General features: G+C 41.0%; 4 protein-coding genes and 1 non-coding gene across 9 annotated transcripts; 3 read left to right on the forward strand and 2 right to left on the reverse strand.

Annotated features, from left to right (window-relative positions):
* Window positions 1-16,707: 16,707 nt before the first annotated feature.
* Window positions 16,708-16,813, forward strand: LOC122039168. Its single transcript, XR_006128057.1, has one exon. It is a non-coding gene; the product is annotated as a small nucleolar RNA R71 (small nucleolar RNA).
* Window positions 16,814-36,977: 20,164 nt separating this feature from the next.
* Window positions 36,978-39,918, forward strand: LOC122037427 (probable auxin efflux carrier component 1b). Of its 2 annotated transcripts, none has more exons than XM_042596910.1 (6): window positions 36,978-38,424; window positions 38,657-38,948; window positions 39,025-39,110; window positions 39,179-39,336; window positions 39,411-39,487; window positions 39,570-39,918. In XM_042596910.1, the coding sequence occupies exons 1-6, from the start codon at window positions 37,311-37,313 to the stop codon at window positions 39,634-39,636; spliced, it is 1,794 nt and encodes a 597-aa protein (XP_042452844.1). In that variant the 5' UTR covers window positions 36,978-37,310; the 3' UTR covers window positions 39,637-39,918. The 2 variants fall into 2 exon arrangements, with proteins under 2 accessions (XP_042452844.1, XP_042452837.1); XM_042596903.1 differs by having other exon boundaries at window positions 36,982-38,424; window positions 38,654-38,948.
* Window positions 39,919-41,293: 1,375 nt separating this feature from the next.
* Window positions 41,294-48,061, reverse strand: LOC122037443 (UV radiation resistance-associated gene protein-like). The gene is made up of 6 exons (XM_042596922.1): window positions 47,677-48,061; window positions 46,879-47,085; window positions 43,155-43,335; window positions 42,554-42,717; window positions 42,156-42,386; window positions 41,294-41,644 (listed from the first exon to the last, which is right to left on the reverse strand). The coding sequence occupies exons 1-6, from the start codon at window positions 47,899-47,901 to the stop codon at window positions 41,528-41,530; spliced, it is 1,125 nt and encodes a 374-aa protein (XP_042452856.1). The 5' UTR covers window positions 47,902-48,061; the 3' UTR covers window positions 41,294-41,527.
* Window positions 48,062-48,402: 341 nt separating this feature from the next.
* Window positions 48,403-83,346, forward strand: LOC122010811 (RHOMBOID-like protein 5). 2 transcript variants are annotated; one of them, XM_042567287.1, is made up of 5 exons: window positions 48,403-48,799; window positions 50,421-50,584; window positions 51,962-52,125; window positions 52,216-52,475; window positions 82,990-83,346. In XM_042567287.1, the coding sequence occupies exons 1-5, from the start codon at window positions 48,513-48,515 to the stop codon at window positions 83,057-83,059; spliced, it is 945 nt and encodes a 314-aa protein (XP_042423221.1). In that variant the 5' UTR covers window positions 48,403-48,512; the 3' UTR covers window positions 83,060-83,346. The 2 variants fall into 2 exon arrangements, with proteins under 2 accessions (XP_042423221.1, XP_042423227.1); XM_042567293.1 differs by having other exon boundaries at window positions 52,043-52,125.
* A 42,169-nt stretch (window positions 83,347-125,515) lies between these two features.
* LOC122037451 (mediator of RNA polymerase II transcription subunit 17-like) lies at window positions 125,516-133,102 on the reverse strand. Of its 3 annotated transcripts, XM_042596944.1 has the most exons (9): window positions 132,879-133,102; window positions 132,594-132,807; window positions 131,559-131,672; window positions 130,735-130,820; window positions 130,268-130,661; window positions 129,733-130,197; window positions 129,575-129,639; window positions 129,322-129,484; window positions 125,516-125,990 (listed from the first exon to the last, which is right to left on the reverse strand). In XM_042596944.1, the coding sequence occupies exons 1-9, from the start codon at window positions 132,977-132,979 to the stop codon at window positions 125,670-125,672; spliced, it is 1,923 nt and encodes a 640-aa protein (XP_042452878.1). In that variant the 5' UTR covers window positions 132,980-133,102; the 3' UTR covers window positions 125,516-125,669. The 3 variants fall into 3 exon arrangements, with proteins under 3 accessions (XP_042452878.1, XP_042452869.1, XP_042452889.1); XM_042596935.1 differs by having other exon boundaries at window positions 129,322-129,639; window positions 132,879-133,101; XM_042596955.1 differs by lacking the exon at window positions 132,879-133,102 and having other exon boundaries at window positions 129,322-129,639; window positions 130,735-130,809; window positions 132,594-132,729.
* Window positions 133,103-144,179: the final 11,077 nt, after the last annotated feature.

Genomic DNA, 144,179 nt, shown 5'->3' on the forward strand with positions numbered 1-144,179 from the left:
ATTTTAAAATTAAGTTTTCAAGAAATGATTTTGAAAAGATTTTTCAAATAATTTTTAAAAGAATTTTGAAATTAATTTTTAAAGATTTTGAAATTATTTTTTAAATAATTTTAAAAGAATTTTAAAATTAAGTTTTAAAGATTTTGAAATGATTTTGAAAAGATTTTTCAAATAATTTTAAAATAATTTTAAAATTAAGTTTTAAAGATTTTGAAATGATTTTGAAAAGAATAAATAATTTTGAAATTAATTTTGAAAAGATTTTTAAATAATTTTGAAATTTATTTTGAAAAGATTTTTAAATAATTTTGAAATTAATTTTGATAAGATTTTTAAATAATTTTGAAAAGATTTTTAAATAATTTTGAAATTAATTTTGAAAATATTTTTAAATAATTTTGAAATTAATTTTGAAAAGATTTTTAAATAATTTTGAAAAATATTTTTAAATAATTTTGAAATTAATTTTGAAAAGATTTTTAAATAATTTTGAAAATGATTTTTAAAAAATTTTGAAATTAATTTTGAAAAGATTTTAAAATAATTTTGAAATTAATTTTGAAAATGATTTTTAAATAATTTTGAAAAGATTTTTAAATAATTTTAAATTAATTTTGAAAAGATTGTTAAATAATTTTGAAATTAATTTTGAAAAAGATTTATAAATAATTTTGAAATTAATTTTAAAATATTTTAAAATAATTTTAAAATAAATTTTGAAAAGATTTTTTAAATAATTTTGAAATTAATTTTGAAAAAGATTTTTAAATAATTTTAAAATAAATTTTGAAAAGATTTTTTAAATAATTTTGAAATTAATTTTGAAAAGATTTTAAAATAATTTTGAAATTAATTTGAATTTGAATTAATTATCAGTTTGATTTTAATTACTTAGTCATCTCACCCGATCTAAATTTTCAATCAGGGAATCCTATAATTTTTGTGAGATGAATTGAGGTTCAATTTAAGTGTTTGGTTTAACCTTGTGTTAGATTCAGGTTTAGCTTTGTGTTCAACAAGTAAGCATTCTTTGGATAAACTTCTAGGCTCTGGTGAGTCACAAGGAACTCATTAAAGTAACCATGCCTTCGAGGTTTTCCAAATAGTCCTACCCATTGAACTTAATACTAAACCTTGGTCTAACTGGTTAGGATCCGTTTAAGGGTAGTTTCGGTCAGTTCCACTTGGCCAAATGCACCAGGTCGAAGCCATATCTTCCTAGACATACGATGCCCAAGCTTCCCTAATGTACTATCATCCAAAAACTTCACCAGTACCGTGGGTCAAGTTAAACCTAGCCCATTTTTTCTAACCTTAATTACCCTGTCGGGTAGTCTACTCTTGTTTACCCTTATCGGGTGGATTAATTTCGGAGGTGCCAGCTATTCTGGAGCCTCCTCCTATGTTATTGATTTACGTTTTATTTAAATTAAGTTTGGTAAATAAAAGGTACTTGATTATAGCTTGGTTTGCACTGTTTAAGTTTTACTTTAGACTTATAACCCAAGTCTAGATTTCGTGATTTGACTAAATTATTAACAATCTTCTCTAATTTATCAATTTTATCTTTTAAAATATTATTTTGTATTTCTAATTTTCTAAGAGTTAATTTCTTATTTTTATTTGAATTAATTTTATTCATTACATTATTAGCATGCATATCTAATTTTGAAGAGAAATCTATACTAGAACTAGCAAGATTAGTTAAACTAGTGCAATCATGTGTTGCAAAAACTGGATTTTCATATAATGTAAATGTACTAACCTTGATTTCTCCCTCTGAATCCTTGGGTCTTCTTTCTGTGCATTGTCTTTTGCAGTGACCCATTAGTTTACATTTAGAGCATTTAATGTATTTCTTCCCTCTCCTGATCATTTTCTCCTTCTCCTCCAATTGTGCCGGTCGAGTCTTACGAGTGGGGCATTCGTTTCTATAGTGCCCTCTCTCCCTACACTTAAAACAGATTATGAGAGATTTACAATTTGAATTTACAATTTTACCTTTTAGATCCGTGATAGGATCCTCCCCCTTGACTGTTGCCATTTCAAATTCTGACTCAGATTCAGATATCTCGTCTTTGGCCATCAGTGCTATGATATCGGTTTGCTCTGATTCTTCTGAGTCTGGTTCGAAGGTTGACTCTGAGGATTCAATTTCAAATTCGGACTCAGGTTCTATTCGATCTTCTAACTCTGAAGGGATCTCATAAAGCTTGAGCACTTTCTCCCAAAGCTCCTTAGCATTGTTGAACTTTCCAACTCGATCAATATCTGAATTTGTTAGTCCGCATAGGAGAATGTAAGTTGCTATTGCATTTGCCTCGAATGTCCTTATTGTTTGTGCATCCCACTTGTCACAGGTGATGGGTACACCTTTTCTGGTGGGGAGAGTGAATCCAATATGGACTATGGTCCATATTTCTGCTTCGGTCTTTAATTGATGCTCCACCTGGTCTTTCCAGTATCTGAAGTTCTCGTCAGACAGCAGTGGTAGGCATGTGGAGTTGTACCCATCTTCGTAGGCCATTAGAAGGAATATCGTAAAATAAACACAATAAAACTTGTTCCAAGACTTAGTCTTGGATTAGTAGTGCGGGAGAGAAATAAAGATAGTAATCCAGGAATTTCAAAAAAATAATAAAATATTATTAAAATAATATTAAAAAATATTACCATAAATTTTTGAAAACGCAATATTTCGTTAATTCCAACCAATGGTGAAAAGATGAAAATTAATTTTTCAAAAGCAGTTTTGGAGGGAAAAAATGAAAGGCGTAAAGAAGACAAACACACAGAGACACGAAAAAAATGTTTGAATGGTGGTTGCACCAGTTCAAAGCGACCCCGCTCTGATACCAATTGTTGGATCGAGAAGCACTAGAGGGGGGTGGGGTGAATAGTGCTCGCGGCTATTTCGTTTGATTTGTAAAACACTCGAGTAAAAACGCAGCGGAATAAAGAAGACAAACACACAGAGACAGAAGGATTTACTTCGTTCGGAGCCTAAGGCGACTCCTACTCGAAGGCCCATGATCCTTGATCGCTTCCGGTGGGCAACAACTATAAGATCGTAAATTTACAAAAGATGATTTACAAGAAATATAATAAATAAATTATATCGACAATAGGAAGTTCTAAATTGAACGTTCGGGTCGTCGGCGTCAAGTTGCAGCACTTCGAGATGAGTTCGTTAGCAGCTAAATGCAGAAGGAAGACTTGGAAATCATTGATTCAAGCTGCTGGTCGAACCTCCTTTATAAATAGTGTTCAAGGCGCCTTGAATGCTACCCAAGGCGCCTTGAATAGGCCGAGTCAGCCGTGGAGATAAGGAGCGAACTGGTCGAATCTTATCACAGATTCAAGGCGTCTTCCACTGTTCACAGGGCGCCTTCATATGTTCAAGGCGCCTTTCACTATTCATCAAGGCGCCATGAACAGCTTCTCGCAGCCAACTCCAGCCTTGCACCCGAGGCGCCTCCAAGCTCCATGAAGGTGCCTCGGACACTGTTCATCCGAGGCTTTAGGTTGCTCCTTTGCACCTGCAAGATACGTTAGTCCCAAACACTATCCTGCAACACAAAGTTAGCACAATAAATATGATAAATGAAGTATAGACAGTCTCCGGACTGTCCGAGTCTGACTTCGGATTTCCGACCGGAAACCCTAGGTTGACCCGACGCCTACTATTCCCTCTACGGGGAACACGTCCTCACCTACTCCCCTCAGGAGAGATTACCTGATACCAGTCCGGTCATCCAGACCGAATGGACTTTCCGCCTAGGGTTACTACCCCTAGGACCTAGAGTTACCGCCCCCTAGGACCTAAGGTTGCCGCCCCTTAGGGTTTTCCTCCACCTAGGGTTACCGCCCCCTAGGACCTAAGGTTACCCCCCCCCCCTTAGGATTTTCCTTCACCTAGGGTTACCGCCCCTAGGACCTAAGGTTACCCCCCCTTAGGATTTTCCTTTACCTAAGGTTACCGTCCTAGGGTTACCACCCCCTAGGACCTAAGGTTACCTCCCCTTAGGATTTTCCCCTGCCTAACCGCAGTTAGGACTTTCCTGAAACCTTATTTAACCACGTTAGATAACAAGGAATCTTAACTTTGAATCCCTTTGCCATTATCAAAACTGAGGTTCAATCGTCGGATGCTTACTGCACCAACAGATGTGTCCTGTTTAATGCTCGCGACCATGAACTCTAAGTTTCAGAAGCAACACGAGTTAATGGGCGCTTACGATATGGTTGAACATCTTCGTCAACTGTATCAACGACAAGCGAGGCATGAGAGATTTGAGATCTCAAGGGCACTGTTTCAGTGCAAGATGTCAAATGGGGCTCCCGTAGGCCCATATGTACTCAAAATGATTGGGTACATAGAAAACCTACAGAGATTGGGATTCCCGCTTGGCCAAGAGCTGGCCACTGACCTGATCTTGCAATCCTTGCCGGATAACTATAGTTAGTTCGTTCTAAACTACAATATGAATGAAATTGACAAGCCACTGCCCGAGCTGCTTAGCATGTTAAGAACTACTGAGCTGAACCTTAAGAAGGCTGAGCCCCACTCTTTTCTGATGGTTCAGAAACACAAGGGCAAGGGAAAGTTCCAAGCCAAGGGCAAAGGCAAGGCACTGAAGCCTAAAGAAGGGGTCGCCAAGGATGCTACCTGCTTCCACTGCGGCCAGACCGGGCACTGGAAGAGGAACTGCAAGGTGTACATGGAAGATCTTAAGAAGAAGCGAAGTGAGACTTCCACTTCATGTATATATGTTATAGAAGTCAATCTATCTATTTCTTCATCATGGGTATTAGATACCGGATGTGCTTCTCACATTTGTAATAATGTGCAGACGCTGAGAAATAGCAGGGCATTGGCGAAGGGCCAGGTGGACCTATGCGTAGGCAATGGAGCATGGGTTGTTGCTGTTGCTGTAAGGGCTTATTTTCTATCTCTGCCATCTGGGCTTGTATTAGAGTTGGATGATTGTTGTTATGTGCCTGCATTAACTAAGAACATAATTTCAGTTTCTTATTTGGACAAGAAAGGTTTCTCTTTTATAATTAAGGACAAATGTTGTTCTGTTTATTTAAAATATATGTTCTATTGTAATGCACCTCTGATGAACAGACTCTACATTCTAGACTTTGAAAGCCCTATCTATAACATAAATACCAAGAGGTTCAAGTCAAATGACTTGAATCAAACCTATCTCTGGCACTGTCGCTTAGGTCATATAAATGATAAGCGCTTATCCCAGCTCCATAAGGATGGTTTGCTGGACTCATTTGATTTTGAATCTTATGAGACGTGCGAGTCATGCCTACTAGGCAAGATGACCAAGACTCCCTTTAGTAAAGAGCGACTGATTTGTTAGGACTTATACATAGTGATGTATGTGGCCTTTTCAATGTCGCTGCTAGAGGCGGTTATAGGTACTTCATCACATTTACTGATGACTTTAGTAGATATGGTTATGTGTATTTGATGACACATAAGTCTGAATCCTTTGAAAAGTTCAAAGAATTCAAGAATGAAGTACAGAACTGGCTTGGCAAGAGTATTAAGATACTTCGATCAGATCGAGGTGGAGAATACCTTAGTCATGAGTTTCATGACTATCTAGCTGAGTGTGGGATTCTATCCCAACTCACTCCTCCTGGAACACCACAGTGGAATGGTGTATCTGAAAGGAGGAATTGTACCATATTAGATATGGTACGGTCTATGATGAGTCACACAGATCTTCCGACATTCCTTTGGGGCTATGCTCTAGATACGACAGCTTTTATACTCAACCGAGTTCCATCCAAGGCCGTGATAAAGACACCATATAGGATATGGACTAGGAGAGATGCCTAGGTATCTTTCATGAGGATTTGGGGTTGTGAGGCTTACATACGACGTCAAGTCTCGGACAAATTGGGACCCAAATCTGACAAGTGCTATTTCATTGGATATCCCAAGGAAACTAAGGGATATTACTTCTACGTTCCTAGTCAGCACAAGGTAGTTGTGGCAAAGACTGGGGTCTTTCTAGAAAGGGACTTTGTTTCTAGAAAGACTAGTGGGAGTACGTTCGATCTTGAAGAAGTTCACGATGTGGACCATAACACTGAGGCCTCGATGGAAGTTGAACTGGAACCACAAAGAGTTGTGGATGATGTTGTTCCACAAAGAGTTGAGGAACAACAACCAGCTCAAGTAGACATACCTCTTCGCAGGTCTGATAGGGTACGTCATCAGCCTGAGAGATACTCATTTCTCTTGTCTGACCATGATGACGTTGTGCTCATAGATGATGAGCCTACCACCTATCAGGAAGCTATGATGAGATCAGATTCCGAGAAATGGCTAGAGGCCATGAGATCCGAAATGGAATCTATGTACACCAACCAAGTATGGACTTTGGTTGATTCACCTGAAGGGGTAAAACTCATTGGGTGTAAGTGGGTCTTTAAGAGAAAGACTGACATGGATGGACTTATCTATAAGGGTCGCTTGGTAGCTAAAGTTTTCAAGCAGATTCATGGTATTGACTATGATGAAACCTTTTCTCCAGTAGCGATGTTTAAGTCCATTCAGATCATGCTTGCTATTGCAGCATACCATGACTATGAGATATGGCAGATGGATGTCAAAACCGTATTTGTGAATGGAAACCTGCTCGAGGATGTGTACATGACACAACCTGAGGGTTTTTTAGATCCACAGCATACTAGCAGAGTATGCAAGCTGCATAGGTCCATTTATGGACTAAAGCAAGCTTCTCGGAGCTGGAATCTTCGATTCGATGATGCAATCAAACAGTTTGGTTTCATCAAGAACGAAGATGAACCTTGTGTCTACAAGAAGGTTGTAAGGGATATAGTTGTCTTCCTCATATTGTATGTGGATGACATACTACTCATTGGGAAGGATATCCCTTTGCTTCAGTCTGTCAAGACCTGGCTAGGTAGTTGCTTCTCAATGAAGGACTTAGGTAAGACATCCCGCATTCTAGGGATACAGATCTATATTCTAGGGATACAGATCCATAGAGATAGATCTAAGAGATTGCTTGGCCTAAGTCAGAGTACATATATTGACAAGGTACTCCTTCGGTTTGCCATGCAGAACTCCAAGAAGGGATTTCTGCCGATGTCACATGGCGTGAGTCTTTCGAACACTCAAGGTCCCTCTTCTAGAGAGGAGAGAGATCACATGGATCAGATCCCTTATGCCTCAGCCATAGGATTTATCATGTACGCCATGCTATGTACTCGTCCTGATGTCTCGTATGCTTTGAGCATGACGAGCAGATACCAGTCAGATCCAGGTGAAAGTCACTAGATAGCGGTCAAGAATATTCTTAAGTACTTAAGAAGGACTAAAGAATATTTCTTGATATATGGAGGCGATGACGAGCTAGCTGTAAAGGGTTACAGTGATGCCAGCTTCCAGACCGACCATGATGATTATCGATAGCAGTCAGGGTTCGTGTTTTGCATTAATGGTGGTGCTGTGAGCTGGAAGAGTTCGAAGCAGGACACAGTAGCTGATTCTACGACAGAGGCCGAGTACATTGCTGCATCAGAGGCAGCAAAGGAGGCAGTTTGGATCCGCAAGTTCATCACTGAACTTGGGGTAATTCCCAGTATCGCTGACCCTATTGAGCTCTATTGTGACAACAATGGAGCTATAGCACAGGTAAAGGAACCTCGCTCACACCAGCAGACCAAACACATACTATGGTGCTTCCATCTCATTCGAGAGATTATCGAGAGAGGAGATGTGAAGATTTGCATAGTACCTACAGAGGCTAACATCGCAGATCCCTTGACCAAGGCTTTGGCACAGAGGAAGCATGATGGTCACACTAGGTCATTGGGGCTTAGAGCCTACACTGATTGACACTAGTGCTAGTGGGAGATTGTTAGTTAGAGCCCTAAAGCCAATCATTTGATGATTGTATTATGGACTTATTGTATTATATTCTTATATAAATAAAGGTATTTGTTTTGGTTATTATACTTACTTGTATTAGTGCCAAATAAACTAAGTATAATAGCGTCCTTGAGTAGAAGGTTCTCACCTATATCAATCGGTTAGTTGAACCGATAGTGAGATGATATAGGGAACACTACTCTTAATCATTCTTAGTCGAGTATTAACATTCAGGGACAATGTTAATGCAATAAGACTAACATGTAGGTCAACTCGATGACTTGATCTCACAAGTCATGGATATAGAGATATCAAGTTGACACATGGGTATGCATTGGAGAATGTATACTGAATGATCCGCCATGAGAAAGTATCATGGATCGTTATATGAGTGTCATATACTTTCTCATGTGACTATTAGTATGACTACTAGTCCTTGGACCTGAAGTCACCATGGATCCCTACATAAGGAGTTATGTACTTTGGTTTCGTCAAACGTCACCCATAACTGGGTGGACTATAAAGGCGATTACTGGGTATGTAACGAATTATGCAGAGGGATGTGAGTGATGTAGATGGGATCTATCCCTCCTATATGACGAGAGTGGCATCGATATTATTGATAGAGTGAGACCACGAAGTGCATGACCATGCTCAAATGAGTCAATATGAGATATTGAGCTCATTTGATTTAGTGAGTCTACTTGGAGATCAAGATTTAGATTGGTCAGAGGATGACACGGTCTATGCCTCACATTGATCAATCTAGATGTCTAGGATAGAAGGACACTTGTCATATATTGTGAGGAGTCACAATTAGTAGTCACAAGGTGATGTTGGATCTCAACATTCTTGTAACTTGGGTAGTAATGATGTGTTGCTAGATATCACTCATTACTTATGCTCCTAGATGGGTTTAGGGGCATTGCCAACGCTACAAGAACCTATAGGGTCACACATAAAGGACAATTAGATGAAGATTAGGTTCATATGATGAACCAAGAGGGTTAGATTCATGTGATGAATCAAATTGGATTAAGAGTAATCCTAATTAGGCTAATTGAGTTAGACTCAAGTTGATTTATGTGTTCAATGAGTCTAATTTAGATTATGACTCATTGAATCAATTTAATTAAATGAATTAGATTCATTATATTAAATTGGCTTGAATTAAATGGTTGGATTAGATCAACCATGAGAGAGATTAAGTCAAGTTTGACTTGACTTGAGAGGAAGAGAAAGAGTCAAGTCTGACTTGACTTTATGCCACATCATTTGTGACTTGGCATTAAGTGGCCAATGATGATGTGCCACATCATCAAGGCTAGCATATATGTATGCCACCTCATGAGGGAGACCAAGAGTTGTGACTCTTGGTATCCCATAGAGGTTTAAATGCTTTATTTTTTGGCCGGCCAGTAATGATTCTTGGGAGTTTTTCATTTTTGGTGAGTAACTTCCTTCTTCTTCCACAAGCTCTCCTCAAGCTCTCCCTCTCCTCTCTTGGCCGAACACCATAGGTGCTAGCACACCTTTGTTTGGTCCCCTCCACCTAATTTTGTTCGTGTGGATACTTCTAGAGGGTTGTCTACTTTGACAATCTTGAGATCCAGCAAACCGTTGGACTAGCGGGATAGCGAAGGGCATCGCATCGAGGGTAACACTCTTATCTAGTGTAGATCTAGACTTTAGAAACTCGTACTCGGATTTTGTTTTATTTTTCTTCGCACGGATCCGGTGGCCGGGGGTTTCGGGGTTTCCGTGAAGCGAAAAAGCGGTTTTCGCGACGCGAAAAAGCGGTTTTCACGGCCCGAAAAACCCAACAAACCCTAGGTCCTAGGGGGTGGTAACCCTAGGCGGAAAGTCTTGGCGGGTCGAGGTCTTCAGATAAAAATTCTAGAGTCGAGGACTCTAGGTTGAAAGTCCTGGTGTCGTGAACTAAGTGGAAGACTGGACGGATCGTGGAACGGACGCCCAACATGAAGACCAGAAGACTCGAGCACCGAGAAAAGTCCAGTCGGTTTGGAGGACCGGACTGGCAACAAGTATACTCTCCTGAGAGGAGTAGGTGAGGACGCGTTCCCCGATGAGGGAACAGTAGACATCAGTTCAACCTAGGGTTTCCGGTTGAGAATCCGAAGTCAGAACCAGACAGTCGGTGACTGCCAAACAATTATATTTATTGTGCTAACTCTATTTTGCAGGATATATTTTGTATTTTGTACTAACATATTTTACAGGAAATGAACCTGGAGAAGACCCTCTCGCAGCATGGCGCGAAGGCGCCCTCATGGAGCTTGAGGGCGTCTTGGATGCTGAGCAGAGGGCACCCTCATCGAGCTTGAGGGTGCCCTCGTGGAGCTTAAGGGCGTCCTAGACACTGGCGCGAGGGCTCCATTATGGAGCTTGAGGGCGCCTTTGACCTTGGCATGAGGGCTCCCTCAGGCGGATAAACTGTGACCAGGTCGGAGCTCATCCACGCTGCAGATTTGGCGGGGTTGAGGGCACCCTCCATGGTGTTAGAGGTGCCCTCCATGAGCTTTATAAGCAGGACTCGAGCAGCATCAAGGAAAAACAATGAAAACACGATCCATCTTCCATGAACTGCTCAAAAGACCATCCGATAAAGCTGTAGCAAGACACCGATGACTTGAAGCTTCGAATTTACTATTCTTAAAGTTGTTGGTATATTTTCTTACTGCTCTTGAATTATTGTACCTTCTTTGTGATACTTTGCGAGCTTATAGTGATTTCCCAAAGTAAATGCTCAACGAGTGTGGGCCTTGGAGTAGGAGTCGCCCTAGGCTCCGAACCAAGTAAATCTTGGCATTTGCGTTGTTTGTTCTTATTTCTGCTGTGTTTACTCGTTAAATTTTCAGAAACAAAAAGTGAAAGCCATGAGCGCTATTCACCCCTCTCTAGCACTTTCGATCCAACAATGGTATCAGAGCGGGGTCGCTTCGAATTGGTGCAACCACCATTCAAGAAATATTTTTTCGTGGTAATTTTTTGATTTTTTGGAGTCGATCGGAATAGGTATAATTACCGCCTTCTGATCCATTTTTTTCGTAATCGAAGTTTTTGCTCAAAGTTGGTGTAACACCACTCGAATTCGGATTTTATTTTTCTTTATCCCACACTACTAATCCAAGACTAAGTCTTGGAACAAGATTTTGTTTTTCCTTGTGTACAGGATCTCCCTTTGCTATAATGGTCCATTAAGAAGGCTATAGCACAGCCCGTCCACCGCTCTTCTCCGGAGAAGATTTCGGTTACTGAAAGGGTTGAATGGAGTCCTACTTCCAAACTCAGTTCGAGGTATGGATGATCATCAAGACCGGCATCTCGCTCCCACTTGGCGGCACAGGAAAACCCGTATCATGCAAAGACTGGGACCCTAGCATAATAAAGAAGGTAGAAGCCAACGCAAAAGCAACGTGCATCCTTCAATGCAGCCTTACAAAGGAGAAGCTAAACCGAGTCAGCCTATTCTCAAGCGTAAAAGTATTGTGGGAGAAACTGATCGAGCCTTACGAGGGCACGCCCGACACAAAGGTAAGTAAGCATGACTTACTTTTTAATAAATTATATAATATCAAAATGCAGGAAGGAGAGACAGCTAGCCAGCTTCACGCAAGAATTCAAGATCTACTGAACGGACTTCACGTGATCGGACAGAAAGTGGAGAACCACGACGTTATAAGGTATGTGCTTAATGCTTTTTCGAGGAACATCTTGTGGGCATCCATGGTCGATGCCTACAAAGTTTCTAAGGATTTATCTTTAATTAAATTAGATGAGTTATTTTCTGAATTCGAATTACATGAACAGACTAATGCTCGGTCGGTCGAGAAAGGTGTTGCATTATTTGCAGGTACAAGCAAGACAAAGGATGTAAGGAAGAAGCATCATATTAAACCTGAGTCCAAAGACGAATCGGACTCAGAAGATGATGATAAGATTACTGCCGAACTAGTAAAACTCGTACGGAAAATGTGCAAAAAGAAGAAGACAACTCAATCAAATTCGAAGGTCAAGACTGGAGTTACCTGCTACGGTTGTAACCAGAAGGGGCACTACAAGCCGGATTGTCCAAACTAGAAGCAGCGAAGAAAGAAGGTGTTGAAGGCAACATGGTCTGAGTCATCAGACCAATTCGAATCCGAAGAAGAAGAATAAGCAAGCTTCCTCGCTCTACCAGTACAAGCACATGTTGCAGAAACCGAGTCCGATTCAAAAATCGAGTCCGATTCAAAAATCGAGTCAGATTTAGAAATCGAGAGCAAATCAGAAACTGAGTCCGAGTGAAGCCACAGATTCGTATCCGTTTCTGAAGGGCCTAACCCCACTGTAAGCTCTCTAATTTCTGGCAATGATGTAGATAATTTAGAAAATTTAGTTTCTTACTTATTAAAGAAATTGGCTAAATCTAATGTCCGGGTCAAGTCACTCCAAAAGGAGGTAACAACCCTTAAGGAAGCAACTAACTTGAGTCCTTCGACTGAGCTAGTTCAAATTAGAAGTTCAACTCAAGTCCAACAACTTGAGGAAGAAAATTCTAATTTGAAAACTCAAGTTAAAGAACTTAAGGACACGTTGGAACGGTTCACGTTGGGTTCCAATAATCTTAATCTGATTCTTGAAAAACAAAGAGTCGTTTACAATAAATCTGGACTTAGATTTAAGCGTAAACATAAATTCAAATTGTATTTGTCAATTATAAATATATCAAATAGAAATATAGTCCAAGCATGGGTCCCCAAGTCAAACTTGGTTAATCAAGTTGGACTTGGACAATATTGGGTCCCCAAGGATCAAATCCATTACCTTGATAGACCATATCGAGGATATGATCTAGGGGGAGCCAATAGGAAGACCATTTTTTAGAATTATTTGATGATTCCTTTTACTGATTTTATTATACATGCTTACACTAGGATAGTTAAGGACCTAGACGTGATTTACACTTGACTAGTTAGACCTATGAGTTAAAATAAGAAAATTAAATATTCAATTTCTTTGAAAGACTTTGTCTAGAAGTGGTGGATGATCCCATACCTAAGAAGGCCTAATGCCTCGCCACAGCCTGGAAGCCGATCTTTGAAATAAATATTTAATTAACTTATTTTAAAACCTAAGTCTAACTCAAATGTAAATCAATCCTTAGATGGAATTTAAATTGAAGATTAAAATTAATCATCTCACAAACTTATTAAGATTCCTTGATTGATAATATAGAAAAGGGTGAGATGGACCTAGGATTAAAATAATTAATCAATTCAATTAAGATAACTTAATCTTAATTTCAAAATGTTAATAAATCATTATTTACATAATTAATTTTAAAATCATAATTAATTTCAAAATCTCACTTAATTTGATAATTAATTTTAAAATCATAATTAATTCCAAAATCTCACTTAATTTTATAATTAATTTTCAAATCATATTATAATCGCAAACTTAATTTTCAAAATCTTCAAAACAAAAAAAAGTTTACTCATATTTTAAATTCAAACTCATTGGGAATTAAAACTTATATTTTAAATTTCAATTTCAATATTGATAAAATTAAAATAAAGTTAACTCCGTCTCATGCTCACTCATAAGCTGAACATGCTTGATAATCTAGAATGGGTGAGATGGAAAATTAGGAAAATATATAATAATTGTTAAGTTTTTTTAATTTACATGTTTGGACTCTAGGACCTTAAATTTTTTTTGGGCATTAATCAAGGGGGAGTGAAAGAAGGATTTGTAAGTTAGTTTTTTATTATATATATATATTTTAAAACTTTCAGTTTTTAATTGGTTTTTTTTCTTTTGCTTATTTTTTTTAACTTGGTATTAAAATAAAAATTATTCTACCCACCGTTAAAAATTGTTTTTAACTTATTTTTAATTAAAGTACAAATTATTTTTGACCTAGTGATGAAATAAAAATTAGCTTTCAGCTTAATATTGCATCATTATTTTTAATGTTGGATTAAGAAGCTTAATGTTAATTTAAATTTTTAAATAGAAACTACTTTTACTTAGTGTTTATCAATTTTTCTAAAATACTTAGCTTTTTAAGTACTTAAACTTTTTCCTAAATATTTTTTTTAAAGAAAATCTTTTTCAAACCTAAGTAGTTATTAAACTCCTTTTCAGCTAAGTTTTTAACTCAAGTTTAGCTATGTAATTTTCAAAGCTATTTTTTTTAACTAAACTTAGTTCAATTATCTTCTAAACTTAGCTATTTAGCAACAATAATTTCTTAATATAATCATTTTAAAGCTAAGTACAAGCTAAGTTTTTTGGTAAAGGACTTTTAACTAAGTTTTTTTTAAAGAAAAACTCTTTAAAATGCTAAGTCACTAACTATACGTTTCAAAAGCTAGGTCCTTTACAATGTTGAGGGAAGCTACCCTTCAAGGGGAAATTAAGAATATATTTTTTTAACAAACTTCTCTCTACCTATTTTTCTTTTTAATTTATGTCAAAGGGGGAGAGAAAAGTCAAAATTAAATAAGGAGGAGTATAAGGAAATTTTTTCAGGTAAACTATTTCAACACCCTCCTACCAAGAGCTCTTATTATGGAGAGAGCTTTTATGATAGGAGATAAAAAGTGAAGTATTGTTCTCTCCATCTTCGTCTTCTTAAAAGTTCTTTTAGGTAGTCGAAAAAAGTTTAGAATGAGCTTCTAAATTTCGGCCCAAGAGAAATTTGTACATGCAAAAGAAAAACATACCTCCCACAAGCATACGATATAAGAAAGAACTAAAATCATATTACATTTGACAAAGCATGAATGAAAAAATGAATTACATCCTACAAAATCGATTATAGGTACTTCTATTAAATTTTCTAAAAGATCACTAGAAATACTAATCTTACATTCCCGAAAGGCACCTGAAAGTGCTAAACAAGTGGATGTGACTTCTTCTAAATCAATTAATAGTTCTAGCTCTGGCTCAGGTAGTATTGTAACTAAAGTTGGTGCTGCTTGAGACTCTGCCATCTCGGCATAAGTCCGTACACATTGATCCACAACATGTTCAATTCTTACAACACTCATAAACTCAAAGGATTGTGTGGACAAAGGAGGTGATTCTTAAGATGCTGCTTCCAAAACTGTAACGACCCGACCCTCTTGGCCCATTTGGCGGCCCATTTGGCGACCCTTGGGTCGTCGACCGTCGGCCCTTATGTCGTCTGCCCATTTGGCGACCTCGGTTTTACTCACTAGGACTTCTCGCAACCAAGTGAGATCATCTCATTTGTTACCGTGATTCATAAACCCATTACTTAAGGAGGTTTAGAGTTCAACTCGGGAGGCAAAAATCCACCCACTGTGGGTGGAAAGTCCTAGTGAGTAACAAGACGGCCAAGGGTCGCCGGTCGACACGAGAGGTCGCCAAATGGGCCGGTCGACCACCCGAGGGTCGCCAAATGGGCCGCCAAATGGGCCAAGAGGGCCGGTCGTTACAATAAAAAGGCGCTTTTTTATTGTCGTCGACCGACGACCCTTGGCCGTTTCGTTACTCACTAGGTCTTCACACCTCTGGTCGAACTCTAAACCTCCGTGCTTATATTAGAGTTTATGATCTCGCAACCAAGTGAGATCATCTCATTTGGTTACCGTGATTCATAAACTCTATTACTTAAGCCCGGAGGTTTAGAGTTCAACTGGGGAGGCAAAGCGGGGTGGGAAGACCTAGTGAGTAACGGCACGGCCAAGGGTCGTCGGTCGACGACATGAGAGGTCGCCAAATGGGCCGACGACATAAGGGTCGACGGTCGACGACCCGAGGGTCGCTAAATGGGCCAAGAGGGCCGGGTCGTTACAAAAACACAGCTCCCTACACTTTCTTCCATGTCATTAACATCATCACATATATTGCTGAACAATGCACCAAGATCAATATCATTTATAGGAGAATCAACAACATCACTTGTCGTCTTGAATTGATCTACCTCATCATAGTCATCATCTGAAAATTTTATTCCACTACAATGCCCTATAAATCCAGAAGGTAGATCTTAAACTTGCTGACTACTGTATTATCATTACATTCCTCATCTGAAGAGTCATCATCTATATGCACATCAAGAAATCTACACTTTTCATTGACCACCACTAACCTTTGTGGTAAAGAATTCTTAATGGGGGTCCTGAAAAGGAATGATCAATCTTTTCCCAAAATTTCTTTTGGGCTTGTGGTAGAGGTTCAACTTGTTTGTCTAGTGATTGTGGGAACAACTGTTGAAGAAAAGGTACTTGTGGCCTTTGGGCACTTTCTGGAGTAATGAAACTAAGGTTTTGTGGTATTCTATTGTTCTTCTCATCAATTCTGTACAAGTCCTTTTCTAGAAGTTCTTCATGATTCTTATCATCTTTTAACTTAATATCATTACACTGTTCACTAGACCTTGTTTGGATAAGAGGGGGGGGTCATGTTTGAGTCATTGTGAAACTATACTATCAATCTTTGCCTCCAACTATTTGAACCCCTTATTCTATGACTTGTGATTTTCAAAATTCTTGAATGGTTGAATTACATTTTGTTTGACAAACACTTTTGCCTTTATGGCTTGCACATCTGGAATTATCAGGGGAGAATCCATCCAACTATTATCTGACCATTCTTAGAGGTTCAATGTCACTTGATTAATTAATGTATATGCTTCATCCACACTTTTGTTCAAAAAAGAGGCTCCAGCTGATGAATCCAATAAAGATTTATTTGAGAATGAAATCCCCATGTAGAATATGTGTAATTATAGTCACCTTTCTAAACCGTGATGAGGATACTGTCTTAATAAACTTTTAAATCTCTCCCATGCTTCAAATAGTGATTCTCCATCTATCTGAGCAAAACTTGTAATGCACTTCCTCATATACATTGTTATGCTTGGAGGGAAAAAATGATTTAGAAATTGTTGCTCTAATTGTTCTCAATATATGATGCTTTGAGGACAGAGAGAATAAAACCAAGTCCTCGCCCTATCCTTGATACTGAAAGGAAATGTCATCAACCGAATGACATCCGCTGAGACACCCTCACAGTTCACCGAAACATAAAGCTCCAAGAATGTCTCAAGGTGCAGATATGGGCTTTCCAATACTTCTCCTCTAAATTTGTGCCCATATATCATGGTGATTAAATTTGGATCTAGTTTGAAACTTTTTGCTTCGATATGAGGTTACACAATCGGAGATAAAAATCTTGTAGAGATGGGTGCAGCGAATTCTCTTAAGGGTCTGCTTGACATGTTAGTGCTCATAGTGTCTAAAAAAATAAATTATGAGAAAATATAGAAATGTAGAATTAAAAAAAAAAGGAAATGCAGTAATGAAAGATAAAGAATAAAGAATAAAGAATAAAGAATAAAGAATAAAGAATAAAGAATAAAAGAATTAAATATTAAAATAATTATCTAGATAAACTCTAATATAAATTAACTAGATTTAAAACACTCAATCCCTAACAATGACGCCAAAAGCTTGATGTCAGGACCGCAAGCGCACGATTATCGTCAAGTAATAAAATTTATAAAAGTCGATCTTACAAGAATTGAAGATTAAATGCTAGTTGGTTTTACACTTCAAATTTAATTAGACAAAATTGATAATGGGTTGTTATGAGGTTTTCAACTAAAATGTGAAAATAAAAGTAAGAAATAGTTAAGGAAGTCCTTAATTCAGAAAATGTTCTAGACCAAAGGTTTTATTGTAATAGTGGATATTGTGCTATGAATTAACTCATTTATAGTTCTCTGCTTGTATGTGTTGGTGCGGGTAGCACTAACGGTCTAACTCAGGTTTTGATGAATGACAAATCAGGTTAAGTTAGGTTCGTTGTTATCTGACACTTTGATCGAGTGTGCAGGAGAAGTCCAGACAGGTCGACGGGCTGACCAGATGTCTAGCACGAAGTCCAGCTAGGTCGACGGGCTGACCGGATAGCTGGCGAGAAGTCCAAGCTAGGTCGACGGGCTGACCGGATAGCTGGCGAGAAGTCCAAGCGGGTCGATGGGCTGACCGGACGCTTGGCAAGAAGTCCAGACGGGTCGACGGGCTGACCGGACGTTTGGCAGGTAAGTGAGGTAAGTCACTGGAGGGGAGTGACTGTGAGGACGCGTTCCCGGGAAGGGAATATTAGGCGTCGATCCGGCTTAGATCCATTTCGGATATCTAAGTCGAGATCGTGACTAGATTCCGGTCTCAGAAAGACGGAATCTAAGTCATACTACTTGTGCTAATTCCTACTATGATAAAATGTGCTAACAATCTATTTTGCAGGATATATATTGCCTCAGACTAACTTTGTTTTGCAGGAAGAAGGAGATTTCTGGAACAAGGTGGTCCGGGCGCCTGGAGGGGATCCGGGCGCCCGGAAGGCAAATTATATCCAGCCAAGTCGTCGCCACGTGGAGCATCTCGGTTTGAGCAGCTACGTCACATTCTAGGTGCCCGGAAGGAATCCAGGCGCCCGGAGCAGCATATAAAAGAAGCCCCAGGCAGGAGCTTCTAAATCAATCATCAATCTGAGAACTCTTCTACTGCTGGTCCTGCTGCTCTGCTGCGACGTCAACAAAGCTCCGACAAACTGCTCCTTCGGTTTTTAGTTAATTTCCTTGTCGGTATTACTTTATTTTCACTAGCATTTCCTGTATTTATTCTGTAATCATATTTCGACCTGTTAGTGATTGCCCAACGAAAGTGGTCAAGGACCATGGGCCTTCGAGTAGGAGTCGTCACAGGCTCCGAACGAAGTAAAAACAACTGTGTTCATTTACTTTTCCGCTGCGCTTATATTCTGTATTTTCGAATCGATATTCACCCCCCCTCTATCGAATCTAATGGTCCTACAAGTGGTATCAGAGCAGGTACCGCTCTGATTTGGTGCAACCACCAATCAGACTGGGGGTGAAATTTTTTGTTTCCTTTTTTTCCGGTCTTCAGTTTTACACTTAAACTCAAAACTGGTTCATCATTTTTTAATATTTTTTTGCAATTAAATCTAAATTGGTGCAACACCAATCTAGATTTTTCTTCTATTCTCTCTTCTCGCACTACTAATCCAAGACCAAGTCTTGGGATTCTTTTTCGGTTATTTATCTGTGTACAGGATGTCTCAACAAGAAGGCTTCAGCACAGTACGACCTCCACTCTTCAACGGGGACGATTTTCCGTACTGGAAGAAACGCATTGAGGTCTACCTCAAAACAGACTTCGACCAGTGGATGAGCGTTACGAGACCCTACAAAATTCCAGCAGACACTTCCGGGAATATACTGGATCCTGAAGACTGGACAGCTGATTTGAAGAAGAAGGCATCAACAGAAAATAAAGCAATCAACACTCTACAGTGCGGATTAACAAGAGAAGAACTAAACAGAGTCGGTCCACACAAAAACGCTAAAGAACTGTGGGACAAATTGATCGAGCTGCACGAGGGAACAAGCAACGCCAAGGTAACCAAACGAGACTTGCTCTTAAATAAAATTTTTAATATAAAAATACAGGAAGGGGAAACGACGAATCAGCTCCACGCGAGGATCAAGGATATCCTCAACGGGCTTCATGCGATAGGCCACCAGATGAAAAATAGAGACTTAATAAGGTACGCATTAAATGCTTTTCCATGTAATAGCTTGTGGGCATCAATAGTGGATGCCTACAAAATTTCTAAAAATATTTCCAAGTTAAAGTTAGATGAGCTTTTCTGTGAATTAGAATTACATGAACAAACTAATGCTGGAGCCGAGAAAGGTATAGCCTTATTTGCAGGTTCCACCAAAGAAAAGAAAAGCAAGCCTGAATTTGAAGAAGATTCCGACCAAGATTCTGAAGACGAATAACACTTGGTGAACTTGGTAAGAAAAATGTTCACCAGGAGAAAAAGGAGCTTCAGCAAAAAGGATCTTTAAAAGATCAGTTCGCCCTCAGAACAAAAGAACGTGACTTGCTACGGCTGCAATAAAAAGGGACACTACAAGAACGAATGCCCAAAACTGAAGTTCGACAAACCAAAGCCAACCAGAAAGAAGGCACTTAAAGCAACGTGGGACGACTCCTCGGACGAATCGGAAGAAGAAGAGCAGAAACATCAGAGCCACCTCGCACTAATGGCCCGCGAAGACGAAACAGAAGACGAGTCGGAAGATGAAGACGGGTATGAACCCGAAACAAGCCACGAGTCCGTACTCGTTTCCGAATGCCCGAATGAGGTATATTTTAATTTAAACAAAAGATTTTTTAGAATTATTTCCTGTTTAAATAGTAAATTAACTAAAATAGAAAATGAAAACAAATCACTTCTTGAGGAAAATCAAAACCTCAAGGAACAAATCAAAATTTCAAATCCAACTCAAGATCTAACACTTGAGGAGGAGAATTTATCACTAAAAAATGAGATTAACAATTTAAAAGAAATGTTAGAAAAATTCACAACAAGATCAAAAAATCTTGACTTAATCCTGAACAATCAAAAAGCATGTTATAATAAAACCGGACTCGGATACAAGTCAAACTCAAATAAAACTTTTAAGTCATTAATAACTCAATACAAATCAACTAATCAAGCTTGGGTTCCAAAAGCGTGTCTGACCACGCAAGTATGACCTAATCAATATTATATACCTAAAGAAAAAAATACATTATATAAAATCGAATAAACCAAATCAAAATCCAAAATACAAACCTAAATTAAATGCAAAATCTAAACACTTTAAAAATCAACAAAATTATCACCAAGTTAACCATAACTATAAAAAGAATCGACACAAACCCAAAATCAAAATTTAAATTAATGGCCAATAATTCAGGGGGAGGCTCCAGAATAGCTGGCACCTCCAAAACTCACTTACCCGACAGGGTAACCCAAAACAAACTAACCCGATAGGGTAATTAGGATCAGAGACCAAGTTTAACTTGAATCATGATACTGGTGAAATTTTTTGGATGATAGTACATTAGGGATGTTAGAGTGTATACTAAAAGCCTAGCTTTTGGTATAAACATTTATCTAGAAATAAGAATCACATTGGTCAAATGTCTACATTTATGATAAATGTAGTTGCTCAATTAATTTATATTGTAGATAACATGGTGTGTGGTGTCACATACAGAAGATCATGTTATCGGTTCCTTATAAATTATAAACAGTAGCTCACGACCAAGATGGAAAGGAACAAACCATTGGAAGGTCGTAGTGTAATTAGGTATTAGTTTATCTTAACTATATAATTATACTAGTACACTTAGAGTGTATTGAGTAGGACCATTTGAGGTCGTTCCTTTTATACTGACTTTATAAAGGAACAAAGACCTCAGTTATTATGGAAGTGTGTGCTCTTAATCCTAATATAATAACAAGCACATATATTTGATATTTATTTCTTTAATTTATCAATGGGTGAGATTTAGTTCGATAAATCAATAAGCCCGATAAGTTGGGAAATGATATCACTTATAGTGTGTGTTGTTGATTATAGAAGGAAACTGTGTCCTAGTGATCTAGGTTGAGAATGTCCCCAAGAGGAGCTCATAAGGATTGTCATGTTAAACCCTGCAGGTGGACTTAGTCCGACATGACGATGAAGTTGAGTGGTACTACTCTTGGAGCTAGATATTAATTAAGTGAGTTGTCAGTAACTTACTTAATTTGTGGACATTTGTTATTTTATAGGAGACTAACACACTCATAATAAGAAGGAGCCCAAAATGTAATTTGGGATTGGTGCGGTAGTTCAATAATAGTTTTTTAGTGGAATGAATTATTATTGATGAAATTAAGTTGTGTGTTCGGGGCGAACACGGGATGCTTAATTTCATCGGGAGACCAAAACCAATTCCTCCTCTCGGTCCCTATCGTAGCCTCTAGTATATAGAGATTTATACCCACCGCATACCCACCTTCTTACCCATCCAATGGGGACGGCCAAGCTAGCTTGGAACCCAAGCTAGGGCCGGCCAAGACCAAGTGGATGAGTCATGTAGGTGGCCGGCCAAAGCTTGGGTCCCAAGCTTAGGTGGCCGGCCACTAGAATATTAAAAAGGATTTTTATTAAAATTATTTCTTATGTGGATATCATGATTTTAAAAGAGAGTTTAAAAATAAAAAATTTCCTTTTATAACTTTCTACAAAAGATTAAGAGAAGAGATTAATCTCTTTCCTTATTTGTAGTTTAAAAGGATGGTTTTAATTTTTGGTAAGAACTTTCCTTATTTGTAAATCATCTACATGTTTAAAAGAGAGTTTAAAATTTGAAATCTTTTCTTATTTGTTGTTTAAAGGAGGATTTTAAATTTTAAGAAAACTTTACTTTTTAACCATGTTCATGATTTAAAAGAGAGTTTAAAATTAAATATTCTCTTTTATAAGTTTCTACAAAAGATTAAGAAAAGATTTGATATCTTTCCTTATTTGTAGATTAAAAGAGATTTTAATTTTTAGAGATAACTTTCTTTTTATCCATATGTTAAAAGAAAGATTTTAATTTATTAAATTTCCTTTTTATAAACCAATCATAAAGGGATAAAATTATTGGAGAAATTTTATAAATTTCCGGAAGCAAATAAGGAAGTTTTAATTGGTGTTTAAAATTTTATTTGCTTGGAAGTTTATTGTTGTGGCCGGCCATTGAAATTGAGAAAAGGAAAATTGTTTTTAATTAAATAAAATTTTCCTTTTCATGGCAAAAGAATTAAGGAAGTTTTTAATTAAATTTCCTTATTTGCCAAGACCAAAGATTATAAAAGAGGGGGTAGAGGAGACTTCATGGCTAACGACTCTATTCTATTTTTCTTCCTCTTTTCTTCCTTGGGTGTGGCCGGCCCTTTGTTTTCTCTCCTCTCCTTTGTGTGGCCGAAACTTTCTCATGGTGGAGATAGCTTTGGTGGCCGGATCTAAGAAGGAGAAGAAGGAGAGAAAAGAAGCCTCTTTTCTAGCATCCCTTGGAGCATAGCGGTGGTGGCCGAACCTCTTCATCCTAGAAGAAGTTTTGATGGCCGAAATTTGCAAGGAAGAAGAAGGTGCTTGGTGGTTCTCATCTCGGAAGATCGTTGCCCACACAACGTCCGAGGTTAGAAGAGGAATACGGTAGAAGATCAAGAGGTCTTTCTAAAAGGTATAACTAGTAATTTTTTCTTTCCGCATCATACTAGTTATTTTTGGAAATAATACCAAATACAAGAGGCATGCGATTCTAGTATTTCGAATATGCTTTTCGATGTTGTGTTCTTTTTTTTTTTTTTGTGATTTGATTGTTCTTTTCGGTTAACCTAAAGTTATTTTAGGAAATTAAATATTAGATTTCTATAAAAGGTTTTGTCTAGTCGGTGGTGGTTGCTCCCATATCCAAGAAGGTCATGTGCCTCGCCACGTCAGAACTGGGAACCAATTATGGAAATTAATATTTAATGGAATTAATAACTTAAGGTGATTTGGGTCGAACGTGTTAAGTTCCGCAGGAGATCCAAGTCAAAACCTAAAAGAACGAATAGATTAAGTTTTGGATCAAACGTGTTAAGTTCCGCAGGCGATCCAAAATTTAATTTAAAAGAATACATGGTAGCTAGGAAAAGGTTCAGATCTTTGTACAAAATTTTTGTACAGTGGAACCTCTAGGTTTTCCGAGTAGCAACCAACAAGGGAAGCTTGGGCATCGCATGTCTAGAAAGATATGGCTTCGATCTGGTGCATTTGGCCAAGTGGAACTGACCGAAGCTATCCTTAAATGGATCCTAATTAGTTAGACCAAGATTTAGTACTAAGCTCCGTGGATAGGACTATTCGGAAAATCTCGAAAGGTTGGTTACTTCTAATGACGTCCATGTGACTCACCAAGCTTAGAAATTTATCCGAAGAATGCCTATTTGTGGAGACCAAAGCTAAATCTGAATCTAACACAAGTTAAACCAAAACTCCATAAGTAAAAAATCTAATGTCATCTCACAAAATCATAGGATTCCCTGATTGATAATATAGATCGGGTGAGATGAATAAGGCTTAAATTTGCTTCAAAATTTAATTTTAAACTTAAAAATTAATTTCAAAATTTAATTATAAACTTAAAAATTAATTTTAAACTTAAAAATCAACTTCAAAATTTTAATTTTAAACTTAAAAATTAATTTCAAAATTTTAATTTTAAACTTAAAAATCAATCTCAAAATTTAATTTTAAACTTAAAAATTAATTTCAAATTTTTAAACTTAAAAATTAATTTCAAAATTTTAATTTTAAACTTAAAAATTAATTTCAAATTTTAATTTTAAACTTAAAAATCAATTTCAAAATTTTAATTTTAAGCTTAAAAATTAATTTTAAACTTAAAAATTAATTTCAATCTTTAAAACTTAACTACAATAATGTTTGCTCAAAAAAGACTAACTTTAAATCCTACTGTAGGAAACCAAGTGGATTTTGGACAGTGGTTGCTCCAAACATATGACTGGAGATCACACTAAGTTCACTCAACTCACTTACAAAAGCTTAGGAACAGTTGCCTTTGGAAATAATGGCAAACTCAAGGTAATTGGTATAGGTAATATTGAATTAAAATTAGACTTTATAATTACAAATGTTTTACTTGTTGAAAATTTTAAATATAATCTTCTGAGTATAAGTCAATTGTGTGATATTAGGTATAAGGTTAAATTTCTATCCACAGAGTGTTTAATCAAACATCTAGATAATCCTACCATAAGCCTAAAAGGTTTTAGAAAAGACAACATCTATGCCATCAACTTAACCATCTCGTCCATTAAATGTTATTTAACACAAAAAGAAGAAACTTGGTTATGGCATAGGCGGATGTCTCACACCAACTTCAGAAATATAAGTAAACTAAATGGACTTGTGAGAGGCTTACCAAAATTACCCAACTTAGATTCAACCATATGTAATGCTTGTCAACAAGGCAAACAAACGAAATCCACTCACAAACAAACAAATCAACCACAAGCTAACTCAATATTAGAACTTCTACATTTAGACCTTTTTGACTCCCATGGAGTCAAATCTATAAATGGAAACTTATATTGTTTAGTAATTATAGATGATTATTCTAGGTTTACTTGGGTAAAATTCTTAAAACATAAAGATGAAACTTTTGAAATTTTTACAAATTTTTGCAAACAAATTGAAAACGAAAAAGATATTAAAATTAAAAGAATTAGGAGTGACAACGGGGGAGAATTTAAAAATCACAACTTTAACAGTTTTTGTCTTGAAAACGGTTACCATCATGAGTTCTCATGCCCTAAAACCCCCCAACAAAATGGGATTGTAGAAAGAAAAAATAGAACCTTACTTGAAGCTTCTAGAACAATGTTAAATGAGTATAACCTACCTAAATACTTCTGGGCAGAAGCCGTTAGTACAGCCTGCTATGTACAGAACAGAACAACAATAAATAAAACCCATAACAAAACATTCTTCGAAATATTTTATAATAAACAACCAAATATAAAATATTTTAAAGTATTTGGGTGCCCAGCTTTTATTTTAAATACAAGAGAACACTTAGGAAAATTCTCCTCTAAAATTGAAAATGGAATTTTTGTAGGATATTCCCTAAATAGTAGAGGCTATAGAATTTACAATAAGGTAACCTTAAAAATTGAAGAAACAACTAATGTAAAATTTGAAGAAACTAAACAAGACTTAGAACGTACACAACCACCTGAATTTGTTCCAGAAACCAACCAGACTCTAAGTTATGAAGAAGAAGAGCAACATCAAGAAAATGAACCCCCTAGAACTATAAGAGTGAATCCCAACCATCCAACTGATCAAATAATTGGTGACCCAGACCTAAGGGTTCAAACCAGATCATCTTTTAGGAACTTGAGTCAAATCTCCCTGATTTCAAAAATAGAACCCAAAACTGTGGATGAATCCCTACTAGACCCAGACTGGATTATAGCCATGCAAGAAGAACTAGCCCAATTTGAGCGTAATGAAGTTTGGGACCTAGTACCACCACCTAAGAATAAGAAAATAATAGAAACAAAATGGGTATTTAGAAACAAATTAAGTGAAACTGGGGAAATTACTAGAAATAAAGCTAGACTAGTTGCCAAAGGGTTTAGTCAGGTTGAAGGACTTGACTATGATGAGACCTATGCCCCAGTAGCCAGATTAGAATCCATTAGAATGTTACTAAGTTATGCAGCCTATAAGGGATTCAAACTATACCAAATAGATGTTAAGTCTGCCTTTCTTAATGGACTAATTAAAGAAGAAGTTTATGTAGGTCAACCTCCTGGGTTTGAAAGTCTAGAACACCCTGATTATGTATTTAAGTTAAAGAAAGCATTATATGGACTTAAACAAGCACCCAGGGCATGGTATGAAAGGCTAACATCCTACTTAACATCTAAAGGATTCAACCAAGGTCAAATTGACCCAACCTTGTTTGTTAAATCGTTAAATACAGACATATTTATTTCACAAATATATATGTAGATGATATAATATTTGGTTCAACAAATTCAGATTTTTTAGAGGAATTTATTAATCTAATGGAAAAAGAATTTGAAATGAGCCTAGTAGGAAAATTAACTTATTTCTTAGTATTACAAATCAAACAAACAAATGAAGGAAATTATATTTATCAACACAAATACACTAAAGAATTACTTAAAAAATTCGGAATGGAAAATATAAAAGAAATAAAAACACCTATGGCAATAAACACAATCTTAGATAATGACCCAAATGGAAAATCAGTTGACTTAAAATATTATAGGAGTGCAATAGGTAGCCTACTGTACTTAACTGCGAGCCGACCTGATATTTTATTTGCAGTTAGTATGTGTGCTAGATACCAAACTTGTGCTAAGGAATCCCATTTGACACAAGTTAAAAGAATTTTTAGATATCTTAAAGGAACAACAAATGTAGGAATTTGGTATCCTAGGACCAATAATTTTGAACTAGTAGGGTATTCTGACTCAGATTATGCTGGATGTAAATTAGACCGCAAAAGCACAAGTGGTGGATGCCAATTATTAGGTTCGTCACTTGTTAGCTGGTTTAGTAGAAAGCAACATTGTGTTGCTCTATTTACAACTGAGTCAGAATACATAGCTATAGGTGAATGTGTTGCACAATTATTATGGATGATGCATACTCTAAAAGATTTCAACTTAAATATCACAAATGTAAAAGTATTAATTGACAATATAAGTTCAATTAACTTAACCAAGAACCCTGTGCATCATTCAAGAACCAAACATATTGAAATTAGGCACCACTTTATCAGGGATCATGTTACTAAAGGTGATATTGAACTCAAATACATTGAGTCCAAATCAAATTTAGCAGACATTTTCACAAAACCACTCCCTGAAAGTGAGTTTAGCAACTTACGTCGAAAATTAGGGATGTGCTCAATAGACTAGCAATTTTAAATGTCAGAATGGTTTTTCAAAAATAATTCTTTCAAATTATAAGTTAAACTTGTTTGCTTTCAAAACTTTCCATTTTTAGATTTTCAAAAACAGTTTTTGCCTTAGACTAGCTTTGAATCCTTAGAAAACATGTACCCATAGGCCTAGTTTTTGAGCATCTCACCAACACCTTAGGTTTACCTTGCTTGTGTTTGACAAACATAGAAAGGGGTGAGATGCATAGGCTAATTGTCTGGACTTAAGATGCTTATTTCAGTGCATCAGCATAAGTCTGGACGTTAAATACAACTCAGATATTAATCAGATTAAGTTGATCAGTCAAGTCAACTTAATCTGACTAACCAAGTGAAAGCTACTATCTTCTGATAGTTAGTTAGTACCTAATTGGTTAGACAGCTGGTTAAATTTAAGTATCAAGTTCAGGGGGAGAAATTAACTAAAATTTTGTGTGTTTGAAAAATGCCTTTTAAACTAATTTATGTTTGAACATTAGTTCACAAAAAGTTAAATTTAACTAAGTGTTTGAAAAACTTGGAAGTTTAATTCCACCTAATTTTCAAACCTGATTTAAAAAGTTGACTATTAAACTTTACAAATTTAGCTTTTATCAAATTAGTCTTAAAAATTTATTTTGGCAAAATTTAATCTCACTTAATTTTTGCTTTGTTTTGAAAAATTGAAGTTGAAAATTTACCTTTTGAAAAGTAAAAGTTACTTAAACCGAAAATTTTTTTTTTGAAAAGTTGAAAAACCTGATTTAAACTTTTGTTTTAAATTTATACTTTTCAAAATTCAACTTGTCTCCCCCAAGTCAATTTGATTTTTTTTACTTGGATTCTTTTTACTTTTTCCTTGAATTTTGAACCAAACTCAGATATTTTTCAACATCAGCTGTTTTACAATAACTCAACACTATGTTTACCCTTGTTTTTTTTATGAATGCCAAAGGGGGAGGGTTAGGACGGTTAAGTTAGATAAACCAAATTGAAAACACTAAAACTAACTTTAAAACCGATGTACCTGTTTTTTGCATTTTTTCACTAACTTAACCAGGTTGTCATTCCATCAAAAAGGGGGAGATTGTTGGTGCGGGTAGCACTAACGGTCTAACTCAGGTTTTGATGAATGACAAATCAGGTTAAGTTAGGTTCGTTGTTATCTGAAACTTTGATCGAGTGTGCAGGAGAAGTCCAGACAGGTCGACGGGCTGACCAGATGTCTGACACGAAGTCCAGCTAGGTCGACGGGCTGACCGGATAGCTGGCGAGAAGTCCAAGCTAGGTCGACGAGCTGACCGGATAGCTGGCGAGAAGTCCAAGCGGGTCGACGGGCTGACCGGACGCTTGGCGAGAAGTCCAAGCGGGTCGACGGGCTGACCGGACGCTTGACGAGAAGTCCAAGCGGGTCGACGGGCTGACCGGACGCTTGGCAAGAAGTCCAGACGGGTCGACGGGCTGACCGGACGTCTGGCAGGTAAGTGAGGTAAGTCACTGGAGGGGAGTGACTGTGAGGACGCGTTCCCGGGAAGGGAATATTAGGCGTCGATCCGGCTTAGATCCATTTCGGATATCTAAGTCGAGATCGTGACTAGATTCCGGTCTCAGAAAGACGGAATCTAAGTCATACTACTTGTGCTAATTCCTATTATGATAAAATGTGCTAACAATCTATTTTGCAGGATATATATTGCCTCGGACTAACTTTGTTTTGCAGGAAGAAGGAGATTTCTGGAACAAGGTGGTCCGGGCGCCCGGAAGGCAAATTATATCCAGCCAAGTCGTCGCCATGTGTAGCATCACATTCCAGGCGCCCGGAAGGAATCCAGGCGCCCGGAGCAGCATATAAAAGAAGCCCCGGGCAGGAGCTTCTAAATCAATCATCAATCTGAGAACTCTTCTACTGCTGGTCCTGCTGCTCTGCTGCGATGTCAACAAAGCTCCGACAAACTGCTCCTTCGGTTTTTAGTTAATTTCCTTGTCGGTATTACTTTGTTTTCACTAGCATTTCCTGTATTTATTCTGTAATCATATTTCGACCTGTTAGTGATTGCCCAACGAAAGTGGTCAAGGACCACGGGCCTTCGAGTAGAAGTCGTCACAGGCTCTGAAAGAAGTAAAAACAACTATGTTCATTTACTTTTCCGCTGCGCTTATATTCTGTATTTTCGAATCGATATTCACCCCCCCTCTATCGAATCTAACGGTCCTACAGTATGTTTGCAGGATAGCCTAAATATTTATCGAATTCCACCCCGCGACGGTGTATCAGAGTACTTCCCCTGCCAGTAACCAAGTATGTCATTAAGTGAAGAAGTAACTTAGAGAGTCCGAGTTTTAGTAGAGTACCTCCTGTCACAAGGTCTCCCCTAGGTATACGTCTCTAGATTATGTAGGTCACTTACGTAGCATATGATTAGGAGAAGATAATTAGATCAAGTGATAGACTTATCCATATATAGAATCATCTTCCCTTAGGAGGTTACCCTCCATATACAAGAATAGTTACCTTAGATACTTAACTTTAAACAAGTATCCTAAGGTCATGCCGAGCTATATCAAAACGCACACTCAAAAGAGATGATAATTTATACATCCGATCAACAAAAATTCAGGTTCACGCACAGTCCCAATTTAGACACACAGCAATGTATCTACTGAGAAATAAAATCTATGCATATAGATATGCAATCTAGATAGACAAATTCATTATCATAAGGGAAAGTCTCTATGCAAACATTTCATCAAACAGAACAAGTGTCTACAAGCTTCATTAAACTAGGAAATTAGCAATTCCATAGAGTTTACATCATCCACACATTACAATTACTTCTTACATCCTAGAACAATAAGAATTTGTTCCATAATAGGAAGAAATACAACCCAAGCACTCAAAAACATAGAAATTTCTAAAATTATAAGGAAAGAGAGTAGAAACTTATCCTTTGACATCAAGTGAAGGACTTGGATGTAGATCTTGGAATGCTGACGAGGATGGAGCAGTGGAACGACCTTTGATCATCCAAATGATGTCCCCGAATGAGAGAATTCAACCTAGATGGTCCTCTTCCGCCCTTGGATCTTCCTTTCTAAGCTCGGAGATGGAGTGCCCCTTAAATAAAGGTGAAGCACGGGGTAGCCGTGCCTCTAGGCACGACCTGAACAAGGCTCAGGCATTTGGTCGTGCCATTTAGCATGACTAGAGCTAATTTGTCTCGGCAACAATTGCTTTGTCGTGCCAAATGACATGGCCTGTTCACTGCTGCTAGCACGGCCAGAGCCAGTTTGTCTCTGTCCACACGGCCAGATCGTGTTGTTTAGCACAGCCAAAGTAGAGCAACTCTGTTTTACTTCTTCTGAGTCATGCCAATTGGCACGGTCAACTCTTCAAAACTGTTGGTTCAAGTGTATGGGCATGCCTCAAGGCACGACCAAGCCCAATTTGACTCTGGATGATGGCATGGAAAGCTTCTGGCCGTGCTCTGAGGCACGACATAGTCATCAAAACTGCTGAGTCCACTTCCTGGTCGTGCCATTTGGCATGACCAGTGTCTTTTCTTGTTCCTTGGCCTTGCCATTTGGCACGGACAACTCCTTGAGCTTCTCTTGGCCGTGGTTTAAAGCATGGCCAGGTCTATTTTGGTTCTGAAATGACTTTGACACTCCAATCCTTGCTTCCATTGATCTTTATTTGCGTCTTTAGCATTCTTTTCCATTCCAAACTGCTTCTAAAATTTAAAACAAGCACCGAGTATATCTCTGGACGTAAAGTAGTAATTATGCTGAAATATGATAGAAAAAGGTATAAAACACATAGAACATAAACATGAAATATAAGTAGGATGTGCATCAAATAGTGCAAAATAACATATATAATCTACGTGCATCAGCCTCTGAGCCAGTCAGATCTCCGGGGCTTAGTTCTCCAATTCTTATGGGCAAGGCACCAAACATGCAACATTGATCCGATCGAGCGTGTGTTGGTCAAAGTTCTTAATGTGACACGACCATCCACTTTATCAGTCACTTCACCAGTCAATTTACCGCCTGCTCAACACTCGCATATCGTCGCTCGCTCTGTATTCCTCACAAATTTTCGCTCACTTGGCATTTCTATAAAAGCACTGTCCGATTGATAGGATTTAGCGTTCACTTGGCAACCAAGTCTGCCATCCATTCAACAATCTACTCATCGGCTTCTCGCCATACAAAGGAGTAAAGACTAGGCCATTCCTCCTCTTAGACACATGAGTACTTACAAACTCTTGGAGAAATAATAGCATAAAATAACAAGGGTATGGAATGAGAGCAAATAAAACTTAGTGAGTTTAGTTACATGCCTAAGAAAGTTTCTTCCACACTGGGTTCCAAATACAAGACTATTATTTAAAATCTAGGGTGGGGTCTTCAAGGATCACATCCAAAAGCTTTTGCTAGTTCAGGAAGCACGTTGGGGGGTTGGATGATAAATAACCAGCCTCCTAAAATTGTTTGGTAGCTCATTCGACCCCATAAAGGAATATCTTGTTGACATAGAGGCCAAGCTGCAAATAAAAATCATGGGAGTGAAGGTATGCCACTCTCTTGTCTTCAAAGCGCTCATCCTCCCCTGCTTTGTAGTCCACTAGCTCAGCCTTATATTCCACCAGTTCATATTGGATCCTCGCTATCTTAGACTTTGAGGCTGTTAGCTCAGACCTCATAGCCCCAACTCGACTTGCAGGGACTCCAGTTATGTTTTCTGAGCACCATTTTCTTCTACTAATCAGATACTAGCAGAACTCTCGCTACTAACTCAGCATCTTTTGTGGCCAGCTCCAAGGTATGGGCAGTTTCTAGCTCCTTTAACTTGTGGGAGAGGCCTTGTACTTCAGTATTTTTTTTCATCCAAATCAGCCACCATCCGAGCCCTCCATGCTATTTTCGACTAGAGCTTGGCTTTACTCGTATTTAGGGCGGCTTCCATTTTTTATGCTTTTACTACCTCAGTGCTAGCCAGCTCCTAAGCCTCCTATACTTTCTATTCTAGCTCTCTCAGGGGTCATCTTTTGTCTGAGCCCCTTGTTGTGCAGCGAAAATTGGGATCTGGCTGGGGCCGAAGAAGATTCTAATTCTGCTATCTACCCCCTCAATACCTCGTTTGTCGCCCAGGCTCACTAAGGTTTGGAATACGTTCATCCCAAATACCCAAAACTAAAAGAAAGCATTATTAGCAGTATTCCAACTAAAAGGATATTCCAGTTAAAAGGATAAGTCAAATGAAGCTTATCACAGTTAGGTCCTGGGCAAACCCATCTGACAGCCCCACTGTCGTACAACATTCCGCTCGGGCCACCATGTCCTCTCAGGCCTATGCTAGCAAACCTTTCAATTGTACTTGCCCACAGGCTAGTAGAGGATTCGAAGACAAAGCCACCCCCTTGATAAATGGCACGTTGAAGGCAGTAGAGAATTGAAATCAACTCTTCGACTGGCAGGATAAACTAGGCTAGAAGGAAGCCCCCTCAGGCAGGCCGGTCAGACGAGGGGATGATGCCAAAAAAGTCGGGGCAATGGGAGATCTGCACGATGGGGACATCGTTTCCCCTTGGACTAGGCTATGGGAGTGCAGAGCCGAAGGAATCCGCTCTGGATATGAGGGTAGAGTGCTTTCCCTAGTATGTGTGGATCGTGGGGAAGGCATGATGGTCTAGGGCATCCGCTCGAAAGATGATTGCTTAGCAGTGTCGAAACGCCGTCTTTTATACTTGACCCTCAGTCGTGTTTCAGATTTAGGGGGAGGAACTTCCTCTAGTTTTGTGAGAGGGCCATGAGGCAATCTTTCTCCCATGCTCGAGACCATACCAGTACCATCCGTTTAGCTACTGGAAGCCTCTTTAGCGAGGCTGGCCCGTTGATCTTCTCGCTCAGCCAAAAGGGCTAGCTTGGCCTCGCCGATCTAGTTCAACCTCTTCCAATCATAGGGACTCGGAAGCCAAAGCTTTGAACATGGTCCTCGCTGTACAAAATAGAAAGGATCTTAGTTAGCAATACTATATAAACTAAGTTACCAATTCTTACCAAAAGAGAAGAGAAGCATCGCTGGGATTGAACTCAATCTGAACATGTAGAGGAGTCTCTCGTGCAACAACTGAGGGATGTTGAATTGCAGGTTGACCAACTTCCCTGAAGCAGAAACAAATTCAGATTCATGGCGATGGTCTCCTAATTCTAGAGAGGGGGAAAACTTCGCTTGCCAATTGTCAGCCAAGACACGGAATCAGACACTTGGATAAAAAAGAAATGAGATTTTTATTTCTTTTATATAAAGACATTTTCTTGAAGAAAATTGCCTTGGGACGGGATTAAAACAAGAAAATCTTAGGCTTTGATTTTTTAAGATAATAAAAATAGTGGAACGTACGAAGGGCTAAGCGAATATCATACAGACAAAATAGAATCACCATTCCACATATCAATCGAAAGCCGTTGAGAACAAGTTGTTGGAGCAGGATGCAGAAGTATTGACTTATTTCAGATAGAAATTAAGGGATAGAGAAGCGCTGACTGGCTTAAAGTTGATCTTTGAAGAAGGCGATATAGCCCAACAGAGGATGGTGAGGACGGTCTTGAGGGTTAGGAATAAGAATGCATAGGTTTTTGAGGATCTCTAGAATTAGATGGATTATTTCAAGGTTGAAGTTATCAAAATTAGAAAGAGTTAACATGCACCAAGGGGTAAGGGTTTCTTGGGCCATGTATAAACGAAGGAGAGATGCAGTAAGATCGAAAAAACACTTACTAGGAAGATCATGAGAAAGGATATGTAATCGGTAGAAGTTGTCAAAGAGGAAAACTGAAGAAGACAAGGCATGAATGGATTGCCTCCTGAAACACTTAGGATTTTTAACGAGAGCCCTGAGACATCTTTAAAGCCTAAACCATCCAATTAAAATTACCTAATTGCATGGTTGTAACTGTCAGATCGGAGGAGATAAATTGTTGTCGATTCATACGAAAATGCATGTGTCAGTTGTCACACCGATGAAAAGGGAGTTGGTGAACACGTGACAATTGCCCATAAAATAACATTTATGATGGACAAGACAATCAAATTATTTCGCTGATACACCCTCACGTGTATCATTGACGCCTTATCTTGCATTTAAAGCACCTGATAGACATTTTTTAGGAAGATAATGTTAATGTTAACATTGAGTGGCAATGGTTTGAGTCGCTAGCTGACTGGATGATTGGATAACAGAAGAATTTGCGCCTAGTCAGTCAGTCATGAACTTTCTTCGACTAAACTTGAAGAGAAGACCTGTGATACAGCGTGCTGTGAGTAACCCCAAAGGTAATGTAGGGTTCATAGTCAAGATGATGTGGCAATCAAAGTTAAGGTGTATGTATCCGAATGAACCACTTTCAACGAGGCTCAGTTTTCCACTTCTTATAGGCAAGACTCTCAACATAAACCCTACTGGCCCTAGAGTTGGTCGAATCCCTGAAGTTCAGTTCTCCACTTCTCATGGGCATGACTCCCAACAAAAACTCGACCAGTTCTATAGTTGGTCGGACCTTCGAGGCTCAATTTCTCACTTTTCATGGGTATGACTCTTAACATAAGCCCAACTGGCACTAGAGACGGTCGGATCTAAAGTCAGTCGGACCTTTGAAGCTCATCTCTTCACTCCTCATGGGCATGATTCTCAACATAAATCGATCGACCCTATAACTGGTCAAATCTCCGGGGCTTAGTTCCCCACTTCTTATGGGCATAACTCCCAACATAAACCTGACCGACCCTAGATCTGGTAGTATCTCCAGAGCTCAGTTCTCCACTTCTCATGGGAATGACTCCCAACATAAACTCGACCGGCCATATAGCTGGTCGGACATACGGAGATCAGTTCCCCACTTCTCATGGGCATGACTCTCAACGTAAGATCGACTGACACTATAGCTGGTTGGATCTAGAGCCGGTCGGAGCTCCATGGCTTGGCTCCCCACTCCTCATGGGCACGACTCCCAATATTAACCCGGCTGACCCTAGAGTCAGTCGGATCTCCAAGGCTCAGTTTTCCACTTCTCATCGGTATGACTTCCAACATAAACTAGACCATACCTATATCTGGTCGGATTTGTAGAGCTCAGTTTCTTACTTCTTATGGGCATGACTCTAAACATAAGCCCGACCCACCCTAAATCAAGTTGGATCTTCGGGGCTCAGTTCCCTACTTCTCATGGGCATGACTTCCAATAAAAGCCCGACTGGCTCTAGAGTCAGTTGATCTTCGAGACTCAATTCCTCATTTCTTATGGGCATGACTCCCAACATAAACCTGATCAACCCTAGAGCTGCTTGGATCTTTGAGGCTCAGCTCCCCATTTCTCATGTGCACGACTCATAATATAAACTCGACCGACACTAGATCCGGTCTAACCTTCAGGGCTTAGTTCCCCTTCTGCTCATTGGCATGACTCACAACATAAACTCAACCAACACTACAGCTGGTCGGACTTCTAGAGCTTAGTTCCCCACTTTTCATGAGCATGATTCTCAACATATGCTCGACCGACACTAAAGCTAGTCAGATCTCTGGGGCTCAGTTCCTCACTTCTTATGAGCATGACTTCCAGCATAAACTCGATTAGCACTATAACCGGTCGGATTCCCTCTAGAAGACAATCTTGTCAGGGAATCACAACCACTTGTCAAAGAATAATACTAACTAGCTCGCCAGGGAATATTTCCCTACTCTTATATATACACGAAACAGAACCTTCCTCTGTCTAGGAGAAGGTGGTTGTACGTCCTCTACTACTCGATATATTTTGATACCTGACATTCTCTGACGACTTATTATTACAAAGATTATGAGAGATAGTATAAAAAAAAGCCTTTCTATTGATCAAGTAGGCGCGCACGAACACACATCCATATTACTGTTCTACTATTTATTTTCTCTCTATTTTTGCTCAACTATCATTTTAACTTGAATACCGGAGTGTCTGTGTCAGGGACTCCTTCCTAATTCTAACTCTATATTTTTGTTAGCTCTGATTGTCATGTACGTAGATCCGTAGCTCCTGCTCCAAGTCCGTAGGTCCCGGCTCAAAGCTTTTCCTTCATTAACATGCCTGCTACCTCACCACTCACTCGTCTACTCAGTTTGCAAACCGAATCATAAATCAAATACAAAATTTCTGATATCTCAGATGATTCATGAAAAGTGTCATATTAATTTTCTCCTCCTCTAACTTAAAAGCATTAATACACAGCAAATTGGTTCTAGCACTAATTGGTGTTTGAACGTCGCGGGCCTGGGTAACCACAAAATATGCAGAGGGCCGAAGAAAGCATTTACGTACGTAGTCGAAGAGTGCGAATTTAAGGAAGAAGAATCCCTTGGCTACTTCCTATCCCCTCAAGGCTCAAGCCTCAAGTCTCAGCTGCGGCAGCTGTTGCAGTTCTTGTCCGTCGACTCTACTCCCAATGCCTTCCTCCATCAGAACATGTTCTTTTTATATATTTTTTCTTGTCTGCCATTGAATGCCATCATAAACATGGTTCATGATGATAGCCAGGCTCAGCAGCAATAAGTACGCGCTCGCTTCTGTCTCTCTGCTCCTCGCCGTAACACCTACTTCCCTCCCTACGCCTCCCTTCCTCCATTTGCTTTTCTATATTTCGGTCCTCGCTGAGAGGTCTTTAGCTTTCCTGTGAGCTGAACATCCGCATCGAGCACGCCCCATCATTCCGTCGAACGAACACCATTGGCATTGTTGCAGAAAGCTAGCTTCTTTTGCTTCTGCATGGGGCTCTGGTCATCATTTCATCCACGGCTTCACTTTTCTACGAAAAAAGTAGACAGCAACAATAGCTTGCCCAGTGCTTGCGGAAAGATATAGCTTCTTGAAGTTCATCTAGACTGGTTCGCGAGCAATCCCCATTCGATTCTGATTTCAGAAGAACAGAGGAGGAGGAGGAGATGATATCGGCGGTGGACCTTTACCACGTGCTGACGGCGGTGGTGCCGCTTTACGTGGCGATGATCCTGGCGTACGGTTCGGTGAAGTGGTGGCGGATCTTTACCCCCGACCAGTGCTCGGGGATCAACCGCTTCGTGGCACTCTTCGCCGTGCCGCTGCTCTCCTTCCACTTCATCTCGACCAACAACCCCTACGCCATGAACTACCGCTTCATCGCGGCAGACACGCTGCAGAAGCTGATCGTGCTGGCCGTGCTGGCGGCATGGGCGAAGTTGAGCGTCCGCGGCTGTCTCGAGTGGGCCATCACCCTCTTCTCCCTCGCCACGCTCCCCAACACGCTGGTGATGGGCATTCCCCTCCTCAAGGGAATGTACGGACCAGATTCCGGCAGTCTCATGGTCCAGATCGTCGTTCTTCAGTGCATCATCTGGTACACCCTCATGCTCTTCCTCTTCGAGTACAGGGGCGCCAAGCTCCTCATCATGGAGCAGTTCCCGGACACGGCCGGCTCCATCATCTCCTTCCACGTCGACTCCGACATCATCTCCCTCGACGGGAAAGAGCAGCTGCAGACCCAGGCGGAGCTCGGTGACGACGGGAAGCTCCACGTGACGGTGCGCAAGTCGACTAGCTCGCGCTCCGAGGCCTGCTCGCGGCGCTCCTTCGGCGGACTCAACTCCGGCGGCATCTCCATCACTCCGCGCCCTTCCAACCTCTCCAACGCGGAGATTTACTCGCTGCAGTCGTCTCGCAACCCGACGCCGAGGGGCTCCAGCTTCAACCACGCCGACTTCTACTCGATGGTCAGGAACAGCAACGGCGGAACGGCGAGCAGCTTGAGCCCGCGGCACTCCAACTTCGGCGGCGTGACATTCGACGCGGAGACAGGGACCAGGACCAACGGCGCTGCCATGGCGTACCCGACTCCACCCGCGACAGGAATGTTCTCGCCGGTGAAGAAGGCGAATGGTGTAGAAGGAGGTAAGGATTTGCATATGTTCGTATGGAGTTCGAGCGCGTCACCTGTCTCAGAAGGAGGGATGCATGTGTTCGGCGGGGCAGAGTTCCGGAATGAGCATGGCGTTGCTCTGCAAGATGATCACCGCCAGAAAGGTGAGATTTTTTTTAATCCTTTATCTCCTCCTACTCTTTTTCTTATTGGAATGAATTATAAATTTTAAATTTCTTAGGTTTTCTTCTTTCATGGAGAATTGTTTGCCCATTACGGGTACAATTTAAGTGTTCATATCTACAATTTGCTGCATGAATTTTGCACTTGTTCTTCAAACTCAACGTACCTGCAATCATCTGCTTCTTGCTCACCAAAATTTTGTGATCTTAGAAGCCAATCGTGAAGCCTATGATCTGTGTCGACGAGATGACTTCAGTTTCAGCAACAAACCCATTGGGCAGGGAATTGATCCCATCAAGAAGGTCGGGCAGAACCTCACAAATGCAGGTTCTAATTCAACAGAGCTCCACTCGAAAACGGTGGTCGATGAAGTCTCAAAGGCCTTGATGCCGCCTGCGAGTGTGATGACCAGACTTATACTGATCATGGTCTGGCGAAAACTAATCCGAAACCCCAACACCTACTCGAGCCTTCTTGGGCTCATCTGGTCTCTTGTCTCCTTCAGGTACAACGTTTGTTATTCAAATTAAGCGTCAGTGTCGTGCAATGCAAACAGCAACTAACCATTCCTTTTCCTTCAGGTGGGAAATTGAAATGCCTGCTATCGTTGCAAAGTCGATCTCGATACTTTCTGATGCAGGGCTTGGGATGGCCATGTTCAGTCTCGGTGAGTAAATCTTTGCTTCATGTTTCCTCCATATGCTGTCTAATAATTTACCCAAGTTCTCGTTACAGGTTTGTTTATGGCATTACAGCCGAGAATTATAGCTTGTGGCAATTCTCTAGCTGCATTCGCCATGGCTGTCAGATTCATCACCGGCCCTGCTGTCATGGCTGCAGCTTCTATTGTAGTCGGGTTGCGAGGAGTCCTGTTACACGTTGCGATCGTACAGGTTTTGTAAACTAAACATAGTCGCCGTACTCAAAGAAGAACGTAGCAGCTAACAATAACTGTTCTTTGCTGCAGGCAGCTCTTCCCCAAGGGATTGTGCCATTTGTGTTTGCAAAGGAGTATAATGTGCATCCTGATATTTTAAGCACGGGGTATGTGCTTCAGTTTCTCTGTTTTTGCGCGATAGTCTTTTTTTTTTTTGTGGGGGGTTTAAAATCTGTTAAATTCATGCAGGGTTATATTTGGGATGCTGATTGCTCTCCCCATTACTTTAGTTTACTACATTTTACTGGGGCTTTGAAGCTGAAAAGTTCCAATGCGATGCGAACATCTCAGTTAGGAAGATGTTTAGATGTTTGTTGTAGTATAATGACAGATAGACTACCATGTAGAACTTAACTAGGTTTAAGATACTGACACACAGTAGTCTTCGAGTCTTTATATTTCTTTTGTTTCAGTGTAAGGGGACTATGCATTTGAAGAAAGTTATGTAGGCAGCTCCATGTCGATCTAAACTCAATTTGTACAATTGCTGACCAGCAACCATCCATGGCTAAGCAAATTTCAGGAATGCCTGCAAGTTGAGCAAAAATGTTAAAGACAACGCACAAGTGGGTAATAGTTGAGCTAACAAAATCATATATAAATAATATGCACATGTACTTGGAGAATACACTACATCCTGAGAATATTGACAATGTACCTATGCCTAATACTTGGAGAATCTTTCTTTATATGCTCATCCTTCCATGCAAATTTCCTTTTAAGAGGCTCTTAAGGTAGCCTCGGCATTATAAATTCTAGTTGTGCCAGAAACTAACATTTAAAAATGATCCTAGGATAGCTAATTTTTTTAAACACCATCACTTCCGGATCATGTTATAATTATTATTTTTATAATAGTTAGACGACTTTCAACCCTTCCTTCGACTTGATAATCTTTCATTTTATTTTAGGACAGATAATGTGTCAATTATTTTAAAATATTAAATATTATTTTTGAATATTGTATCTTTCATTTACTGGAAAGAAAGCTTTTATAAAAGATTATGACATGCTAATGTTCACATTTAACAGATGTGCCTTTCCTATAATCACCTGATCCAAATTCACGGAGTAATGATGCAAATCAATCCCGTGCCTATATTCCACTAACATCAATAATCTAAAAAGTAGTTCATTCGAACTAAGTTAATAATACAATATATTTGTGATAACTAGCCGAGGAAAAACCATCAACAGTAGTGTGAGAGTGAGATATACCATATGCTATTTAATTATCTAAAGTTAATAGTCATCTATAATTTATCTATTTATCTCTTTCTTATTGACTTGAAAACAGACTTGACAGAAACACTCAAAATCATCTATTACCAAGATGAGACATATAACATTCTAATTTCTATAATTATAAATCATGTTTTTTAGTTGATTAGATATTCATCTTATATTGAATAATCTTGGGATAATCTATCAGAATCTATTGAAATTGTTCATCAATCATTAAAACAAATCAAAAAACAATCACATCAAATTATCTAAAAATTTAACGTTCTTTTAACCGTCCGTTTAAAAAACCAAAACTAATATTTGAAAATTGAAAACTGTAAAGGCACGTACCACTGCACTATTGCCCAAACAGCTCCAAGCAATGTTTTAAAAATCAAACTGATAATTTTATCGAGCCATTTATTCGACCAACTGAGTCAGTTAACAAGAGAAATAACATCATAGAGCCAATTTATAGCATAAATTGATTTTATATCAATTTACTAAACATTATAATAATGATAACAGATCTGGTCCCAAATATACCTTAGTCTTATGAATATTTTAATTAATGAATTATATATTAAAATAATTTCCAATAGTCATCGATTAATATGACAAAACATATTTTATATATAAACAACAGTTAAGGACTAGATATCTTATGCTAACTAAAAATAGAAACCCTATTTGTGGCATTAGTGTTGGTTTACATTTTTAATAACGATTACCCCGATTTTTACCGGTTTATAAAACTGATTTTCTGTACCAGATTTATAACTGGTTCCTGGTGCGACAGGATGGAACTGGTCTGCTCGGATCCAGTTTTAAAAATAGTAGCACCAAGAGGGAAGAAAAACAACAAATTTTGCTGCCATTCAGCATTCTGCCAAGAAATTAGTGAAAACAAACGTGTTAAAAAGTCACACGTTAATGTATTCCTCTGACAGGATTTTCTGCATAAGTTCCTTTAAATTAGGCAGTACATGCCGCGGGCCCAAACTTTCAGCGCCCATGTAATTCAGTAGCTGCTCCAAATCCTGCAGTATAAAACTGAGAAATCACATAAAATATTAAGACGCAATCTAAGGGATGGAGCATGTTCTAAAAAACTGGATAGAGATGAGCATTCCACAACTATTATTGCAGTGACCAAGCACTGCCATTACTTCAGTATCCTAGGTATATAGAGGGTGTAACATTATTTATCACATTTTATGGAATGAACCAGAACTATATTTATGGAATGAGAATTGTAATGGGTGTATGAGAGTGAAACTAATGAACAAGATTGCAAGGTTAGTCTCAGTATGAAGAGATGCAATGATCATACATTTTACGGTTTTATGGCATTAATGTACAATAACCTATTCTGCATGAATGGTTACCAAATGAAAGTCATAAGATTTAATGTGACATTCATATTCTCGAATGTTTATTTCATCTCATTACCCTTTAATGTTATCAAACAGGAATTTAGGATATCAGTCATATGAGGAGGAAACTATTTGTACTAAAACACAAATGAAAATGGAAACATAAAAGATGAACCTTATTCAACAGAAATATTGCATAGGCTGCTCTTGTGGTATCTTGGCCATCTAGGAACAATGGAAATTCAATGGGCTTAGAACTCATGCTTGAGGATGCAGGGTTTGCCACCAGATCAGATGAAGCATTATCAACTGGAGGTGCATAATCATAAATATGTGAACGTGAGACTCCAAAGCGCAAGGGATACCGAAGGGGAACATCCAGGTATAATGAAATAAGAAAGACTGCCTGAAAAGACAAGTGAATAAACAAGCATGAGTAACATCACATGAACTGTTGACATATGATAGGCATACTCGATTAAGAAAGTAGCTCAGATATGCTTTAATATATCCAAGACAGATAGCTTAATAGATGGAACAAACTATTTATTGTCAGTAAAGTAAGCATCTTACATGTGCAATGTAACCCAAGGCACTTGCAGACATCTGAATCTCTTTTTTGTCGCTAAAGTAACTCTTATTTGTTGGAAGTATAGTTAGTCGAAGACCTAGTATTGTCAATGATGACAAGTGTGAGGGTTTAGGAAAAATTAGTGAGGTTGATCCAGTAGGAACTCCTGAAAGAAATTTCACTAATATCAGTAAAGTAGAAACGATGCTGCAGATAAAGTATTTCAAAAAAAGGGAAAAAAGAAGACTAAGGAAACATAGGATATTGACCCAAATAACTAAATATGGTCGCCACATGTAGAATGCAATAATTTGGTAAAAAAGTATATAAAGAGACTGGATGTAATTACATCACTTTCTTTGAACATGATAGTAAATTTCAATAAATACTATAAAGGTCCTCCATTATAATCTGAAAGTCAATCCTATACCAAATCAATTCCCAGAAACACAGCATTAGAATTCCAACTGACCACTGCATCACCTCTTGAAACCATTTCTCCATATATCAACTTTATTATTCAATTTACTACTGCTGTACTTTCCATATTTCATGCACAAGTTGGCTCCTCTGTAATTAGATTGGCAAAGGAAGAATTCATACTTGAAATTTTGCCATTATGCTGTGGACCAGTTGTCTCCCAAAATGCTTGTTCGTTTACAGTCTTGACTGGATAAAGTGTTGAAATTTCAGTTACCATATGTTGTTGCCTCAGCCTGAGCAACTTTTGTAGTTTTTTCAGATTACCATGACCCCTTTCTCCAGATAGCAATTTGCTAGCTTCCTAAAACAAAAAAGAAGCTGTAGGTCAATATTGTGAATTATTAGACCAGACCCAAGATGACAAAGTAATTCAGCTTTATCAAGTCCAACTATGTAAGGTAACAAAATCAGCTAAATATTCATAATAACAACCTATGACAAGCAACATAACATTTTAATATTTACAGGGAATTATGTTTTCCTCTTTTTTAAAATATTAGATTGACAAATTACAGGCTCCAAATGGGCATGTCCTGTCAGATTAAGGTGCTTAGGCCTGTTCAGAGGCTGTGACTCTCTAACTCGTTGAAACTCTGAGGGATCATTTGGGAGGAAGACAAGTTATAGCTGCAAATTACCAACCAGTGTCGTATAGTTATTCATTCATGGATTAAATTTTTCTTAGTTATTGTTACTTGAGAAAACAATTTTCATTTTCTTCTTTATATTTTTGCAACCTTGCATCATCAACTCACAAAACACCACTTCAAGAGCAAGCCCTTACAATAGGATTTTCTGTTTTTACTACAATGTTATATTTTTTTCTTCTTAGTTCTCTTTCTTCATTAACCCTTATTTCTGTCTTTTCATAATCCAGAGCTAGATAAAAAATTTCAAATTTAAATGACAATGTTTATGACTGATTAATTTTACTTTTTGTACTGGAATATGAATCAGTAATAAATCTCAGTAATCAAGGTCTCGTATCTTTATCCTCAATACTCAATTGCTTTACTCTAATAGCAATGAGAAAGTCTTGTCTCATCCTCCTATTTTGCATCAAATTTAAGATCATGTAGTCCATGCCTCTTTACATCTCGTGATATTACTATTCATGTATTTGTCAAGATGTTAAACAAACATGTGTCATGTGGTGTATTTAACACGAGAATAAATTACATGATTGTCTTTCTCCTCTCTCTTATTTTTCCACAAATTGTACCAACTACATGTATAAAAACTTTCATTTTTATGGACCATTGCCCATTTTATCAACTTTCAAATATACAACTAATGGCATGAATAGAGAGAGATGCACTACATGAACAAAAAGATGAAGCACTGAACCTGATGGTGCTGATCAATATTAAATTGTTGGAGAATATTCTTTCATTGGTAGAACTTAGTAGATTGGCTCATTGATTAATCAACTTGGCTACAATGAAACATGTTCAGAAACTGCATAATGCATATAGTATAGTTGATTAGCTACAAGTGGCCTGATATCAATATTCATGACAAAATTGTCGCTAGTCGGACAAGTGGCAATATAATGAGGCATAGTAGGAGAAACTGGCATAATAACTTTGATAGTTATAGACCATAGACCACAATGCTCAAATTCTTAAACTTAACATGGTGATAATACACCTATCAAAACTAATGAAACAAACCCAGCTATCAAATTTAGTGCACCTCTGATCAGATCTTGGCTCCAACTTTGCATCTTACACTTACAATTACTTTCTAAATTTGGAGTTCAGTGATAGGTCACACTTTTGCAGACTTTCAATTTTTCTGTAGCTAAAAGTTTAAGGATTTCCTATTCTTTACCTTTTAAATTGTTTCAAGTGGTTCTCTTACATTGCCCAGTGAAAACCAAATACTCTCATTTGTGTATGTGAAATTTCCCTTCTAATAAAAACAAGTTCAAGATTGTTGTGTTTGCCTTTATGTTAGTATATTTTGAGAGGATAAATGATGTAGCGGAAACTATTTGATTTACGCACGAATATCGGAAGCAATTTTCTAAAACCTATGGATTCGATAGAATACTAGGGAATAGGGAATAGGTAAAAGGAAACGGCACAACTAAAAATATTATTGATCCAGAAGTCCCTAACCAACTAAGCAATGATTTAAATAGTCTAAAAAACCCCAACCATCCAAAAACGAAAATAAAACCCATAATATAAAAAATACAAACATTCAAAAAGGCATTTATTGACATTTCTACCCCTAAAACAGGGCCCCAAAACCTAACTCGTCCGCCCGCCACCACGACCGTGCTAGGGAACATGGCCAGCTCATGTTCCCTGCTGGAGACTCCCTCACCAACATCCGGAATGGGGCACAATCGTGCCTGGCAACACGTAGGGGTGTGCAACTATTCGGTAAAACCAAAAAAACTAATCGAACCGATTTATTTCAGAAATTTGGTTCGGTTAATTAGGAAATTCAGTTTTTATTTTTAAAAATATCAATTAATTTGATTAATTCGGTTTGGTTTTAGTAGGGTTGTAAACAAGCCAAGTCGAGCCAAGCTTTGTGGTGTTCAAACTTATTTGACAAGATAACTGAGCTAAGCCGAGCCTAAAATGAACCAAATTGTTAAAATGATTGTTCAAGCTTGGCTTGGTTTCTTTTTTATGAGTTTGAGTTTGTCTTGAGCTCAGTTCGTTTAGATGTTATCGAGCTCTCAACTCAAGTTTGTTTAATTGTTTGAAACTTTTATATTTTTAAGTTTGTTTGATTAGTTATTGAGCTTGATAATACAAATTTGTTTGTTAATTTTGAATGTTTCTTTATTTATTTGGCAAGTTGATAAGAGTTTTATTGATGAAAATGATTCATGAACATTGTTCACAACTGTTAACGAGCTGAACACATATGTGTTCAAACTTGTTCGCTTAGTTAAACGAGTTGTACAAGCTTATTCATTTAATTGATCTTATGTATATTGAACGAATATAAACAAGCTCTTACCAAGTCGAACACCAAGTTTGTTCACGAACATTTAGTTCATTTACAATCCTATGATTCAGTTTTCGGGTTAAAACATTCAGTTAACTGAATTATTTAAAAAGTAAAATTTGAATTTCATTTATTATGCTTTATATATAATTTATAATATTTGTTTAATGTTTTATATTTAATATTGTTTGTAGTTTTTATTATTTTAAGGCCAAATTATGATTAAAAAAATATCAAATTTCAATTATTAATTTTGTATATATATATATATATATATAATTTTTTAAAACAAATTCGGTTAATTTGGTGTTAACCAAAATAACTATTTTTTAATTCAGTTCAATTAATTCGGTTTTAGCAAACTTGGTTCAGTTAGCCAAAATTAAATCGGTTATATCGGTTTTTGGTTAATTCAGTTCGGTTATTGACTGCAATTAACCGAATGCTCACCCTTAGTAACACGGGTAGGTCGTGTTCCCTACTAGAGGTCTCTTTTACATCAAGAAAACTCACGGGGCTCTTTACAAAAATTTCAGTTAATTACCAAAGCACTGGGATTGTAGGTCAAAAGTGACATTAGTTCCTTTTCTTGAAATGACGGAAAATAGCTCCTTTCTAGGTTTGTAAATCTAAAGTTGACCCTAATTATAGTCAAGCTGGTGGATAGAAATTATAACGATTTTTTAAGATTTAGATATTGACAATGCAAAATAAGAATCCTTAATAATGTAAGTAAAGCAAGTTTTGTGAGCTCCATATGAAAAAAAAATTAGATGTTGGGCAAGCTAGAATTAGATAAAGATAAATGCAAGCTCTGTCCTCGAACTTAGTGTTGTTTCTCCAATAATACTAAATGCAGTAATAGCATTACCTGCAATTGCTGGTGGGATGCAGCTAACGTCTTTCCAGCTACTAACAACAATCTGGTAGAATGGTAAAGTTGCTCCTTTCCTTTTTTTGTATTCTCTGATGTCTTCTTGACGTACATAGACAAATTTCCCAAGGTAAGTCTCTTAGCTTCCAGCGTCTGCTGCATCTCCACTAACTCATTATTTTGACTTACTGATTCTTTCCTGGCCTGTTCATCACATCACCGTGCCACAAAGCAGCAAAGACAACAAAAATCTGGTAAATGGAACTCACTCAACTATCAAATATTCTATATTATATAATTATTTCCCCAATGAACAATAAAGGAAGACAAACAAAAATGATGTTCAAGTTTCACCAAATAAAAACAAAACGCAGCTTTAATTCAAGGATAAACACGCATTGGTGTTGCAACTAGCTATTGGCAGGTGGATGTAACCCAACTATACTAGCTAGTTAATTAAAATTTCTTAAACACAAGGAAAAAACTTCCTCCTCCGATGATTCCAGGTTCAGCTCTTAATATACAACACGAGTATACAATTCGAATGTAATGTTATGGTGATGCACGAGTTTCACTAATTGCAAAGGGCTACAACAAGACGAGATAATGGGAATGTATGATCATCTGATCTTCTGCTCAATTTAATTTATTATGGACTTTCCACAAGAATAACGAACACCAGCCTGGCATCTCAACTAAAACCATGCTAAGTAGAAATCGAGATTTTGTAATTTTGCCTTTACGCTAATTCGAAACCCTAAACAGATGCCGCCTTTGATTGAAAGATAAGCCTACCGCGATAATCGATTCCAGGCGCTGGGAAAGCGCCTCCTTCCTCTCCTTAGCCTTCTTAAGCGCCGAAGAGAGGCTCCAAAGACGAGCGAGCTCCTGCTGCAGGTCCTCCCAATCGACGATTTTAGGGTTGTCCGCGCCCTTAATCTCGTGTGCCTCAAAGATGGTCCACTCCGACGATTCGGGACGTGCGGAAGGATCAAGTGGACTAATCCGGTCGAATTCCATCGAGGTCGGTGTCCTTCATCTTCTCCGGGCAGCGGGGTCGGTGCTCATCGGCGAATGATGACCGAGAGGTACCAAATGAGAAGGCGAATCGCTCTGGGTCGGGGAAAATCCGGCGAAAGGGAACCGAAAGGCAGATCAATTAAGCACATCACAGTAAATAGAAAATGAATCGGATCCTCTTTCATGATCCGATCGTTCTTTTTTTGGGTTATTTTAGTTTAGAAAATTTTTCATTCTGCTCCCAGAGCTTAATCTCTTTGTAAACTACCCCCTCAGACTTTTAAAATATTATTTAAAAATTTACCTCTAACTCACAGTTATCCACTTATCCTAAGTCATGCACACTTACTTAGCTTCTTTATTTGTTCTCAAACGTCTATAAATATATATGTTGCTTTGTATTCAATCACTGTATAATTTATAAATAATTAATTGACAGTTTATAAATAATTAATTGCGTTAGAGAAATCTAATAATAAATTTGTATAGCTGTGAAACGCCTCCCCTGCTTTTTTTTAGGCGTCTCGCCGCATAAGCCGCGTGCGCGCAGCATCTTTCCTCAGGCCGCTCTGCGTGGTTGCTGTCTTCTCCGTCGTAGAGGAATTAGGAGGATGGGGAGGAAGTCTTCGTATGTGCCTGACTTGGAGACCTCCGGCAGGATGGGGCAGTGGTTGGAACCTTACCCGCCTCCTCCGCCGCCGCCACAGGAGTGGGTGCCGTGGCTGATGCCCCTCATGGCTCTCGTCCTCAGTTTTGCCTTCGCCTTCACAATGTTTGTCAACGACTGCCCCTCCTCCAAGGACCACGATGCTACCGATTGCGTCTTCTACCCTTCTCTTGGTCGATTTTCCTTTGAGCCGTTCTTCGTCAACCCGCTCCTTGGCCCTACCGCTGAAACGTGAGCTTGTGTTCCTATCAAGATTCTGTTTTTTTTTTAAAAAAGGTTTATTCTTTTTGGCACATTTTCTACTTGCTATGCTAAATCATTAGCCCGATTGAAGAAATATGTCTATCAATGTCTCCACATGAAACGGAGAATGTAGAAGAGCAAATCAAAAGATCATAACAACCGTGGATAGTAAGGACATATAATTGACTATAACATGTATTTTCAGTTGTGTGTTTTGCAAACCCCTGCTTCAGGGGTACTTGAATAACTAGAAGGGAAAAGGAGAAGGGAGGGAAAGAAGAAAGAAAATATCAAGAGTGATTAATTATTTGGAGGGAAAGAGGAAAAATTATCATCAGTGATTAATTATTCATGTATAATTCTTGAGCATTTTCCTCCCTGTCCCGCTCCCCTTCCAATGTTTCAACCCAAAGTTAACCGATCCCAAATCTTCTATAGGAACAAATACTTCAAATAGGTCTTTTCCTAAACTATTCACTCATTATTAACAATTGGATATCTCTGACAAGTTACAAGGTTGCTAATTCTAAATTTATCCAATCTTTGATGGAAATTATCAAGAAGAGAGTAGGAAACAAGGAAAAGAATATCCTGAGAACAGAATTCACACTTTTACAAAGTGCCCTCAACCTTGTCTAGTGTTTCATAAAAGAAATCATTTTCTCTTGTATTTTTCCCATTTTTTTTGTTACAACAAGCCTTGAGACTCAATTATCTAGGCTTGGCTACAGAGATCTTATCCTCTCATCTAGTGGCAAACACATGATTTTAAATTGTGTTTGGGGAGTGGGGATGGGGGGTATGAGGTCCACATTCTTTTCTCCCTAGCTTTCCTTTATCTGACTCCTCACAGATGGAGTTGGCTAGGCTTGCAAACGTGGAGCTTGTCAAGGTACAGCTGCTAGGATTTTAGAATTAGAAGACACCATCACTTATCAAAATTGAAACAATTGAAAGAGTATAGATAGTCACTCATTGCTAACAGATATAAACCGTCAAATTACTAGCATTAGGTTCAAATTTTGATAGGAGAAGAATGTTACTCGTCATTTGTTGCTTGTCATTCACTGCTTGCTGATATGGAATATGAACTGATAGATTAGCAATGATGGATTTAGAAAACTTGAGAAAGAAAAGTGGAGAAAACTTATCATTGTCATTGAGAGATATCAAATGAGATTTGAGAGAGATCGTGGATACTGCTTAGACTAAAATAACCCAATTAATCTACTGGTAATTGTGGCTATAGATAGCATAAATTACTTTTCTTTCTTATATTGAGACAACATTGTTTTGATGGTTTTTTGCCTCTTGAGAATTTTGCTACATGTTAGTAGGATTTTCCGCTCCTTTATTTATTTAGGCCACATAATGATTTTGATTGAATTTTTTATTAATTACTTTTGTCATTACCATGGACTTTAATTATTTCAACTCTAACCACCTAATTATTTGGTAGTTTTTTTTTTTTTAAATAAACTTTTTTTTTATAATTTATTAACCTTGGGGGCTGCATAATTAATCACAGGAATCCAGAAACATAGAGATGCCTTGTCTTTGTGTCATTTTGTTAACAGTTTGTGATATTTTTATCTTTTTACTGTTGCAGGCTTGATAAATTGGGAGCTCTTGATTACAAGAAAATAGTGATGGATGGGGAAAGATGGAGGCTTGTTTCCTGCATGTGTCTGCATGCTGGGGTAGTGCATTTGCTTGCTAATTTGTTTAGTCTCTTATTCACTGGCATCCGTCTTGAAGAAGAATTTGGATTTGGTAAGAAGATGTGAATCAAAAGTCAGTAATCTTCTATTTGTTTAGTAATCCACCACATCCCTCTTTGATTTTTTCGCTCCAAGCTAATTACACTCGTCACACTTTTTCAACATCTTTCAATACAAATACTTGAAATAGTCAAGATATGCCACATTCATTTTATTAAACTATGGTAAAAAATTTATTTGAATCATATATCAAGCATCAAAAACACATCAGTCTTAGGTTCTTTGTGTGTGCGTCTTTGAATCCTACATCCATTCCGTCTCTTTGATAGGAATAGGTATGTGTTTATTGTTCCTAGATAAAAATAGAAAGGATCCCTAACTGGGGGGCAAATCTCATAATTATGGGAGAATGCAGTCCTCAAAAAAATAACTTTAAAAGAACAAAAATAAAGCATGATTCCATTAATCAATCCATTAATTTGTGTTCTCCAGCCAATTTTCCAACACTCTCTCTCAGGCTTGTGAACAAAATATCTATGTTTCTAGAGCTTACTGCTTAGTGATTCAAATCACAACCTTAGCATGACTTTGGTAAACACCTCTTAACTAGTTGTAGGAAGATAAGAATCTTTATTCCTTCTTCAATCTCCTCCTTTATCAAGCTTTGATCAATTCGTACATGTTTCATCCTGTCATGCTGAATAGGATTAAATCTATCACTATAAAGTATTATTGGATGATAAGTGATGATTGCAAGTTTTCTATCAATCTTTGAAACTAGATTAACTTAAAAGTTCCCCAGGCAATGACTCGGAATTTTGCTCATGCACTATTATGTGCTATGATCTATTATTTATTTTACTTGTCCATGTGCTTAAATTTCCCCATATGTAGGCTATCTGTAATACATCCTGCACAATCTGAGTTTGCAAAGGATTCGACCCCTCTTCAAAAGATTGGTTCTATATATGAGACTAATTTGCTGTCTTTACTCATTTAGCCATACTGACTTTCTTCAAGAGTTTCCATAATTATGCTTTGTCAATGCACTTTCCTTTTTTTTCTTTTTCATTTTTCATCTGTAATCCGTATCAATGAATCATTGTATTTCCATTGCTGAGGTACCTACTATTGAGCCTCCTAGTATAAATGTACCAGAGATAGGGGTGCTTTGGCACAGTAGAGCCATTTCTCCACTAAATAGACACTTGTAGCTAACACTTATCACAGGTAGTATGTTAGGACAAGGAAGAATCAACCAAAATAAGTAATGACTCATCAAATGTAACAGCTAAAATGACATCCAATAATTGCAAAGGTGATGAATATAGTACTTCTGCTGTATCTTTCAATCTTTTGACTCTTTTGCTCCCTTTTTCTTTGTTCGAAAACTGAACTATGTATCTTCTCCTTCATTTTTCTTAAACAGTGAAGATTGGATTATTATATTTCCTTTCTGGCCTTGGTGGAAGTTTGGTGTCCTGTGTTTCTAACAAATTAAGCATATCAGTTGGCGTGTCAGGTGCACTTTTTGGATTGTTAGGAGCTATGCTTTCTGAACTAATCACAAATTGGACAATTTACTCTAATAAGGTAACTTAATCTGCTCACTGTTGCAGAATCTCAGTTATGGCCTTCTACATAGACTCTTGAATGACTTATAACTTGAAAATTCCTTTTCAGTGTACAGCCCTTTTTACTCTTCTACTTGTAATTGGCATTAACATGGCTGTTGGAGCGGTTCCTCATGTGGATAGTTCTGCCCATATTGGAGGATTTGTTTCTGGTTTTTTGCTTGGTTTTGTGCTTCTAATGCGTCCTCAGTATGGATATATCAGTCGTAAGCACATCCCTCCCGGCTATAACATGGGACTTATAAGACCAAAGTTCAAAATTTACCAATTGCTATTGTGTCTTACATCCCTTGTCCTCTTGGTTATCGGGTAATCTTTTTTTAACTCACTGAATTTTTTATCCAAGTTGTTGCTTTCGTAAATGCTAGAATTATTGGTTTGGAAACACCAGTATTCTTAGGTACTTCCCAGATTTGTGCATGTAACACTGTTTAAATTACATTATAGGCCCCGCACAGCTATGAGAATTTAGTTTGAAGGGAGCCCTAGCCTCAAGGAAGTAAATTATCATCTCCAAATTGACCTCTCAATACCTTGATTCACCTAATGTGATTCTGTCCTAATTTCTCTCTTCTATGATTTACCTACTAATCCTGTCTGAAAGTCGAAGAGACAGAAAGCTGGGGATATGGCGCTCATGCTGACCTCCTGTGGACTCCGCTCGGACCTGCAACACGAACTACGTCAGTACCGAACCAGGGAAGGGGTCCTCGGCGTTGGCCCTCCGATGCTCAAGTCAATCACCGGCGATGAAGTGCGATGAAGTGGAAAGTGGAGCAACAAGAAGATTGTAGTGCAAACAATGAATATCGCATGTCTCCGTTGATGCTTGTGTTGGATCGAAAGCGCTAGAGGGGGGGTGAATAGTGCTCGTGGTTATTTCGTTCGTTTAAAGCAATCGAGTAATACGCAACGGAAAAAGCAATAAAAGAAATGACACGTTGGTTTTACTTGGTTCGGAGCCTGGGCAACTCCTACTCCAAGGCTCACGCTCGTTGGGCGTTTACTTTGGGCAATCACTATAAGCTTGGAAAATTACAATTTAGATTTATAATATTAAATATTAATGAAATTATACCGACAACAGAAAATATAGAATTTAAAACTTCGGGTCGTCGGTGTCTTCTCACAGATTTATCAAATTGTCCTTTGAGCAGCACACGGAAAAAAGATCGCTATTTGTTGTTGTTCTTTAGCTGTTGCTCGAGACATGCTTATAAGGCTTGTGGAGGGCGCCTCTAATACCATGGAGGGCGCCCTCAACCTCGTCGATTCCGTAGCGTGGATGAGCTCTGAACATGTCGCCGCTTATCCGCCTGAGGGCGCCTCCAATCCCATGGAGGGTGCCCTCGCACCAGTGTCCAGGGCGCCCTCGCGCCCTGCTGCGAGGAGGTCTTCGCATGTGACCCGAGGCGCCTCCAAGCTCCATGGAGGGCGCCTCGGCTACTGTTCATCCGAGACAAAGATGTCCAATTCGCTTCCTGCAAAATACATTAGTCTAATAAACCAACCATACCCTGCAAAACAAAGTTAGCATAACACAGACATGATAAAAAAATCATTTGACAATCTTCGGATTGTCCGGTTCTGACTTCGGATTTCCGTCCGGAAACCCTAGGTCGAATCGACGCCTACTGTTCCCTCACCAGGGAACGCACCTTCACCTACTCCACTTAGGAGAGTATACCTGTTGCCAGACCGACCTTCCAGACGGACTGGACTTTTGCTCAGCGCCTGAGGCTCCAGGACTTTCTGCTGGACGCCCGCTCCACGACCCGTCCAGTCTTCCACCTGGTTCGTGACACCAGGACTTTCTACCTAGAGTCCTCGACTCTAGGACTTTTGCCCGAAGCCCTCGACCTGCCAAGACTTTTCGCCTAGGGTTACCGGCCCTTAGGACCTAGGGTTACCGTCCCCTAGGGGTTTTCATCTGCCTAACCGCAGCTAGGACTTTTGCCTAAGTACTCTTAGGACTTTCCTGCAAACTCATTTAAACACGTTAGACCATAAATGACCTTAACTTTGAACCCTTTGTCATTATCAAAACTTAGGTTCGATCGTCGGATGCTTCCCGCACCAACAACTTGGACCCCCTTTATTTAGAGCTTCGGTAGTGCGTGCACGCTTCCTAAGGTGAGCACGCTTCTTAAAATTTTTCCTGAAAAGACTTGTCAATAAAGTGTCCCTGATACAGTACCTTAACTGGCCGAGCATATCTCTGAAGTGACAGTGGAAGCTTCCGCCGTATGATTTTCTGGCTGTCCATGCCTGGTGTCGGCGGCACCAACTCCCAAAAGGATGTCGCTGGATATCAATGTACTGTATTGCTAGGCCGAGCGGGCTGGCCGCTCGGCCGGTGATTCGTCGCTCGAGTGTCTCGGTTGGTCAGCTAGAACCTCGATACTCCTTTGCGTGTCTGCTCGACCGAAGTTCCACCCTGCCACTGTTAAGACCTGCTATTTGGTCGAGGGAAGTAGCCGCTTGGCCGAAGTTGAACTCTGTCGATGTCATGCTCGGCTGTCTAGCGGAGAGGGGTAGTCGCCCGGCCGTAGTTCCATCCACCGATGACAAATATTGGTGCCTTGCCGAGCCAAGAAGTTGCTCGTTCATTGAGCGTTGGTCGTTTGACTGCTCCTTGTGTCGAAAGCGACGATGGGTCGGAGCCCTCTCCCCGATCGGGGCATGCTTCGCCTGACCGGTCGATGCAATCTACGTGTTGACCGCCTTGACTTTGACCTCCACCGTGGCAACGGGGTGAGGCCCCTCATTATCACCGCATCACATGCCTCCCTTTCAAGTCTAGTCGAAGGAGGCTGCAAGTCCGACTGACTGGACAATTGTCTGAGCAAGTTTCCTCCCAATCGGCCTTCAGCATCAACCTTGGCATATGCATCGTTGTTCCTTGTCGATTGGCCTGTTGAAGCTAGTCGTTCGGCCGTAGGTATGCTCCCTCAATCCGATCGGCACAACGAAGGTTTGTACTTGTAAAATCTTTGCTTGGACTGTCTTGGGCGAACGTGAGCCAGGCTGATGTCAGCCAGATTTCTGGGAAATCATGCAAATCCCTGCGCATTAAGGCTGAGTGTGTTCCCATGTCGTCATTAAATGCCGACCTGTGGTGATGCGCCACGTGTCCTTCCCACTGCCGCTGCACGCCTGACGTGATAGGCGGATATCCGCTGTGATGTGATGTTGACGGTTCAAATTCAACGGTCAGATCTTGGCTTGAGTTTCCACGACCTAGATTGGACGGCTCCGGTCGACCGACCCCGAGGCTTATAACCCCGTGCGTGTCGCCGCTTCTTCACATCCTCGTCTTCGTGCTCTTCGACGCTAGCTTCCTTATGCTTCGGCGACATCTCTCCTCTACTGATCCTCCGACGATCTCTGTCCAGTAAGCTTTCTCCCCGTTTCCCTTTGTTTTCACGTCTTCTGGCATCTGTTCTTCCTTGTTCTCGAGTTTTTCGGCGTATCAGTATTCCGATGACCATTCCACCACTTTACTCCTTCTCTTTCCTTCTTGTTTTGCAATGGCAAGTTCATCGCAGTCTCTCGCCGGTATCTTAGGGCCCTGGTACACTTCTACTGAGTCCCGGTTTGACGCCGGCGATGCTAAGAGTCTGAAAGCTGCTTTTGAGCTTCCTCCCGAATATGAAATCATCTTTCCTTCCTCTTTCGATCGACCGAATTCTCTGCCGCCCGACTGTATCACCTTCTTTCGAGATCAATTTATAGCTGGTCTGCAATTTCCCATCCACCCTTTCTTTTCCTCAGTGTGTAAGTATTTTGGAGTCTCCCTCCATCATCTAGTGCCGAACTCCTTTCGGCTGTTGTCCGGGGTGGTGATTCTTTTTCGCCTGCACAACATTCCACTTACTCCCTAGCTCTTTCATTACTTTTATTATCCCAAGTCGTCTGAGCCGCGGACTTTTCTTTTCCAAGCTCGAGTGGGCTTGGTTTTCTTTGATAAAATACCGACCTCCAACAAACACTGGAAGAAGTACTTCTTTTTCGTGCGCTTTCTCGAGCGGCCGGATTTTCCCACCTCCTGGTAGCTCGACGTGGCGGCTCAACCTCCATTGAAGAAGTACAAGAGCCAATCGGACTACCTCAATGCAGCTGCGATATTGGCCGGTCAGAAGTATGACATCCACAAGCTGCTGCTGGAGGGTGTCCTTTATATATTCGGCTTGAGTCCGATCCGCACCCGGCTCCCATTCAGCCTAGATATGCGATCACTTTACTCATTTCTTTGATTATAACTGATTTTTTTTCCTTTCGTGCAGCCGAAGTCATCTTGCGCGCACGTCTGGCTGGCAAGACGAAGCTCGCGGATGCCACGATCAACGCAACCATTGTGAAAGGACTGGGGAGCCGAGGCCTACAGTCGGTCGACTCACAAGAGGAGCCGCAGGACGAGAGCGAGGTGGCTCTCGCTCTAGCAAGTGGCAGGGCAACCGGTGGCTCCCAACCTCTTTCTGAACGACGGCCAATCATTCCAGTTGAGGGGGATTCGGGCTCAGCTTCCTCAGACAAGCCACTGACCAGGAGCAAGAGGCGTTGGGCAGAGCCTTCATCGTGCTCCGCCACTTCCGGGGTGCGGTCCACCGAACGGGTGGAGACGTCGACCTCTGCTCCCGTCCAAGAGTCCACTGTTCCTAAGTCGTCGGATCAGACGCCCTCCCTATCCGGTCTGCCTCAGGGAACAGTCTGCGTGTCGCCGGTGGCCTTCCTGCCACCAAAATCGAAGACTAAGAAGTTGGGCATCCGGCCGACTTCTTCATCACGCCCGTCTGGGAGGGCCATTTCTGCACAATTAGCCCCGAGCGGCCAACGTCATATTACGGCGATTCTGCATCTGCCGATCGAGGAATGGCGTGAATCCAGCGCCAAGTCCCGAGTTCTGGAGCACCAGATCATCATCCAAGGGTCGTCGCCAAAATATAGGAAGATGCCCGAGCCCATGCGGCGGTGATGCCTCCGAGGGCACTCGCGGACAGCCATAACCAGATGTTTACTGGGGTAAGTTTTGCATTTGCATAGTTTACTTCCGATCGGCGCTTATATTTGCTTTGTTTGCAGTACTGGGTGGAGAGTCTAGCTATGTACCAAAGGCTCGCTTTTTTGGAGGAGGAAGTGAAGCAAATGAAGGCGTCGAGTGGCTAATCCTCCACCGCTCAAGAACAGACGAACACCGAGGTGGCCAAACTGCGGGCCGCTCTGGAGAAGAACAACAAACTGCTCGAGGCCGAATGAGCCAAGAGCGTCGGGCAGGCCACGATGCTGGATTGGCTTAATAAACAGATCTCCACCTTCGATAATAAAATTGAGTCGACCAACGCAAGGAAGAATCGGGCCATCGAAGACCTCGAGGTGAAGAATAAGAAGGCACAGGCCCTTGCCCAAACACTTAAGGAAGCTGAGGACTTCCTGGTCGCCAAGTGGAACAGCCGGTTGGCCGAAGAAATGGTCCTTCGCGGCCAACTCGCCTCTAAGGATACTGCGCTGGCCACCTCTAAGGATGAGCTGGAGGCCTCCCGAGCGGCCTTGAAGACCTACCAAGAAGCCGAGCCTATCCGATTCGAGGCTATGAAGAAGAATTACGTCCGCTCAGATGCTTTCAACAAGAAGGTCGTCGATCGGGCTCTGCGCCTCTTCGATCTGGCCATCGATGGGACAATCGACCAGCTCCGCGAGGGAGGCTACCTGTCGGCAGCTCTGACCAGTAACATCATAAGCTGGGACAAGCTTACCTAGTCACTACCTAATTATGTCCTGGATTACCTTGAGTGAGGTCGAGAGCTCTTGTGAAGTTTTTGAAGTCTTGTAAAATTTTGAAGACTTGTAAAATTTTGAAGTCTTAATGGATTCTTGTTCGTTCGGACAAGCTTTATCTCCTTGTATAACTCTTTTGAGTATTGCAACTCGTGGCCTCGTCACTCCGATCATCCATAATTAGTCTGTCCAGCCGACCGATCTCTTTTGCATTCGGAATTCCATCATGATTCTACGGACTTCCGATCGGTCACGGAAGCATCATGAAGAATAATGCCGAACGATCACTATATCTTGAAGACTTCGAGCTTTTGGGTTACCCGGGTTCACGGTCAGTTGTTCATCGACGCTTGCCCTCTCACTGAGCCGTGGTTTTAAGGTCGTTGCTCGACCGTTAATGTAGACCCGGGTTTAAGGTCGCCGCTCGACCGTTGATGTGCTCCCGGGTTTAAGGTCGCCGTTCGACCATTGATGTGATCCCGGGTTTAAGGTCGTCGCTCAACCGTCGACGGAGACAAGCGTTTAAGGTCGCCGCTCGACTGATGATGGAGACACGTGTTTAAGGTTGCCGCCTGACCGTCGACGGAGACACGCGTTTAAGGTCGTCGCTCGGCTGTTGATGGAGACACGCATTTAAGGTCGCCGCTCGACCGTTGACGGAGACACGCGTTTAAGGTCGCTACTTGACCGTTGACGAAGACACGCATTTAAGGTCGCCGCTCAACCATTGACGGAGACACGCGTTTAAGGTCGCTGCTCGACCGTTGACGAAGACACGCGTTTAAGGTCGCCGCTCGACCGTTTATGTAAACTCGGATTTAAGGTTGTCGCTCAATCGTCGACGGAGACGTATCTCAAGAGGCCTTTGTTTTTATTTATATTTGGCTTGCTTTCGGGAAACACATATACAAGAATACATAAATTCACTTGCACACCTATCATCCGACCCTATAGAGTTGGAGATGATTCGCGCTTCATGGCCTCTCGAGCTGCCTTTCCTCTTCAGCCTCCAGATAGTAGGCGCCCGAACGGAGCCTGCCCATGGGACCTCAAGCTTGGTGACATCGCCGACCGACTTCACTTTCTTCCAGACGAGATCGCCGACCTGGAAGGATCTCGGGATCACCCTACGGTTGTAGTTTTTTTTTATCCGTTGTCGGTACACCGCTAGCCGAACCGCTGCTTTCGCCCGCGTTTTGTCCACCAAGTCGAGCTCCATGAGCCTCCGTTCTGCGTTTCCTTCGTCGTAGTGTTGCACCCGATCGGATTCTACTCCGACCTCCATGGGGACGACTGCTTCGCCGTCGTATACCATATGGAAGGGGGTTACACCGGTCGCCTCCTTCGGGGTCGTGCGGAGGGCCCACAACACACTAGGGAGCTCGTCGATCCAGCTACCTCCAACGTGGCCGAGCTGAGCGCATAAAACTCTGAGGATCTCCCGATTGACAACTTCGACTTGCCCGTTGCCCTAAGGGTAGGCCACAGAGGTGAAGGCTTGTTGGATGCCATAACCCTCACACCATTCTCTGAGTTTCTGACCGACGAATTGTCTTCCATTGTCGGATACTATTCGACGTGGGATGTCGAATCGGCAAATGATGTTCCGTCAAACAAACTTGATGACCATTTGCTCGGCTATTCTTGCAAGCGGCTCGACTTCCACCCAGTTAGAGAAGTAGTCGACCGCGACGAGCAGAAACTTCTGCTGACCGGTCGTCATTAGGAATGACCCAACGATATACATGCCCCATTGGTCGAACGAGCAAAATACTGTGGACGTTTTCATTTCCTCGATCGGTCGGTGAGGCAGGTTGTGATACTTCTGGCAGGACAAGCAGGTGGCCACGGTCCGAGCGACATCCTCTTGGAGAGTCGGCCAAAAATATCCGGCCAGGAGTATCTTTCAGGCTAATGCACGGTCGCTCGGATGACCTTCGCAAGAGCCTTAGTGCACCTCCCGCAGAATGTACTCAATGTCTTCTGATCAGACGCACTTGAAGAGGGGCCTGGAGAAGACTCTGGTAAAGCTAGTCCCCCATCAAGGTGAACCATCCGACCCTCTTCTTCAACAAGCGAGCTTCCTCCAGATTGGCAGGTGTAGCTCCCGACCATAAGAACTCTATTAGGACCGTTCTCCAGTCGTTTCGGAAGGTTATTCCTTCTATCCGGTCGATGTGCGCCACGAGCGAGACTTGTTCGATCGGTTGCCCTATCACGATCGACGATAACGAACTGGCTAATTTTGCCAACTCGTCTGCCACCTGGTTCTCCGATCGATGGATCTTTTGTATGATGACATCCTGGAAGTGGGTCTTCAGCTTCTCGAAGGCCTCCGCATAGAGCCTGAGTTGGGCATTGCTTATCTCGAATGTCCCGGATAGCTGCTGAACAACCGACTGAGTGCCCAAGTGGATGAGGACTTTGACTGCTTCAATATGCCGAGCTACCTGTAGTCCGACTATCAATGTTTCATATTCAGCTTCATTATTAGTGGCTCGGTAGTCCAACCAAACGGAGAGCTGCATCCAATCCTCCTGTGGTGAGATAAGCAGTATGCCGACTCCGCTGCCTTGCCGAGTGGACGAGTCGTCAACCTGTATCTTCCATGTTACCTCCGGCTTGACACTCTGGACCTCTATGACGAAATCCGCCAAGGCCTGAGCCTTGATTGTCGCTCGGGGTTGATATTGAATGTCAAACTCGCTTAGCTCGATCGTTCATTTGATTAGCTTTCCTGATGCTTCCGAGTTGAGAAGAACTCGTCCCGGGGCACACTTCCCAAGGTGAGCACGCTTCTTAAAGCTTTCCCTGAAAAGACTTATCAGTAAAGTGTCCCTGATACAGTACCTTAACTGGCCGAGCATATTTTTGAAGTGACAGTGGAAGTTTTCGCCGTACGATTTTCTGGCTGTCCATGCTTGGTGTCAGCGGCACCAACTCTCAAAAGAATGTCGTTGGATATCAATGTACTGTATTGCTAGGCCGAGCGGGTTGGCTGCTCGGTCGCTGATTCGTCGCTCTAGTATCTCGGCCGGTCAACCAGAACCTCGATGCTCCTTTGCATGTCTGTTCGACCGAAGTTCCACCCTGCCACTATCAAGACTTGCTATTCGGCCGAGCGAGGTAGCCGCTCGGCAGAAGTTGAACTCTGTCGAGTTCACCTACTATAAGTATATGCAGCTTCTTTGTATATAATAGAACATAGAGCGCTAGTGTAACATTAGATAATGATGGACCATTCTTCCACTTCCCAGACTACAGGCTAATCGAATCAGATAAACTAATTAGGTCAAGTGGGCAAATTGATTGAGTCAAGAGTAGGATCAGGAGTAGAGATGCAACATAAGAAAAGAGTGTGATTGTTTGAAGCTAATATGAAATTTAGTGGTAAAGAAGTGTAGAAAGGCGGTAGAAACTTAGGCTGCGTTTGGTTAGGGGTAACGTAATTAAGCTTGTAATATAATCAAATTTGTAATGTAATTAATATTGCATTACTCCGTTTGGTGAAAAAGTTATTTACTATGCATGTAATCTTTGATTAAAGGATGATTACATTCTTTTATTTTGTGTTCATTATTTTTGATAATGAATGTAATTTATATTATTATAAACGGACAAAAATATCCTTATGATTGAATTTAAGTAATTTTATTCTTCTTCCCAATTAAATCAAATTAAACCTGATTAAATTAAACAAGATCGAATTAAACCAAATTAAATTTAATCGAATAGAATAAATCAGACTAAACTAAATCAAATCAAATTTTATCAAACCGCAATGAACAAAGTAGTTGAAAAATATGGTCACTAAGTGGGTATTTGAGAGATTCAAATGCTTGATTTTTCTATGTAGTGGACGATTCAGGATGACTCCAAAAGGACGGTCTCTCGGGTCTCTAGAACTTAAACTGAGAAGAAGGATCATAGTCCTATCGAATATTAGCGCTCTGTCAAGTTTCTCCATAGCAAGTAACACGTATCCTGTCTCTAACATTGGGATAGGGTGTGCCCACTTGGAACTAAGCATCTAGGGTTGCTGACTTGAGGTGATACTAAGGCTATCAGTATTAAGTAGATGTTCCTACATAATTAATGCATCAATTCTTCGATAAGTGCAGCATCTTCTTTAGTAGACCATTGATGTTTGTTTTTTCCTGGTTTTTTTGAATTGTAAGATTCTCCTGAACAATTAGAAGCCATGTTCACCTATAGCACAAAAATTAACAGCTTAAATAAAGAGAAATAACATTCAGCTTTCTATTGAAAAAAGATTACATATGAGAAAAGATTACAGAAACTATTGAGGATCTACTTTCTACTAATGAATGGAAAAGAAAAATAGTATCCAACCTTCTACTAATGAATGAAAAAGATTACCAATTGCTAGCAAACTATTGGTACTGCTTTTATATACATACATATGAGAAGAGATTGTAGGACCGTGATCGTTCGATAGAGAGGGGGGGGGGGGTGAATATCGATTAAAAAAAAACTCGAATGTCAAAGTATGCAGCGGAAAAGTAAATGAACACAATTGATTTTACTTCGTTCGGAGCCTGTGATGACTCTTACTCGAAGGCCCGTGGTCCTTGACCACTTTCGTTGGGCAATCACTAGCAATTCGAATATGATTACAAAAAGGAGTACAAGAAATGCTAAATAGAAAAAACACAAAGCTATACCGACAGAAAAGAAAACTTAAAGAGCAAGGGCGCGTTGTCGGAGCTTTGTTAGTGTCGCTGGAGCACAGAGTAGCAGAGCAAGCAGTCGAAGAGTTCTAAGTTATGTTTGAAGCTCTACCCCTGGGGCTTCTTTTATATGCTGCTCCGGGCGCCTGGATTCCTTCCGGGCGCCCTGGTGCGACGTGGCAGGTCTAATCAGCGAACTCCACGTGACGACGACTCGGCCTGGTTAAAATTCACCTCCGGGCGCCCGGATCCCTTCCGGGCGCTCAGACCACCTTTTTCCAGAGATTCCTTCTCCTGCAAAACAAGGTTAGTCCGAGGCAAAATATACCCTGCAACACAGATTGTTAGCACAACTAAAGTAATATGATTTAACAATAGAAGAGTATGACTTAGATTCCGTCTTTCCGAGACCGGAATCTAGTCACGATCTCGACTTAGATATCCGAAATGGATCTAAGCCGGATCGACGCCTAATGTTCCCTTCCTGGGAACGCGTCCTCGCAGTCACTCCCCTCCAGTGACTTACCTTACTTACCTGCCAGACGTCTGGTCAGCCCTTCGACCCGTCTGGACTTCTCGCCAGCTATCCGGTCAGCCCGTCGACCTAGCTGGACTTCTTGCCAAGCGTCCGGTCAGCCCGTCGACCCGCTTGGACTTCTTGCCAGCGACCTAGCTGGACTTCGTGCCAGACATCCGGTCAGCCCGTCGACCTGTCTGGACTTATCCTGCACACTCGATCAAAGTGTCAGACAACAACAAAACTAACTTAACCTATTTGTCATTCATCAAAACCTAGGTTAAACCGTTAGTGCTACCCGCACCAACAATCTCCCCCTTTTTGATGGAATGATAACCTGGTTAAGTTAGTGAAATAAGTAAAACAGGTACATGGTAGTTAGTTTTAGTGTTTTCAATTTGGTTTAGCTAACTTAACCACCTAACCCTCCCCCTTTGACATTCATCAAAAATAGACAAGGATAAACAAGCATAGTGTAGAGTTACTGTAAAAATTTAAGAAACAGCTAATTTTGGAGAATATCTAAGTCTGATTCAAAATTCAAAGATACTGATAAACGCACAATTTAAAATCAAAAAAATGGTCAAGTTGACTTGGGGGAGTCAAGTTTAAATTTTAAAAAGTATAAGTTTAAAATTTGATTTTTCAAAACAAAGCAAGAATTAAACAAGTAAAATTAATTTTTCAAGAAGTAAAATTAATTTTTCAAGAAGTAAAATTTTAGCCAAAATAAATTTGTTAAAGGCTAATTTGATAAAAGCTAAGTTTGGAAAGTTTAATTTTCAAGCATATGTTACAAAACTGAATAAGTTTAAATTTGCAATATGCAACTTTTAAAATCAGGTTTAAAAATTAGGTGGGATTAAACTTCCAAGTTTTTCAAACACTTAGTTAAATTTAACTTTTTGAAAACTGGTGTTTAAAAATAAGTTAGTTTTAAAATAGATGTATAAAAGCATTTTTCAAACACACAAAATTTTAATTAATTTCTCCCCCTGAACTTGATACTTAAAATTAAACAGCTGTCTAACCAATTAGGTACTAACTAACTATCAGAAGATAGTAGCTTTCACTTGGTTAGTCAGGTTAAGGTGATTATAAGCAGTCAGTGTTTGACTTGACTGATGATCTTAATCTGATTACTGTCTGATTTGTATTTAACGTCCAGACTTATGCTGATGCACTGAAATAAGCATCTTAAGTCCAGACAGTTGGCCTATGCATCTCACCCCTTTCTATGTTTGTCAAACACAAGTAAGGTAAGCCTAAGGTGTTGGTGAGATGCTCAAAAACTAGTCCTATGGGTACATGCTTTCTAAGGATTCAAACTAGTCTAAGGCCAAAACTGTTTTTTTTAAAATCTAAAAATGGAAAGTTTTGAAAACAAACAAGTTTAACTTATAATTTGATAAAACCATGTTTGAAAATATTTTTGAAAAATCCTAGTCTATTAAGCACATCCCTAATTTTCGACGTAAGTTGCTAAATTCACTTTCAGGGAGTGGTTTTGTGAAAATGTCCGCTAAATTCGATTTGGACTTAATGTATTTGAGTTCAATATCACCTTTAGTAACATGATCCCTGATAAAGTGGTGCCTAATTTCAATATGTTTGGTTCTTGAATGATGCACAGGGTTCTTGGTTAAGTTAATTGAACTTATATTGTCAATTAATACTTTTACATTTGTGATATTTAAGTTGAAATCTTTTAGAGTATGCATCATCCATAATAATTGTGCAACACATTCGCCTATAGCTATGTATTCTGACTCAGTTGTAGATAGAGCAACACAATGTTGATTTCTACTAAACTAGCTAACAAGTGATGAACCTAATAATTGACATCCACCACTTGTGCTTTTGCGGTCTAATTTACATCCAGCATAATCTGAGTCAGAATACCCTATTAGTTCAAAATTATTGGTCCTAGGATACCAAATTCCTACATTTGTTGTTCCCTTAAGATATCTAAAAATTCTTTTAACTTGTGTCAAATGGGATTCCTTAGCACAAGTTTGGTATCTAGCACACATACTAACTGCAAATAAAATATCAGGTCGGCTTACAGTTAAGTACAGTAGGCTACCTATTGCACTCCTATAATATTTTAAATCAACTGGTTTTCCATTTGGGTCATTATCTAAGATTGTGTTTACTGCCATAGGTGTTTTTATTTCTTTTGTATTTTCCATTCCGAATTTTTTAAGTAATTCTTTAGTGTATTTGTGTTGATAAATATAATTTCCTTCATTTGTTTGTTTGATTTGTAATCCTAAGAAATAAGTTAATTTTCCTACTAAGCTCATTTCAAATTCTTTTTCCATTAAATTAATAAATTCTTCTAAAAAATCTGAATTTGTTGAACCAAATATTATATCATCTACATATATTTGTGCAATAAATATGTCTGTATTTAATGATTTAACAAACAAGGTTGGGTCAATTTGACCTTGGTTGAATCCTTTAGATGTTAAGTAGGATGTTAGCCTTTCATACCATGTCCTGGGTGCTTGTTTAAGTCCATATAATGCTTTCTTTAACTTAAAAACATAATCAGGGTGTTCTAGACTTTCAAACCCAGGAGGCTGACCTACATAAACTTCTTCTTTAATTAGTCCATTAAGAAAGGCAGACTTAACATCCATTTGGTATAGTTTGAATCCCTTATGAGCTGCATTCTAATGGATTCTAATTTGGCTACTGGGGCATAGGTCTCATCATAGTCAAGTCCTTCAACCTGACTAAACCCTTTGGCAACTAGCCTAGCCTTATTTCTAGTAATTTTCCCAGTTTCACTTAATTTGTTTCTGAATACCTATTTTGTTTCTATTATTTTCTTATTCTTAGGTGGTGGTACTAGGTCCCAAACTTCATTACGCTCAAATTGGGCTAGTTCTTCTTGCATAGCTATAATCCAGTCTGGGTCTAGTAGGGATTCATCCACAGTTTTGGGTTCAATTTTTGAAATTAAAGAAATTTGACTTAGGTTTCTAAAGGATGATCTGGTTTGAACTCTCAAGTCTGGGTCACTAATTATTTGATCAGTTGGGTGATTTGGGTTAACCTTTATTGTTCTAGGGGGTTGACTCTCTTGATGTTGTTCCTCCTCTTCATGACTTAGAGTTTGGTTGGTTTCTGGAACAAATTCAGGTGGTTGTGTAAGTTCTAAGTTTTGTTTAGTTTCTTCAAATTTTACATTAGTAGTTTCTTCAATTTTTAAGGTAACCTTATTAAAAATTCTATAGCCTCTACTATTTAGGGAATATCCTACAAAAATTCCATTTTCAATTTTAGAGGAGAATTTTCCTAAGTGTTCTCTTGTATTTAAGATGAAAACTGGGCACCCAAATACTTTAAAATATTTTATATTGGGTTGTTTATTATAAAACATTTCGAAGAAGGTTTTGTTATGGGTTTTATTTATTGTTGTTCTGTTCTGTACATAGCAGGCTGTACTAACAGCTTCTGCCTAAAAGTATTTAGGTAGGTTATACTCATTTAACATTGTTCTAGAAGCTTCAAGTAAGGTTCTATTTTTTCTTTCTACAATCCCATTTTGTTGGGGGGTTTTAGGGCATGAAAATTCATGATGGTAACCATTTTCAAGACAAAATCTGTTAAAGTTGTGATTTTTAAATTCTCCCCCGTTGTCACTCCTAATTCTTTTAATTTTAATATCTTTTTCGTTTTCAATTTGTTTGCAGAAATTTATAAAAATTTCAAAAGTTTCATCTTTATGTTTTAAGAATTTTACCCAAGTAAACCTAGAATAATCATCTATAATTACTAAACAATATAAGTTTCCATTTATAGATTTGACTCCATAGGAGTCAAAAAAGTCTAAATGTAGAAGTTCTAATAGTGAGTTAGTTTGTGGCTAATTTGTTTGTTTGTGAGTGGATTTAGTTTGTTTACCTTGTTGACAAGCATTACATATGGTTGAATCTAAGTTAGGTAATTTTGGTAAGCCTCTCACAAGTCCATTTAGTTTACTTATATTTCTGAAGTTGGTGTGAGACATTCTTCTATGCCATAACCATGTTTCTTCTTTTTGTGTTAAATAACACTTAATGGAAGAAGTGGTTAAGTTGATGACATAGATGTTGTCTTTTCTAAAACCTTTTAGGCTTACGGTAGGATTATCTAGATATTTGATTAAACATTCTGTGGATAGAAATTTAACCTTATACCTAGTATCACATAATTGACTTATACTCAGAAGATTATATTTAAAATTTTCAACAAGTAAAACATTTGTAATTATAAAGTCTATTTTTAATTCAATATTACCTATACCAATTACCTTGAGTTTGCCGTTGTTTCCAAAGGCAACTGTTCCTAAGCTTTTGTAAGTGAGTTGAGTGAACTTGGTGTGATCTCCAGTCATATGTTTGAAGCAACCACTGCCCAAAATCCACTTGGTTTCCTACAGTAAGTAGGATTTAACGTTAGTCTTTTTATTTTTTAGCAGGCTTTATTTAATTTTTAAGCTTTAAAATTAAAATTTTGAAATTAATTTTTAAGTTTTGAAATTAATTTTTAAGTTTTAAAATTAAAATTTTGAAATTAATTTTTAAGTTTTAAAATTAAAATTTTGAAATTAATTTTTAAGTAAAAAATTTAAGCCTTATTCATCTCACCCGATCTATATTATCAATCAGGGAATCCTATGATTTTGCGAGATGAAATTGGATTTTTAATTATGGAGTTTTGGTTTAACTTGTGTTAGATTCAGATTTAGCTTTGGTCTCCACAAATAGGCATTCTTCGGATAAACTTCTAAGCTTGGTGAGTCACATGGACGTCATTAGTAATAACCAACCTTTCGAGGTTTTCCGAATAGTCATATCCACGGAGCTTAGTACTAAATCTTGGTCTAACTGGTTAGGATTCATTTAAGGGTAGCTTCGGTCAATTCCACTTGGCCAAATGCACCAGATCGAAACCATATCTTTCTAGACATGCGATGCCCAAGTTTCCCTAACGTACTATCATCAAAAAACTTCACCAGTACCATGATTCAAGTTAAACTTGGTCTCTTTTTAACTAATCCTAATTACCCTGCCGGATTCGTTAATTTTGGGTTACCCTGTCGGGTAAGTTAGTTTTGGAGGTGCCAACTATTCTGGAGCCTCCCCCTGAATTATTGGCCATTAATTTAAATTTTGGTTTTAGGTTTGTGTCGATTCCTTTTATAGTTACAGTTAACTTGGTGATTATTTTGTTGATTAAAGTATTTAGATTTTGAATTTGATTTAGGTTTGTATTTTGGATTTTGGTTTGGTTTATTCGATTCTATATAATGTATTTTTTCTTTAGGTATATAATATTGATTAAGTCCTATTTGCGTGGTTAAGCACGCTTTCGGAACCCAAGCTAGATTGGTTGATTTGTATTGGGTTATTAATGATTTGAAGGTTTTATTTGAATTCGACTTATATCCTAGTCCGGTTTTATTATAGCATGCTTTTTGATTATTTAGGATTAAGTCTAGATTTTTTGATCTTGTTGTGAATTTTTCTAACATCTCTTTTAAATTGTTTATCTCATTTTTTAATGATAAATTCTCCTCCTCAAGTGTTAGATCTTGAGTTGGATTCGAATTTTTTATTTGTTCCTTGAGGTCTTAATTTTCCTCAAGAAGTGATTTGTTTTCATTTTCTATTTTAATTAATTTACTATTTAAACAGGAAATAATTTTAAAAAAATTTTTGTTTAAAATAAAATATACCTCATTCGGGCCTTCGAAAACGAGTACGGACTCGTGGCTTGTTTCGGGTTCAGACCCGTCTTCATCTTCCGACTCGTCTTCTGTTTCAGCTTCGCGGGTCATCAGTGCGAGGTGGCTCTGATGTTTCTGCTCTTCTTCCTCCGATTCGTCCGAGGAGTCGTCCCATGTTGCTTTAAGGGCCTTCTTTTTGGTTGGCTTCGGTTTGTCGAACTTCAGTTTTGGGCATTCGTTCTTGTAGTGTCCCTTTTTGTTGCAGCCGTAGCAAGTCACGTTCTTTTGTTCTGAGGGAGAACTGATCTTTTGAAGGTCCTTTTTGCTTAAGCTCCTTTTTCTCCTGGTGAACATTTTTCTTACCAAGTTCACCAGGTGTTCTTCGTCTTCGGAGTCTTGGTTGGAATCTTCTTCATATTCAGGCTTGCTCTTCTTTTCTTTGGAGGAACCTGCAAATAAAGCTATACCTTTCTCGGCTCCAGCATTAGTTTGTTCATGTAATTCTAATTCACAGAAGAGCTCGTCTAATTTTAACTTAGAAAGATTTTTAGAGATTTTGTAGGCATCTACGATTGATGCCCACAAACTATTACGTGGAAAAGCATTTAATGCGTACCTTATTAAGTCTCTATTTTCCATCTGGTGGCCTATCGCATGAAGCCCGTTGAGGATGTCCTTGATCCTCGCGTGGAGCTGATTCGCCGTTTCACCTTCCTGCATTTTTATATTAAAAATTTTATTTAAAAGCAGGTCTCGTTTTGTTACCTTGGCGTCGCTCGTTCCCTCGTGCAGCTCGATCAATTTGTCCCACAGCTCTTTAGCGTTTTTGTGTGGACCAACTCTGTTCAGTTCTTCTCTTGTTAATCCACACTGTAGAGTGTTGATCGCTTTATTTTCTGTTGACGCCTTTTTCTTCAAATCTGCTGTCCAGTCTTCAGGATCCAGTATATTTCCGGAGTTGTCCGCTGGAATTTTATAGGGTCTCATAACGCTCATCCACTGGTCGAAGTCTGTTTTGAGGTAAACCTCCATGCGCTTCTTCCAGTACGGAAAATCGTCCCCGTTGAAGAGTGGAGGTCGTACTGTGCTGAATCCTTCTGTCTGAGACATTTTAGTCCTGCGCACAGAAGAAAGAAAAGAAACACAAAAAAAATCCCAAGACTTGGTCTTGGATTAGTAGTGCGGGAAGAAAAAATAGTAGAAAGATCTAGATTGGTGTTGTACCAACTTAAATTTAATTGCAACAAAAAATATTCAAAAAATGATACACCAGTTTAGAATTAAGCGTAAAACTTAAGACAAAAAAAAGGAAAAGGTTTCACCCCCAGTCTGATTGGTGGTTGCACCAAATCAGAGCGGTATCTGCTCTGATACCACTTGTAGGACCGTGATCGTTCGATAGAGGGGGGGGGTGAATATCGATTAAAAAAAAACTCGAATGTCAAAGTATGCAGCGGAAAAGTAAATGAACACAATTGATTTTACTTCGTTCGGAGCCTGTGACGACTCCTACTCGAAGGCCCGTGGTCCTTGACCACTTTCGTTGGACAATCACTAGCAATTCGAATATGATTACAAAAAGGAATACAAGAAATGCTAAATAGAAAAAACACAAAGCTATACCGACAGAAAAAAAAACTTAAAGAGCAAGGGCGCGTTGTCGGAGCTTTGTTAGTGTCACTGGAGCACAGAGTAGCAGAGCAAGCAGTCGAAGAGTTCTAAGTTATGTTTGAAGCTCCACCCCTGGGGCTTCTTTTATATGCTGCTTCGGGCGCCTGGATTCCTTCCGGGCGCCCTGGTGCGATGTGGCAAGTCTAATCAGCGAACTCCACGTGGCGACGACTCGGCCTGGATAGCACAACTAAAGTAATATGATTTAACAATAGAAGAGTATGACTTAGATTCCGTCTTTCCGAGACCGGAATCTAGTCACGATCTCGACTTAGATATCCGAAATGGATCTAAGCCGGATCGACGTCTAATGTTCCCTTCCTGGGAACGCGTCCTTGCAGTTACTCCCCTCCAGTGACTTACCTTACTTACCTGCCAGACGTCTGGTCAGCCCTTCGACCCGTCTGGACTTCTCGCCAGCTATCCGGTCAGCCCGTCGACCTAGCTGGACTTCTTGCCAAGCGTCCGGTCAGCCCGTCGACCCGCTTGGACTTCTTGCCAGCTATCCGGTCAGCCCGTCGACCTAGCTGGACTTTGTGCCAGACATCCGGTCAGCCCGTCGACCTGTCTGGACTTATCTTGCACACTCGATCAAAGTGTCAGACAACAACAAAACTAACTTAACCTATTTGTCATTCATCAAAACCTAGGTTAGACCGTTAGTGCTACCCGCACCAACAGAGATTACAGAAACAATGTATAGTTTGTCATTCGTCAGAGCTTGACGTTTGGTGAAGGACATGACCTTGCATGGATCATTTTAATTATTGAGGATCTTAAAATAGATGACGTGATAGTTCAGTGTTGGTTCCTATTGTGTTTCTCAATGGATTGGTCAGAAAATGTGACCTCAAAGCATTGTGATTCAACATAATCAAAATAAGCTAAAACATAAAATTAAAAATCATAAGACATGCCATATGTAAATTACAAAGGAATAGAATAAGGACAGTGGTCTTTATCCATTTACAAAAATCTAATAATTCATAAGAATTATATAAATGATCTCATCTAGATCTTTTCTATTCATTAAACATGTCTTTGGCCAAATTATTTCTCCAATCGCTAAATTCATTCGAAGTTTCAATGGTTAATACCACGTTTTCACAAATGTCACCACCTTCTCTCCAACCTTCTTTCTGCAAGATCCCTAGCTATTTCTCTCCTTATAGAATTGTGAAGAAGGCAACATGCCATAATAATTTGATTTTGAGTTTGGATCGGATAATAAGTTGGACTTCTAAGTATTGCCCAACGTATTTTAAGTAGCCTAAAGTATTTCTCTATCACATTTCTATCAGCCGAATGGTTAAAAAAAAACAAAGGCAGCCCGATACACGAAATGTTGAATCGAAAGCGCTAGAGGGGGGGGGGGGGGGGAATAACACTTGTGTCTTTCACGTCGTTTTAAAACAATCGATCGGAGTAAACATTATGCAGCGGAAATAAAAGAAACAATTGCAAACTCGAACACCAAGATTTACTTGGTTTGGAGCCTGTGGCGACTCTTACTCCAAGGCTCATACTCATTGAATGTTTACTTTGGACAATTCACTATCAATCCGAAAATATTACAAAAGGAGTATTACAATTTAAATACAATAAATTAAAAGTATACAAACAACTCAAGAATGGAGAAAGTCGAACTTGTAGTTGTAGGAGTAGCGTTACAGCTTTGCTGGATTGTTTCGTCAGCAGTGCGCAGTAGAAGAGTCGTGAATTTCAGTTGTATTCAAGCATCTGGTCGAGACAGGCTTATATAGTTTGTTGAGGGTGCCCTCAACCGCATGGAGGGCGCCTCCAACCCCGTCGAAGTCGCAGCGTCGATAAGCTCTGCTTCCCTCGCTGTTTATCCGCTTGAGGGCGCCTCCAAGCTCATGGAGGGCGCCCTCCACCCAGCGTCCAGGGCGCCTCCAACTCTATGGAGGGCACCCTCTGCCCTGCTGCGCGGAGGTCTTCGACTAGTGCACCCGAGGCACCTCTAAGCTCCATGGAGGGTGCCTCAGGTACTGTTCATCCGAGACTTTACATTTTTTTCACTCCTTGCAAAATGTGTTAGTCCAAAATACAAAACACATCCTGCAAAACAGAGTTAAGCACAATAAAATCAGATTAAGATAAATATTTGACAGTCATCGGACTGTCCGGTTATGACTTTGAATTTCCATCGGGAAACCCTAGGTTGAACCGACGCCTACTGTTCCCTCATCGGAGAACGCGTCCTGTCCTCCAGACCGATTGGACTTTTGTTCAGCACCTGAGGCTTTCGGTCTTCATGCTGGACATCCGCTCCACGACCCGCCCAGACTTTCACCCGGTCCGCGACTACCAGGATTTCAACCTAGAGTCCCCGACTCTAGGATTTTTACCTGAAGCACTCGATCCGCCAAGACTTTCTGCCTAGGGTTACCACCCCTTAAGACCTAGGATTATCGCCGCCTAGGGTTTTCCACCTGCCTAACCGCAGCTAGGATTTTTCTTCACCTAGGATTACCACCCCTTAGGATTTTCCACCTGTCTAGAATTCACTAGGACTTTTGCCTAAGACAACTTAGGACTTTCCTGCGAGCTCAATCAAATTCGTTAGATCATAAGACAACTTAACTTTGGATCCTTTGACATAATCAAAACTCAGGTTCTATCGTCTGGTGCTCCCTGCACCAACACGAAGCTCCCATCATGCCGAGTCCCGGGGAAGGATCCATTGTACGCAACGTTACCCTACTTTTTGCAAGAGACTATTTCTATGATTTGAACCCATGATCTTTTGGTCACAAATCAATAAATTTATTGTGTGCCAAGGCTCCCCTTCTTTTCACTCATTTAAATGATATTTTTGGCCCCTAATATGGTGCTAAAAAGCCTTCACAATTTATGTAACTAACATTGACAAGGTAATAATATCCTATAAATTAAATAAATGTATTAAAATAGATCATAAACTCAAAACACGTCAAATATTTAGAATATTTTGAAAAATTAATTAGCAAATCATGTGAGACTTTTAATCTTTTTTTTTTTCTTGTGATTGCATCTTGTAGTACTCTATTATCTGCTGCTGAACCTTTTCATCCAGGCAACACATATGTAAATTGCATATCTTGAGAACAAGCAGCAAGCACATTAGTAACTGTAATTTAATGAAAACTAAAGAACAAGACAGGAGATTTTAGAGGGGAAATAAAAGCATGTTTACTTTAGGAGGAAAAAAAATACATGCCAGGTTGATGTTGAACGCCGATGCTGAGGGAGGCGGTGGATCAAAGCCTTGACAAGACTTTAATAGGAAGTAGAGGCGAGGGAGGTGGCGTTGACGCCGATGCTGATGGAGGCAGTGGTGGATCAAAGCCTTGGCAAGGCTTTAATGGGAAGCAAAGATGAGGGAGGTGGTGTCAACGCCGATGCTGATGGAGGTGGTGTTGGCGCCGATGCTGATGGAGGCGCTAGATGGAGGTGGTGTTGGTGCCAATGCTGATAGAGGCGTTAGATGGAGGTGGTGTCGGTGCCGATGCTGCTGGAGGCGTTGGGATGAGTGCGCGAGGCGAGGGAGAGGTGGAGTCAGCGAATTTGTTGAGGAATTGGTTTGATGAGTTGAGATTAGAGTTATATTTGGCATATTAAATTTTAGGGTTGGAATGTAATCTAGATTACATGCTATTAGCCTTGTAATCCAGATTACAAAAGTTTATTATCTTTTATAATTCAGATTATATTATATTACATTACGGGTTTAAAATTATACTAAATAAAATAATTAATCTTGTAATGTAATCCTAATTACATTACAAGACTGATTACTCTTCACCAAATGCAACCTTAGGCATCACATCTAAGGAATCTTAGGTATCACACCTTAGGTATATTGCATCACACAAATTGGAAACAAATCTTAACAACTCACTTTTCTATTTCATATTCCAACAGTATAGCAAATATACATACTTATACCAATAAATGGATTCTTTAAACATAGGAAACATAAATTTTGACCGGACTTTTAAAGACTCTTTGACTAAATTAAAGATTTTTAATTGAAGTTTCAATTTCCCAAACTTTAACTATCAAACATTGGAACTCTTCAATTTTCCTAACTTTGAAATTGCTAAGTAGGCTTATCATATTTGAAAGCATATCAAATAAAAATTTGAGCTTGTTAGGGTCGATTTGTAGCTAGAGGGGAGGGGGGTTAATAGCTCGTCGCACTTCGTTTGCTTGCTTCGGTATTGTTGATATGTAGCGGAAAGAACTCGAAACGACTCACAATGCTAACACGTAGATTTACTTGGTATCCACCTCAAAAAGAAATGACTAATCCAAGGATCCACACACGACGCACTCTCCACTAAGCAAAACACTCCTTCTTGGTAACTACCGAAGGCGGAGAAGCCTTGTACAATCTCTCATTATAACAAGAAGAAAAAAAGAAGTAAATACAAAGAAAATCTAGCTAGCTTCTTCTTGTGTGAAACGCCTCTTGACCTTGGAAGTGCAACAACACTTTGCTCCAAGAAGCTTTAAGAACTGGCGTAAACCTGTGAGAAATGATCACAAGGAGTGGAGAGTGAAAAGCTCTCGAATTGTTGCTACGAGGAAGAAGGCTTTTGTCCGTTTTCCTTTGCAACGATCATATCTCAATCGATTGGGGAGACTTGAATCGATCGACTGATCGATTCAGAGCGCCTCTGTGCTCTGCAGGAAATTACCTGAATCGATCGACCAATCGATTCAGGCTTTCTCACGATCGCGCGAGAAAACCAGCCCCCAATCAATCACCCGATCGATTGGCGGTGCCCAATCGATCGCTCGCGATAAACACGCCCAATCGATCAACCGATCGATTAGGCTACTGTTTATCGCAACACTCTCCCAATCGATCAGCTGATCGATTGGGCTTCAGTTCAATCGATCAACTGATCGATTGGCTACCCTTGACTTGCTTAACTCAAACTCAAGGGTTACGAATTCTAACGTCCAGTCAACCGTAACCTGTTGGCACTCCTCATGCCTAGCATCCGGTCAACCTTGACCTGCCGAGATTTTTCACCAAGTGTCCGGTCAATCCTTTGATCCACTTGGACTTGTCTCCTTGTTCCAAGTGTTCGGTCAACCTTGACCCACTTGGACTTACCGTCTCGTGCCAAGTGTCTAGTCCTCCATAACCCACTTGGACTTCCTTCCACTAGATGTCCGGTCACTTTTGACCCATCTGGATTTCCTTGTGCTAAGTATCTGGTCACTCCTTTGACCTACTTGGACTTCCCAACACCAGGTGTCCTGTCAACCTTGACCCACCTGGATTTCCACGTATCTGGCTTCACTCACCAGGTCTTTACATCTGTCTAGTTTCACTCACTAGGATTTTCCATCTGCCTGACTTCACTCACCAAGACTTTCCATCTGCCTGGCTCCACTCACCAATACTTTCCTACTGCCTGACTTCACTCACCAGGACTTTCATTTGGCTTCATTCATCTGGATATCCCAACTACCTAGCTTCAATCACTAGGTCTTTCACCTGTCTAACCTCCCGTTAGGACTTTTCCAGTCAAATATCCGGTCAAACCTTTAACCTATTTGACTCTTCTTCACATCTAACTAGTCAAACCTTGACCAGAGGAGAATTGCATCAACAATCTTCCCAAACAGACGATTGCTTCTGCAATCTCTATATATTGTCAAACATCGAAACTCAAACATCAAGACTCAAGCTTGAGCCAACTCAAGCTTAGTCAACCTGACCCGGAAGATATTGCACCAACAATCTCTTTCTTTTTGATGTTTGACAATACTTTTAAGTTAGGCTAAACTCATAGTCTCAACTTCTTCTTCATGCTAAATCATGAATGAGAGTTTCCTTCATTCTCTCCCTTTACTAGAAGGTAAACTCCCTCTTTAGGTAAAGAAGGCCTAACTTAAACCCTACATTCTGCCCCTTTGACACACATCAAAAACTTTTCCCTGAAGAGTTACTCATACGTTGTTCACAACTTCACTCGTTCTTTACAACACCACAATAAAGGTCTCATACCCTTCATTGTGTCCAATGCTCAACCTTGAGCATTAACCACTTCACAATGCTCATCCTAGAGCATTCATCATTCCAACAATGATGGTCTCATACCCTTTATTGTACCCAATGCTCATTGTTGAGCATTGATCCACTTCATAATACTCATACTAGAGCATCCATAACTCAACAATGAAGATATCCACTCTCCATTATTTTTCAATGCTCAACCTTGAGCATTTACTCTAACGAAGGTTAACCACCTTCCATGATATTTGAAAAAAGTTTTCATATCCTTAAAGAGTAACTTCTCCTAAAGGCATGCTCCAAACCTCTGTCATTGCACTAACACTAACTTGGAATCTCTAAACCTTTAGGAAACCCAAAAACTTGAAGTTTTGAGGTTTAAAAGATTCAATATTGAAACCAACCTCATCCTAAACTTCAATATAGTGTTCTTCTCCTTGTTTTCATCATGAGAACCACCCTTAAATGTATATAAATATATTCCAAGGGGCTAGGAGTGGTTAAAGGGACTAAAGATTACTTAAAGTGCTGAAATCAAACTTTTCTAACCAAAATCAGCCTTTTCAATCTATTGAGTTGGGACTCAATCGATTGTCACTTGCTCAACTGATCGATTCAGCGAGGTTTTGTTTGCAGAAAATGCCTCTGAATTAATTGTCCGATCGATCCAGGCATGAATGAATTGATCGGCTGATCGATTCAGTGAGCTTTTGCTCACGGGAAACACATCCCAATCGATCGGCAGATCGATTGGGGCTCTGATTTCCTGAAATTCAATTTCAGCGAAATTCAAAAATACCATAAAAATTCTACAAAATTCTAAAAATCATGAAAGTTGTTGTAGACATTATTTAGGGTATATACTATCATGAAAAAATAGTTTTCTAAGAAACTACATCTTATTTTTAAAGATTGATACAAAATTAGAAACTTGTAAAAACTTCAATGTTTCCAAATTTGTGCCTAATTTTTCAATGATGATTACTATCAAAAGATAGCTTTCACCAAGATTTTTCAAAGTATATTTAAAATGATTTTCAAAAACAATGTCCAACAATGTTTTTCGGGCTCAATGCGCATGACTTGCACATTAGCTTTCCCAATGATTGGAGTACACATAACTATGTGTTTTAATGAAATCAAAACTCAAATAGATGTACTAAATCATCAAAACTCAAATAGATGCACTAAATCAACATCTTGAGTCTTGTTCATCATCCTAACATCTCATTTGTATCTAATGTGCACTAAAATACATACAAGTCAACTTATAGTCTTTGTGAGATGTAGATTTTTGTCTTGCCTTAAACTAGGGATCATATATATCTATCTACGCATTTTAGGAATTATGAATATCCACCTAGGATGTCACTTGTTAGTAAATGTCATTGTCCTTAATTACAAGGAAATTAAAATGGTGCATATTTATGGCATATATCAAAATAAGTAATTTTCAAAAGAAAATATACTATAGCTACATGATATATGTATGACATGACATGATATTTTTGTTTGTTTTTCATAATAAGTATGAATGCAAAATATGATGTCATGACATATAATGGGCAAGCAATCATGACAATTAGCATAAATAAAATATACCTAGATAATTTATCTAAATATCTTAAATCCTTTGCTAAACTAAAAATGATCCTAGATTGTCCTCATTTTCTCAAGAAAATGACAAAACAACTTGCCATGTCTTTTGGTTTTCCTCATTTGTGCCACTTTAAATTAAATCCACTTCCTTAAAGTTTGACACATTTTACTCTTCCAAAGAGTAATCAATTAATCCTCTTCATTTTCAAAGGTTAACAAAAACCTTGAAAATGTCTCCAAGTGCCAACTTTATCAAGGTTGGGTTAACCACCCTACCCATTTATAGTTGACACTTTCTAACTCATCTAGGGCGAAGAGAATATGCTCCTAGGAACCCAAAATCTATTAGTGCTCCTTGGATGCTCTAGGTACTCACTAGGGATGACTTCCCTAGATACCTTCCTAATAACCTTTCTAGGCTTCTTAGAAGCCTTGGTCACTTCCTCTAAGTCAACTCTAGGGATAGCTTCCTTTGTGACATTCTTGGTGACTTTCTTTGACTTCTTAGAAGTCTTAGTCGCATGGGTCTTGGCAAAAATGCTTCTAGGGATAGCTTCCCTTTTATCTTTGACTTGACCCCTAGACTTAGGGTTGGTTCCATAACTATGTGGAACCCTATGATATGAAGCCACATTCTTCTTGGTCTTATGTTTGTATCCCAAACCTCTATGGCCATAGTATAGCTCTTGTTTATCTAAACCTAGGTTTTGCTCATTTTGACCCTTAAAAATATTTTCCATTTTCTTTAGGGTCTTTTTTAATTTATCAAGCCTTGACCTCAAGGCTTGGTTTTCCAACCTTAAATCCTTAGATTTTGATTTTCCTTGATTCCTATGAGCATTTCTATTTTTAGGCCTATATCTAAAGTCCTTAGAGTTATTGCCTAATTCGTTATCCATTTTTCCAGTCTTAGACTGAGTGGTTTTAGCATGATAAGCTACATAATTTTCCTTAATTCTATTATACTTCCTATGTCCATGATAAATAGCATTAAAATGATATAAATTATTCCTAGCATGTTTTTTATCATTACTTAAAGGAATAGACTCAATAAATGATACCTTGGGTTTGCTCTTGGGAGCTCCCTCTTGACTTGAGCTTCCTCCGACTTTGACCGGTTTCTTTTCTTTTGGACATTGACTCCGGTAATGTCCTCTTTGATTGCAAGAGAAACACACAATGTGCTCCTTGCTCTTCTTTATCATGAGAGCGGTTTCCTTGGGCTTCTCCTCGCCCTTAGGTGCCACTTGGCCCTTCTTCTTGGTTAATTTAGAACACTTACTCTTGTAGTGCCCTCTTTCCCTACACTCAAAGTAAATGATATGATTTTTATTATTAACAATTAAAATTTTTATACTTTTGCTTGTAGGGGTGGCGCATGATCCTCTATTTGATTTTTCTTGATTTGTAGAGGTGGTACCATCTTCTTCTTCATTTGACCCGGAGGTGGAAACCTCTTCTTGCACCGGTGTCAGTGAATGATGCTCTCCTTCAATCCTAAAGGTGGAAGCCTCTTCATCTTCTTCCTCTTGCACGTGAAACAAAGAGTATGCTCCCTCTTTACTCTTTTGGTAGCACTCCTTTGAGGATGAAGCTTCTTGGATTTCTTTTTTGGAAGTTGAGCATCTCTCAACTTCGGAGTCCTTTTCCTCTTGGTTTGGTGCAGTGGAGGGTTCTTCATGAAGCTTGGCCAATTTGCTCCATACTTCATTTGCATCCTTGTATTCTCCAATTTTGCAAATGATTGTGCTTGGCGACTAACCAATAATTTGGTTATCTTGTCATTCGCCTCACACCTTTGAATTTGCTCCTTGCTCCATTTGCTTTTCTTGAGAATTTTGCCTTTTGAATTCTTTGGAGCTTCAAAGCCTTCCATGAGAGCAAACCATTGCTCTATCTCCATCATGAAGAAATTTTCGATCCTTGATTTCCAAGAATCGAAGCTCATTGATGTGAATGGTGGAGACACCCTTGTGTTGAATCCGAGTCGATCTCGGAATTCCATCTTGAAGTTGAGCCTTTGATGAAGTCTTTGACTTGTTGAAATTTGCTTCAACTTTTTCTCCCTCTAGCTTGTTGCCCTTTCCGGCGATGATTCCGGTGAAGAGCGACCTCACTCTGATACCACTTGTTAGGGTCAATTTGTAGTTGAAAGGGGAGGGGGTGAATAGGTCGTCGCGCTTCGTTTGCTTGCTTTGGTGTTATTGATATGCCGCGGAAAGAACTCGAAACAAGACTCAAAACGCTAACACGTAGATTTACTTGGTATCCACCTCAAGAAGAGATGACTAATCCAAGGATCCACACATGACACACTCTCCACTAAGAAAAACACTCCTTCTCGGTAACTACCGAAGGTGGAGAAACCTTGTACAATCTCTCAATACAACAAGAAGAAAAGAAGAAGCAAATACAAAGAAAATCTTACAAGATTTTACACAAATGAAACCCTAGCTAGCTTATTCTTCTTGTGTGAAATGCCTCATAACCTTTGAAGTGCAGCAACACTTTGCTCCAAGAAGCTTTAAGAACTGGCGTAAACCTATGAGAAATGATCGTAAGGAGTGGAGAGTGAAAAGCTCTCGAATCGCTGCGAGGAAGAAGGCTTTTGTGTGCTTTCCTTCGCAATGGTCATATCCCAATCGATTGGAGAGGCTTGAATCGATCAGTTGATCGATTCATAACGCCTCTGTGCTCTGTTGGAAACTGTTTGAATCGATCGATCGATCGATCGATTCAGGCTTTCTCGCGATCACGCGAGAAAACTAGCCCCCAATCGATCGCACAATCGATTAGCGGTGCCCAATCGATTGGGGAAGCTTCTGTGCTCGCGATAAACACCCCCAATCGATCGACCGATCGATTGGGATGTTGTTTATTGCAACACTCTCCCAATTGATCGGCTGATCGATTGGGCTTCGGTTCAATTGATCGGCTGATCGATTGACCATCCTTGACTTGCTTAACTCAAGCTCAAGGGTCCCCAATTCTAACGTCCGGTCAACCGTGACCTGTTGGAACTCCTCATGCCTAGCATCTGGTCAAGCTTAACCTGCCGGGACTTTTTCACCAAGTGTCCAGTCAATCCTTTGACCCACTTGGACTTTTCTCCTTGTGCCAAGTGTCCTGTCAACCTTGACCCACTTGGACTTACCGTCTTGTGCCAAGTGTCCGGTCCTGTATGACCCACTTGGACTTCCTTCCACCATATGTCCGGTCACTCTTGATCTATCTAGATTTCCTTGTGCCAAGTATTCGATCACTCTTTTGACCTACTTGGACTTCCCAATAACAGGTGTCCGGTCAACCTTGACCCATCTGGATTTCCACGTGTCTGTCTTCACTCACTAGGTCTTTGTATCTGCCTAGCTTCACTCATTAGGACTTTCTATCTGTCTGGCTTCACTCACCAGGACTTTCACCTGGCTTCACTCACCAGGATTTCCCAACTGCTTAGTTTCACTCACTAGATCTTTCTTTTGTCTAACCTTTAGTTAGGACTTTTCTAGTCAAGTATCTGGTCAAACTTTTGACCTACTTGACTCTTCTTCACATCTAATTGGTCAAACCTTGACTAGAGGGGAATTGCACCAACAATCTCTCCAAACGGACGATTGTTCCTATAATCTCCATATATTGTCAAATATCGAAACTCAAAAATTAAGACTCAAGTTTGAGCCAACTCAAACTTAATCAACCTGGCCAAACTGACATAGGGCCAATATAGCTTTGAAATTTTTATTTCTGACTTTTAGAGGAGATTATCGCTTGCCTCTATCAGGTAGACCTGGGTGATTGATTAGGTTGGAAGGAGCGAGTCAAACATATTGGTCTAGTTGAGAAGGGGGCTTGCCATGCCAGATGTGCTAGTTCAATCATCAAACTAGTAGAGCAAATCAATGCGATAAGTGAACTTGGTAGCTCATGCCAGCTAGATGAGATGGAAAAAATTCTTCATGTGGGGATATTTCATTATTATGAGAAAATGTACTCCTTTTTTATTCTTTATAATATTCTTATGAGCCAAATATAAGAATACTTATTCTATTCTATGTTTATTTTATTCCATGAACCAAACTAGAGATTTCTTATTCTCATTTTATTACTTGTCTATTTCATCTCTTAGGAGTAACTATTTCATTCAGCAAATCAAACACACCAGGATACATATTATATCAAGTTCAGACACTTAATGCCTTTTACCTATTGAACACCATCACCATGCCTACGTGTCAGAATTATTCTTCAATTTTTTAGGACCATGATGTAGAGATTGTTGTTATTCAGCTTTAATGAGGCAGCGATTCTAGATTCAATGCCAAATAAATATTTCTTTTGTTAAGAATATAAAGTTCTTGGTTGATCGGCAGTGGATACCATGAACAGGAAGGTGAGGTTGTTCAAGAGAATGGTGCTTCATGTCTTTCCAAAATTCGAGCTAAGTGGTCATTTCATGTTTGGATAACAATAATAGTGAAAGAAATTTCATGAACTTGGATAGAATTTGCTATATTTAGCTTCGGCATTCCTTATGGGTCCAAAATCATTAAATATCTTGCATTAATATGGTGATTTTAAGCAACTTGCCAGCAAAATTGGTATGAAGCACCATCAAGTGTGGAGCATACTAATGCGGGATTTGCCACGGAAAATTTTTCATGTTGAAACTTCAAATTTTCATTTGTGAATTCCATTTTTCAATTCCTAGCGAATGAAGTGAATTTCATACAATTAGTTTATTTTCTCAAACTTTCTTAGTGAATGCTTCCTATTGACATCATTTACTATTTTTTTTTTTTCTTTCTCATCTTCAGATTTGGTTATGGATTCACTAAACTTAAGCTGTTGCATATGGACCAACAACAAATCTGGCTACTAAACTGATGGCACTCTGCAGTTGTGCCATTTGCTGCAAGTTTGTAAGAATATCTTCTTCATCATCACAAAATCTAGGAAGAAAATAGCATGCAACCATTCTTTGGCCTTGTTTGTTCTCCTTGCTGAAATTGATACCAGAAGTCGTCTATGAATCTCCTTGTACATGTGTCTACCATTTTTTTCTGTAGAGTTCCCTTAATATCTCGAGTAAAGAAATGTATATTATGTAGTTTTGATCACATGTTTCTATTAATATCTTGAGTACAGAAATGCATATTATGTAGTTTTGATCACTCATTAGGATGTACGATACCTGTAAAATTTTCTCTCTATATATAATGTTATGATCAGCTTTAAAACATTCCTATTTATCAAAAGAACATGGTAAAACTACAGGTATCGTGCATGCGAGTCACAAGATATTAATAGATAATATGCATGCGAGTCACACGGGTATCGAATCTGTTTGTGTATTGCTCATGTTTTTTGGTTGATATTCTCAATTTTTTTTTTTGGTCACATTCGTTTGTATATATTCTGATCGAGTAATATCTCCACATCATATTATAATATGATATGCGTTCCATCCCTTTTATCCCCCTCGATTCAATTAATATTTGATTTCTCTCGCATTTTAATGAAACACTTATGTTTTATCATATTATTCTACATTATTGTATACTATTTTGCATAATATAAATCGTTGAGTAATAATATACTACGAACAGCAAGTATTACTAATACTAAGAAAATACCATTAAGAACTAAGGATGACAATTCGATTCGGGTTCGGGTTGACGGGTTCGGATTGGCAGGATGGCGGGTTGGAAAATGACAACATGAACCCGATCTGATTATGAATTCGGGTCAAACTATTCAACCTGAACCTGATCTGTTTATTTTCACTTGATCCGAACCCGACCCGTTTGACCCGTTTAACCCATTTAACCCATTGACCCGTTTAATCCGTTTGACCCGTTTGACCCGAACATGACCTAAATTAATAAAAAATTTTGCATATTAAATTAAAAATTAAAAATAACATTTATCTACATAAATTGAAAATCCATATCATAAATGATAAATCATAGCAACATTGTAATCAATAGCACATATCTATGTTTAGGGTTTTTAACTTTTTTAAATTTGTAATTTTAGTTTAAATTTATAATTATAAACGAGTTCGAGGGTTATAATTGGGTCATTTCAAGTTGACCCGAACCCGACCTGTTTATTAATTGGGTCAATTGAATCGACCCAATTTCGACCCGAACCCGAAACTATTCAACCCTAACCTGATTTTTTCGTATTCGGTTCGGGTCGTGTTTTCGTGTCGGGTCAAAAATTGCCACCCCTATTAAGAACTATAATAAAATATAATTATGCAGAAAGGCTTTCATGTCGAGGCAAATTCTAATTTTTATATCAATTATTATGTGGCTCTTTTAAAAACAATATATAGGCCTGAGTGGGTCGGACTATAACCGGCCTGGTAAGATGCTGGATTGGTTATGGTTCTAGGTCCTCAAAAATAGACAAACCGCCGGTTCAGCTGATTCAATTTGGTTTTGTTTTTACTTTGTATTCGTTGGAAATCGACTGTTCCTAGCTGTTCGGGGATATTTTTCTAATATTTTTTAACGCTTAAGATCATCTAACCGTTTTTTTATGATTATGATTTAATATCTGTTACTATCCAAACTCTATAAATAGAGAGTTCATTCATTATTTCTACACACATCTTCTCTATTTTCATTTTTAATTTCACATTCTCTACGTGTTTTTGACTCCAAGTCTCTACGTATTTTCGTTTCCAACTTTCAACTATAATGGAAAGAGGTCGTGAAAGTTCATCATCTCAATCTCTAAGGGGAAAGGAAATAGTGAATCCGCACGAGAACCTCAGCATAAGACTGCACACCTTTTAACACCCAAAACACAAGGAAGTACCAATACAATTACTTTTAAGGTTTGGGAAATTTCTATTCTAAAATCTTTTATTTTCACTAAATATTTTGAGAAGATCACTATTTCGTCGGGAGAATTGGGTGGTGCAAAATATAAGCACTGTCAATGCTTCAAACAAATTCCAAGTCGGCGACAGTTATGGGTCATAGAGACGATACATAGAAATGAAGCACCCATCGGAATATGGACTCGATCATTCTCAAATATAATTATTTAGATTTTCTTCAACTAGCGGTAGTACTGATTCTATTTTATTTTATATGCTGATAATAAATTAAGGGAATTATTAGTTAAATTTATTTCCATAGAATATTATTTTAGTTTTGGATCTAAATGCACATTTGAAGATTTTTTGTAAAGAATTCAGTAATCTATGTGTTAAACGTATTCCTAGAACTATACTTACTTGTATAATTGAAAAATTATTACAACAAGAAAAAAAAGAATTTGATTGATGAATTTAGTAAATTAAATAATAAAAAAATTTTATGTTCTAATATTTGGAGTTATCATTGGTAAATACATTCGTATATGGGTATGACTTATCATTGGATCGATAACTCTTGAAACCTTTAAAAAAATTATTAGCTTATAGAGTTTTTGATGAATCACATACTGCTCATAACAGCACACAATTATTATGTTTAATTTTAGAAGAATATGAATTAACTTATAAAATATTTTCAATATCATTAAATAATGCTAGTTCTAATACCGCTTGTATAGAAGATCTAAAATTTATTTGTCAACTTGTTATTGATGATTTATTTTTCCATATTCGTTTGTATGTCATGTTTTAAATCTATGTGTTCAAGATGAATTAACAATTTTATAAAATCATATTAAACTAATTAGAATTGTAATTTCTTATTTATGATCGCATTCATTTATAATAAAATAATGTGATAGGTTTTATAAAACTAATGAAATGAGATCTAAAATTTTTTTAAGCAGTATACCAATAAGTTAGAATTTAACGTATTAATTATGACAAGATTTATTTTAATATAAAGAATTATTATATTTATTTTATTCTTGAAATTTATTTAATTACATTAGCATCCTAGATTTAAATTAGAAAATTTACAAGAAATATTAACTTTGTATTATGAGGTTTTAATTCTATGTAAAGATTTTTCTTTCTCTAATCCGATTAATATTATATATAATGTTAGAATTTATTATATGGTATTTACAATCAATATTATTTAAAATAGGGAATGCAAACTAATATTTATAAAACACAACAAACTGCTAGTGATAATTTAAAACTTACAAAAATATAACTTTTATTAAAATAATGAATGAAATGACCATGAGGATCCTTAAGCTCCACACGAGAACTTGAGAATTATTTTACGCATTCTTTTGATTTTAATGAAGCAGATAATGAAAATTTTGATATTCTAAAGTGGTGGTCACAGAAGGCTCAAAGCTTTCTCGTCCTCTCCATGATTGACAAAGAAATTTTAGCTTATCTAGTATCAACTATTATTGTAGAGCAGATGTTCAATGTCAGCGACAACATATTAGATCGATGGGGATCGACTTTGTCTTCCAACTCATTGGAAGGTCAAACATTACTCGACGATTCGACCAAAGCCGAGAAAAGAATCCAAGGAATGTAATTTTTAGATGACAAAGTCGAAAATTTTGATACTAAAGGAACGAATACAACGGGAACGGAAAATGAAAGTAAGTAACAACGTCACTTCTAAATGTAAAAGGGTAAAAATATAAAAGAACTGTGTGGACTTTGATTCTCATATACCCTAAGAGGATACGTAGGCAACTAAGATAAGCACAAGCCTTTTTTTTAAAATAAATTTATAATTTTTTAATATAATAATCTTGAACCGTGATGAACTGTGAACCGAATCGTGAACCATAACTGTCTTGGACGATTAAGGTTAAGGGTCGATTTGTCAGGAATCGTCAAACTGATTGATACAGTGCATAATAGTGGGGTCCGATAAGGATTGGGCAGCAGAGGTTAAGGGGACGTGGCAGTCAGAAGTCAAAGGAAGGTGACAGTCAAAAGTCAAGGGAACGTGACAGTCAACATGTATGGGAAGAGAAAGTATGACTGGATGACGACGTCAGCAACCTGATTCCCGGTCGGGTTCTCACAGGCCAGAACTCCAGATCTAAGGTATCTGGATAGATTGTCGGGATGACACATGACCGGGATTTGACAGGTCGGGCTTTCACGGCCTGGTGGTACTTAGGCCTAGTGCCCTCAGTAAACTAAAATTCTCAATCAGCTGACTCCCGGTCAACCCTTGTACGATCTCTCCACGACTCCCGGCCCCCAAGGTTTAGGCCATATGTTATACCCGACTGATCATCCCGGGCTGCCCTATTCCTGCCTAATTGGGACAGAAAGTGCTACATGACAACCGAGTCAAGAATCGTAACTGCCTGTCAGAGAATAACTACTGTGTGTCAGGGAATATTCCAACGGTCTACAGTCACCTGCGAATGGAACCTTCCTTCAGTCTACAGGAGGATGACAAGTGTCCTCTATCACCCGACAAGTCCTGACACCCGACATTCTCTGACATCAGTAAGCTCCAAAAGGTATGCACTGTCATAGAAAAAGGGAGGTCCTCTCCCTTACGTAGGGACGCTCTCTCGGACATTGGCACTTGTCTTTTACTTTCTTTTTTCTTTTCTACACTGTTCTTTTAGGGGAAAAAAACCTGACTTGAGCGTCGGAGAGCCTGCTCCGGGGACTTTTCCCCTGGGTTATGGCCTCTAACGCCCGTGTAGTTGTCTGAGTGTGCGTAGAGCTCAGATACCGTCGGCTCAGTCCTCGTCGTCCATCAGCATCACGTGGGAGTCCATTTTCGAAAGCGCATACAAGAAAGGTGTCTCAGTCGCCCCTCCGTCAACGCCAGCAATAGCTCACTCGACCTTCATCTGACTCAGATTCCAGACAAGATTAATTTGGCGCCGTCTGTAGGAACTTTCTCCACCTGTTCTGGAGCTTGAAGATGGAGGAGATTGGATGAATCAATGTGAACATGATGGCAGGGGAGTACGAGCTGTTCAAGGAAGCTAAGAGACGAGCGACTTCCGAAAAATAGACTACTGCCTCGCGACCATACAAAATGCCTGTCGTTTCCAAGGACCGACTAATGTTTCGGACAGAGGGTCTAAGAGGAAGCAACCCGAGGAGTTCCCCCCGGCCTTCTACCGGAAACTAGTCCCGGACTACTACCATAAGGGCCCGGACTATTATAATAAGAAAGAATAACTGCAGGCCTCTATGACGGAAAGCTCCCCGCCCGGGGACTCAAAGAAGGGAAAAGCTATAGTCCTCAGGGAGAAACCCCGAGGGGAACCCAATGAGCAAGTGTCCTTATCTCTAAGGGTACTAGAGGAGAAGTTACCGAAGGAGTACAAGCCCCCAGCCATTGGAGAATACGATGGCAGTAAAGATCCGGAGGATCATCTCCGCAAGTCCAGGAACGCGGCGCTATTACATCAATACAACGACGCTATTAAGTGTCGAGTATTCTTGAATACTCTATCTGGCTCAACACAGAAATGGTTCGATGGACTGTCGAACGGGTCCATCACTTATTTTCATGATTTCAAGACTATCTTCTTGCGCCACTTCGCCAATAGCAGGAAGTACCAGAAGAGAGACCACTGTCTCTTCGCTCTTAAGCAGGAGCCGGCTGAGCCCTTGTGAAGTTATATCAAGCACTTCAACCAAGTGGCGCAAGATATCCCATCTGCCACCTCGAAAATACTGATGAGCATCTTCTCTCATGGATTAGTAGACGGAGAGTTCTTCAGAGATCTCATTCGAGACCTCGTAAAGAACTTTGACGAGATGCTTGGGAAGGCAGCTAGCTATATCAATGTGGAGGAGGCTCAGGCTACTCGACGTAAAGCGGACAAGGCGCCTACTCCCGCCAACAAGCCAGAGAAGAGGCCACCCCAACCACCAGCTCAGCCTCTTCCACGCGCCCGAGATGCCTGACCGCCCTTCCCACCTGTAAGGATCCCCGGGGTAGCACAACGTGTGGCAGTCGTTCAAGCCCCAAGGCCCAGGAAATGGGGACCGCGTTATTGCACTTACCATCGCTCCCACACCCATGCCACAAGTGATTGTTTCCAGTTTGCCTGAGACTCTCGGCGCGCAGTGGAGTTGGGCCTGCCTTTGCCGGAGATCGCACCTAGGACTCAGTAGAGGATGCTAGGCGACCAACAACCCGGGGTGGGTCAGTCGGGTAGACCCCTTCCCGACAATGCAGGACAAGGAAATCAGTAGCCCAACCGTAACCAGGAGCTAGGGGAAGCCCGAGAAGAGGAGAACAAGGGAAACACGACCATCCGCGAGATCAGTATGATCTCAGGAGGGCCTACAGATGGAGACTCCGCTAGGGCTCGAAAGTCTCATGAGTGACGCTTGGAAATACACGCGGTAGGGTGCAGCAAGGAGCAAGCTGCAGAGCCTATCATCAGCTTTAGGCCACAAGACCTGGAGGGACTGGAGCTCCCTCATGACGATGCCCTAATAATCAAGGTCGCCATTGCCAACAGTTGCGTGGCCAAGGTTTTCATGGATATTGGAAGCTCTGTCAATGTGCTATTTAGGAGCATGTTCGAGAGCATGTAAATCAATGCTAGTGAACTCCAGCCTGTGGCTACTTCCTTGTATGATTTTACTGACAATGAAGTACGACCCATGGGCCAGATCAAGTTAGCCATATCTTTGGGTAGCGAGCCCCTAGTGAGGATGCAGAGAAGCACCTTATAGTGGTGGATTCACCTTCCTCATACAACGTCATCTTAGGAAGACCAACATTGCACGAGTTTCGGACGGCAGTCTCTACTTTTCATCAGAAGATCAAATTCCCGGTGGGAGACCAAGTCGGGAAAGTTAGAGGTGAGCAATTGGTCTCTCGCAGGTGTTACATTGACATGGTGAAGGTGGAGGCTCGCAAGGCTCAGCGAATCCAGGATGGCGGAATTCACATCATTCAAGAGGAGCTTTTGCCTATAACAGAGGAGCCTATCCCTTGGGAGGAGGTACAGCTCTATCCTGATCGCCCGAAAAGCCTTACCCGCATATCAAGCGACTTGCCTATCGAAGTCAAGACGGACCTGGTCCAATGTTTAACTCGTAATAGGGATGTCTTCGCCTAGTCCCCTGAGGAGCTGCTTGGGGTCAAGCCCGAGGTGGCTGAGCACAGATTACACCTTCTACCTGATTCCCGACCGGTCAAGCAGAAGAAGAGGAATTTCTCAACCGAGCAAAATAAGATCATCCGAGTTGAGGTGGATCAACTCAGGAAAGTAGGTTGTATTAGAGAGGTACAATTCTCATCCTGACTCTCTAATGTGGTCATAATAGCTAAACCCAACAATAAGTGAAGAGTTTGCATCAACTTCCGGGACCTTAACCACGTCAGTCCTAAGGACTACTACCTGCTACCCAAGATCGATCAAATGGTGGACTCGACCTCAGGCTGTGAAAGGATTTGCATGCTTGACGCTTATCAAGGATACCACCAGATCCTTTTGGTGCAAGAAGAACAGGAGAAGGTTAGCTTCATCACGGCAGATGACACCTTCTGTTATACCGTCATGCCAGAGCTACTTATCAAAGGATGATGGATAAGATCTTCCGGGGGCAAATAGGGCGAAATGTGGAAGTCTATGTAGATGACATCCTCATCAAATCTAATCTGGCCATAAATCTGATCACTGACATAGAAGAAACCTACGACACACTGCGATAGTATGGGCTGAAGTTGAATCCCTTGAAATGCTTGTTTGGAGCTCGAGGAGGAAAGTTCTTGGGATATCTCGTTACTGAGCGAGGGATTGAAGCTAATCTGGAGAAGGTCAGGACACTTCGAGATATGAAGACGCCTCAGAATCTGAAAGAAGCTCAGAAGTTGGTGGGGCGAATAACTACACTGTCCCGGTTCATATCCCGATCTGTGGATAAAGCCCTACCCTTCTTCAAAGTATTCAGGAGAGTAGCCAAGTTTCAATGGGACGAAGAATGCAGTCAGGCCTTTGAGGAATTAAAGAAGCACCTGGATGTCTTACCCTCGCTATTCAAGCCTACTGTTGGAGAGCCACTCTGGGTTTATCTGTCAGCCACCCCTGAGTTCGTAGGGGCGGTGTTGGTGAAAGAGCAGGATGATGTACAGCGATCAGTGTACTTCTTCAATCACTTATTAAAAGGGGTCGAGTCCCGATACACAACCCTAGAAAAATTGGTCTATGGATTGGTACTCATGGCTCGCCGCTTAAGACCCTATTTCTTGGCACACCCCATCACAGTCCTGACCAACAGCACCATGGGTAAGGCTCTCACTAACGTGGAAGTAGCAGGTCGTCTCATCAAATGGGCCACTGAGTTGGGAGAGTATGATATACAATATCAATCCTGAACGACAATTAAGGCACAAGCTCTAGCAGATTTCTTGACAGAGGTTCATCAACCGGACTCCGAAGAAACTTAGAAGATCTATGTGGATAGGTCATCTACCCAACAAGGAAGCGGAGTTGGGATCCCCCTAATATCCCCCTCAGGAAGACATCTTGCAGTTGACGATCAGGTTAAATTTCAGAGCCACAAATAATGAGGTAGAATATGAAGCACTATTAGCAGGGTTGCAAGAAGCTCGTCATGTTGGAGCCGCCCGGGTGGTTGTTTATTCAGACACTCAGCTTGTAGCTCAACAAGTAGCAGGCAACTTCAAAATCAACAGTGACAAGCTGCAGGTATACAGGGAGGCAAATGAGAGGATGACAGAAAATTTCAAAGAGGTTACGGTGACTAAGATTCCCCGAGTAGATAATCAGAGAGTTGATGAATTAGCTAAAATGATCAGCTCTTTGACCACTTGGGTGTTGGATAAGTCAATAGCCCAGACCTACCTAATAACTCAAGTAGACCTGCAGAATAATATGGAGGAGTTAATCAATTGGAGTGCCCCGATAATCATTTATCTTCAGCAGGGTGGCTTACCCGCTGATCTGGAAGAGGTCAGGTTGATCAGGAAAAGAGCTTATATGTATACCCTGATCGGGGACCAGCTGTACAAGCAAGCATTCTCCAGACCCTACTCAAATGCTTAGGGATGAAAGAAGCGGAGTATGCTTTGTAGGAAGTACATCAGGGATGTTGCGGCAACCATGTGGGAGGAAGGATGCTGGCCCGAAAAGTATTACTGGCCGGGTATTTCTGGCCCACTCTGTAAAAAGATGCTCAAAGATTGGTGAACACTTGCTTATCCTGCCAAAAGCATCAGAATCCGACCCATTGACTGACTGACACACTGAAAACCTCAATAGTCTCATGCCCCTTTGACCAATGGAGCATGAATATTGTAGGACCGTTCCCGATGACCCCAGGTCAGAAGAGATTCTTTCTCGTAGCAGTAGATTACTTTTCTAAATGGGTGGAGGCAGAAGCCCTGGCCAGGATTACTGAAGGAGCTATTATTCATATTCTTATGGAAGAACATCCTCTGTTGATTCGGAATACCACACAAACTGGTTTCAGATAATGGAAGGCAGTTCCAAGGCCGTAAGATCCGGGGCTGGTGTCAAAGGTTCGGCATAACTCAAGACTTCACATCTGTCGCTTACCCTCAGAGTAATGGACAGACTGAGGTTACCAATAGGGAGATAGTTCGGGGGTTGAAAGTCAAATTGGATCATGTTGGAGGTGATTGGGTGGAGGAGCTGCCCAGTATCCTCTGGCCTACCGCACGACCCCTCGAGAAAGCACAGGGCTCACATCATTTCACTTGGTCTACAATAGTGAGGCCATGGTGCCTATAGAGGTTGGGGTGCCTTCAGTCAGAAGAATGTTATACGATGAAGGAAATACCGAGTGGCGACTCTGAAAGCTGGATTTGATCAGTGAAATTCGTGAACACACAGCTGCCCGCTTAACGACATATCGACAAAGGATGCGTCAAAACTATGATAGAAGGGTTGCCCCTCAGAGAAGGGGACTTAGTATGGAAGAGGACAAAGCTCGTGGGGGAGGTAACTAAATTAGCATCTTAGTGGGATGATCCTTATAAAATTGTTAAACGGTGATCCTGTCCGAACGGCTGACTCAACGGACGCTGGGCACGTGGCGCTCTCCGGTTGCTGATGTGGGTCTTCGACTGGTCGTACGAAGCTCCGGCGACCCTGCACAGAAGTCGGGCCGGGAAGGGGTTCCCGGCGGCGACCCTCCGACGCTCAAGTCAGGCAAACAAGTGGTAAAGAAAGTGGCTCCAAAGCTTGTAGAATGTGTACCTCCGGCGAAGTCTGCGGCTCTTTATATAGAGCGGTGAAAGAGCCTCTACACGCCCACCGAGGCGCATACGTGCCCGCAGCCCATACCTCGGTATGTGTTTGTCAGAAAGCTTACCTGACGCCATACTGCAACAGTCCCATCGCGCCTTCGATGGGACAACAAGACACCCCGTTGTCAGACTAGGAGTATGGCTTAGCCATATGACTTGACGGCTATCAGAAGATGTTCCTGTTCTCCTTTACCCACTGCCGGTCGGGACGTACGTCCGGCTGGCTGGACGGAGACCATCGTCCGGATGGCCTTCATCCCCTGCGCCGGCCGGGCGGCACGCCCCTCACGTCTCGCCTGTCGCTTGCGTTGAAATGCTGGGGAGACTTCCGGGCGAGTGTCTTCCTCTCGGCTCTTAGACATTGTTTCATTGAGCGTCGGAACCCCAACTTTAGACGGGGCGCCTATTGCCTCAGCTATTCACCGGTTGGTCTGCCTATCCGGTCGGCCACTTGGCCTTTTGACTCCAGCGCGGCATGGACCCCTCAGAATGGGGGTCCCCCGTTCTAACCGCCGGATCACTTGCCTCCCCCTCGAGTCTAGTCGAAGGAGGCGAAGTCCGACTGACTGGACTGCCGATCTGATCGAGCAATGATCACTGCATTAGGCTGCTCGGCTAGGCATAGGGATACTCATCCGTTCGGCGGTATCTTGTCCGTGCCTTGTGTTCTCTTGGAATCCATGTCCGATGCTCTCCCCTACTACCCATCACGTGCGCTGCGCACGGTAAGGGGAGCTCATTAAATGCGGCCAATATCCTGCTGACACGTGGCGATCGTGCGTTTGTCAGCGTATGGCAGTGGCGTCACTTTCGATGGGACAGCTGCCGTTTGAAATGAACGGCTGGATGATGACCTCGTTATCGACGACCTGGATCGGACGGTGGAGGTTGCTCTCGGGCGGCGATATAAAGCCCGCGACTCCGTTTCCGCCGCATTGTTGCTTCATCCTCCTCCGGCGCTCCTCTGCTCGTTTTTTTCTCCGGCGACCTCGCCCCTCAACTCTTCGGCAACCCCCAGGCCCCCGTCGATCATCTTTCTTGCTCGTAAGACCCTCTTTCTCGTTCCCAACATTTTCTTCTTTCTGTTAATCGTTTCCTTCAGCCGGTTTTCCTCCATTCCTTGCTTGAACCTTCCCTTTTGGTCTCGTATTCTTGTCTTTCGACCATGACTAGCACCTCGCAGTCGACCGGCGGCGCTCCGGGTCTATGGTACACGACCATGGAGAGCCGTTTTGACGAGGAGGACGCGTTGCGTCTCGCTCGGACTTACGACATTCCTTCCGACCACCAAATAGTATTAGCCACACCGGCCGATCGACCTCATGAACCGCCCATGCAGTTCTTTTCGAGACCAATTTTGGTAGACTCGCTTCCCACCCATAAATTTTTCTTGCAAGTTTGCAACTACTTGACATCCCGCTCGGCCAACTAGTTCCGAACTCCGTAAGGTTGCTGCGGGGTGATAATTTTCAAACTGAACAGCATCCCCTCGACCCTAAGATTTTCCACTACTTTTTATCCCAAAGCCGAGTGGGGCACCTTTGTTTTCCAGTCTAGGATAGGTTTCGTCCTCTTCAATAATTGCCGAGCTCCAACAAACATTGGAAGGAGCATTTTTCTATATCGTTTTCCGGCGGCCAACTTTTAGCACAAGTGGCGGGGCGATGCCGGCCTGAGCTCGGCAAATTTAGAATGACCTACCTTCATGCAATAGAATGGCTGGTTGGTCAGCCCTATCATATTGACAATTGCTCCTTAGGAGTAATGCACATATTAAACGTCTTCTACCCCACCGATCGCCTGCTGACATGAGTAGCGATTCTCATCCCTCCTTTTCTTTTGTTCTAATTGATTTAATCTTTGTTTCTAGCTGAAGTTATGTGGCGTGCTAAGGCGACCGAGAAGCTCAAATTGAAAGCAGATTGAGGCGGTGAAGAACAAGGAGGTCGCCGAGCGGGGCCTTGATCCAGCCGATCCGACCGGTGAATCAGGCGAGGGGACTCAAGATGCCCCTGAAGCCTTGGCAGCTACTACCTCTCACGGCGAGGCAGCGGGCGGCACAGAACCTTCTTCCCAAGCCGAGGTGGTCGTTCGGCAGATGATGTTCCGCTACTCACTCGGAAGCGCCAACAATCTGCATCCGCCTCAACTCCACTTGATGAGCCACGGCCCGGCGGGCGCGGATGCTCGGTGTTGTCTGGGCGGTTTCCCTAGAGCACCCGACCCACATGGCTCTCGAGGCAAGCTACGAGTGCGCCGTCCACCCTTCAAGAACTCTGCCGTGTCAGGCGTTTGGGGCTTCCTTTCTCGTCACGGTGGGCCATCCGGTAAGGCCGATGCTTCTCGGGAGGGCGGCTCAAATTTAATTAAAACCGTCCTGCGCCTCCCTCGGAGGAATATATGCTGCTGATCGACCGGTGGTCCCCGAGCAGCAGATCACCTTGACAGCCCTCTTGCAAAAGCTTGGGAGGGCGCTCGGCGCCGGATAAAAGCGATGACTCGGCGACAGCAACCTTCAACAGGCCACCGGGTATGCTCTTTTCCTTTGCTCGTGTATTTGAATTAAGTTTTAACACGTTCACTTTTGCTCGTAGAAGCGGGTGGAAGCAGTTACGTTAGCAATCGGTTGGGTGGAGGATGAATTGAAAAACTCAAAGCCGCGGGGACAACCAACAGTCGACGGCCGCTCTGGAGAAGGCCAAAAATTACTGGAAGCCGAACGGAAGCGGGCTTCCGATCTAGCGAGCAAGGTCGTTCGGCTCGAGCGATGGTCAAACAACGAGATAAGGATATCAAGACGGCGATCACTCGGAAGCGGCAGGCCATCGATGACATGGATCGAATGAAGGTGGAGATCAGAGGGCTAGACGCATCAAGGATCTGGATGCTCTTATGGCCACCGAGAAGGAGAGCCGCTCGTCGATCATCAAAGATTTGATGGAGAATTGAAGGATCTCAAGGCGCGGTGCGCCTTACGCGGCTTAAAGAATATCAAGAGAGTCGGCTCGTTACGGCAAGTGAGGAAGGCTTATCTCGCTCGGAAGATTTGAGAAGTTTTGACAAGATATCCTCACTTTTGAAGAAGCGATCAAGGCGGCGATGGATTCCCTCACCACAGACCAGATACCGATCCCAGATAACCCGGGCGAGTCACCACGGCTCAACCTCTTTGACTTTGACGCGTGATAAGCATTTTTTCTTTTTATGAACTTTTTTGTATTCCAGCCGTTCGGCCCAACTTATTTCTGTAGTATCTTTTTTGGTTAGCCTTGTGCTTAATAGATAATCTTTTCTTTTCCTTCAGTTTTTGTTTTGGCAAGAAATTTTCCTCCCGTCATAACTAAAGTGTTCTGTAAAACTCCTCCGCTCGGCACTACGCTCTGTCAGACAAGTCGATTATCTTCAATGTCTTTCATTAGGCGACTGAGCAGCCGCTCGGCGCACGAACGTCACTCGTTCACTTGCTTGCATTTTTAATTCCGATTAACCATCTTTTGCTTCGCGCCTTACCTCAGATTTTCGCATGCGAGCCGCTCGGGCGTTTATAGGCGCGGCTCGTCTCGATATTGCGTCGGGCTCGGCGATCTTCCTCGGACGTTTATAGGCGCGGCTTGTCTCTCGATATTGCGTCGGAGCTCGGCGGTCTTCCGCTCGGCGTTTATAGACGCGGCTCGTCTCTCGATATTTAACGCCGAGCTCGACGGTCTTCCGCTCGGACGTTTATAGACGCCGACTCGTCTCTCGATATTTAACTCTTCCGTCCGGCGCGTTTATAGACGCGGCTCGCTCTCGATATTTAACGTCGGAGCTCGGGTCTTCCTCGGGCGTTTATAGACGCGGCTCGTCTCTCGATTTTTAACGTCGGGCTCGGTCTTCCGCTCGGAGCGTTTATAAACGCCGGCTCGTCTCGATTTTTAACGTCGGGCTCGGCGGTCTTCCGCTTGGACGTTTATAGACACCGTCTCTCGATATTTAACGCCGGAGCTCGGCGGTCTTCCGCTCGGACGCTTATAGACGCCGGCTCGTCTCGATTTTTAACGTCGGGCTCGGCGGTCTTCCTTCGGACGCGTTTATACGCGCTCGTCTCGATTTTAGCGTCGAGCTCGGCGGTCTTCCGTCGGACGTTTATAGACGCCGGCTCGTCTCTCGATATTTAACGTCGGAGCTCGACGGTCTTCCGCTCGGACGTTTATAGACGCCGGCTCGTCTCTCGATATTTAACGTCGGAGCTCGACGGTCTTCCGCTCGGACGTTTATAGACGCCGGCTCGTCTCTCGATATTTAACGTCGGAGCTCGACGGCCTTTACGGCTAACTTCGACATTGCCGATCGGCGGAACCCTCGGTCATCCTTTGAATTAATTTTGCTTCCTGCATTACAAGGACCTGGGCGACTAACATATACAAAAATGATTTACATTCATGCACCTTTCACCCCGCTCGATAAGGCTGGAGATGATTTGCACTCCACGGTCGATCCAGCTGCCGCCCGTCTTCATCCTCCAAATAATATGCGCCCGAGCGGAGCTTTTCAATAACCTTGAAGGGGCCCGCCCAGGGAGCTTCTAACTTGCCGACCGGCTTGACTTTCTTCCAGACGAGATCGCCGACCTGAAATGATCTGGGGATTATGCGGCGGTTGTAGTTTTGCTTCATCCGCTGCCGGTATGCCATCAGCCGAACGGACGCCTTGGCTCGCTCCTCGTCGACCAAATCCAGCTCCATGTTCCTCCGTTCGGCGTTGCCATCATCATAACACTGGATCCGGACGGACTCAACGCCGACTTCGACCGGAATGATCGCCTCGCCGCCATACACCAAATGGAACGGCGTGACGCCCGTCCCTTCCTTCGGCGTCGTTCGGATGGCCCATAAGACGCCCGGCACTTCATCCAGCCAACTTCCTCCCAAATGGTCGAGCCGAGCGCGCAAAATACGAAGAATTTCCCGATTGGCTACTTCGGCTTGACTGTTGCTCTGGGGATAAGCCACGGACGTGAAGTGTTGCTCGATGCCGTAGCTTTTGCACCACTCCTCTAGCATCTTCCCTGTGAATTGCCGCCCATTGTCGGAAACCAATCGGCGAGGGATGCCGAACCGACAGATGATGTGTTGCCAAATAAATTTTTTTGACCACCTGTTCGGTGATCTTGGCTAGCGGCTCGGCCTCCACCCACTTGGAAAAATAATCGACCGCCACTAGCAAAAATTTCCGCTGCCCGGTCGCCATCGGAAATGGACTGACAATATCCATTCCCCATTGATCGAACGGACATGAAACTGTTGATGCCTTCATTTCCTCTGCCGGTCGGTGGTTGAAGTTATGGTACTTCTGACATGAGAGGCACATCGACACGGTCCGAGTGGCGTCTGCTTGTAAAGTCGGCCAAAAGTACCCGGCCAAGAGGATCTTCTTGGCCAACGATCGTCTGCCCGGATGCCCTCCGCACGATCCTTGATGTACTTCTTGGAGGATGTAAGCCGAGTCCTCCGAGCTCACGCATTTCAACAACGGGCGTGAGAAAGTCTTTTTGTAAAGCTGATCGCCGATGAGTGTGAACCGGCCGGCTCTCCTCCTTAGCAGTTGGGCTTCATACTCATTGGATGGTGTGACGCCCGAGCGGAGGAACTCTATGATGGGTGTCCGCTAGTCGCTTGGAAATGTGAGGCCTTCCATCCGGTCGACGTGCGCCACCAACAGTACTTTTTCAATTGGCTGCTGAATGGGGACCTGCGTTATTGAGCTTGCGAGTTTGGCTAACTCATCAGCTGCTTGATTTTCTGCTCTGGGTATTTTTTGGACAACAACTTCTCTAAAATTGGCTTTGAGCTTCTCGAAGGCTTCAGCGTAGAGCTTGAGTCAAGCATTATTAATTTCGAAGGTACCCGAGAGCTGCGTGAAGCGTTACCTGACCGGCTCCCACATGTCGGGCGGCCTGCAAACCGACTATGAGGGCCTCATATTCCGCTTCATTGTTGGTAGCTTTATAATCCAAGGACGGATAAGTGCATCTTTTCTTCTTTGGGGAGAGCAACAATATTCCAATCCCGCTTCTGAGGACCCATCCACATATATTCTCCACATAGCTTCCGGCCCTTTGCACCTCGATCACGAAATCGGCCAAGGATTGCGCTTTGATCGCCGGCGGGGCTGGTATTGGATGTCAAACTCACTTAACTCCGTCGTCCATTTGATGAGCCGCCGGATGCCTCGGGTTTAGCAATACCTTGAGCGGGCTATTGGTTTAATGATGGTATCGCCGGAAATATGGACGAAGGCGGCCGGCGAGACCGAGGCGAAGGCTAGCTTTTCGAGCCAGTGTAGCGGATTCGACATCTTTTAAAATGTGACTAAGGAAATACACGGGCTCTTCTCTGCCTCACTAAAGCCGAGCCGATTGCATGCTCGGTTGAAGACAAGTACATATAAAGTGGCTTACCGCGATCGGCTTGACCAATCTGGGAGAGTTCAGATATGCCTTCAAGTCTTCGAATGCCCGATCGCATTCTTCATCCCAGTGAAACTTAGTGGCCTTGCGCAAGATTTTGAAGAAAGGGAGGCTCCGGTCGGTAGTTTTGGAGATGAATCTGGACAAAGCAGTTATCCGACCGGTCAAACGCTGCACTTCCCTTGTGTTTCTTGGAGGCGGCATATCTTGCAGAGCTTTCACCTTGCTAGGATTTGCTTCGATGCCCCGCTCGGTCACTATGTACCCCAAGAAACGCCCTCCTTTTGCTCCGAACAGGCACTTCTGGGGATTTAGCTTGACTCCATATTTGCGTAGCGTTCGGAAAGTTTCTTCCATGTCTTTGTAGAGATCGGCCGCTCGGACGGACTTAATGAGAATATCGTCCACATAAACTTCTAGATTCCGCCCAATCTGCTCTCGGAATACTTTATTCATCAAGCGTTGATATGTGGCCCCCGCATTCTTCAATCCGAACGGCATCACATTATAGCAATAAGTCTCGTCAATCATGAAGCTGACTTTTCTTGATCTTCACGGCGGACTTGGTGATATACAGTAGGCGTCGCATCTGATTAATTCGCGGTGGTAGAGTCCACCGGTGATCTATCAGGCGGAGGATAAAAATCTTTCGAGCAAGCTTTGTTGAGATCCAAAATTTAGCACACTCTCCACTTGTTGCTGGCTTGGAGACTAATACTCGTTAGCCAACCAGCTGGAGCGCACCTCGCGTATATGGCGGCTTCGAAGCTTTTCCACCTCCGGGATGATGGCATTACGCTCGTGAAATCTCTTTTTCTGCTACCGAATGAGGCGTCGGTCGGACATGCAACTCGTCTTGCGCTATGCTCGGCAAAATTCCGGGCAGCTCATGTGTCGACCAGACGAAGACATCATGATTTCTTCTGAGGCATTGGATCAGCTCCTCTTTCGCTTCTTCTCCGGATCGGACGCAATAAAAGTCGTGGCTTCCGATCGGATTGGGTGAATCTGCACTTCCTCTTTCTTCATAAATTAAAGAGGGTGACTTTTCGATGATGGCGTTTACCTCGATCCGGGCCCCGAGCGGAATTGGCCTGCTCGAACCATCTCGATGTAGCATCGCCGAGCTGCTAGCTGATCTCCTCGTACTTCTCCACTTTGTCCTCCACGGGAACTTGATCTTGATGGAAGGTTGAGACGACCGCTCGGAATTCGAGCGCCGGTCGTCCCAAAATGACGTTGTAGGACGAGGAAGAGTCGACCACCACGAAGTTTGTTGTCCTTGTCCTCTGGCTCTTCTCGCCAGGTAGTAGGATCTGTCCAAAACCGGTGAACGATACCGTAAACCCGTAGGCGGGGTTGTCATAGCGACTCGGCTCGATCAATTTGCGGTGATCGAACGCCTTCTTGAATATGATGTTCACCGAGCTCCTGTGTCAACAAATCGTGGTGAATAGTGTAATTGGCTATTACCGCTTTGATGAGCGAGCATCGTGGTGGGTACTTAACTCCTCAAGTCCCGGGCCGAAACTAATTTGGGTCCTTGGCTCGTTCTCGGCTGACCGCATGAATCTGGGTTGTCGGACGCTCGCCTTTCTAGCTCGGTTGGAGTCTCCTCCGGTCGCCCACCGGCAATAACGTTGATCTCGCCTCGGGAAGTATTGCTTTATTTTCCTCTTCCGGACGGTCGGGACCGTTCTCTGGGCCTCGGCGATTCTCCTTCCTTGGAGAACGATGCCGATCGGGAGTCTGTTGCTATGGCCTATCAGCTCGCGTCCGATTGGCTTCATGAGTTCTCTGTTGCCTGTCGATCGAGGGAGACCGTCGTCCAGCATTCCGGGGCACAGGACGAGCCACGAAGGGAAGACTTCGACAATCCCTTGTGCATATCCGGAGAGCGCCACGTGCCCAGCGTCCGTTGAGTCAGCGTTCGGACAGGATCAAATTGGCGCCTTCTGTGGGGGGATCGGATTGCTTCGGCCCTTGGTCCTCTAGGCGGCTGATGAGCGGCGTGCTGTTTCCGCTCGGCCGGAGAACCCGCTCGGCTGGAGTTTCCTTTTTCCTGGTCGCTTGCGCTTCTTCCACGTTGATGTATTCATTAGCCCGATGTAACATGTGATCGTAATCTCGGGGCGGCTTTCGGATGAGTGATCGGAAAAAATCCCCATCCACTAGGCCTTGTGTGAAGGCATTCATCATGGTTTCTGAAGTGGCCGTTGGAATATCCATCGCCACTTTGTTGAATCGCTGGATGTAAGCTCGGAGCGATTCACGGGCTTCTTGCTTGATGGCGAACAGGCTTACACTCGTCTTCTAGTAGCATCGGCTGCTTGCAAAATGGTGGAGGAAGGCCGTTCGGAAGTCCTTGAAGCTTGTGATGGATCCATCCGGCAGCCTCCGAAACCACCGTTAAGCCGATCCCGAGAGAGTGGTAAGAAAAACTCGGCACTTTACTCCATCTGTGTATTGATGGAGAGTAGCTGTGTTATCGAACTTACCCAGATGATCATCTGGGTCGGTTGTCCCATTATACTCCCGATCGTCGGAGGCACATAGTGCTCGGCAGAGGATCTTGCATAATTGAAAATTGGCGATTAATCCTCTCGGGTGATGCGTCCGCTCGGGGCTTTCCCTTTCGTCATCCCGTCTAGGCATTTCATCCGAAGAAGATCCCTATCTCTATGAGCTGGTGCGGCCAGGGTGCGGAATAGGGCTCGATGAAATGCAGCGGGGCGGTGGTGCTTAGCTCGACCACCGACCGATGTTGCTTCACTCCGCGTTCGGTTGTGGCTTTCATTTTACTCCACGAGCTTGGCGGCCCTTATCTCGATCGGAGCGTCGAGTTCCTCATTCGAGAGCGTCACCATGTGTTGTCGTCCGGCCTCGTCCATTCTTGCCGATCGGATGCGGAGGCGTTCCCTGACGGCGCCAAATTAATCTGTCGAGCGGCCGACTCAGCGGGCGCTGGCGCTCTCCGGTTCTGATGTGGGTCTTATTTGGTCATGAAGCTCGGCGACCACGCGAAGTCGGGCCGGGAAGGAGTTCCCGGCGGCAACCCTCCGACGCTCAAGTCAGGCAAGCAAGTGGTCGAAAAAGTAGCTCCAAAGCTTGTAGAATGCGTACCTCCGGCGAAGTCTGCGGCTCTTTATATAGAGCGGTGAAAGAGCCTCTACACGCCCACCGAGGCGCGTACGTGTCCGCAGCCCATACCTCGGTATGTGTTTGTCAGAAAGCTTACCTGACGCCATACTGCAACAGTCCCATCGCGCCTTCGATGGGACAACAAGACACCCCGTTGTCAGACTAGGAGTATGGCTTAGCCATATGACTTGACGGCTGTCAGAAGATGTTCCTGTTCTCCTTTACCCACCGCCGGCCGGGACGTAGGTACAGCTGGCTGGACGGAGACCATCGTCTGGACGGCCTTCATCCCCTGCGTCGGCCGGGCGGCACGCCCCTCATGTCTCGCCTGTCGCTTGCGTTGAAATGCTGGGGAGACTTCCGGGCGAGTGCCTTCCTCTCGGCTCTTAGACATTGTTTCATTGAGCGTCGGAACCCCAACTTTAGTCGGGGCGCCTATTGCCTCAGCTATTCACCGGTTGGTCTGCCTATCCGGTCGGCCACTTGGCCTTTTAACTCCAGCGCGGCATGGACCCCTCAGAATGGGGGTCCCCCGTTCTAACCGCCGGATCAAACGGTTAGCATCGAACGCCTACTATTTACAGGACGCTCAGGGTAGGAAGCTAGACTATTCCTGGAGTGCTAACTACCTTTAGCCCTATCGTACTTAAGTTAGTATTTTGTAAGACTTTAGATCGAGGGAATATGATCGGTTGTGAAGTGCCAGGTCGGGATACCTGGGTTTTGGACATTCACGAGTCTTCTAAAGACTAGATTAGGACCTCGCGCTCGGGTTAAGCAACTCAGGCTCCACTGAGTCAAGGCTAAGGAAAAGACATAACGTCTCTAAAAAATAGAATACAATAAAGTGTGCATAAAGTTCATACATAGGTTATTTGAATTCCACGAATACATTGTCGGACATCTCTCTAAGGATGCGACGATGATCTAGAAAATATTCAGGAGAGACAGAGGGCAAATACCCTTTCTCCTTAAGTTGTTGAAGGGCCCCACTGCACCGTAGGCCACAGACGTGAAGAAGCGGCCTCCTACCTGTGCGCCAAACTCTGGAGAGTGCAAATATTCTTCTCGACTCGCTTGTAAGCAGTCGCTCTCCCCAGCCTTGTAGGTCTCTAGGGCAATAACAGAGTTCAATTGTGCAGATTGAGCCTGAGATAGCTCTGCTTGCAGAGAACCCAGTTTTGTTGCCTGGGACTCCAGGACCCGCCTCTGGTCCATAATAAGCAGGTCCCGAGAACTCAGCTCTTGGTCCATATGATCTATCTCCTGCTTATGTGCAAGCTTTACATCCTCCAAAGTTACAGATCGCTGAGTTAGCTTCTATTGAGTCTCTTGACACTTAGTCTCAGAGGTCTGCAAGAGAGTTTCAAGTCTGCTCTTGTCCTCTTGGAGACGGTTGATTTCTGACTAGGCCTCTTCCAAGGTCTGTTCCCGGGAGGTGCTCGCTTTCTTCAAGGCTGCCACTTCTGCCCTAAGCCCAGACACAACCGCCTCAGGATCGGAGATTTGAGACTCCAGGTCTGCAACTCGGTCATTTAAGATTTTATTGAGTCGATATATGTGCAGGATCGTCTGGTTCAGGCGGAGCGATTGGGCAAACATTTATTCATAATCACATGGAAGTATGAGTAGAAAGACAGAGTAGGAGGAACCTCTTGGAGACGGTTGATTTCTGACTAGGCCACTTCCAAGGTCTGTTCCCGGGAGGTGCTTGCTTTCTTCAAGGCTGCCACTTCTGCCCTAAGCCCAGACACAACCGCCTCAGGATCGGAGATTTGAGACTCCAGGTCTGCAACTCGGTCGTTTAAGATTTTATTGAGTCGATATATGTGCAGGATCGTCTAGTTCAAGCAGAGCGATTGGGCAAACATTTGTTCATAATCACATGGAAGTATGAGTAGAAAGACAGAGTAGGAGGAGCATAACCGCAAAAGAGAGCGGAATCTTACCCTAGTAGCAGATTTAGTGGACGAGTGCATTAGGCCAGGAAGGGTACGGGTGTCCATCACCTGCATGGTGTACTCCCACAGAGATGCTAAGTGACCCCGTAAAAGGACATTGTGAGCAGGAACATGGAGAGCACGACGCACTCCCCACTCCATGGGCAAAGTGGCACAGTAGCGGAAATACCGAGGCCTGGAAGAATCTGGAGAAGTCCCACTCGAACCAGGCTGGGTGGAAGCAGACCCTGACTGAGAAGATGGTCCAAGCGGGGTGTGATCAGATCTTGGCGGAGCAGAAGGGCCAGATGAAGAGGGTGTCAGCGCAGGATGAGCGGAAGGATTAGGTTGAGAGGTAGCGGTCGGTCGAGGAGAAGGTCTGGCCGGGGTGCTGGATTTAGGTGGCCGCCCCGGGTCAATTTCTTCTTTAACAGCTAGAGCCTTCCCTCGGTCAATTTCAGCCCTGGGTTGAGGCGGTCTGACAGGATCGCTCGGGGGCTATTGATCTGGAATGGACATAGAGGCTGGTCGGGGTGATGGAGTGGTAATCAGGACCTCGGACGTCGAGTCGGGTCCCAAAGGTCGAGGCAGTCTGACAGCCTCACTGGGGGGATCTAGAGAGGACGTAGAGGTCGGTTGGGATGATGGAGCAGCAACCGAGGTCTCGGGGGTGGGGCCTGATCCCATAGGTGGGCGTCTGGCACGGCGTGAAAGTGGTTGCTCATCCGAATTTGACTCCTCTGAGGATGTTCGGGGCCGACGAGCAGGAGGCACAGGGGGGCACACGCTTGGAAGACTCAAGAGTGAAGAGAACGCTCGGAGTTGCTCAGGCAGCTGGCCGAGGAGCGGTTGAAGCAGTAGCCGCTATGGGAAGTGGATCAAGGTGCGATAGACCCCTCCTATCCAGTATTATGCGTCTCTGGCGTTGTATTTCTATATTCCTCAAGGGAAGAGGCCTGATTGGGGACGCCCAGGCCAGGGTGTCGGCTGTAAGAAGAACACCAAAATCAGAATATGAAAGCAAAGGTCAGTCGAGGTAGGTCAAGCCGTACCTAAGGAATGTGATAGCTCTGAAGGGGTGTGGCTTAGCCTGAATAGAAATAGTACGTCCTCTGATAACAGTCTGAGTAGGTCCAAGCGCCAGCATCCCAATTGTGTGGAGGCCTCTGTAAAGTCAGGGTCTGTCTGAAAATCCCCTAGAGGCGGTGCTGGAGGTAAATCCCAGCGCCACTGTGTAGGTCATTCTACGGCTATAGAAAAACTCATGAAGAAATATTTTTCTTTCCACTCCGAGTCCGAGGATGGAAGAGGAACAAAAAATGTGGTTCGGGTATGGGCCTGGAGATGGAAAATGCCCTCATTGTGACAGCGAGGGGTAAAGAACCAGTGGAATAAACGGGGAGTCCAGGGTATGTCACACACTTCGTAGAGGAGGACGAACCCAGACAAGATCCTCATGGAATTAGGGGTAAGTTGGCCAAGAGGGATGTGGAAGTAACGACTCACTTGGAAAAAGAAAGGGTGAATGGGGAAGCGGAGGCTAGCAACAACTTACTTCTTGAAGAAGGTCGTGTACCCTACTGGGGGTAAAGAAACCCGGTGGATCTCAGAAGGAATGATGATATGCATGACCATAGGAATTTTATAGGTGAAGCGAAGATCGTCTAGATCCACACCAGTAAAGGTCGAAACTCTAGAAGCATAGCTAGGTGCAGGGGAATCTATGGGATGATGTAAACGTAAAACACAAGGGGCAGAGCACAACCGACACCGAAATCAAGAGGAAGGCTTACGCTTGAGGCGAAAAGTTCAGTGAAGATGAGGGGAAAGGATATTTATAGCTACTAAGGAGGCATAGAGAGCCTCGTCATCATCACCCATCAAATAATTTGTATTCAAAGTAGCTAACGTCAACCGTAAACCTAAGAGCAGTGACTGTCGTGAGATCCTTCTAGAAAATCGAGCCGAAGGGGGCGTGTCGGAAAACGTGCAAATGAAAGACATAAGGGGAAATGAGGGGTTGCTGTGACTTTGGGAATAGGCGAGGCTACAACGGATCCCCCCTCAAAATTCTCGGGTACGGTGGCTCGCGACCAGACGAGTAGATCGGTCGCGCGAAACCCGATCGGGCACTCTAAAATAGACCAATCAGATAAAGCGATTGATCGGGTAGCCCCATCACCAAACCTAGTCGGTACATTAAACAAACTAATTAGATTAGATGCCCGGTCGGGTAACAAAAACTCGACTGGTCGTGCGCTTTAACGCCTACATGGAGACTAAGTCGACAAGCCCTCTGCATGAAGGATGTGGAGTGAACAAATTACTTGAACGTAGCAAACATGGAATAAGTGGGGGATATATGTGAATATAATAGACAACACAAGACACTAGGATTATCCACCCAGACACATGCCTATAATAACTTTCAACTTCTAAATACACATTAGTGAAGGAGAAGGATATAGGGCAAGTGTTAGCTAATCATCAAAAGACAGGAAGGCATCGTCGGAAAGCTCTCGTAGAAGGCGACCCCTGTCCAGAAAATCCTCAAGAGGGGCCAACCGGAGGTAGCCTTTCTCACGAAGCTGTAGAAGGGCCCCCACACCTCTGTAGCAGACCATCCGATCGATGAGACTGCCTATCTTCACCCCCAAATACTTCGGAAACAAGATAAGAGGCCTTATAAGCTTCCAGACGAGCAGCCTCACCAGCCTGGTAATCTTTTAGCTCGTCTTTGGCCTTGCCCGCATCAACTCGGACCAAGGCCAACTCTTGGCGAGTGGTGGCAGCTTCATCCTTGGCCTTGGATAGATCTGCTTGGAGGGACTTCAGGGTAGCCGAGCCTACCTCTCATTGCTTCCGAAGAGCAGCTTCCCGGTCAGTACTAGCGATAAGGTCTGCCTTCTTTGCCTCCAGATCTTTCGCCAGAGCAGCGTGCGCTTCCTATAGTTCCCTCAGCTGCAAAGAGAGGGTCACCACCTCAGTTTCCTTCTCCTCTAAATCAGCCACAATTTGGGTGCGCTTCAACCCTTTAGACTTGAGCTTGGACTCATTGGTCTTCAGGGCTGACTACAATATCTGCACCTTCTCTAATTCTTCCTGACCTAGGTCCGGGCAGTTTGAGCATTTTCCCCCACAGTCTGAAGACAAGATTGTATCGGTGTATCATCAGAGGCGGTCAAATAAAAAATGTGGTCGGTGGTAGCAGGGGATTCCAACTCTCGAAGGCGAGCCCTCAACGACTTGTTCTCTCGTTGGGTCGATCACATACTGTGATATTGTTAGTTAGAGCCCTAGAGCCAATCATTTGATGATTGTATAGACTCATGTATATCATATTCTTTTATATTAATAAAGGCATTTGTTTGGTTATTATACTTATTTATATTAGTGTCAAATAGACTAAGTATAATACCGTCCTTGAGTAGAAGGTTCATACCTATATCAATCGATTAGTTGAATCGATAGTGAGATGATATAGGGAACACTACTCTAAATCATTCCTAGTCGAGTATTAGCATTCAGGGACAATGTTAATACAATAAGACTAGCATGTAGGTCAGCTCGATGACTTGATCTCACAAGTCATGGATATAGAGATATCAAGCTGACACATGGGTATGCATTAGAGAATGTATACTGAATGACCCGCCATGAGAAAGTATCATGGATCGTTATATGAGTGTCATATACTTTCTCATGTGGCTATTAGTATGACTATTAGTCCTTAGACCTGAAGTCACCATGGATCCCTACATAAGGAGTTATGTACTTTGGTTTCGTCAAACGTCACCCGTAACTGGGTGGACTATAAAGGCGATTACTGGGTATATAACGAATTATGTAGAGGGATGTGAGTGATGTAGATGGGATCTATCCCTCCCATATGACGGGAGCGACATCGGTATTCTTGATAGAGTGAGACCACTAAGTGCATGGCCATGCCCAAATGAGTCAACATTAGATGTTGAGCTCATTTGATCGAGTGAGTCTACTTAGAATTCAAGATTTAGATTGATTAGAGGATGACACGGTCTATGCCTCACATTGATCAATCTAGATGTCTAGGATAGAAGGACACTTGTCATTATTTTGTGAGTAGTCACAATTGGTAGTCACAAGGTGATGTCGGATCTCGACATTCTTGTAACTTGGGTAGTAATGATGTGTTGCTAGCTACCGCTCATTACTTATGCTCCTAAATGGATTTAGGGCATTGCCAACGTTACAAGAACCTATAGGGTCACACACTTAGGACAATTAGATGGAGATTAGGTTCATATGGTGAACCAAGAGGATTAGATTCATTTGATGAATCAAATTGGATTAAGAGTAATCCTAATTGGGCTAACTTGAGTTCGACTCAAGTTGATTCATGTGTTCAATGAGTCTAATTTAGATTTTGACTCATTGAATTAATTTAATTTAATGAATTAGATTCATTATATTAAGTTGACTCGAATCAAATGGTTAGATTAGATCAACCATGGTAGAGATTGGGTCAAGTTTGACTTGACTTGAGAAGGAAGTCCAAAGGTCAATTTTGACTTGACCTTTTGCCACCTCATTGGTGAGTTGGCATTAGGTGGACCAATAATGATATTCCACATCATCATGGGTGCCACCTCATGGAAGTTACAAAGCCATTTTCTTATTAACTTCACATTAATTGCATTTAATGGGGAGTTACACAAGAAGAAAGTGGCCGGCCACTTTGTGAAGGAATGTGAATTCATTTTCATTCAAGTGTGGTGATTCTTCCTCCTTCTTCCTCTTAAGCTCTCCCTCTCCCTCTCCTCCTTGCTTGGCCGAATCTCACCAAGGTGCTAGCACACCTTTGTGTGAGGTTTTCTCCACCTACGTGTCCGTGTGGATACTTCTAGAGGATCGGCGCTTGACGGTCTAGAGATCCGGCAACTCCTTGGACGAGCGGGATAAGCGAAAGGCACGCTTCGAAGGTATAACCCTTATCTAGTGTAGATCTAAGGTTTTACAAACTCGTACAAGAAAAGGTTTTTCGAAAAGTTTTGTTTACGAATCTTTGCACGGATCTACGGCTTTGGGTAACTCGGGGTTTCCGCGACGCGAAAAAGCGGTTTTCGCGACCCGAAGAACCCAACAGTGGTATCAGAGCCACGTGCAAAGACTTGTACGAGTTCGTTTGTATTTTTATGAAAAATATACCTTCTGTGATTTTCTGTAAAAATTGAGTTTTTAGAGTTTTTATGAGTAATTTTTCCGTAGAAACGAAGCACAAGTGTCTCGGCACTTGTAGGCTTCGTCTACCGGAAAGTTTTCTTTTAAACGGCTTCGTTTTGCCCCAAATCCGTTTGGGACAGCGGGGTCAGGTGCCATTAGATCGCAAAGGAGCAACTCACGATGGTTAGATCGTGGGTAGGGGTACTACCCCTAACCCCGCAAGGGGATTTGCTCCACGGTTGCACCCGAAATCGCTTTTTCCGAAACGGCAATGTCTCGGCCCAAATCGTTTTGGGACAGCGGGTTTAGGCGGTGTTGGATCGCAAAGGAACCCTCGTGATGGTTAGATCGCGGGTAGGGGCGCTGCCCCTGGGCCCCGCAAGGGGATCCGTTCCGAGATTGCGCCCGAAACCGCTAAACGGGACCGCCGGGAAATTTTACTCGTAAAAATTTTAAAAAATTAATTTTAAAATTATAGAAAATTATGAAAATATATAATTTTGAATTATATATAAATTTTGTGATAGTCATGGCCCAAAAACCCAATATGATTGGTTGTGTTGTAATTCATAATACGGCCTGCGTGCCGTTATGTGTTTGCGCGTGTTGTATGTTTTTATTTATTCGCGACCTGCGCGTCGTGCCTTCTCTTATATTCTTGTTGTAAATTAGATTTAGACTCGAATGTAACTCGAGTTTCAAATTGTAATGTACAAATTGGAGCGGTGGAGGGTCCACACGAGACGGAGTTCCGAGGCGGGCACGAGCAACACAAGGTGGTCAAAGGGAGGCGCTTGGAGAAGCTGTTGACCCTAGGTTGACCAATCGATCTTCTCATTGGCTTGAGAAGATCGTAGTAGGGCCATGACTAAATCACAAATAGATTAATTAATTAATTGTTATGTATTTGATGCATGTTTAATAATTAATTAATCAATTAGTGCCTTAACGATTAGATTAGATCTAAGTCGTGCACATGATGCACCTTTGCGATTAGATTAGATCTAAGTCGTGCACAAGATGCATCCTTCTCGATTAGATTAGATCTAGATCGAACCAACTCTAAAATGCCTAACCGTGCCGTGATACCTATCACTACCTCGATCACATGTATTGTTGAATCTGCCAAAGCAGAGCAATACATATTATCTTGGTAGGGTACGGAGGGACAATCTTGGTCCCGCCTATCAACGCATGGGTGAATACAAACTCAATTAGATTGAGTATTCCTAGTTACTCGGTTGGATCGAGTCAACTATAGGCATTCTTCCAATGGTTGGAAAGGTAGGACAAAATCACGTTTATATTAATTCTCGGGCGTATTAGCCAAAGCTAACTCGAGTTTTAATATAAATATGGATTTTATTCTATAAACAAGAGTTGCATAGAGATATAATTGGTAATCGTTACCTACCGATCATACTAAGCCTTGGGCGTATTAGCCAAAGCTAACTCAAGGGTTAGTATGATGTGGATCTTGTCCCACAAGAATTATAGAATTCAGTGGGAGCATCATTTAATTAAAGGCCTAATTAAATGATTTTAAAAGAATATGATATTTATTTCTGCAAATTTTCTGTTGTAGATAACCATAACGTCGAACACGAATTCCTTCTCCTTGCGATCCATCCTTGAGAAGGACAAGCTCAAGGAGCGAATTTCCTGGATGATGCAGGAACTTGAGAATAGTTCTCACCCGGGAGCATAAGTGTATGCTTTGGAGCAGCCCATTCCGGAGGCTCCTCCTGCCAATGCCCCGCGAGCCGACAAAGATACTTACAAGAAGCATCAAGACGACGCATTAGATGTGTCCTGTCTAATGCTCGCGACCATGAACTCAGAGCTTCAGAAGCAACATGAGTTGATGGGCGCTTTTGATATGGTTGAGCATCTTCGCCAACTATATCAGGGACAAGCGAGGCATGAGAGATTTGAGATCTCGAAGGCACTGTTTCAGTGCAAGATGTCAGACGGGGCTCCTGTAGGTCCTTATGTACTCAAGATGATTGGGTACATAGAGAATCTACAAAGACTGGGGTTCCCACTTGGCCAAGAGCTGGCCACTGACTTGATCTTGCAGTCCTTGCCAGATAGCTATAGTCAATTCGTTCTCAACTATAACATGAACGAGATTGACAAGCCACTGCCCGAGTTACTTAGTATGTTACGAACTGCTGAGATTAACCTTAAGAAGATTAAGCCCATTCTGATGGTCCAGAAGTACAAGGGCAAGGGCAAGCCCAAAGGTAAGGGAAAGTCCCAAACCAAGGGCAAAGGCAAGGCACTGAAGCCTAAAGGAGGGGTCGCCAAGGATGCTACCTGCTTCCACTGCGGTCAGACCAGGCACTGGAAGAGGAACTGCAAGGTATACTTGGAAGATCTTAAGAAGAAGCGAAGTGAGACTTCCATTTCAGGTATATATGTTATAGAAGTCAATCTATCTATTTCTACATCATGGGTATTAGATACTGGATGTGCTTCTCACATTTGTACTGATGTGCATGCGCTGAGAAATAGCAGAGCATTGGTAAAGGGCGAGGTGGACCTACGAGTAGGCAATGGAGCACGGGTTGCTGCTGTTGCTGTAGGAACTTATCAGCTATCTCTGCCCTCTGGGCTTGTACTAAATTTAGATGATTGTTGTTATGTGCCTGCTCTTACTAAGAACATAGTTTCAGTTTCTTGTTTAGACAAGAAAGGATACTCTTTTATAATAAAAGACAAATGTTGTTCTGTTTATTTAAAAGATATGTTCTATTGTAGTGCACCACTAATAAACGGACTATATATTCTAGACCTTGAGAGTCCTATCTATAACATTAGTACCAAGAGGTTCAAGTCAAATGACATGAACCAAACCTACCTCTGGCACTATCGCTTAGGTCATATAAATGACAAGCGCTTATCCCAGCTCCATAAGGATGGTTTGCTGGACTCATTTGATTTAGAATCATATGAGATATGCGAGTCATGCCTACGAGGCAAGATGACCAAGACGCCCTTTAGTGGGCATAGCGAGAGAGCAACTGATTTGTTAGGACTCATACATAGTGATGTATGTGGCCCTTTCAATGTTGCTGCTAAAGGCGGTTATAGGTACTTCATCACATTTACTGATGATTTCAGTAGATACGGTTATGTGTACTTGATGACACATAAGTCTGAATCCTTTGAAAAGTTCAAAGAATTCAAGAATGAAGTACAGAACCAGCTTGGCAAGAGTATTAAGGTACTTCGATCAGATCGAGGTGGTGAATACTTAAGCCATGAGTTTCGTGACTACTTAGCTGAGTGTGGGATTTTATCTCAACTCACTCCTCCTGGAACACCACAGTGGAAAGGTGTATTCGAAAGGAGAAATCGTACCTTATTAGATATGGTATGATCTATGATGAGTCACACAGATCTTCCGACATATCTATGGGGATATGCTCTAGACACGGCAGCTTTCATACTCAACCAAGTTCCATCAAAGGCCGTGATAAAGATACCATATAGGATATGGACTGGGAGAGATGCCCAGGTGTCTTTCATGAGGATTTGGGGTTGTGAGGCTTACGTACGACGTCAAGTCTCAGACAAATTAGGACCCAAATCCGACAAGTGCTACTTTATTGGATATCCCAAGGAAACTAAGGGATATTACTTCTACATTCCCAGTCAGCACAAGATAGTTGTGGCAAAGACTGGAGTCTTTCTAGAAAGGGACTTTGTTTCTAGAAAGACTAGTGGGAGCGCGTTCGATCTTGAAGAAGTTCAAGATGCGAACAATAGCACTGATGCCTCGATGAAAATTGAACTGGAACCACAAAGTGTTGTGGATGATGTTGTTCCACAAGGAGTTGAGGAACAACAACCGGTTCAAGTAGACATACCTCTTCGCAGGTCTGATAGGGTACGTCGTCAGCCTGAGAGATACTCATTTCTCTTGTCTGACCATGATGACGTTATGCTCATAGAGGATGAGCCTACCACCTATCGAGAAGCTGATGAGACCAGATTCGAGAAATGGCTAGAAGCCATGAGATCGAAATGAAATCCATGTACACCAACCAAGTATGAACTTTGGTTGATCCACTGAAGGGTAAAACCCATTGGGTGTAAGTGGGTCTTTAAGAGAAAGACTGACATGGATGGACTTATTTATAAGGCTCACTTGGTAGCTAAAGGTTTCAAGCAGATTCATGGTATTGACTATGATGAAACCTTTTCTCCAGTAGCGAGGTTTAAGTCCATTCGGATCATGCTTGCTAGTGCAGCCGACCAGGACTATGAGATATGGCAGATGGATGTCAAAACCGCGGTTCGGAATGGAAACCTACTCGAGGATGGGTACAGTACACAACCTGAGGGGGTGGTAGATCCACAACATACTAGTAGAGTATGCAAGTTGCATAGGTCCATTTATGGACTAAAGCAAGCTTCTCGGAGCTGGAATCTTCGATTCGATGATGCAATCAAACAGTTTGGTTTCATCAAGAATGAAGATGAACCTTGTGTCTACAAGAAGGTTGTAGGGGATATAGTTGTCTTCCTCATATTGTATGTGGATGACATACTACTCATTGGGAAGGACATCCCTATGCTTCAGTCTGTCAAGACCTGGCTAGGGAGTTGCTTCTCAATGAAGGACTTAGGTGAGGCATCCCGCATTCTAGGGATACAGATCTATAGAGATAGATCTAAGAGATTGCTTGGCCTAAGTCAGAGTACATATATTGACAAGGTACTCCTTCGGTTTGCCATGCAGAACTCCAAGAAGGGATTTCTGCCGATGTCACATGGCGTGAGTCTTTCGAAGACTCAAGGTCCCTCTTCTAGAGAGGAGAGAGACCGCATGGATCAGATCCCTTATGCCTCAGCCATAGGATCGATCATGTACGCCATGCTGTGTACTCGACCTGATGTCTCGTATGCTTTGAGCATGACGAGCAGATACCAGTCAGATCCAGGTGAAAGTCACTGGATAGCGGTCAAGAATATTCTTAAGTACTTACGAAGGACTAAAGAATATTTCTTGATATATGGAGGCAATGATGAGCTAACTGTAAAGGGTTACAGTGATGACAGCTTTTAGACCGATCAGGATGATTACCGATCGCAGTCAGGGTTCATATTTTGCATTAATGGTGGTGCTGTCAGCTGGAAGAGTTCGAAGCAGGATACAGTAGCTGATTCTACAATAGAAGCCGAATATATTGCTGCATCAGAGGCAGCAAAGGAGGCAGTTTGGATTCGCAAGTTCATTATTGAACTTGGGGTGGTTCCTAGCATCGCTGACCCAATTGAGCTCTATTATGACAACAATGGAGCTATAGCACAGGCGAAGGAACCTCGTTCACACCAGCGGACCAAGCATATACTACGGCGCTTCCATCTCATTCGAGAGATTATCGATAGAGGAGATGTGAAGATTTACAGAGTACCTACAGAGGCTAATATCGTAGATCCCTTAACCAAGGCTTTGGCACAGAGGAAGCATGATGGTCACACTAGGTCTTTAGGCTTAGAGCCTATACTGATTGGCATTAGTGCTAGTGGGAGATTGTTAGTTAGAGCCCTAGAGCCAATCATTTGATGATTGTATGGACTCATGTATATCATATTCTTTTATATTAATAAAGGCATTTGTTTGGTTATTATACTTATTTATATTAGTGTCAAATAGACTAAGTATAATAGCGTCCTTAAGTAGAAGGTTCATACCTATATCAATCGATTAGTTGAATCGATAGTGAGATGATATAGGGAACACTACTCTAAATCATTCCTAGTCGAGTATTAGCATTCAGGGACAATGTTAATACAATAAGACTAGCATGTAGGTCAGCTCGATGGCTTGATCTCACAAGTCATGGATATAGAGATATCAAGCTGACACATGGGTATGCATTAGAGAATGTATACTGAATGACCCGCCATGAGAAAGTATCATGGATCGTTATATGAGTGTCATATACTTTCTCATGTGGCTATTAGTATGACTATTAGTCCTTAGACCTGAAGTCACCATGGATCCCTACATAAGGAGTTATGTACTTTGGTTTCGTCAAACGTCACCCGTAACTGGGTGGACTATAAAGGCGATTACTGGGTATATAACGAATTATGTAGAGGATGAGTGATGTAGATGGGATCTATCCCTCCCATATGACGGGAGCGACATCGGTATTCTTGATAGAGTGAGACCACTAAGTGCATGGCCATGCCCAAATGAGTCAACATTAGATGTTGAGCTCATTTGATCGAGTGAGTCTACTTAGAATTCAAGATTTAGATTGATTAGAGGATGACACGGTCTATGCCTCACATTGATCAATCTAGATGTCTAGGATAGAAGGACACTTGTCATTATTTTGTGAGTAGTCACAATTGGTAGTCACAAGGTGATGTCGGATCTCGACATTCTTGTAACTTGGGTAGTAATGATGTGTTGCTAGATACCGCTCATTACTTATGCTCCTAAATGGGTTTAGGGCATTGCCAACGTTACAAGAACCTATAGGGTCACACACTTAGGACAATTAGATGGAGATTAGGTTCATATGGTGAACCAAGAGGATTAGATTCATTTGATGAATCAAATTGGATTAAGAGTAATCCTAATTGGGCTAACTTGAGTTCGACTCAAGTTGTTTCATGTGTTCAATGAGTCTAATTTAGATTTTGACTCATTGAATTAATTTAATTTAATGAATTAGATTCATTATATTAAGTTGACTCGAATCAAATGGTTAGATTAGATTAACCATGATAGAGATTGGGTCAAGTTTGACTTGACTTGAGAAGGAAGTCCAAAGGTCAATTTTGACTTGACCTTTTGCCACCTCATTGGTGAGTTGGCATTAGGTGGACCAATAATGATATTCCACATCATCATGGGTGCCACCTCATGGAAGTTACAAAGCCATTTTCTTATTAACTTCACATTAATTGCATTTAATGGGGAGTTACACAAGAAGAAAGTGGCCGGCCACTTTGTGAAGGAATGTGAATTCATTTTCATTCAAGTGTGGTGATTCTTCCTCCTTCTTCCTCTTAAGCTCTCCCTCTCCCTCTCCTCCTTGCTTGGCCGAATCTCACCAAGGTGCTAGCACACCTTTGTGTGAGGTTTTCTCCACCTACGTGTCCGTGTGGATACTTCTAGAGGATCGGCGCTTGACGGTCTAGAGATCCGGCAACTCCTTGGACGAGCGGGATAAGCGAAAGGCACGCTTCGAAGGTATAACCCTTATCTAGTGTAGATCTAAGGTTTTACAAACTCGTACAAGAAAAGGTTTTTCGAAAAGTTTTGTTTACGAATCTTTGCACGGATCTACGGCTTTGGGTAACTCGGGGTTTCCGTGACGCGAAAAAGCGGTTTTCGCGGCCCGAAGAACCCAACAGATATACTTAGACCCATGGTGCAGGCCTGTTCGGAGTAAGGAAATATTAGCTTTATCTCAAGGGTCTGAGAAGGAAGCATAGACAACTCACCGATACTAGCAGATTATAGAACAGATCAGCTAGCTCCAGAGGAGGGCCTTCCAAAATCTGGTCGGCAACAGTCTTCCATGACTCGGGCAGGGCCCCATGAAACTTCACTTGGCCATAGTGAGGAGAAGCGTTGGCCGATGGGATAGGACCCTGCACCTACAGGGAAGATAGCTGGAAGGAAGAGTTGAATGCATATTTGCCCTTGGTGCACTCCTTGGGGCGCGAAGAAGAGGTGGGGGTTGAAGTAGGAGCAGGAGGTGGAAGAGACAGGGTCGTGGAATCCTCGGGCTAGTCTCTCGCCCGGGAGATGGTTTGCTTCGGGACAAAAACTGGGAGGGAGAACTTGCAACCTCTGTTATTGGAGAGGGGGTTACCCGGGCAGGGGTTTTCGCCTTGGCCTTGGAGGAAAGAGGAGGCTTCGATGGAGAAAATTGAACTGATGGGATGACCTGTTTACTTTTGCACTGGAGGCGCAGACGTTTCTCTAGAGGAGGAGAGGGGGTCCTATCCTCCACGGTCGCGTCGATTCCAAGGGTATCGGGGGTCCACGGACGGCTGAGAAGAGGACTCCGTCGAGGCGCTGGCCTACGGGGCATAAGGAACCTCATGTTCCTCCAAAATCTCTAGACCTAGTTTCTTCAGAATATCGTTGGGTAGCTTGGAAGAGTTAAGGGCATAGGCGCGAAACATGGTTGCTTCTGCAAACATAAAGAAAATACCTCAGTTAGAAAAGATCGGGAAGTGGGGGTATTGGATCTTACCAAAAGGAGCGCCCAAAGACGTCTGGATGGAGCTGAACCCAAAAGTATATAACATGCTCTCTCTTAGCAAAAAAGGGAGCCGCAGTTACACGCCCTCCAACTTTTCAGATGCTGTGTGGCACGGTGGTTGATGTTGGTGGTCGCATAGCTCAAAGGGAGTGGGAAGGTTATAGCACCACTCAGCTAGCCAGGATGTTGGATCGGGCAACTAAACATAGAAAAATCTAGATTTCCAACCTTTGTTAGAAGAAGGCATCCCGTCAAAGTACATATACCCGACCCTGGACTGCACCATGAAAACACCCAGCTCCGAGAGTTTAAGGGTGTAAAAATGATGAAAAAGTTACGGGGGCAGAGGTATTTGATATAGGCGATAAAGGATCACCATTCCGCACATAGCACGGAAGGCGTTGAGGGCGAATTGGGACAACGAAACACCAAAATACCTGCTCAAAGAAGAGATGAACGGATGGATGGGAAAGCAAAGACCGCTAAGGAGCTAGTCCTTAAAAAAGGTCACAAAACTAGCAGGAGGGGAGGAAGGATGGTCATTCTACCCTGGGTAACGAAGCTTGTAAGCCTCAAAAAGTTCTGAACTTGAACTTGATCGAATTGCCCTAAGGTCACTATTATCCATGTCAGAGCGGAAATATACATACCAGGGCACCTCCATCTCACCGGCCATTACAAGATCAGAAGGAGTGGGAGAGGAAAAAAGGAAGAGTACTTATGGAAGACAAAGGAAGTGCACGAAGGAGGAGGCGAGCAAGCGAAAGCAAGAAGGAGAAGGAAACTCGAAGGAATTGAAGTGATAAGGAACAACGGCGGACGACATTTAAGGTTTTTAAACCAAAACCCTTAGGAAGCATTGGAAAGCGAGTCGGACAACTGAAACGGCCTAGCACACGTCAACCGTCAGATCGAGAAGTGGAAGCTATTTGGGGTCGCGTGTAAAAAGCGTGCGTTAGGCATTATGGCGAATTAAGTTAGTGGGTCATATGTCATCTCCCTAGGAAAGGGCATTTATGATGGAGGGGGATATGCGAACAAGAATGCCTTACCTTGTGAAGACCATGCCTCGGAGACTGAAAATTTCATGCGACTGTCTCGGAAAATGAAGAAGGTGGCGGGAAGTGTCGCTCCAAATTCAGCGCCTTTATGCCTCCTTGAAATCAGAGTAAGTTTTAAATTTGACTATAGCCTTATGAATTGCACCTTGTGATCGCAGGAGGATTAAACTTAGTCCTCTAGCACAATCCCTTCAAGTCACAGATGTTGCTCATCTGAATCACTGCCTGGTCAGACCTCCAGATCCATCCATGGGCAAGTCTCCAGATCTGTTCCTATTCAGACCTACAGATCCATCCCTGGTCAGACCTCCAGATTCATTCCTAGTCAGACCTACAGATCCGTTCCTGATCAGACCTACAAATCCATTCCCGGTCAAACCTCCAGATTCATTTTTGGTCAGACCTTCAGATTCATTCTTAGTCAGGCCTCCTGATCCCTTCCTGGTCATGCTCTCATGACCAACAACCTCGCGGTTGAGATTCCAGACTCTCGTCCCAGTGCGAGTTATAAGTGAGCATGCTCTCATGCCTCCAGACTCTCGCCCTAGCGCGAGTTATAAGCAAGCATGCTCTCACGCCTCCAGACTCTCGTCCCAGTGCGAGTTATAAGTGAGCTTACTCTCATGCCCCAGCACGAGTTATAAGTGAGAATGACCTCACGCCTCCAGACTCTCGGCCCAGTGCGAGTTATAAGTGAGCTTGCTCTCACGACCAACGACCTCTCGATCGAGATTCCATACTCTCATCCTAGTGCGAGTTATAAGTGAGTTTGCTCTCACGCCTCCAAACTCTAGCCCCAGTGCGAGTTATAAGTGAGTTTGCTCTCACGCCTCCAAACTCTCGCCCTAATACGAGTTATAAGTGAGCTTGCTCTCACGACCAACGACCTCTCGATCGGGATTCCAAACTCTCGTCCCAGTACGAGTTATAAGTGAGTTTTCTCTTACGCCTCCAGACTCTCGCCCCAGCACGAGTTATAAGTGACCTTACTCTCACGACCAATGGCTTCTCGGTCAAGATTCCATACTCTCACCCCAGCGCAAGTTATAAATGAGCATGCTCTCACACCTCCAGACTCTTGCCCCAACGCGAGTTGTAAGTGAGATTTCTCTCACGACCAACGACCTCTCGGTCAAGATTCCAAACTCTCGCCCCAGTGCGAGTTATAAGTGAGCATGCTCTCACGCCTCCAAACTCTCGTCCCAGCATGAGTTATAAGCACGAGTTATAAGTGAGCATGCTCTCATGCCTCCAGACTCTCGCCCCAACGCGAGTTATAAGTGAACATGCTCTCACGCCTCCAGACTCTCACCCCAGGGCGAGTTATAAGTGAGCTTGCTCTCACGCCTCCGGACTCTCGCCCCAGCGCGAGTTATAAGTGAGCATGCTCTCACGCCTCCAGACTCTCGCCCTAGCGCGAGTTATAAGTGAGCATGCTCTCACGCCTCCGGACTCTCGCCCCAGTGTGAATTATAAGTGAGCTTGCTCTCACGACCAACGACCTCTCTGTTGGGATTCCAGACTCTCGCCCCAGTGCGAGTTATAAGTTAGCTTGCTCTCACGCCTCCAGACTCTTGCCCTAGCGTGAGTTATAAGTGAGCTTGCTCTCACGACCAATGACTTTACGGTCGGGATTCCAGACTCTCTCCCCAGTGCGAGTTATAAGTGAGCTTGCTCTCATGCCTCCAGACTCTCGCCCCAGTGCGAGTTATAAGTGAGCTTAGTCTCATGCCTCTAGACTCTCGCCCCAGTGCGAGTTATAAGTGAGCTTAGTCTCATGCCTCTAGACTCTCGCCCCAGTGTGAGTTATAAGTGAGCTTGCTCTCACGACCAACGACTTCTCGGTCGGGATTCCAGACTCTCGCCCATGTGCGAGTTATAAGTGAGCATGCTCTCACGCCTCCAGACTCTTGTCCCAATGCGAATTATAAGATTTCAAACTCTCGTCCTCACATCTTAGCATGCGTTATAAGCAAGCACACTACTGCGCCTGGTAACTCACAAATTACCCTTTTCTCGGGCGAGTTATTAGCCAACAAAGGAGTGCTAGGAAAAAGGAAAAAGAAACAGAGACTGAAGCCCAACCATATTTGCATTTATTTAATGAAGTATGGGGAACACTTCTCGAAATCTCATTTCACAATTAAGGATATCTAAGTAATCAGAAGTCCGTGCCAGTGTTAGTAGTCGGTCGACACCTCGAGCAAAGGTGTTCCGCATGACCTACTTGCCCCGAGTTAGATCGCGCTTGAACTAGCTCTACCTTGGTGAATTGAATAATGCGACGCTGCTAAGCAATAGTTTCATCTTTGAGCCGGTTCTCTTCTTGAAGAAGGGATATGGAAGCGGCATGTTTCTCTTTTAGATAGATCAGGAATTGAGCTCGACTCTCCATATCCGCACAAGTTTTTTGCTTCAGTGCTACTTCTGCCCGGGCCTGAGATTTAGCAGCTAACCAAAGTTCCTCAATGTCTCAACGGAGAGAAGACTGAAGATCTCTGTCATGCGTCATCTTGGCTAAAACAGTGTCCTTTTAGGCAAGTAGTTGAGTCAGATGAACTAGCTGTTGAGGCCAGGACGACACTTCGTCAGACTCAGAAGTAGATTCCATGGTCAGAAGAAGTCAGCAATAAAAGTACAATGGTGTGAGAGGACTCGACCCTTTTTAAAGAGGGAGACGTGAAGAGTCGGTTTCGAAGGGTTGGTGAGGTCCTTCTCCCAAGGTGGATGAGGTGATTAAACAGGTTACGTATTCAAGGATCTGGGGAAAGGAGCATCATTTAAGGATGGCGTTGTAGAACAAGTAAACTAGACCATGAGTCTAGTCAGTCAGACTTAAGCGTCTTTCGACTAGACTTGGGGGAGGCTTGTGATACGGTGCATAACGGTGGGGTCCAATAAGGATTGGGCAGCAGAGGTCAAGGGGATGTGGCAGTCAGAAGTCAAAAGGGACGTGGCAGTCAGAAGTCAAGGGGGCGTGACAGTCAACAGATATGGGAAGAGGAAGTAAGACCGGATGACGATGTCAGCAACTTGATTCCCGGTTGAGTTCTCACAGACCATAACTCCAGATCTAAGGTATCTGGGTAGATAGTCGGGATGACACCTGACCGAGATTTGACGGGTTGGGCTTTCATGGCCTGGTGGTACTTAGGTCCGATGCTCTCAGTAAGCTAAAATTCCTAGTCAGCTAACTCTCGGTCTGCACTTGTACGATCTCTCCATGGCTCCTGACCTCTCAAGGTTTAGGCCAGGTGTTATACCCGACTGATCATCCCGGGCTGCCCTATTCCTGTCTAGTCGGGACAGAAAGTGCTACATGACAACCGAGTCAAGAATCGTAATCGTCTGTCAGAGAATAACTGCTGCGTGTCAGGGAATATTCCAACAGTCTACAGTCACCTGCGAATGGAACCTTCCTTCAGTCTACAGGAGGATGCCAAGTGTCCTCCATCACCCGACATTCTCTGACATCAGCCAGGCTCCAGAAGGTACGCACTGTCATATAAAAAGGGAGGTCCTCTCACTTATGCAAGGATGCTCTCTCGGACATAGGCACTTGTCTTCTACTTTCTTTTGCTTTCGTACACTGTTCTTCTGGAAAAAAAAGTACCTAATTTGAGTATCGGAGGGTCTGCTCCAGGGGCTTTTTCCCTAGTTTCTGGCCTCTAATGCCCGTGTGCTTGTCTGAGTGGCGCAGAACTCAGGTATCGTCGGCTCAGTCCTCGTCGTTCATCAGCACCACATGGGAGTTCATTTTCGGAAGTGTATACAAGAAAGGTGTCTCAGTTGCCCCTCCATCAACGCCAGCAACAGCTCACCCAACCTTCATCTGACTCAGATTCCGGACAGGATCACTGATGGTTTCAAACCATCGAACTGTCGATTAGGGCTGTAAACAAACCGAGCCGAGCTTTAGGGTGTTCAAGCTTGTTTGATAAGGTAACGAAGCCGAGCCGAGCCAAGCTTAAAATGAACCAAACTTTTGAAATGAATGTTCAAGCTTGGCTTGACTTATTTTTTTATGAGCTTAAGCTTGTTTGAAGCTTGGCTTGAGTTTGATTCATTTAGATGTTATCAAGTTCTCAATTCAAGCTTGGCTTGAGCTTGGTTCGAGCTTGACTTGATCTTGGTTCGAGCTTGGTTCATTTAGATGTTATCAAGCTCTCAATTCAAGCTTGTTTGATTGTTTGAAACTTTTAGTTGTTTGATTGGTTATTGAGCTTAATAATTTAAATTTATTTATTGATTTTTATTTTATTTTATTATTTATTTAGCATATTGAAAAGAGTTTTATTAATGAATATGGTTCATGAACGTTGTTCACGAATATTGTTCACAAACGTTGTTCACGAACGTTAACGAGCTGAACACATATGTGTTCAAGCTTGTTTATTTAACTTAATGAGTTATTCCAGCTTGTTTGTTTAATTAATTTTATGTATATTGAATGAACATAAATCAGCTCTTACCAAGCTGAACACCAAACTTGTTCACAAATGCTTGATTTATTTATAACCCTACTATCGATTCTGAATTGTCAGAGGCTTATGTATGTCCATTTTACTTTTAAAAACAACTACTAATTTTTATATATTTTTTTATTAACCCTCATTCGGGACTCTCTATGATTGCTCATGGAATTGGAAGAAAGGTAAATTATAAGGTTTCACAAGTACAGTGGTCCTTGACATCAAGTTAGGTGATTCATGATTCATTTCATACCCATTGAAAATTGAGCAAAGATCCTCTAGTCCACTTTTTGTGAATCATCCTCTGGTTCATTTTTTATGAATCAGAGGATGATCCACAATAAAATTATGGTCGGATTACGACTGCGATTTAGCTGCAATTGGTTATGATCCCTCCCTAGGTTCACCTTCCCATTCAAGTTATAGTTTGGATCAGGGTGGACGGTCGAAGGCCGCTCGGAGACCACATGTGGAGAGCGGGTGGCCAAGCTGCTGGGCACCGAGCAAAGGCGACCTCCACTTTTTGCGCATCCATTCTGATCCAAATTATAACCTAAGTAGGAAGATAAATTTAGAAAAAGATCATAACTAATTTTGATCGAATTATGACCATGATTTAACCACAATTACATTATACATTATAGATCATTCCCTTATCCCTATAAAATAGACCAGAGAATTTCACCTCTTAAAAATTAACCTCGTGATCGTAATATCACATCAAATACCAATTATGCCAGCCCGTGTTACCTTATTCATTTATGTCTCTGTTTAAACCGTCTATAGATTTATAGATTATCAAGATGAATTAAACTTAATAAGAAAGAACAGAATAATTGTTTTTTATGGTTGATACTTTGAGCTAGAATTAAGAATAGCAATTCCATCATCTCAGCCAATTCAGATTTAATAGATGAACTAACATTACAATGCGATTCGATTACAGAAGTATTGTATAATTGAATAAGTGTTTAACTAATAAAATGTTTCACTCTATATGTAATCATTTTTTCGTACCAATTTAATTGATATGGTCTATTATTCGATCCTATGCTAAGCTCAATCACTCATTTTGTGAAACAAATATTTAATAGTGAATGAAATAGAGTTTAGATTAAGGTATAGATCAAATGAAATAAATCATTTAAAAATTCCACTTCAACTCATTTATTTAAACATTAAAATGAAATCATAATAAAACATTTCAATTTCATACCGTAAATTTTAAAATTTGACCCGCCACTATCAAATAATTTAAATAAATTAAATTAAAATTTAATCAAACTCATTTAAAAAAACTCATTTAAAAACAGATTTAGATAAGCCAATCTGTATGAGCCTGTGACCCTCGTGGATTGACCCACCGCAGACTTGAGTCTAACTCACGGATTGAGAATTTTTTTTTCCAAAATTTAAATTTAAAAAAAATTAATGAAATTCGTAAACCAGACTTAAAATTTTTAAACTTTTCAATATTTATTTTTTATTTTTTTATTTTATGGTAGGCTTATGAGCTGACCCACCTAACTCAACTCACAACTCGTCTGGGATTAGAGATTTCTCAATTCGTATCAATTCAGTCCCACCCTGCCAAATGACTGGTGCCACTAGTCGAGAATAAAACATTTCAATTTCATACAGCCCATGCGCACCAAATAATCTGTCGTTGAGGATCAAGGAAATATACTCAAACATAATTCCCAATGGCAACTTCAACGTGTTCAAGCATCACAAATTCTGAATGAGCACTTGTAAGCCCCTTCTCGGTAAGGCATCACCATCTAGGGTCCATCCAAATGTTAGCTGAATCCATTATCAGTACTTACATTCACTAGATCCATCAACATAAAGTACAGTGCTTCAAGTGATAGATGCCCGAGAAATCTTCGATTCTTGTATTCGCCGGTACTTGTAGAGAATTTCCCATCATCTTGCAAAGCATCCTCCATGATCAACCACCATGAGATGCAACCATTGACATCGTCTGGGTCCACGCGGGCCACTAGACCAAGCATGTCGCCTTGGTCAAGATCAAAATACAGGCACAAAAAGTCTCTTCTCACCTTCATCCCAACTATCAAAGCTTCATCATGAAGCCATTGAATAATCCGACCAGCAATCTGCAGAAGGAAACGAAGTTGAGGCAACCTTGTTTGGAGTAAAAACAGGTGACATGAATTTGTGCATTAAAATCCTGCTTGATACCTGTCGTTAGGCATTTTTATCTAAGAAATTGTCATGTTTGACAAGAGCCAGCTAATCAGTACTACGTGCATGCAATACAACACCTATATGTTGACCAAAAATTAAAGTGACGTTTGATTTAGAAGTTTGGGAACGAGTGAATAAATTCATTCTTAAACCTTGTATTTGGTTGATGGGAATGGAATCAAGATTTTGGAATGAAATCCAAAAACTTGAATATACATGAAACTCACCCCCTCCTTTGGGTTTTGATGAAATGAGAATGAGAACTAAGTTTTGGACGAAAATACCCTTAAAATATTTGTTCAATTTTTCTTTCATTTCACTCTCTTTCCTTATTCTCTCTCAGCATACTTTCTCTCTCCTCATTTTATCATCACATTTTCTCTCTCACCACACATTCTCTATCATTTTCTCTATGTATTTTCTCTCATCAGACACACTCTCTCATCATTTTCTCTCTCTTCATTCTCACATTTTTTCATCATACTTTCTCTCTCATCATATTTTCTCTTTCCTCAATCTCTCTTACCATACTCTCTCTCCACATTTTCTTTCATCACACTTTCTCTCTTTTCATTCTCTTCCATCACACTCTCTCTTCTCATTTTTTTCTCATCACACTTTCCCTCATTTTATTTTTTCCCATTACACTTTTTCTCTCATCACATTTTCTCATCATACTCTCTCCTCAATCTCTCATTTTCTCTCATCACACTTTCTCTCTTTTCATTTTTTCCTATCACTCTTTCTCTCTCAGCACTCTTTCTCTCTCATCATATTTTTTTTCTTCTCACTTCTATTACGCTCTCTCTCCTCATTTTCTTTCATCACACTTTTCCTCTCTTCATTTTTTCCTATCACACTTTCTTTCTCATGATACTTTCTCTCTCATCATTCTCTCTCATCATATGTTTCTCTCACATTCAACTTTTTCTTCCATCTAATTTTTTCTCTTATTTTCCTCTAAGAGTAAAAAAAGAAATTTAGGTTTATTCCAATTGAAAATATTTAACTAACCAAATATTATTTTTAAGAATGATACCCAAGCTCATATCAATTCCCATTCCACAATACTATGATACCTAGAAGAGAACCAAACACCACCTAAGATCAGTAGTGTCATGTCAATGCTAGATGAGTATAACTTCAAAACAATGTACAGAAAAATTATAAAACATGATAAAGAATTAAAGGTTCGGACAACAAATTATATTACAGAGGTCTTCTACTTCATTATGCAAACACCTCTCAGTAAGTTGGCTTTCACGCTCAGATGGGCAAGACACTCTACTTCATGAAAGCAATAGCTTCTATTTAAGAGGCTGTTGATGTGAATTTCTGTGTTATTGTGGTGGTTCAGAACCTTGGTTCATTCTTTTCTAGTTGGTGCTACAAACCAGAAACTTGAAATTGAAACATCATACATTTCCCCCCAACATTTTACACTTAATTACTGTAGAAGTTTCTTGTATTATATTATATTGACACACAAGCTAATTTCCTTAATTGCTTGTTTTAAATTTAAATTTATTACAACCAACTCCATAGTGACTCTTTGTGGGCATATGATATCAAAGATCTAAACCAAAGTCTATTTGGAAAACAATGGCATCCATCCTCCTGGAGACCCAAGTCAAGGAGCTGGGCAGGGAATAAGACACTCAAGGAGAATATAATACAAGGCATCTGACTCATCATATCTTCAAATTTGGTGTCAAGGAGTTTGTACTCAAAATACCATTCATGTGGTAAAACATGATACTAAAGCCTTTTTCAACTTCAGTGAATGGGTTTCCTCTAATTGTGTAGTAAATAATGTAATCGAAATTGTCTTGATAAATCAGTCTAATTTGAGAACCTCTACCTTGTAGTCTATTGAATCACTGTAAAATGCTAATTAGAAAGTTTTTTAGTTATTAATTTCAGGACTTACAAATTTCCAACTAGGTGAAGAACAAGAAACTGAACTGGCTTGAAAACCACAAGACAATTTCCATCTCGATAGAACATGATTTCAAGTGCAAGCAACACTACTTTGTGAGAAAAATTTTCTTCAAAACTAGAACAAAAGTACATTGTCAGCTGAAGCAGCACAAAAAATGGCCAACTGCCTAGCTATTGGTGTAGCTGGTGCAACCACAGAGAAGAATCCTTTCAATACCTATTCTTCTTATGTGCCTAGCTATAAAAAAAATGTACTAGCTACAACAGCTCAAGCTTCAAAGGAACACATTACCAATCAAAGCTAGGTATCTGATTGAACCATGCCATTGGAATGGATGATTTAAAGTCTCTGGCCCATGCTTGACTGATGGAGATAAGGTGGGGAAAAACAGAGATGAATCCTGGATGCAATCAGCTTGGATACCACTGTAACTGTGAAGCTAGGTGCATAGTTTTGTTTCTTGCTGTTAGAAATCACTATTCTAAGCAGGAAGCATGAAAACATGAAGAGGAAGTAAAAGAATTAGAAAAGTAGAAAAATTTTATGGGATTCAGTAAGATTATCTAGGACCATGGCCACACAGAGAGATTTTAGTACGCCTTCATCAACAGCATATATGAACATGCACACATTGTAAGATGCTTTCCTTTTCAACATGAGTCCAAGGCATAAATAGAAGTTGATTTGAAAAATGAGAATAAATCAGATCAGCTCAAGTGAAGACCAAGCAGGGTTATCAGAAGACAAGATTGAATCAGCAGAACACCAGGCTACGAGAGTAAAGAAAGAACAAGGTTGAGAAACATAGAAAGCCATTCAAAAGCTTCTGATAGAAACCATTTAAAGTTGAGGATGTTGCTTTTGTACCCTAGCAAGGTGCAACACTGTTACATCTTTGATGAGCAAACTCGATCCCTGAACCTTTATGTAGTGCATCAATAAAGTTTCACCCCTCCAGAACTTGGCGTCCACAGGCACCAAAGAATTTGATGCTACAATTCCTCAAGATGAAAAGAATGGCAGAGCACTGTTTTGAAGCCACCTTGAAGCTCTCATAATTGCTTAGTAATCCATTTGGAACACTTGTTTTGGACTGTTCTCTTATGCTAACCAATAAGGTAGTTAGTTTGTCTGTGTTTAATTTGTTAATTACTGATGCTTCTTGTTGATTCCAGACTCACAACTCACCCATTAGATGTTAGGAAAAGAAAGTCTAAGTAAAAATTGAGTAAAACCATAATCTTTGTTCTTGAACAAAAAAAAAAAAAAAAACCTATGTGCAACAGATACAAGGATACCTGCTGAAGAAGAATTAGTGGAAGATCATCCAAGTCACACCCATAGCTACCCACTGAAGAAACATTGGGAGAAATTCTGAATGAACAGAGAGTACTCGGTGCACCTTCTCCGCTCACTGTAACTTGGTCATCCTTGACCACTATCTTGGTATGAAGCTGTGACCTAATTAAACCCTTCGCATCATAATTATTTGAAGACTCAGACAGACAGGCAGAATGAAAAACTGACTCGGGAAATTTCAAGGAGAGAGACCATGATGATGTTCTGGAATGCCAAGGAGGGTGAGACAACAACTGAACAAACGGAATCCTACTGACCTGCATACAAAGGAAGACAACATCAAAACATCTATGTTTTTCTCCACCTTAACTTCACTATCAAACAAATAGAGAGAAAGGAACACTTCTTACAAGACGTTCTATTTCTGCCAGAACTTTGTTGGAAAAAATTCTATGAGCAATTGTCTTACAGAAATGACTGAGCCCGCAAGAATCAGCAGCAGCCTGACCAGCAACAGCTGCTCTTGAGGCAGAAATTTTTTTCTCCTTCAATCTTACCACAGAATTTTTGTGGAAAATATGCATCACATAAATTTCTAAGCCAGCAGGACTAGGAACTCCAAAGTTGTTTTCATTGAGCATGTCTTTCTCATTAATCACTACTAGTGCTGATGAGTCAGAATGAGGGTGCTCATTAGTGGTATTCTGTGAATGCCCCATGGAGTCAAGAAACTCATCTTCTTTCTTGAAGGGCACAAGCGATAAATAAATGGAAGTATCTTGACCAACTGCTAACTGTAAAAAGTCTTCTCGCATCCCAGTGACATAAATTCCTGGTGAAGGGCTGTAACTTTCATGCTTTACCCTATCAAAAACCTGAATTTCACGACAACAAAAATCAGCACCTACAAACTACGAAATGCTGAAGAAATCAATAGAGAAGTACCTGCTGTAAAAAAATTGATTGATGAATTTCATGGAGAACTGAATGTGTATCTTTGACCCATGAATTGACATCTTCATCAGTTAAAGTTTCTTTCCTGTTTGCTTGTAGAATTTCATCTGACTTGTATATATTCCTTTTAAGGGACTTCTTATTTCTAGAATTAAAATCACTGGCAGAATAACTTATTGATATGCATTGATGTGATTTTTGTGGTCTTTGTATGGCCAAAAGGCCTGCAGTCTCCCGAACAATGTGAACAAGAGTGTTGGGCAATGGATGAGAGAGTATGGTTGTATTTGATGACGTATTGTCTACCAAATCAAATGAGAACCCCTCATTGCCTGGACTTGTTGCTGACACACGCTGTCGTTTAACTTTCCAGTGTTGCTGCAATCTGCCAGCACATGGAACATGAATTAGTTTTTCCCAGATCGGAAAACACTTTGTTATAAATATGAAGTAAGTACCTAATCAGTGACCCATAAAATCTTGCCTCTCTTGAGACTCTCTGTTCTAATGCTTTGGAAGATTGTTTGAAGTACCTACCAAGATTCTGCATGACATTCAGAGACACAGAACAACTGTGTATACTGTTCCATATTTGGAAATATTCATCATAAAATGTAGTTGGTTGCTTGGAGAAAAGAAATTAGAATCACAACAATCTGCCAAGAAAAGTAGTAATCAGTGCCAAAAGAAAACATTTGGCGCCTTTCCTTTGACATTAACAACTAAACATATATAGTTTGTCACTAGCTAGGGTAAATCATATATACTTCCATTGGAGTTTGGGAAATATTCCATGTTCCCTTACACATTCAAAAATGACATTTTACTCCATTCATAAAGCCATTAAAAATTTTAGATGTGTAAACAAAAAATATAAATCAATTAGATCATTTTTAAACTTCTCATTAATCGTTGAAAATATTTTTGGCATCCAATTTTATTAACTTAATCCCCATATTTTTTTAAATTGTAAACTAAAGTTATATAAGCCTACACATTAACACCTCATCAATAGCTTCAGGTCAAATGCTAGTTGTGTGAATCTTTGAAACAGATATAAAAGACAAACATGCATTGTAGAACCTCCGACATGCATATGAAGTATAAACATGCAATACTTGCCACTACAAAAACAGTAATGCTTGAGTTCTTTAGGAAGAAAATGGCTACAATTACATGTGAAACTCTGTTTTAAGTTGGACAATTAATCCAGTTCAACCTGAAAAAATATGAGTAGAAAACCAAAAAATGTTATCAAATTTTGTTAAATGAAATATAATACCCGAAGGCGTTGAAGCTTAGTTGCTGCAGATACTGCAAGGTCTGACAGAATTTCATTTGGCAGCTGCTTTGGCCTCTGCATTCCAGCGACTGCTACAGCATCATTGGCTTCAACCTACATTTGATGTCCAGAAACAAGTCATAATATAATATCTAATTACATTAAAAAATCTATTAATTTTACATGAAAGAGATCTTTAACATAAAATCCTCTCTGTACTTCTCAATAACCCTCAACATGTTCAAAAATGAAAAGGATGAGAATTATCAGCTTATTTAATTCTGACTGGTATATCATGTGTTATAGGATATACCAACTAGCTATACCTGCAAATCAAAATCTAACATATGTCCCAAAGAAGGATAAAGGATTGGGAAAGAGATAGAATCTCTAACTACCCACATATGAACCAACTAGAGCATTACATGCCTTAACTTATAGCAAGCATTACAACATGGCAAATAATCATGAACCATCACAAAAGCGAAAATGAGGCTTGGGTGCCATAATAAGGGAGGATTTAACAGGAAAGAAATTTAATCCTTTCTATCTATCTTGACTGCTAAGATCCTAAAACTCTCCTAACCTTATTTCATCAAATTTCGATTTTTGAATGATATTCAATCCTGTCAGATTCAAGACCCTGGAAGCAAACGGACAGTGTTGTCAATGGCTGTGTGAGAATTAAATGACAAAACTTTGTCACCAAGGAATAAGAATTCAACCACCAATTTGTGGATATTACAACTAATTAAATCATTGACCAAAAACATACAACTAATTAATTCATTAAAGTAAGCCCTAAAACCAAGTGCGTTTCCAACGAACTATTTAAACTAAAAGCCCCAAATGCCTAATCTTAAAGGGATCTCCAAAGTAAACAAATACACAACCTTAATGCAGAACATTACCAAGTTCATTTTACTCCTCAGTCGAGATAGTGACAGCTACTCCTGAGCCCGAGTTAACGAGAAAAAGGACAATTTTTTTTTGTCTAAACTAGAATGCGCAACTTCCAGAGAGACAAGAAAGAACCGTGTTGATCAGATCAATGATGACTGATAACTCCTGGTGGGCAAGCTGCAGATTCTCCACAAAGCCCTGCCAAGGCCAAGTCTGCTGAGGTCCGGGAGCGGCCTCCTTGGAGGTTCGTTTCTGATTTCTCCTCGTCTCAATGCTATCCGCCACTATGGACGAGAAGTCGATCCGCCGAAGCATACCGAGCCGCTTGTCCTCATTGCTAACATCTCTGAAAAAAGGAAGAGGCTCAGAGCACTCCTGCCACAGTACTGGAAGATAAAGGAGAGGAGAGACTCGCACGGAGGGAATTGCTCGTTGCCGATCTCATCGATGGCGTTCAAGCGCTTGATCGGGAGCCTGTCGAGATCGATTGCCACCCTCTTCCTGCTGCTCTCCTCCATGGCCTCGAACAGTCGAACTCCCGGAGCCGGATGTTAACTCGCCAGTCCGACGCAACCTGCGTTTGCTAAGCAATCCCAATAGGGCTCGAGGGCGAGGCGTGCCCTTGGGGCTTAACAAAGCAAGCAATGAGATCCTGCATTGTTTTTTGTTTTTTAATTTTCCGAAAAACGGATTATTACAATCATAAATAAAAATTTTAAAAAATAATTGGGTGTTAAAAAATTCGTCGATTTACCCATGTGCATAGCTCGTTCTACATTTTCCTCTAATTACGTAGGTGTTTTGGTATTGTTCAAATCGTGTATGTGAGCTTACTTTTATTTTACCTTTCCCCAAAACATCCAATCTCATGTCCGTTGGAAGCAGTTATTAAATGACAGTATGAGGTGTTGGAATTTTAAAATATATTTTGTAAATATGTATAACGAAATATTAAATAATAAATAAGTTAATTTATTATATCACACATGTCATACACATATAAAATGTGATTACATAGATAAGATCATAAAATAAAATAAAATTTAATGACAATTATTCTAGATATACCTTATGAATGACCTATAATGAGAAAGACATCAACCTTTTACGACGTTATCGAAGCTCATCTCTATTCGTATCTATGTCGAGCTCTTCAAGACAACTCTAAGAGAACAAGAAGGCTTTCGGAAGGTACTAACTACGAGCGAAGGAGAAGGATCAAGAACACGAAGAAGAAGTAAAAGGAAGATTTTCTTTCTTTGGGTGACTCACAGCAACAAGAGGAGACCCTTTTATTGTGGTCGGCGGCAAGAGAGAGGGAGAGAGAGAGGAAGAGGAAGAGAGGTATTGTGTTTAGATGTCCAAAATCTAATCAGGCCAATAATGAATTGTGTGTTAATTCTCTTTTAATCATATCAATATATAGTTCTCTTTAATGAATTGGATTGGAAAACTCAAATCCAACTCATTATGCCTTAACAAAAAATTAGCTCATTAACCCTTTAGTTTGGTTCATGACTAAATCAAGTTGGTTCATGGCTAAACCAAATTGGTTCATAACTAAACCAAACAGGATCAAACTCTTTCATAAGAGATGTGGCTCATTCGTGTTTTCGTTTCGATAAATATTTCTATATTTATCTTATGTATGCTCCAACTAAATATTTATCTCTTGATCTAAGAATCCTATTCTCTAATTTATTTTACGTCTTTTAGGGGCTCATAATGCATGTGATCTAATAGGTTCCCGATTTATCTTGGTCGTTCATAATTAACTACTTAATTATGGAACGATCATGAGTGACACCTAGTAGTACATCATAATCCTTAATTAATCAAAAAAACACAATTAATCTCAGAACTAATTCTGAATCCTTCAGCAGTTACAGTGAGTCATGTTGTTGGTGCGGGAAGCATCCGACGATCGAACCTTAGTTTTGATAATGGCAAAGGATTCAAAGTTAAGTTTGTGGTGATCTAACGTGTTGAATAAGTGTTTCAGGAAAGTCCTAGCTGCGGTTAGGCAGGTAAAAAACCCTAAGGGGTGGTAACCTTAGGTCCTAGGGGGCGGTAACCCTAGGTGGAGGAAAACCCTAAGGGGCGGAAACCTTAGGTCCTAGGGGGCGGTAACCCTAGGTGGAGGAAAAACCCTAGGGGGCGGTAACCCTAGGTCCTAGGGGGTGATAACCCTAGGCGGAAAAGTCCAGTCCGTCTGGAGGACCGGACTGGCATCAGGTAATCTCTCCTGAGGGGAGTAGGTGAGGACGCGTTCCCCGTAGAGGAAACAGTAGGCGTCGGGTCGACCTAGGGTTTCCGGTTGGGAATCCGAAGTCAGACTCGGACAGTCCGAGACTGTCAGTTATTCCTTACTGTGTTTTATCAGATTCTAACACTGTCTTGCAGGGGATTTTGCTCGGACTAACCTTGTTTTGCAGGTGAGGAACCTGCTGGAAAAAGGTGGTCCGGGCGCCCGGGATGGATCCGAGCGCCCGGGACTAAACTTTATCCCTACCGCGACTTCCCCCCCTTGCATCCTAGTTGGTTGACCACGTCACACTCCAGGCGCCCGGAACCGCATATAAAAGGAGGGTTGAGGTGCAACTTCAAAGTACAACGAATCCCAAGCTTTCTTTTGTGAAGTGCTGCCAACGAGACGACCTTGAAGTGCTACTACTCGACGTCGACAACCCGAAGCTCAGACTCTTCAATCTTTTGTTGTCGGTATTAGTTTACTTATTGCATTAATTGTAATTCTAATTGTAATCTTTCCGATATATAGTTGTTGCCCACCGAAAGCGGTCAAGGACCGCGGGCCTTCGAGTAGGAGTCGCCATAGGCTCCGAACGAAGTAAAACACCTGCGTCTCTGTGTGTTTGATTTTACTTTCCGCTGCGTTTCTATTCTGTGTTTAAAATCGTTAAAATAGCCACGAGCGCTATTCACCCCCCCTCTAGTGCTTTCGATCCATCACATGTCTCATTCCTTTCACTCATCTTATACCCACTTGGTTTAGGACATGATCTATGTATCTGCCCCACTAGGCTAATTATGTCACACTTAGCTCAATTAATACTTTCTCGTTCTGTGGATTTAAATTACTTGTGCATGTGTACAAGAGTCTCATACTCTTAACATGTGATGTTTTGGCCAAAGACTTTGAGTAATAATCCTAACGAGTGACCATAAGGTATACGTCTCCTCGCAAGGAGCGGTGAATCCTCTGTAGGCTATCCAAACACTTTCGAACATTTCGACTTATACCTAATCATCTCGGGTCCACACCTCTAAGAGATACTTGCTTAAGATGCCAAAGTATAAGTCTCCATGACCAAGATGACTTGTATATCTCAAGTCAAAGGAAACTTGCACTCGAGCTATAGTAAAAACTGCACAGACATATCCATAAATGTAGAGAACTATATGAAGTCTTACAACAAGCTACTTCAATGAACTAGTTACCATAACTAGCATTGACGTTTAACTCTTGGCATCCCAATATCTCTAGCTAGTGAGAAACAACTGCTTGGTCGAACTAAGAGTATAACTTGTACTAGTCTTACAGAATTGATGATGCCCAAATGCATCAATTCGACAACTAAGGAAATTCTAATACGTTTATAATTGCACATGTAGAGATAATCACAAGTTGTAATTCAATCACAAATTTTCTCATGTTATGAATTGTATTGTGTGCATTCAGTAAATGAGTTTAAGACGATTCAAACATATAATATGCTCTCGAATAGTGAATATATATTGATCAAATAAATAGTAAAATCATAAGGCTTACCCTAAGACACCTCTCAAAATCTAACACTCTCACTTAGTCTAATGTCAATCGCTACGGTGTCCTAAATCATAAGCATGGATGTAACTCTCAAACATGCTTTGTGGTAGAGCCTTTGTCAAAGAATCTGTTAGGTTTCTTTCAGTGAAATTTTTTTCGAGTTGTATTTCTTTCCTACTAATAATTTCTTTGATTAGATGATAGTGGCGAAACACTGGAACACCCCACCCTCCTCACTACTGGACTGTGAGGGTGGAGCGCTACTGGATTACTAACTTTACTTAACTATCCTTGTTCACATGTTGATAGTAAGTCCTAAAACTCTCGGAGAACTCAAAACTTACAATTAACTAGCAGCGGAAGACTAAATGACTCATCTAATACATTCTACTCAACTCTTTGTTAATAAATTCTTATGCTAAATCCCAAGGCTTCTATAGTCCAGGCATCACATGTAACGACCACCCTTCTTACTACTACTACTCTCTAAGGATGACCGTTACTTAACTACTAACTCTACTTAACCGGTATGATTAAAAATCACATGGAAACCCTACCGAAAAATTTCGGCAGAGTCTCCCTTGTACCGGTGACCTTAAACTGACATACATAACATAATATACACAGCCACAGGCGGCTGGAACACATATCAAACACAAAAATGAATAACATCACCACGCAGTTTAATGAAATCAAATCATGCAAGTAATGAATAGCGGAAACAAGATACACATATAATTAACTAACAGCGGAAGACTAAATGACTCATTTAATACATTCTTTATAAATGGCAATCTTAATAAATTCCTAAACTAAGTCCCAAGGCTTCCATAGTCCTGGCATCACACACCATCCGCGCCACCTTGTCGCCTTCCTTTCTATATCTTTTCCTTCCTGTATCTGCAGTAAGAGGAAGTGTAGTCTATAAGCAAAATTTGCTTAGTAAGCGCTATCTAACTCACAAAACCTCGATATGCATGAGGAGATACTGAAATCTAAAACTGAATGCTCAAAAGGAAATCTACTCATGCTCATCTACTAGTAAAAGAAACATACTAAAAGACTAAGCATGTAAAGCAAAGCTATACAATCATGCTAGCATAAAGAAAGCTAAACTTACTGAATTCTAAACACCTTCTGAATCTTATTCCACTTGTTTAAAGACTTATTCTTTAATACTTTATACTTATGTAAAACTTTCAAAAACTTATACTTATAATACTTCAAAATAATAATCAACTTCTTCTTGGGCCCAGGCATAGTACCATCTTATGCGCGTTCCCTAATAGGTTGGGGTAGCGAGCCACCAATCCTAAAAGAGCAGACCTCGGTCTACTAGGGCCAAGACCTCGGAATTGGACACCTGGATTTGTTTAACGACAAGCTCTTGGATGTCGGGTACTAGCCTCTTCTTAACAGTAAAATACTTATTAGCTTATTTACTTCTTCTTTAAATGCCTCGGCATTTTAATAGGCACCTTGTGTGCCAAAAATCCCTAAAGTCTCGACTTTGGGATCTACTTAAGGCCTCGGCCTTTTCTTTCTTTTCTTTATCTTTCTTATACTTTTCTTTATCTTTCTTATGCTTTTCTTAAACTCAAAATACTATTAGGGTATCTTTCGTATGCATTTATGAATGAAACTAACTATGTAACACATAATCATGCACAGAATACAAAAGAAATCTACCCATACAATGTTTATCAAAATCTGCACTAATGCTTAATAGAAATCTGCATACTAGCTTAATAAAAATCTGCATAATAACTTAACAGAAATCTGCATACTAGTTTAACAAAATCTGCATACTAAAAATTCTGCATATTCAAGCTAACAACAACTCTGCATTTAAGCTTAATAACAATCTGCTCTTGTAAAATCTGAAATGCTAATCTACAATGCTAACCATTCAAAATCTGCCATGCTAGACAATCAAAAATCTGCAATGCAAGCTCTAAAGCTAGGATAGGTTTAATGGGCTATCCTTGTTCAACTTATAGCACAAAAGGTTTACTCTTCTCCAAATCTAAATAACTAACTTTTGGTTTCATGGCAGCAAACTTCAAGATAAACCGAAACTAAGAAGGTAGGTACAGCTTAATCTGAATCAAAGAAGGAAACTAAAACTCAAACCTAAGCTTAAAATCTGAAAGCATCATTAAGGGTTCTAATCAACCTTGAATCCGATCCAACATTTGCTCAACCAACTCATGAACTGAACACATAAAAAAAACATCTCTAAGCACTTCAATCCTATCCAAAAAACTCCAAACCATTCATGCCCATTCCAAAGCACAAACCGAAACTTCCCAAAACTCCTGTTCAGTGCCACTGCCAGAAAACCAAAAAGGGACCGAGAATGCTAGGTCTCGGGAGTAAAGAAAGGATCAAATACAACAACGAATTCGATCTCAACAAGAACTCAGAACTAGCTTACTCATTCCTATCCGAAAAACCAAAATTCGAAGCTATTCTACAAGAACAGAATACAAGATCAAAACCAAACTGAAAACTAGGGTTCATGCATGCTTCGGATTGCAAAGAAAAGAAATAAAAACCCCGGAGCTACCCTTACCGCAGGTGAGTAGCGACTTACCTTTGTTCCCTTGACTCACAGCCGAAGGAGAAACCTTCTAATGCTTCTAGGGCTTCGGCAACACTCCAAATCCGGCGATTCCTCGCGTCCACAGCTTCCCTTCGACGAGAGGATCCCGAAATGGTGAAGAGCTCCCGACGTTAGCTCCCTCGCTGGCCTCCGGAGGTGAAAACCCTAACTTGCCTCGCCTTCCGCCCGAGCACGGCCGTCGCGCGCAGAAGAGAGACGCGAGGAGAGGAGAAAGGAAACTTTAGATCGCGGTAATCCATCAAGCCCTAAGTTCTCCTCTTTATAATCCAATATTCTGTTATGGCTTAAGACCAATTCCTTATAAATTTGTTTACAAAATACTTGCTTGGTCTTTTGGCTAGCTCGTTCGCTTAAGACTTGGACCGGGTTGGGGGTTTGCGGGTTCGAACCTTAGCCGGAACTCCCTTTTTCTTTTAATTATTTTCTGTTACCAACTACTCTTTAAATACTATTTGTTCTATATATGATTAACAAAACTTGCTTAGCTCAGTTGGTTGGCTGACTTTGGTTAGGGTCTAGTTTGGTCCGAGATCTTGGGTTCAAAACCCGATCTTAACACTTTTTATCTCTTCTTTTATTTTTAAACTTCTTGCTCTTGGTAAAAATACCAAACGAACTCCAAAAATTGCATAAAAATATTCTATAAATTCCTAAAAATCTCTAGAATTTTTCTAAAGTATTTCTGAATATTTTTAAGAACTTTTAGAACTCCTAATGAGGAAAATTGGGTCGTTACATCACACATCCATCCGCACCTCCTTGTCGTCTTCCTTTGCTATAACTTTTCCTTTCCTTTATCTGCAGTAAGAGGAAATGCAACTATAAGCAAAATTGCTTAGTAAGCGCTATCTAACTCACAAAACTCGATATGCATGTATATATATCTATAACATAAACTAACTGAATGCTTACTGAAGACTACTCATGTTTATCCAATAGTAAAGGAATCAAACAGGCTGAAATGCTAAACATGCTAGCATAAAAGAAAACTAAACTTGCAGGATTTTAAACTTATGTGAAGCTTGTTTTACTTGTTTAAAAACTTATACTTTAATACTTCAAAATAGTAATCAACTTCTCTTGGGCCCAGGCATAGTACCATCTTATGCGCGTTCCCTAATAGGTTGGGGTAGCGAACCACCAATCCTAAAAGAGCATACCTCGGTCTACCAGGGCCAAGACCTCGGAATTGGACACCTGGATTTGTTTAACGACAACCTCGGAAGTCGGGTACTAGTCTCTTCAAAGTAAAATATCTTATTATCTTAATTACTTCTTCTTTAAATGTCTCGGCATTTTAACAAGCACCTTGTGTGCCAAAATTCCCTAAAGTCTTGACTTTGGGATCTACTTAAGGCCTTGGCCTTTTTCTTTCTTTTCTTTATCTTTCTTATACTTGTTAATACCTCTAATAAAAGAATGTTTCTTTAAAAAGAAACTGAAATGTTTAAACAAATTCTAACTTTGAAATGCATAAATAAAAATCTGCATACTATGCTAATCAAAATTCTACATACTATACTAATCAAGATTCTACATTCTATGCTACATTATTTCTGCATACTATGCAAACATAAATTCTGCACTATAATACTTAACCAAACTGCGCTATAATCTTTTTCTTTAAAAACTACACTATAAGTTTCACCAAAAATCTGTACTATAAGTTCCACCAAAAATCTACACTATAAGCCTACATAAAAATCTGCACTATAAGCTTAATTAAAATTTGCACTATAGGTTTAATTAAAATCTGCACTATAAGTTTAATTAAAAATCTGCACTATAAGCTTAATTAAAATATGCACTATATGCTTAATTAAAATCTGCACTATAAGACTAATTAAAAATCTGCACTATAAGCTTAATTAAAATCTGCACAATAAGCCTATATAAAAATCTGCACTATAAGCTTAATTAAAAATCTGCACTATAAGCTTAATTAAAATCTGCACTATAAGCCTATATAAAAATCTGCACTATAAGCTTAATTAAAATCTGCACTATAGGCTTAATTAAAAATCTGCACTATAAGCGCTTCTCATGCTTCGAATTCAAGAAAAACAAAGGTCCGAAACTACTCCTACTGTAGGTGAGAAGCACTTACCTTGCTTCTTGGACTCACAACCGAACAAAAAGGGCTTCTAGGACCTTGGCAGGCCGCTGGAGATGATGCCCTAACTCCCTTTCATTTTCTGCCCGAGCTCCGCCATCGTACGCAGAAGAGAAGGAGAGAATGGTTTAAGTCACGGGAAAACAGAGCATCAACGGATCCCTTTTTATAACTTAATATTTCTGTTAACTCCTTAAATAAATTCCCTACCTTTTCTAAACAGACAAATCCAACATCAACTTATCCCTTTTATAATCCAATATTTTGTTAACTATCTTAAATAAATTCGCTACATTTTCTAAACAAACAAATCCAACATCAACTTATCCCTTTTATAATCCAATATTCTATTAACTATCTTAAATAAATTCGCTACCTTTTCTAAACAGACAAATCCAACATCAACTTATCCCTTTTATAATATTCTGTTAACTATCTTAAATAAATTCGCTACCTTTTCTAAACAGACAAATCCAACATCAACTTATCCCTTTTATAATATTCTGTTAACTATCTTAAATAAATTCGCTACCTTTTCTAAACAGACAAATCCGTTTGCCCACCTGGTCAGTCTGGTTTTGACCGAGTCAAAGGTCGTGGGTTCAATTCTCGGCTTGGACATTTTTTTGTCGAAACTTCCTTCGTTTAGTAAAAATACCAATCGACCTCCAAAAATTACATAAAAATACTCTAAAATTTTTTAAAAATCCTTAGAATATTTCTATAGCATTTTTAAATATTTTTAAATTAATTTTAGGACTCTAATTGAGGAAATTTGGGGTGTTACAATTCTTCCTACCTTATAAAAAGTTCGTCCTCGAACTTAGAATAATTCTGGATATCTTTATCTCATACTGTCCTCACGCTCCTAAGTAACTTCCTCGTGCTTCTGATTCTAAATGACTTTCACTAATGGTACTCTTTGTTCCTTAGTCTCTTAACTTCTCGGTCCTCTATTATTCATATCGCATCGTACCCATTAGGGGTCCTTAGAAGGCTTGGTATTTTCTCTATCCTTTCTAAACATACTTATGTATATGAATATAAGAGAAACAAAACTTCTATCTTACTAAAGCGCATATAAGCAATTACTCCATACTGCAAATAATAAAGAAAGCATAAAAGGAAAACTTTAATACTTTCTTACTTGAAGACGACAAAGATGGTGCTGATGTGTGATGCTAGAGAATAGGAACTGCTCTGATACCAACTGGAACACCCCACCCTCCTCACTACTGGACTGTGAGGGTGGAGCGCTACTGGACTACTAACTTTACTTAACTATCCTTGTTCACATGTTGATAGTAAGTCCTAAAACTCTCGGAGAACTCAAAACTTACAATTAACTAGCAGCGGAAGACTAAATGACTCATCTAATACATTCTACTCAACTCGTTGTTAATAAATTCTTATGCTAAATCCCAAGGCTTCTATAGTCCAGGCATCACACATCCATCCGCACCTCCTTGTCGCCTTCCTTTGCTATAACTTTTCCTTTCCTTTATCTGCAGTAAGAGGAAATGCAACTATAAGCAAAATTGCTTAGTAAGCGCTATCTAACTCACAAAACTCGATATGCATGTATATATATCTATAACATGAACTAACTAAATGCTTACTGAAGACTACTCATGTTTATCCAATAGTAAAGGAATCAAACAGGCTGAAATGCTAAACATGCTAGCATAAAAGAAAACTAAACTTGCAGGATTTTAAACTTATGTGAAGCTTGTTTTACTTGTTTAAAAACTTATACTTTAATACTTCAAAATAATAATCAACTTCTCTTGGGCCCAGGCATAGTACCATCTTATGCGCGTTCCCTAATAGGTTGGGGTAGCGAACCACCAATCCTAAAAGAGCAGACCTCGGTCTATCAAGGCCAAGACCTAGGAATTAGACACCTGGATTTGTTTAACGACAACCTCGGAAGTCGGGTACTAGCATCTTCAAAGTAAAATATCTTATTATCTTAATTACTTTTTCTTTAAATGCCTCGGCATTTTAACAAGCACCTTGTGTGCCAAAATTCCCTAAAGTCTTGACTTTGGGATCTACTTAAGGCCTTGGCCTTTTTCTTTCTTTTCTTTATCTTTCTTATACTTGTTAATACCTCTAATAAAAGAATGTTTCTTTAAAAAGAAACTGAAATGTTTAAACAAATTCTAACTTTGAAATGCATAAATAAAAATCTGCATACTATGCTAATCAAAATTCTACATACTATACTAATCAAGATTCTACATTCTATGCTACATTATTTCTGCATACTATGCAAACATAAATTCTGCACTATAATACTTAACCAAACTGCGCTATAATCTTTTTCTTTAAAAACTACACTATAAGTTTCACCAAAAATCTGTACTATAAGTTCCACCAAAAATCTACACTATAAGCCTACATAAAAATCTGCACTATAAGCTTAATTAAAATTTGCACTATAGGTTTAATTAAAATCTGCACTATAAGTTTAATTAAAAATCTGCACTATAAGCTTAATTAAAATCTACACTATAGGCTTAATTAAAATCTGCACTATAAGACTAATTAAAAATCTGCACTATAAGCTTAATTAAAATCTGCACTATAAGCCTACATAAAAATCTGCACTATAAGCTTAATTAAAATCTGCACTATAGGCTTAATTAAAAATCTGCACTATAAGCGCTTCTCATGCTTCGAATTCAAGAAAAACAAAGGTCCGAAACTACTCCTACTGCAGGTGAGAAGCACTTACCTTGCTTCTTGGACTCACAATCGAACAAAAAGGGCTTCTAGGACCTTGGCAGGCCGCTGGAGATGATGCCCTAACTCCCTTTCATTTTCTGCCCGAGCTCCGCCATCGTACGCAGAAGAGAAGGAGAGAATGGTTTAAGTCACGGGAAAACAGAGCATCAACTGATCCCTTTTTATAACTTAATATTTCTGTTAACTCCTTAAATAAATTCCCTACCTTTTCTAAACAGACAAATCCAACATCAACTTATCCCTTTTATAATCCAATATTTTGTTAACTATCTTAAATAAATTCGCTACATTTTCTAAACAAACAAATCCAACATCAACTTATCCCTTTTATAATCCAATATTCTATTAACTATCTTAAATAAATTCGCTACCTTTTCTAAACAGACAAATCCAACATCAACTTATCCCTTTTATAATATTCTGTTAACTATCTTAAATAAA

This window comes from Zingiber officinale, chromosome 1A, assembly GCF_018446385.1.
Source record: "Zingiber officinale cultivar Zhangliang chromosome 1A, Zo_v1.1, whole genome shotgun sequence".
Taxonomy (NCBI): domain Eukaryota; kingdom Viridiplantae; phylum Streptophyta; class Magnoliopsida; order Zingiberales; family Zingiberaceae; genus Zingiber; species Zingiber officinale.

Bases quoted from the DNA above. Each gene is read 5' to 3' on its own strand.
- LOC122037443 (XM_042596922.1), bottom strand. From the start codon at position 47,901: ATGGAATTCGACCGGATTAGTCCACTTGATCCTTCCGCACGTCCCGAA. The intron at 47,086-47,676 runs GTAGGCTTATCT...TGTGATGAACAG, and splicing joins GCCTGGAATCGATTATCGCG to GCCAGGAAAGAATCAGTAAG. The intron at 41,645-42,155 runs GTTCATCTTTTA...TTTATACTGCAG, and splicing joins CAATATTTCTGTTGAATAAG to GATTTGGAGCAGCTACTGAA.
- LOC122037451 (XM_042596935.1), bottom strand. From the start codon at position 132,979: ATGGAGGAGAGCAGCAGGAAGAGGGTGGCAATCGATCTCGACAGGCTC. The intron at 129,640-129,732 runs GTAAGAAGTGTT...CTTTGTATGCAG, and splicing joins TGGCAGAAATAGAACGTCTT to GTCAGTAGGATTCCGTTTGT. The intron at 125,991-129,321 runs GTATCCTTGTAT...TTCCTTCTGCAG, and splicing joins CACTAATTCTTCTTCAGCAG to ATTGCTGGTCGGATTATTCA.
- LOC122037427 (XM_042596903.1), top strand. From the start codon at position 37,311: ATGATATCGGCGGTGGACCTTTACCACGTGCTGACGGCGGTGGTGCCG. The intron at 38,425-38,653 runs GTGAGATTTTTT...TTGTGATCTTAG, and splicing joins AGATGATCACCGCCAGAAAG to AAGCCAATCGTGAAGCCTAT. The intron at 39,337-39,410 runs GTTTTGTAAACT...TCTTTGCTGCAG, and splicing joins TACACGTTGCGATCGTACAG to GCAGCTCTTCCCCAAGGGAT.
- LOC122010811 (XM_042567287.1), top strand. From the start codon at position 48,513: ATGGGGAGGAAGTCTTCGTATGTGCCTGACTTGGAGACCTCCGGCAGG. The intron at 52,126-52,215 runs GTAACTTAATCT...ATTCCTTTTCAG, and splicing joins GGACAATTTACTCTAATAAG to TGTACAGCCCTTTTTACTCT. The intron at 52,476-82,989 runs GTAATCTTTTTT...TCTCATCTTCAG, and splicing joins CTTGTCCTCTTGGTTATCGG to ATTTGGTTATGGATTCACTA.